The sequence below is a fragment of the Oenanthe melanoleuca genome, chromosome 3, assembly GCF_029582105.1.
Source record: "Oenanthe melanoleuca isolate GR-GAL-2019-014 chromosome 3, OMel1.0, whole genome shotgun sequence".
NCBI lineage: Eukaryota > Metazoa > Chordata > Aves > Passeriformes > Muscicapidae > Oenanthe > Oenanthe melanoleuca.
In genome coordinates, this window is record NC_079336.1 from 69,399,990 (window position 1) to 69,544,168 (window position 144,179).

General features: G+C 42.1%; 2 protein-coding genes across 3 annotated transcripts; one reads left to right on the forward strand and one right to left on the reverse strand.

The window, feature by feature from the left end:
- Positions 1–12,295: 12,295 nt before the first annotated feature.
- FAM120B (family with sequence similarity 120B) lies at positions 12,296–99,527 on the reverse strand. Of its 2 annotated transcripts, XM_056487755.1 has the most exons (13): positions 99,454–99,527; positions 97,625–98,670; positions 93,130–93,310; positions 86,964–87,059; positions 81,275–81,447; positions 77,410–77,502; positions 61,745–61,951; positions 57,793–57,901; positions 56,413–56,526; positions 24,487–24,555; positions 13,656–13,855; positions 12,864–12,927; positions 12,296–12,345 (listed from the first exon to the last, which is right to left on the reverse strand). In XM_056487755.1, exons 2-10 carry the CDS (start codon positions 98,642–98,644, stop codon positions 24,551–24,553), a joined length of 1,998 nt encoding a protein of 665 aa, XP_056343730.1. In that variant the 5' UTR covers positions 98,645–98,670; positions 99,454–99,527; the 3' UTR covers positions 12,296–12,345; positions 12,864–12,927; positions 13,656–13,855; positions 24,487–24,550. The 2 variants fall into 2 exon arrangements, with proteins under 2 accessions (XP_056343730.1, XP_056343729.1); XM_056487754.1 differs by lacking the exons at positions 12,296–12,345; positions 12,864–12,927; positions 13,656–13,855; positions 24,487–24,555 and adding an exon at positions 51,811–53,523.
- A 7,076-nt stretch (positions 99,528–106,603) lies between these two features.
- On the forward strand, positions 106,604–115,168 carry DLL1 (delta like canonical Notch ligand 1). The gene is made up of 11 exons (XM_056487753.1): positions 106,604–107,055; positions 107,280–107,591; positions 107,797–107,857; positions 108,096–108,353; positions 110,804–110,864; positions 111,354–111,484; positions 111,630–111,799; positions 111,938–112,154; positions 113,093–113,885; positions 114,001–114,115; positions 114,465–115,168. The coding sequence occupies exons 1-11, from the start codon at positions 106,996–106,998 to the stop codon at positions 114,468–114,470; spliced, it is 2,184 nt and encodes a 727-aa protein (XP_056343728.1). The 5' UTR covers positions 106,604–106,995; the 3' UTR covers positions 114,471–115,168.
- The last annotated feature ends 29,011 nt before the right edge of the window (positions 115,169–144,179 follow it).

Consider the following 144,179-nt stretch of genomic DNA (forward strand, 5'->3'; position numbering starts at 1 on the left):
TGCGCTTTGTGGGACTGCTTGTGGAGGGGATGGGAGGCTTTGTTTTGATCTCAGCCAAATGGCTGCGTACCCTTGCTTGTGTAAGGGACTGTACAAGGTCACAATCAGCCTTAAAAACTAGGTTTGTAAAGCAAAGTCTTCTTTACTAATTTTGGATGTGTTTTCAGCAATATTGTTTATACATCAAATCCATTTTATGTACCAAAGAGAGGGCTTGGTACTATGGAAAGTGCTTGACAGGACATAAATATTGCATATATGCTTCTAAAAGCTTAGTTCACTGTATCAGTCAGGGATAAGTTTAATTTTCTTTTAACTAAAACCAAGACTTTCTCGAGGCTGAATTATAGGATGTTGTTATATAAACCAAATACCAAGCTTTCTCACTCTAGAGTGATGTTTTTCCTTTTACACTGAGATATGCCTGTAACACTATGTATGCTTCAGTGTGATGGGAGCCAGGACTAGGCTGCTGACTAGAGAAAACCATTTAAATGGAAATTTTACAACATTTTATGAAGTACAGTAGTTTGAAATGGTCCTACAGCATCTTAGTCCTTTATATTCTTAAGTATTTACTCGGGACGAAGTTGTAGTTTTCCACATTTGATAAACCTTTTATGGTACCCTGTAATCATACATTCTAGAAAGCTGCTTTGGCAATTTTTTTCTCTCTTTTTAGCAGTTTGGGATTTTACAAACCTAAACTTGGAGAAGGGTGACAGGAGCAAGTGGGGCTGATTAAAGCAGCATTCACATAACTCCAAGAAAAATAAAGTAGTCCTGCTTCTCTCCAGTCTAGTTGAAGGTACTTTATGCTCCTAAAAACTAACTGCTGCCTTATTCAGGGTTCCTTATCGAAAGTCAGAAACCAACTTTTGAGTAGAAGGGATTTGGAAATGACAGCTTTCAAATTCCTCTTTTCTCTTTCTTTCAGCCATTGCTTTTGTTTAGTGTGAATGTCCTTTGCTTTTAGGCCATTTGGGGCAGTCGTAAACCAGACAATAAGGCACATGGGCCTGAAGTTAACTAAGATTTGTCTCCAGATCTCTCTTCTCAAGCCAAATTCCTTCTGAGAAGGGGTTTTGTCTGTGTGAGTGCAACGGAGTGAGACCAGTTTTATATTCTTTCAACACTAATATGTAGTCAGTTTAATTGTATGGACCATTTTTCTGTGTACTTCCTTTTCCAGGCAATTTCAACAAAGTATTCATAATTACAAAAACATGGTTTAGCAGAAAAAACAAACAAAAAATCCTGAGTATCTTTCCTGTTAGGCTGTTCTTGGCCCCTTTCCTAACAGTTGCTGGCAAAGTTCAACTCCACTGTTCATTTCAGAGGCTCAAGTGGGGGTAGGGATGGACTTCACTGTAGCCTACAATAATTAATATTCTTTGGCACAAGACACAGATTAAAGGGCTACTGGCAAGAGAGTAGTCACGGTACCAGAAATTTAACCAGTCCTTTGTACTTCAGCTCAAAGAACCATAAAAGGAAAGTTAAAAAACAGGATTCCCTTTTGTGCTGAGGAAAAGGAGCAAGGTGTCAAAGTTTGCGGTGTTACATAGATACTTCACGGTTGAGGTAAAGTGCTATTGACTTTCCTGAGACTTGGCTTCTCTGAAATGTAGATATTTCTGTTGCTTAGCTTTCTGCAGCTACACAGGTTTGGTGATCTCCTTGATGGTTCTACAAGAAGTCACCAATGTGCTGGTTCACCTAGGTGTCCACCCAGGTGTGGGTATGTGACACTCACAGTGCCTGGCCCTCTGAGGTGGCTCAGCTGAACAGGATTGCAGCCTCTCTGGACCAATCCTTTGTGGAACTGGCTGTGAGGAGCTTGGCAGTCAGGCTGGGTGGATGATGGAGCTGGTCATTGCTCTTTGAAGGTTACACTCCCACACTGGAGGGCCTGGGTGGCTCAGCTGAGCACCTCCTCTCCAGCCTGGGCAGCTGATGGGGGCATCATCAGCTGGGGGTTCCTGGCAGGTGGGAGATGCTGGAGAATGCTGTGGAAGCTGGTCCCCTACCAGGAGCTCAAACATCCCAGTAGGAAACACAGTCCTGTTTGTAGCTTGCTTATGCAGCCTTTGCAGAGAACCTTGTGCACTAAGACAGCAGCAGGTCAAGAGTCCTGATGGGGAAACACTCCCCACACACAACAAAAACCATGACTTGAGGTGGAGGCTTTTTTTTCAGGGTTTATATAAGTGGCTGTTCTGGAGAAAGCTGCATTCCAGTGTCACTGCCTTGTGCTTGATCTGAACTTTTCTTGACATGTACCCTTGAATGCAGAACGGTTCACACAATCTCTGCTTAGTCCCACGGCAAACAAACGTTTTGGTGCGGCTGGTATGTGTTTGCTACTTGCAGACAAGCCAATCTCATTAGAACTGCATTTACAGCTTTTGCCAAGCGTTTTGAAACTGGTTGACATGCACAACAGCTGCCTGAGCTGGAATGGCATTCCATTCCCTGCCTCCATCTTATTAGCACAGGGGATGGCTTGATTAGTGACGACTAGATGGGATTTTTTGAAAATTAAAGGTAATTTGTCTCTGGAAGGGCCATGCAATGTGTTCTCATTCTCTGATTTAAAATAAGTCACAAAGTCTAGGTTTTTATGGCTTTTCTCAAAAGCCAAGAGAAGTGCGTACCCTGAGCTAACCCACAAAATTTGAAGTGAAAACATTTTAAAGGGTGATGCAAAGTGTTTTCAGCTGGTACACAGCTCGATTGCAGACAAAAGCATTTCCACAGGAACCAGAGGACCTTGTTTCCCCCTCATTTCTCCAGGCCCTCAGTGCAGAGCTGTTGAGCTTTCAGCCTTGAATGGAGACACTCTTGATTCAGTGCAGGCTGATACATCTAAACCACTCCATGTATTTTGTTTGGCTCTACAGCCTTTAAAGTCAGTGGCTGTGGTGCCCTTCACCTCTGTTAAGATGCTTCCCTGTCAAAGGGACACTCTCCATCAAACACAGCAAAGCACCAAACAGACAAGATGCTCTTCCCTGAGGAGCTGGGGAGTTACAGTGGCCACAGCAGTATCTATATGCTGGCATTCACATGCCTAATTTAACCCACAAAATTCCTGGACAAACCAGGAGTTTCTGATGGTTTATTTTAAGCCCAGTGCTTAGTTTAAGCCTAGTGCTTAGTTTAAGCCCAGTGTTAGTAGAAAGGCTACACTGGTATTCATTCTCTGCACAAGCCTAGAGCTCTGAACTCCAGTTTGTGCTCTCAGATAAATTTAACTCTGCTGCCAGAGGTCATCATTGCAATTTAAATTTAAAGAGGACCATGAATCAGACTCCTGAAGTAAGTGAGGTCCTTTCAACTAAAAAATAGACTTCTTGTAAGAGAATGCACTTTTAGTGTTTTAACTAATGTTTTGACCGGCACAGGTAGAGGGTTGTTTTCATGAAAGTTTCCATTTGAAGCCAAAATGCATTTTAGAACTACTCCAATAATGTAGTTTTTATCAGAGGCTATACAAATCTGCCCTTTTTTGTGCCATTTCCTCCTCACACTCTTGCCAACAAAAGAACATTCAACAGGCCAAGCTATTCAACAGCAATTAATGGATGGCCCTTGAGTGTCCCATTTGAGATCCCAGCAGTCTTGGCTCTGAACTGGAGATTAAAAGTCACCTGTTTGTTTATTTTAAGTGAATTTCTCCAGCTAGTCTCACTACAGAGAAGATGAAGTCAGAGGTGGTCTGGCACATTCAAGCTTTATCTTAGGAGCTGTGGGATGAGTTCACAAGAGACACAGTTTTCCATCCACATCCCAAAACCCACATGCAAGCACTTGGTCAGCCAGTGTGGCTCCAGCTACTGTGTTGGACTACAGGACTGCTGCCTTGTAAATGCCAATTGTAAGTTTTAATGAGACAAACCAATTAGATGGCTTGACAGACCATCACAACAGTGACGCAACCGCGCTCAGCCCCCATTACAGGAGCAGCAGAATTTCAAAGAGCTGCTATTAAAGAAAAGTCACAGAATAGCTAGCACACAGCCCTGCAAACAACAACATCACCCACAGGCTGTGGAGCCAAGGGAAGGGTGGTGAGAGTAAAGCAGAACCAAGTGAAAGGAATTCATCCAAATACTGATTTTTCCCTTTCCAGCACTCAGCATGGGCACAGCTTTGGTTTCAGGTATGTACCATCTATGAAATACAATTGCTGTGCAAAACTCCCACTGTGTTATTGGTCCAACAGAGCCTACAGAGAGTTATGGCATGGCCTTTGCAAAAATGCATGTGTATAAAATCGCTTGTGCCAGGCAGTGCATTACATTGTCCTGCAGATACCAACTGATACACAGGGCTGCATTCACTGATCCACCTACACCCACAAGATATCTCCTTCCTGAAACCCAGAGGAAATTTTTTATCACTCCACACCCTGACTTACAGGTGTGATCCCTACAGAGGATCAAGGGATATGGAGTTTGGAATTTTGTCTCTACATCCTCCCTTGGGTACCAGTTCATGCATCACCTGCTGTCCCTCCTGGTTTGAACTAGAGTCTGGCCATTCCCACAGCTCGCTACAAGGCAAGGTCTCACTTGTTTTCAGCCCATTGAGCCCAACAACTTAAATGTCACTAGGACACTATCCAATCAATGGAGTGTTTGGGTGATGCTCCCAAGATAAAATTTCCTTTGCAGAGTGTGCATTGAGCTGTTCTCAGTGGTTACAGTCCTCTCCTGTTGACATTGAAAGAGATAACAAATAACAGGTCCCACAGGCATGGCAAGGTCCTGCTTGTCAAACCAGAGAGCATTTTACAAAGTTCTTCTTTCCAAATGAGCCACTTTGCCTTATTTTTGCATATGTGTCAAGGAGGATCCAAGACTAACAGAGTAATGAAAGTTGCTAGCTACAGAATTCACTGTGGCTTGTCAAAGTTATTTTCCCCAGATTAACACCCCATAAATACACCCCTCTTGGACTGCATGACACACAGATTACAAAAGGAAATCTCAAGACCTGAGCTGATGCTGAGAGGACACTTTGTTCCTGTTACTTATGAGAGTGAAGGGGACTCCTGTGATGCTGTGACACACTAAGAGGGTTGCAGGCAGCAGGGGCTCGTGTGACTGTGAGGAACATCTGTTCTGCCCCATATATGCTGTCCAGTTCTCTCCTCCCAGCCTACTGCTAGTCATTATTCAAGGAGATACTACACAGAGCCACCTCCTTTGCCATCAGCTCTGGCTGAGCCCTGTCCCAGTAAGCTGTTGGTGGGAAGCACCCACCAAGGACTGAGGCACCGTGCTGTGGTTCCAGCCTCAGACCCAGTAACCATAACAGCTGGAGCTGCAACGCAGGCCACCACAGGCTGAAAACTCTCTGCCTGCTATTCATGTTAGTATAAATCACTTGACACCATGTGTAGTACCTCTGCCAGCTCTTGACAGCCTCTCAGTAAGATCCAGCAGACCACAACATGTCAGAGTGGGAATTTTGCCTTAACAAGTCCAAACTGAACTACCCCAACCTTTGTGAGCAGAGCAACACTTAACATGTCTGTATTTGTTTCTGTGGGGTAAAATACTCTGTCAAGCAGCAGGTCATTAACACATAACTAGGTAGTTTTCAATAAACTGGTGCCCAGGAACTACGGCATTAAATGATAATCTAGTGCCTGGTAGCATCAGTGAAGCCAAAGGATGTTCCATTCCTGGCCACCACAGAGTCATAGCTCTGATTCTGATATGCACAGCAACAAATGATGCATTTCAGAGAGAGGGAAAACAAGGCAGAGCAATTTGACACAGAGTAGAAAAGCTGCTCTGCAGTCAGGGAGCTCACTGTAGGTGCAGAAGGTTGGCAGGGTGGGAGATACACACCCTGGAGCTGCTCTTATGGCCTTTGTCCCAGCCCCAGAGAAAGGGGTGTTCTTGGGGGTGCATCCCCTACACACTTGTGTCACAGACCCTAGTGAGGAGCTGCTGTCACAGGATGTGGTGGGCAGCATGCACAGTGACTGCTTTCCAGGGACATGGGCTTAACCAGGGGAGACAGCTGAGTGCTGCACAGCCACTGCCTCCTTTCCACACCCACCCACAGCACCAGAGCCACTAGTGACAGCTCAGACTTATGTCAAGGGTTAAACAAAAGCCAAGCTGCTGTCAGCAGCAAAGTGAGCCTGCAACTGTGTGCCAAAACGTGAACGCAGGTCTGCAGCGTGCTTCTCTTGCACAGCACCCTGACACACTTCTCAGGAGGCAGAAAACCAAGCCAAAACAAAACAAACAAACAAAAGCAAGATAGAAGGAAAGAATTACATGTGGCTTACAAGGCCATTAACTGCAAGATGGAAGTCTGGCATGCAGTGACTTCGTGGTTAGTCCAGTCAGTGAAACTCAGAGCAGTGGACAGCAATGCCATTTAGGAGGAGCAGAGCAAAACTGCAGTTTTTGAGATTTTCCCTGGCCACAACTTTGATCCTTACGTTGCCCAGTAAAATGACTGAAGTGTGAACTTGAGATAACACACAGGCACAGTGCAAAGCTCTGAGCCTCTGTGCCCACAGCAGCTTCCTTCCTTTTGCTCCGGCACCTGTGCACTAGTGTCACAAGCTGTCAGAGCGCAGCACCGGCGCCTCACTCCCACCTCCCTCTGCCCCCAAAACCGCCCGAGCTGTCACAAAGGCTGGAGAGGGAGCCAGGCTCGCTCTCCTCCGCTGGCCCCCTCCCTCACAATAGAGGATTGCCCTATTTGTGTGTGAAGGAGAGGGGCTGCTGCCCGGCCCTCGCATCTGTAGGGCTGGGGAGCAGCCGCACAGATAGCAGAAATCAATAAGCTGGCGGATCAGAGGGCCCGGCGCAGGAGCCGCTCCTTGCACACGCACAGGGGCCGAACATCTGTCAGGCAAACAAAAAGCAACCCAAGCGGAACAAAAGAGAGGATTATTTTAACTCAAGTTCTTCTTCGCTCTCAGCAGGCAACGTTCAAGCCGTCCTCGTATTCAGACACTGAGGCCTTATGGAGTACGGGCTGGCCGGGAAATGCCAAACGCTGTTACCAGAAGACAAAAGAGGGGGGAAGAAAAAAAAAAAAAAAAAAAAAAAAAAAAGATAGATATGGAAAATTCAGAGTGTCTTGTTGAGTGCGATTGAGCAGGGGGAAGGTGGAGGGGCACCAATAAGGGGGCAGAGGGCAGGGAGGGGAGGAGGACAAGGTGACGACGCAATGGAGAAGTTGGTGACAAATCTCCACAGCAGTACTTGAAAACAAAGCTGGTCGCATCAAATCTGCCAGAGAAGCATAAAATATTGTCACACAGCTATGGATTGACAAGCACTGAGGCTGCACCCCCCTCGTGTGAAAGGGCAGGCTTGCTGCAGCCCTTCTGCTCGTGCAGATGAGCCCTGGGGAACTGGCAGAGCTGGCCCCACACCCCAGTGCCCTCCTCACCTGGAAGAAGCCCAGCTTTCACCACAAGCCCTTGGCACTTCTGGGGAGCAAAGGATTTAGGCTAAGCTCAGGAACAAGCTGCCATGGCTCTCTCTTGTGCCTGGTGGCAGCCAGTGTGCACGGTTACTTGGCACATTGGTTTCTCCTGCACAGCTCTCTTCTAATCAGCGTATGGTAGATGTGCTAGAAATAAGTGCAAAGCAGTGAATTCAAGATAAAACAGATCCAATAAAATCAGATTTGGGCTTAAAATGCCAGAAACCTTTAACCTTTCTGAAAGAGAGATCATGTCATAGCTGAGAACTCCCTGTATTGCATTCACATGCTACTGCTCTGTGCCCTTATGCTGCTGTTGGCTTGGTGCATTTTTGAACTGAAATATTACTAGAGAAAAAAACCTTCTAGGTTTTGGGTTTCCTTCTGCAGTTTCACAGTATGTAAGCTGCCATCACTGCTGAAAGCAGAAGCTGCTCTGGATAAAGTTGGACTTGCTTAGTTAAAGATTCTGAAGCTGCAGTTCTGTGGTCTGGGATGCACTCACCATCAAATACTAGCCCAGAGCATCCCTCAAAACAGATACACATCTCAGCCTTAAAAGTGACTTGCCATAGAAGACATGGGCTCTTAATGGCATTTTAGGAAGCATCACAAAGGTATTTTGACTCAGCTTCATTTTATTGCATTTTGTTTGGGGTGGGGGAGGGACGTCAATTGAAATAGATTTTGACTTAGAGAAAACTGGCTCCTTTATTAAAAAAATAAAAACAAAGTAATGATTTGAAAAAAACAAAACAATGAAAAACATATGCTTAGCTGCTGCCTCACCTTAGAAGGTTCTAAATTGCCTTAGCCTTATTTACAGTGCCAGACACAACCGGGCTGGCTGTCTTAACACATATGACCCTTAAAAAAGAGCAATCCCTGTTTTATTTTTTGTTTTGCTTGAGAGAGTAAAGGAGAAGGAAGAGCTGCCTTCCTTATCCCTGGGGAGGGTCTGGGCACAAAGTTCCATCTGACCACAGCTTAATTCCTGGATCTCTTGAACTCAGCCTTTACACATCAAGGAGGAGCAAGCGAGACTTTGAGGGACTTAAGCCACTTGTGTATTTTGCAGACAAGTGCCACCTACCTGAGAGGAACCAGAAGCAGCAGAATAGGGGCTCTGTCAACAGCTGGAGACAGGCACAGCAGCCTGGTGCTGGCAGCATGCTCCTTCATCACCAGCCAACAAGGGCATCTGCCACAAATGCAGCACCTTTTGGAAGCCTTGCTGAGATGTACTGTGGGCATTTCATAACCCACAGGCAGGAGAGCAACCTCTACTGGCCACTGCAGACCTGGGTACCTGCACCCCATCTGCCCTGGAGACTCCCCAGCATTCACAGAGAGAACAAACTGAGGTCCAAGCAGCAACAGCCACACCCTGCATGCTGCACTGCAGGTTTGTGCAGGGAGGGCACATCCAGCCCCCTGCACATGTCCTACACACATCATGCACATGGGCTATCTGCCCAAACTCTGAAAGGGCTCACAAGGCCAGAAAGATCAAACTCTCCTCCTAAAACACAATAATTCAGATGCCAGCCTTTGGCATCTCCTTATCCAAGCTTCACTGGTCCTGAGCCTTCACCTCTTCTACAGGGAGTCTCATCCAGCTTCTCCCTGTGAAGAGCCCCAAACCCAGAAGCTGAGTCTATTTCCCACTGCTGTTTCTGGCCTACCCAGGTTGTTGTTGACTTCTCTTCATCAGCATTTACTCAACTCAGCTGCAGCCTTTCCTGGATGCCTTCCTTCACCTGGGCTGCAGTTTTTGTAAGTGTTTCCAACTGACTGCTTGGTCATGTCTCAGGAATTTCAGGGGTCCCCTGTTTTCCTTTTGCAAGTAGTTCTCATACAGTAGTAAATAAGTACCTTCTCATGTCACTGTTAGGATATCACTAATATTTGTCCAAAGTCAAAGTTTTTCCTTATAGCCAAAGATCTTGAGCTTCTTTTGCTCTTTTGGGTTACTTTTTGTAGGTCTTGACCCACATGCAAGTCCTTTGTTAAGCAATACAAGCAAATGCTTCTATAGAGCTGGGCTTTAGGTAGAGGCTGTTAAAACAGAGGGTTTGATGTTATGCTGATAAATAATAATAAAAAAAAAGATACAAAGCTGAACATTGACAGGAGAGAAAACTGTTTAATGTGAGGAAGAGTTATGGTAAGGGAACAGAATTGTACACTGTGCTATAATAAAACAGGGAAGATGTTGCCCTTCAGCATCCATCACAGAAACGTGCTCCTGATTCTCCTTGTGCACTGGCTCCTCCAGAGCCCAGATAAGGGCCAAAGGAAAAAAGCAAGTAGTAAAATTAATAAAAATATTATGCATATTTTTTGTAAAATTTTGCAAATTTGCCTTTGGAAAATAAGTTTGTTTGACATGTTTAGTTCTGTCATTGTCCATTGGCAATGAAAGAGAAGCCATCTCATCAGTAGGATCTTTTCTTTGAAGGGGATTAGGCCTGAGTCAATCTGGCTGTAAGAGACCCTTGGATTAGGGTCTTTTTTGCACACAGTGTAGCTTGGCTATGTCCTTAGTAAAACAGGCTTTGGGGTTGTTTTGATGCCTGTGAGGTTTCTCCACAGGCAAAGGATGCACTGGAACATGCAAACCAGGGACAGGGAACCTGCACAGAAGGTGACACTGGTCACTTGTAAATGGAGACTGACAGATGCCTGCTCTGAGAGCAAACATGATCTGTCAGTGTGATGGGTCCCCATTTCCTCTGGAGCCACAGAGCACCCTGCAGTACATCCATGCTCCTTCTCAAAGCAGGAGAAACACAATCCTGATGTGTAATAGAACACACGTGATGTGTGCTAGAACAGCTTTGCAGATGAGTTGATGTGGTCCATTAAACTGCACCTTGGGCACTCCTGCTCCAAGAGCCTAAAAGACAGAGAGGACTAACCAGCAACTCTCAGACAAGCAGCTGTGACATGTGATCACAATAAATTGATGGTGGCCACAGTTTTCATGGCTAAAATCAAAACAACTGAACAATCAGAGCAAGTTTTTTTCTTGTGGCTGCAATGAATTCCCTGGTGGCTGCACGCAGCCACTATTATTGTCTTTGAGAGTCTCTGCCCTAAGAGATGAGCTCTTTAACAAGTGAACAAATAACTCAATTAGAAATTGAAACTACATTCCTGAGAGGAGTTCAGCAGCCTCTTCTCCCATTAGCAACAGCAGGAGTTGCCATGCTCTGCACATCGCCCAGTGACAGCTCTTCTCCTTCCTTCAGCAGACAACTCTGCTGTAAGTGATTGCTTCACAATGTCATCACAGCTTTCCTCTTCTGGGTACCAGCTGCTAATACGTGTGAATGTGCTGATTTTGGGGCAAGTTTCAGCCTTGAAAAAAATCCTGTTAAACAAAGCAAAATGGAAAGAGCAGGGAGTTAGATATCAGATTTATGAGGTGATGAGCAAAATTTTGTTGAAAAGTACTTGCTGAGTACTCACTTTGTGGATAAGTTTGTTCTATCAAAAAGAGAGAAAAATGTGTCATTCTAGGATCTAAAACCATTCAAGAAATCAAACTTAGGCAGTTTGAGGATGATAGACTGGTCAATCTGAATTTTGTGAGAAGTACAGATATATTAACTTTTCTCCAAGGTAGGAATGAGAGAGATAAGTATTTTTATTAAATGTATTCAGTGGGCGTGGGAAGCCTCCCGCAAGGAATCAAATGTCCTTTGAGTCTATGTCGTGGTAGTGTGGTACTGAAAAACAGAAGGGGTGAAGGAATTGTGAACAGCTGGTGAGTGGCAGTCCTATACCAAAAGAATGAAGTGTGGAGGAGGGGAGAAAGCAATTAAAAAATCCAAAACAACAACAAAAAAGGAGCCAAAATCCTAACGACAATAAAATAAAACCCAAACAGAAAAACAAAACTGAAGTGTTGGGAGTGTACAGTCAAACACCAGCTTCCCATGGATTGTAAGAGCAACAGAAGCCATTGTCCTCTGCTGGGGATGGGAACCATAAAAAATAAACTAGGCTGGGAACATAGCTGCTGTGTGCTCTCAATCACATCTCTCAGGCAAGCCCAACATAACTCCCACTCTTCAATAGGCTGGATGCTCCATGGAGGATGAGTGCACCCCTGCCTAGCTGGGGAGATGATCCGTGAGCGCTCACCTTCCTTAAAAAAAAAAAAAAAAAAAAAAAAGCCATCAGTTAGATCAGTTAGAATGCGATTCCTTCATCAAGGCTCTCAGGTGAGAAGGCAGTAATTGCTCCGCGGCGGGCGGTGGGATGCGGGCAGGGGCTGGCGGCCAAACGCGTGGCGGCCCCGGGGAGCGGCTGCGGCGCTGGCGGGCGGCAGCACGCCCGGCTCCGGGCGCGCAGCTGGCACACAGCTGGCACACAGCTGGCACACGGCTCTGCCCCGGGGCTCCGGCTCACAGCTGGCACACGGCTCTGCTCCGGGGCCCCTCAGCTCGCAGCTGCGCTCCTTCCCGACAGGAGCAGGGCAGAGGTTCGTGCCCAGCCCCGGGCGACGTGCGCTGGCTCTCCTGGCAAGCTGTCCCCATGGAGCAGCGCCGCGCGTTTGTCCTTGCGTGCTTCCACCTGGCACCGCAGGGCTTCAGGGCTTTGGCGCTCACCTACCTCTGCAGGGAGGAGCTGCCTGCTCCCTCCGGCTTGCCAGGCACTGCTCGTGGCTCAGGCAAGCCCGGCACGTTCCCCTGCTTCCCACCCCAGCCGCACCGGGAGCTGGGTGGAACACTGCGCGGGGATGCTGAAAGCACGGGTGATTTTTGAACCGAGCAGCAGCAGCGGTGTGTAGCGCTGTGACAGACGCAGGCAGCAAGGGAAAAGTTTTTCACAGCTTCTTACGGTAAAAATATGAATGGGCTTCACCTGAAACAATGAGACAGAGAGGTCAAAACAAACAGAGAACGTTATTTCTCCCTGTATAGTGTCAATTATAAACACAAAGAAATAAAGCTAGATAAGGATGGCCTGTAAATGCAATTCAACACGAAATGTGGATACAACCTGAACTCAGAAATTCTTAAAAAGCAGAATGCCAGATACCAGGAGGATACATAGGAAGAATCGTCTCCCTTTGCTAGCCCTGTTCTTACACAGTTCTCCTGACCACTGCAGGAGGCTGGGAAGATTTTACTGAACACAAGCCTTGTTTTCTTTGATTTTTCATTTCTCCTTTAGTAATTAAAAAAGAACCTGTCTTTGAAACAGATATATTCAAATCACATGTATCCAAAGTCCTATGTTGCCACATACTTTGACATTCAGTAATTTTAAAACTTTTCAAAAGGCTTCTGCTCAAGGATGGGCTCATCTTTTTTCAGGGTGTGATTGACAGGGGTCTATTTCAAAATACCTCCCATTAAGGGAAAAAAAAAGAAAACTACCTTAATGGTGAAGCAGGGAATGACAGCAGCAGACAAAGGGTCGTGGCTTCTTTGTTCTTGAAATCTGAAGAAAATACACAGAACTCCATTGTATGACTTTTTCATGCACAACATTGTCTCCCTTGACCCCATGCACATCTGCAGCCTGAAGTCCTCTGTTATCTCTGGATAACAGCTGTTGCATCACTGATTATTCATCAGTTCCACTTTAGTCTGCCTAAGGTGCTGTGAAAAGACCACAAGTTGCTGAGTTTACTAAGTGAATTCAAGATAAAACCTAAAATTTCTGCGAAAAAAATAGGAATAACAATGGATAACTCTTACTGGACATTTTGTCTGGTTGTCTGTAGCACATAGGCCTATACTTTAACATATTGGAATTGAAGGATCTTTTAAAAATATCATAGAATCCGCTAATTTTCTCACCTAATTCTTTTATACTTTTCATTTGGCTTTGGAGAGCAAAATGCAAGGGCAAGGAACACATGCAGTCAGTAGCAGAGCCCTTCAGTTATATGATGTGCAGAAGCAGAATTTGCAGAGCGAACAATTAGTGAGGATTTCCAGTTAAAAGAAGGGGGACAAAGAGGAATGTGCACACCCCAACCCCTTGGAATGCAAATACTCCTTGATCTTTATTTGGGGCAGAGGAAGTAATTTCTCTCCTGTCCTCTCACACTTGCTATGGAGACCACAATTCAGTATGCACCTCCTCCCCAGGTAATTCATCTTCTGGGCTCTTCCATCACCACCTCCCCCAATCATTTTCCACCCCTGCCACTCCCCAGTTACCAATGCTCATATTCCCACATGGGTGCTAAATCCCATCAGTTTTTCTGTCCAAAGCACAAGGATGGAAGAGGATATCTTTGATCTCCAAGACTCTTTCATGGGTCATTTGAGAGGTGATGATAGAAGAAGGTGAAGATTTTGAGTTTATCAGCAAAGCATTGATGGCCACCAGATTGCTGGGAATATAATAGTGGATATTCCTGGAAAAAAAAAAAAAAAAAAAAAAAAAAAAAAAAGAAGTTGCTTTGCAGCCCAACACTAAGTTGTTAATGAGCTCCTGGTGTAAATTCATGGGGTGCAGGGACTGACCCCAAGCAGGTGGCTCTGCAGTGACAAACAGCCTCCAGTTATTTACATACAAGTAAGTTGCACAGCTCCTGTCACTGAAATATCTGCATACTAAACATGTGAGTTTATTATTATGGAGTCCACAATGTGCCAGGCATATTACCAGAAATATAAACACACCTTGCAGACTGTAAACCAGAGAAAACATTTTCTGTAGGACCCCAAGGAGGCATGGGCTATATTGTGAGGTGGCCCTGAGTCCTGGTGCTGGTGGCTTATTTCCCTTGTGGCCATCAGTAAAGCAGAACGTTTGGAAGTCACCAGTCTTTGATCTCTCCAGACATGAAGGTGCTGCACATGCTCGGGTGTTGCAGGTAGCTGCAGTCTGTCTGGGATTAGGAGTTCTGTAGCTCAGGTACAGGATGTCAACACCTAAGTCTTCTGCAATGACACAGAGGGACTGTGTGTTGCATATGAGCCAAAGGTACATATGCAACCTTTGTTCTAGATTCCCTAATTTGATTGCAAAATTACTTTTTTCATGCTCTCAACTTGTCTTTTGTCTCCTCCGGTTCATCCACATCACATCCCTTGCAATTATATCACACTCCCTTTGTCCATATGCCAAGAATTTGCCAAGGACTTGCAAAATCCTCATTCCTGATTGTTTACCTGTTTGGTACAGCATTTCTGCCTTTCTTCAGAAAGCAGTTCTGCCATAGCCTCCTTCTGTTGGGCAAAATTATGCAAATTGCATAGATTAAATTGCTGTATAATGGTTGATCAGCTTTTCCTTATTGTTTGCCATTTGCTACACAGGATTTGCGTGCATTTAAGAGTTTTATGTGTTTAATAGTTATTTAAGAGGCTTAGCATAGCTAATACCTTCAAGCAGTTCTGCCCCTGCAGGCTGGAGAGAAGTAAAGGCTACCTCTGGCATTGGTGGTTTTCACTGGGGGAGTTTTAAAAATTGTTTTCAAAGCTGGAGTGGTGAAGATGCTTGGAGGGGGGATATGCAGTGACTGCTGACACTGTTTGGAGAGAGTGCTGCTGTTTGCCAAAACTCACTTCTGTCTCTCTCTGATGAAAGGAGCTACAAAGCAGACCCAGCTCCCACTGGAGGAACGGGTGCAGCAGGATGCGGGTCTCCAAATTCCATGTTTTCTACTGCAGACTGTTTCCACTCATGCACATGCAAATGCTTGGATTCACTTTGGCATGAGCATAGGCTCCTATTCCAGCTCAAGGCTGGTTGCAAGAGAGCATATAGGCATTTCCTCTCAGTTGCCAGATCCTGTTCTCATTAACGTTTTGCCAAAGCATTAATCATACCCCAAATCCCACGTGCCCCTGAGCAGACTCTCCCTCCCAGCTGCCTCATCCCCGTTCCTTGACAGACAGACTTTCATCTCTCTCCCACTCCCTGCACATCCCCGGTTTTTTCCAGGAGCTGCAGCCCCACCAGGGCAGGAACAAAGGGTGCTCTGCTGCCATCGAGCTGCCTTTTAGGCATCCTCGCCCAGGCCACTCCAGCGCACTCAGCAGAGCACACAGAATCCGAGCAATACCTACGGCTTTTCTGCGAGCAATTAACTGAAGAAGTCAGGTTTGGTTTTCTTAAACAAATTAGCCTTTCAGCATTGAGTTATATACACCGTTGAGAAAACAGAGAGTAAAGTAAATACGTCCTTGAAAAGCAGCCCTTCTCCCACGCAGCCCCAGAGAGTACTACTCACACATTTGCCCACTGCAAACAGATGGGCCATTTTCTTGTGTCTCTATTAGGTAATAGGCTCAAGCTGTGAACAAATAAAGCCGAAAACACCCAATATGCCAATGTGTTAATTTTGTCTTCCTGTAGGTGTCCCTGTCGATTGCAAAATTGAGGCAGCCCCAACTTTTTCATTACTTTTTTTTTTTTTTTTTTTTTTCAACAAAGACAAGTCATAACCTTTTTCCTGGGCAAAACAAATTCTGAGCATTTTTTACAGTAACAGATAAATAAAAGTTGTTGAATACAAAACTAACTCTCACAACTTGATGGTCTGTCTGTAGCCGTGTTATTTATTTAGATAGCTGGACTCTCCATTAAAGTTCACATCTCTGTACACCTTGTTTACCAACCCAAAGTTTTAATGATATGCCCAGAACCATTGTATCCAATGTGCCTGTGAATACTCACGGTATACATACATACATACATACATACATATATATATATATATATATACACATATATAAAATTTGTCACTTGAATGTGTTACACGATGCACTTCACTGGGGTGTAGCTCAGGGCAGCATCTGTCTCATGCTTTACACATCCTAAAAACTTGTAATGTGTGAATTGCTCATCATAATTTTTATACACAAACTGTCCCCATGCTTGCACTGGAACTGCCAGAAGGTTTCTACCTTCATCTCCTAAAGACGTCTAGATATTGACTACAAAAGCCCCAAAACTCAATATTCTTTTTCCAAAGTATTCGGTCCAATTCTGCAGTTTTACCTATTTTGCCTAGAAAGCCTTTCTCCCTGCAGAGTCGAGTTCTTCAGCCCCGGGAGGAGCAAGTGCTGAGTGCCACAGGGATTTGTTTACTTCCCAACACAAATTCAACAGTTCTTAATGCACTCAGGCCTGTACCCAAGAGATATAAAGGTGCTTCTCTTTCTTTAAAGCTTAACTTGATTAGAGTCACTCCTATGACTCTTAATTTACCACTATCAAACTGCCTCTCCTATTGTTATAACCTTTCTTTCTTTCACGAGGGCTCTTTGGAAGCTTTTCACATACTTGTTAAATGCTCTTGGTCACAAAGCCTGCTCAAAGTTCCCTTGATCATGTCATTGCTATGGTGTAAAATTGAATTACTTTTACAATGCCTGCTGTACCCTGGCAAAGAGAAGCCTTTCCCACAGTTAAGAGAGGTGGAAGGGCTCAAAAATAAATGAATAAGGGAGGACCAAAAAAGTGAATTTTCATTAAAAGGGGGGAAATAACTTTTTCTTGAAATACAAGAAAGGCAAGCTCAAATAGCTCTTTAGTGAGTGTCTGCCAGACACAAAGAGAAATGGACTGTTGGGGAGGGGTTAATAAGAGTGAAAAGTAAAACATTTAAAGTTTGCTTGATTTTTTGTTGTTGTTGTTGTTATGGTTATAGACAACATCTTGTCTCCCAAGAAGAATCAAGAACATGAACTGCTTTTTTGTTTCAGAAAGCAGCTGTGGGATATTGTAGGGCTGTGGATCACAAAGTTAGTTCTCATCCTTACTTGAGTCCTTTTTGTAGGATTGGACATCAAATGAATGAGGTTACCCAAACCAGAAATAAGTATTAAAACTAGGCAAGCATACACTGAGAGCATACTCCCCATACTCCCAAAAGAAACCCTCTCTGCAAAACAGGCCAGGTTTTGTTGCTTGCATCACTTAAAGGAAGGATTTTGATTATCCCTGCTTGTTCCAGGTTCTTGTCATGCTGTGCAATGGCAGGGCCAGCCCATTGCCTCCTGCTGGAGACAGCAGAGTGCCCCTTGCAAGGCAAGGCTGTCTTTGGGAGAGCTCCTGGTGTCAAGAACTGAGGCTCATTTTCCTTTCCCCTGTTTTTGGTGTCTGACCTGTTCTTTGCTATTACACTGGGAAGCTCAGGTCCCTGCTGTCACAGCCACGAGTGGCTTCCTTCACCTTCAGGTTTTCACATCCTTAGCAGCACATTGAGCCCTCCAGCAGGAGCTCAGGCCAGGGGTGCAGCAGTCATGGCCAAGGCCCTACCTGGAGAGGGTCCAGATGCACCCATTCTTATCTTGGGCAGCTCAGCCCCAGGAGTCCATAAAGCTCATGCCAGTCCTGAGTGGCTTCAGCCCTGCCTTTTCTGTAAAAGGTGCTGTGCTGCCGTATCAGGGGGTAAATCACCTTCCCCAGGTGGTGTCCTTGCAGGTATATATTCTGCTAAAAACTCGCCTTTGTGAGAGCTTGGTCCTGCCAAGAAGGGTGATTTCATTATAGTGTTATCATGAGAGGCGTTTGTGTGGAGCTGCTTCCACAATGCCCTGCCCTCTGATGCAGGCACAGCACATCTGGACACATGTGAGCCCTCTGCTGCTCAAAGGCATTCCCAGTTAACCAAGCAGCAAGGAGAACAATGGGAGCAACACCCTTTTGACTTGCATGGTTTTCATCTTCCTTTTGCTTCCCCTGGATTTTCTAAGGCAGGCTGTGAATACTGAAGTGTCACCACTTGCACTTAAAGCCTTTGCAGGTGATAGTGTGATGCTTGTTCACACCAATATGAGAGGAACCCCCCAGCAGGAAGTCAGTTCTTTCAGACCTCTTTAGAAATGTGTGATAATCTTATAGTGCATCAACACTTTCTCCCTCCCTCTCTCCCTGCCTCTAATTTCTCTTAAACAAGGCTGTGCTAGTCTCTACGTTTTGATGCTGCTGCTGACACAGCTCTCCTTTCTTTAAATTTGTCTCTTTCACACCTCACTACTCAGTGCTTTGAGGACAGGTTTATGCATTCAGTCTACACCTACCCTGCTGTGTTGCACTCTCCATGATGCTTTTTTTCCACATGCTTTGGAAAAGACACATTTGGTGATAGATATGCAGGCCCTTTTGTGTTCTCTTTCTTTTTTTTCCTTTCCCCCTTGTGCTTTGCCTCCTCTCTAAGTGTTGGTCCATATTTTAAATTTGCATGTATGAATCACATTCCACCTATTCTTACTAAGTTCAGATCAAATCAGATGGTTTTTTTTCCTTAACACAACCAGCTTTTATTATGTACCATAATTCTGAAGTTTTCCAGGAAAGGAAAGCCTGAGGTTCAAGACCCTCTCTGGAGTCAATGGCAATTTGAATGTGATTCCACATCCCATAGGAAGACACTTACTGTCAAAATGATGTTTGTTCTATGTATGTATTTGTTTCAATTACCAATCCACCAAATAACCCTTGATAGATTGTTTTATCTTGATGTGCAATAAAGTTGAAGTGTTTGAGAAGAGTTTCCTGGCCAGCTCTATTTATCTCACTGTAGTCTCTGAGTTTCTCTGAGAGGTTGATTAATTTACTCATGCAATTCAGCAAACAGGGCAGCAACTTGATTTCAAATTTGGGAAATAATGATACAGAGGTTAAGCAGTAGTGCCAGGGTCACACTCCAAACAGGAATGTGCTCAGCCTCAAGACTGGGAAGATGTCATGCCAGGCACCAGATGTGCCCTGATTGTCCTCACCACAAACCTGAGAGAGGTTTGAGAGATGAGAGATGAAGGGCTTCAGAACCTCGACTTGGCTGCACCCAGTGCTACTGTTTTGTTTGATGCAGATGAGAAGCAGCTCAGGAGGAACTTATGTGTGAACAGGTAAGTGTGTGGCTAAACCATCACCTCTGGGAGCTGAAGGGGACACCTCTGCTCACTGCTGACCTGTAAAACAGAGTGAGTGACTCAGATTAGGCTTGAGGTGTCTCCCTGGTGACAGGAGATAAGGTCCCTGTGGCTTGTTTAGGGAAAGACAGATTATGTACAGTGAAAGGCCTGGAGGGAGGGAGAGGAGCTGTAATGAGAGAGACAATACATTCAGTATTGCCCTGACCCTGTAAAAGAGAAAGGGGCAGAGACCAAAGCCCTGATCTAGATCAGATCCAGAGATCTGGTTGAGGCTGCAATAAGATCATCTTCAAAGCTTAAGTCCTGACTTCAATATTTGTTTTCTCATCTTGGGTAAGACCTGGATTGAGGACACTGCTTCAGGCACACCTTGAATACAAAATAGTGTGAAATTCAAAGTGATAAATTAAACAGATAGAAATAAGCCATTTGGGAGATGAGAACTTTGACCAACACTGAACTAAATTATGCTTAGGAATTCCAAGGTCAGTCAAGTAGGGTATCTTAACATATTTTATCATGGTTAAATGCCTATTAGCATGGGCCTTCCCAGCAAGTGTCTTTTGGTGCATCAGAAAGAATCAGCTAAAGAGCATTTCTCATGGCTCTTTGAAAAACTCTTGATTTTTAAAAACTTAGCTAAGAGTTGGATTTCTGCCTGAAATCCTGTATCACTGCTTGTCTCTCCTAGGGTGAAACTCTGTGTTCAAACATGTGCACATCTTTGCTATATCCAAGCCCTTTATTGTTATGGATTATTCTTTTTAGAGGTCCCTGAGGACTTTTAAATAATTTTCTTATAATTAGGGGTACATGGTGAAGCATGCACAGTAGCACTCAAAATGGAAATGCTCCTCACATTGCACACTCTTTCTAAGGGTTGTCTGGTTTGGGCTTTAGGGTTTTTCTAGTTTGAGTTTGTCTTACATCAAAAGAGAACCAAGAGAAAAGGGAACAAAATGTTGAACCCACCCTGTTTCCTCTGCCACTACAGTGAAATATGTTCCCAAGAATGGGAACAAGAATGAGAGGAGGTCAAATTATGCAGCGTTGGTATCTAAGTGCTCTGGGAAGGGTTACCAGGGCATTTCCATTATTTGCTGTGGTTGTTCAGTGGTTGTGACATTTAGAGGGTACTTTGAAGAAAACAGACCGGCTGGTAAATGACAGCAGAGAAAGGGGAAGGCAAGCAAATGGAGAGGAGGGAAGTTCACAGAGATTTCCTGACAAGATGAAAGGGGAAAGAAAACTCTGTGAGTTCTTATTCAAAAACCATTTTGGTGGCCTCTGTTTGAATGACAGAATTGTTTCTTAGCATGCTTAACAGCTACTAGGTCCTGTCCAGGAGTACACTTCACCAAATGTCTGCTGTGTTTAACACCACAGTCAGCTTTGTAATGTGTGATGAGAATTATTTTTACAGCTGAGCTTCTTAAGGCAGGCCCACATGTGTGTAAATCCTGGTGGGTTTTAACACACCTCTGTGGCACTAAAGAGAGAAGTGCTGATCTTCACCAGGATTTATAAGGTACACAAAAGTCTTAACACCTGATGTTTAAGCCAAGTGAAAAGCAGCCTGAGAACCTGGTGTGCTCTACAGGGAGCACAGTGTGCATGTGTTGGGATGAGCATGATGACAGCACTTTCCCTGCTGATTCTCAGCACAGTTTTGGTCATGTTACAGCCAAATCCTTACACAGAATACGATAATGATAATTTATGCCAATGAGAAGAAATCCTCTGTCTTTTGCTTGTAACAATAAGCCAACAGTGAAAAGCTTTGGCTTTTGCTGAAACAGTGGTGAAGTGGGCAGTGGAGTTTGAAGGAAAGGAGCCCCAAGCCATTCAGCAGTGCCTCTGTGCCATGGGCAACCTGTCCTGCTCTGCTTTCATTGCAGCCTCTTGGTCCTTGTGGAGCTCTTCACCCAACCATCAATACACTGAAGGTCATAATTCCTAACCTGCCCTGCTGGCTTCCCCGTGGGATTACTCCCTCCTCCTCCTGGTGATCTCATTTCCATGTGTATGGGATGAGGTGAGAGCATGGCCATTTCAAAGCCTCGGAAATGGACCTGCAGCACTGGGGTGCTGAAGGAGGACGGGGGAATCAGCATGAGAATGTTATCCTAACACCTTGGCAAGAATGAGAGCCCTCACACAAATGTTTATTCAGAGGTAGAGAGATGGCCCTGCTGCAAAAATAAAATGCTGGCAGCATTTTATTTTTCACTCTTAGAAGTGTGAAAGGGGGAGGGGTAAAGAAATTTACAACTTTTAATTCCCCCCTGAGACCTACAAGATGCTACAGAGCTGTGGAAAAGCAAAAGGCTTTTAAGATGTGAGAGGGAATTCACTGCCCATGGTGAGCTTAAACCTGCAGCTTGCTCTTCTGACTGTGCTTGGAAAGAATTCAGCCATTAAGTTGATGTCAGCAGAAGATGGATCAGAAAAGAGCAATGGGATTTTGCCCAAGTCATGGCTTTCAAAATCAAACAAGATCATTCTTGTTTGTGGCTGGAAGTGCTCAGCAGCCTGATACAATCTGGCCACAGAGCTGTGCAAGAGGTGAGGTACCTACCAGGAGATCAGCAAATCTGGCCAGGTAATGAAAGTTATCCCCATGCAAAAGCATGTGTCAGCATGGAGACTGCTGCTGAACCGAAGCAGTGCCTGTCCTGCTGCTGCTCAGTGCAAGATGCAGCAGAATGCAAAGGTCTTGTGCTCTGAACCAGCCCAACCTGCTCCCAGCTGTGTCCTGGGAGCTGCCTCAGCTTCCAACAGTTCTCATGTCTTCCATCTATAACAAGAGCAGGACACATGGTTTTCCACATTAACATATCACACCTTTCTCCTGGGTGAGTGCACATATGTGATATTTCTAAACGTTTTGCCCAGCTTTAGGAGAGTTTTGCAAGAAAGCCAAGCCTTGTCTGCCCCCCACAACATCCCTTGGGAGACCAACCTGCAAGTATATTTGACATGCATGGAGCAACAGCAAAATATAATCAGAACATATTGTAAACGGGCATATTTCAAACCCAGAATGTCCATGAGATTTTTCTGACTTGAACTCTTGTGTCCCAAGGATCCTTGGCCATGGAACTTGAGCCCATTCTTCTGTACTGAGAAGGCTCTGACTTGGGGAGGATGACAAATTGTGGTGCCCTGAAGGAGATTAGAGCAGTTAACAGAGAGCATGGCCCTGTTTCTCACACAATTCACAGGGGGGAGTTCACCCAATTTCTAAGGTTTACCTGTCAATGATAAGCATTAGCTCCCTGTTTAAACCACCAGCCTCTGGCTACCTTGTGTTACAGAGACATGACACTGCTCCCCATCAGTGAGTCCATCCCATGTCCAAAGCCTGACCAGCTGAGGGGGAATTGAAGTGATAAGCCTGGCACAGTAGCTTGATCTTATTGACCAAACACTCCAGACAACTAAAAGAGATTACCACATTTATCTGTACATCAGAAGACAGTGGCAAAGACTTCTAACTTGTGTTAGTGTGACCAGGACTAACAGAAGCAAGGCCACTTCTATGGAGCAATGTGTTGACAAGTTTCAATTTTTCATTCTATTTTGCTTTTAAAATAAAAGCAGGCCATTTAATTAAATGTACAGGCATGAATGTGTTGTGCTCAGGTGTCAGAGCAGACTCTTTTTTTAATCAATACAGCATATATTTTCACTTAATGAAATGCAAAACTTTTGATATGGCATTTTTGTCCCATAGATGTTAACACTTAGTCTTTGAAAGCAACAGGTTCCAGAGATTTCCAGAGAATCAAAAGAGCTCCTGGGTTCTGTAAAAAGTCCTCTCTTCCTCTGCTCTGGCATAAGACTTTAGGAAAACAATCTGGTTTCACCCCAATGCTATCTGAGCTGCCCATTTCTAATAGCCAAAGGAAAAGCAGCACTTCCCAAGAAGAGATTCAGGTCTCAAGTGAACTGAATAACCTCTGTAAGAGACTGGCTTTCCCCTAGCTGGGGCAGAAGCAAAGGACCCATGGGGCTGACTGGAATAACACACCTCAGAAAACCAAGCCACCACCACCAAGCCACCAGGCTCCTGGTTTGTGCCAGCACTGCAGGCTCCCTTTAGAGACAGAGACAAAACAGGCACAGTCAGGTGACTGCAGGAGAATATTCTCCCACCTATTTCAGGACAGGCTCTGCAAATACTTGCTGTGTCCTGGACTGGCAAGTGAAGAAAGACAGACTACAGTTTGGATCTGCAGCTTTCAGCCAGCCAGTGCTGGATGAGTGCCCTTAAGTGCCATAGGTTAGATGCCTCCACTCATTTGATGGGAATCTGGGCAAAATACCTTTGCCAGCCTCAGAGAGGAGCTTCAAATTTTCAGAAGTGAAACCCTTTAAAAAAGAAGCAGAAAAAATAGAAGAGATAAATTCATGTTGCAGACTACTTGTTGGACACTTATATCTACAAATTGAATCACCTTCAGCTATGTGACAGCAAAATAAGAGAAACCAGAAACAGCTGCAGTGATTTTTGCTGAAGGAAAGAGCCTTCCAGCCTGGGCTGAGATCTTGCACACAGCCTGGTCACTCTGGCTAGTACTAATCTCACCAGCATCTTGGAAGGTCAGATGATAAGCTTGCACATCCAGATGGAATTTTCCACAAGAGCCACAGGCATAAGTTATTTTCAGTGATCCAACCTCAAACTTCCTATCAAGGCATTTCAATTCCCATATAACTGAAGGCAGAGCACAGCTGGCTACTGCTTTTAGGGGCAGTAAACACGTATGGAAAATTGAGGTTGTAGATTTAAAACACTCAAATAATTATAATTAGACCCAGGACACTCTGAGTTTCATCCCTGAAGTGGAAGAATCATGCAAACAACTGATAGTGAACCAAAGAAGTCTTATACATTCTTTATAATGTTATAAAGAAGCATTCCTGATTTCCTTATAAATTATCAGGCTCAGTGCATATCTGAAGCTATTGTCAGGCAAAGTGAACTGATGGTCTGATCTGGTGTAGCAAATCCCACTTTGTTTTGATTTCAGCCCCCCTTTTTTTCCAGCAGCAATAGTTAATGTTTGATACGCAGGGCACAGGGATAATTATTGCCACATCTGTTTTCTCTGTTACAGACTGCATTTTTAGCCATGTAATCACTTACAATTGGATGGAGGATTCTCAGAATATGTTTATCAAAGACAAATATTGAGAGGCATCTGTTTAATTTAGTCTGGAAAGAAAAGAAAAAAAAAGTTAAAATTGAATACTTACCCTGGAGCAATGCTGAAATTATGCTACATACTAAAGTCCAAGCTACTGCTCAATTAAATCAACTTTTAATGTCTCCTAGTTAAATCTACTAACCTTTCCTGCTCCAGATATGCCCAGATTTCATGAGCATCTTTGCCAATACTAGGAAGCAACTGATGGTAACCAAGAATAGAATGCAGCAAAATTTAATTCCCAGAGTCAAACCAGCTTGTATTTTCCACTGTTATAATAAGCAAAGTCTAATTAAGTGTACTAAGCAAAGGCCTGGCTTGCAGAAGCTCTGCACAGACTGCAAAAGCTCTGAAGGGCTGGACATGCTTTATTTGACAGCTTCTGCTAGAGAAAATAAAAATAAATACTTACAAGGAACATTCACATAACCCCTTGCTCATTTCAGAGTCTGTGGTTTGCAGATCATTGCAGACAAACTGAAATTGCAGTGCTTGGCTGAGTGAATTCCCACATATCTGTCTCAAAGTCTTGTTGTTCTTTGAAGACAGAGGAAGTTTCAAGTATTAAAATCATCTTTAAGATCTTTATGAGGCAGTGTGACAAGTTACTTGGTGCTCGTAGGGAGATGAAAAAACCAAAGATCTGTAATTTTTCCCCAGCTATTCTTATGCTACTGGTAAAACACCCTGGTACAGGGAGATACTCTCGTCTCAGCCATCTATTCTCCTCTCATCCCCCCTGCAGTTCCTGGCAGAGTTTCTGTAGAGAATCTTGGGCTGCAGAGCAGAGACATCCATTGTCTGAGAGCTGACATTTCCCAGGTCTCAGTCCTGCCTCAGCTGTGCCCCACCTGACACCACTTAGTGGCCTGTAGAGGTGCAAAGGTCCCCAGATCCAAACCCTGAAGGATCAGGTGGGATAAACTAAAAACATCTCTTCCAGTAGGGAAGATCAGAAGTTGCTCTGTATGAGTTTTTTGTCTGCATTAAAACTCTTAGATGTATGGTGACTTCCAACAGGATCTGGATCCATCCATCCATCCATCCATCCATCCATCCATCCATCCATCCATCCATCCATCCACCCATCCATCCCTACCAGTGTTAACTGGTGTTAACAAACCACTGCACAGTATTTCAGTATTTAGAACACTCAGTAGCACAAGGACACCTTAAACAGAAGCACACATTTCAAATTCATAAAAATGCCCACCAAAGGTTGCCTTCATGCCAGTCTCTCAGCTGGCTGCTGTCAGTGTGATGGACTAAGCAATTCCATTTTTTAATGCCATGTAAATGATAGCACTGTGTTGTGATACATCAATTAAGTTCTTTGAATAAATTAATCAGAAAATTCTGTAAGGATGCTTCTTTGCTTTCTAAAGGGAAAAAAATACTAAACCCAAACACAACCCCAGGCTTTGTGTTTATCTGGTGGTTTGTTTTCCTCTGCAGTTAATTCATGGGTTGAAATCTCCATGTATATATATTCACACATGTAAATAAGGAATGAAAGGCTTCACATTCTGTGTGAAAGGCCTCGAAACACTTCTCATAATTTAACTTAATAGATGTTAGCAACATGCCAACTAAATAAAGTGCCTTACACACATTTAGATGAAGCATCAGTTTTGCAGCTGACTGACTACTGCTCCATTATTTCTACTAATTACATATTTATCTGCCTTAAGGAGCAGTTTTAACTATTGATTCAACAGCTTGCACAAAACCAAAAATAAAGCAGCATTATGAAGTCAGATTTTACATGCAAATACAGGATCCAGTTAGCAGGGTATAAAGCAGCAGTCATGTATTTCCAGAAAGAGCTGCACCACCTCCTGTGACAACTAGAAGTATTTTATCTCAGGTTTAACATAAAAGCACAGAAGTTGGTTGCAATCAGAGGAACTTACAAATGACACAGTACATGTGAATGTCCTGTGGTCAATGTAAACACAGCAGTGCTACACAAAAGAACAGGAGCCAGAACTCTCAGGTACAGGATCCTTCCTTCCTTCCTTCCTTCCTTCCTTCCTTCCTTCCTTCCTTCCTTCCTTCCTTCCTTCCTTCCTTCCTTCCTTCCTTCCTTCCTTCCTTCCTTCCTTCCTTCCTTCCTTCCTTCCTTCCTTCCTTCCTTCCTTCCTTCCTTCCTTCCTTCCTTCCTTCCTTCCTTCCTTCTCATTCTTTCCTTTTCTCTTTATTTTTTTTTAAATAATTAATGTATATGTTCAGGGATTTTGACATCTAGCATATGAAAGGTATTCATATGATATCTGTATGTGAAAGGAGAAAAGGTGTATAATATATGTAGTGCTGAAAGTGTACTCATGCCTGTGTTAATGTCCATATATGCTATTTTCAAGGGAACACAGGAGTGCTTCTTCTGGAATAATGAAGAGAGCAGTAGATGATTAGGGGGTGGAAAAATCACCCCATCCTCTTACAAAACCAAGCATGGTCTGTACTGCAGGCTGGCAAATAACAAGCATTAATGCCCTTAAACAATGTGTGCTTGAGGAAAAAGGGATGGATGTATTGAGGGAGGGGAGATTTGTAAATATTGCCCACAAATCATTCAGTGGTGCTTTCACAGTGCAGTACTAAAGACAGACTAAATTAGCAGTCCACTTCCCCCGCTCTCCTTCCCACTCAAGTCATGTCTGTTTACCCTCAGTAATGACAAAACGTAGACAACTGTCTGCGAGGACTGTGGTGACATTGGCACACACATACCAGACAAGCAGAATGTTGTGGGAAACAGAGATTGAAGCATCTTGATATACGAGAAACAATTATCATGGGAATTGTTGTTTCTCAATGCAACAGCTATAATAAATAGTTGCCATATGCTAAGCACAGATGCCTCCTTGAAAAGCAGCCCTGTGATGGCACAGTCCATGTTCTCCAGAGTCTGGGGCTTTGATGAAATGACTGGGTTGTTGCAAGAGCTGCTGCCCCAAAGAAAGGTACCTCAAGCCACAGAAGACCTTAAAGTTAAAAAAAAAAAAAAAAAAAAAAAAAAGGGCAAAGTAGCAGCTTTATGTTCTGCTCCTGCGTTTTGCAGGGGAACCTGAAGCCAATTCCTTCAGCCAGGTGAGAGAGCTGGGATGCCTCTCTGCAACATCACTTCTGCTTGCTTCTCAGAGAACCAGGTAAACAGAGGGGCACAGAAAACCTTTTTGGTGAAGTACTGCCCGTGTTCTGCATGTATCAGAAGTGCAAGAGGCTTTGGTGCACAGCAGGGGTCTCAGGCTTTGACTTCAGGACTTATGGGTGGAGTGCTCCCTGTACATGTATGCATGCACACACACACACATGCATGCATGCACAAGACTGTTCAGTCAATCTAGACAGGGAAAAGTTATGTTTGTAGCAGAGGAAGATAAAGCAGCAAACAGAAGATGATGGTGTTCTTCCTATTCACTAATACATCACAGGAGATTTGTGCTGTTCAATACAGAAAGCAAAGCAAACCAAAAAAGTAACAGGTCCATAAATAAACCAGGCAGTCTGACTTGCACAGTGTCCTGTTCAGGCTGTCAGAGCTGATGCTATTTTGTCACCACTCCCGACTCTGCATCTTTCTAGATCTCAGGCTCTTTAAAACCCCATCTTCCTGGCACTCACACAACCCTGCAGGCACATTCCCAGCCTTTCCCCCAGCACAATGCAAAAGCTAGGAACTTGTTTAGGTGCCTAAGAAGAGCCCCAGGGCCATTCAGTGTCTGAAGGCAGGTAGCTACCAGGTTATAATTAGAAGCTTAGATTCTTCTGAATTCTTCTGAAAAAAAAATAAAAAAATCTTATCTTTATCCTTAGGCATCAAAAACTTACAAATAACCCCTGCCTCTGTGTTCTTCAGATTTTACAGCACTCAGCAGTCTCAACCCTTGCACTGTGCTACAAACAGCTACTGAAAATTCCTACTTCTTCACTTGTGCTAAACTGGAATTACAGCCTCAATCTGGGCACCCAGGTGTTATTGCAACAGAAACATCTGGTTAACACATGGCTCTTCCCTGCCAGGACACTCCAAGAGGTTCCACTAAGTGAGAAACGTGGATGAAAATCCAAACCTGGCAATGATGTGGGGTCAGTGTGTGTTTTTGTGTGTGTCCCTTTAAGAACATGGCAGGGCATATATTTGGAGAGCCAGCTGTAAACCCCTTAGACAGGCTTTGGAAAAAGCCAACCCATCGTGCACACCAGATGCTGGCTTCATAAATGTCACAGAAGGCAATGATGTAACCTGCTGTACTGTTTGGCTGACATAATTTATGTGTGCTATCATACAGAATGCTAATAGTGTTTAAAACATATTTTTTAAAGTGTCAACCAAATGAAGAAATGTGTTACAAAAATATCAGCTAGTTTTTCATTTCTCTTATGATTAACACAGCAGTGTTTTACAGCTATGAGAAATTTCCAATAACTTTTCATATTTTTCATTCATGCAGTCCCTTTTAATCAGAAACTTTCTTTTATCTGAATTCAGTTGTATGCTTTGCTAAGAACTGTTACTTCAACAATACCAGGAACTTCCTTATTATTATCCTATTTATGCCAAGGATTCTGATTGCTACCCCCCACTCCCATCTCAAATTTAAAGGAAAATTGAAAACTGTTAAGGAAAATTAAACCCTGCCGAGTGGTTGCTATGCATTTTGAATAGCCCTTTTGTGCATGTATTATACATACATACATACTACATGAACCTTTTATTGGCTAAATTTGTATCTAGTGTATGTTTATTAAACAGCCAAAAAAAAAAAAGAAGGCATTTTTTTGTGAAGAGGCTGCCTGTTTTCAGCTCCTACTGGATTTGCAACAACACAACATAGCTGATTAAAGGACAAATGCTGAAGTGTTAAACATCCTTTTTTTTAGCATATCAAGACTTTACAGCTTCACACTTGGAGTTCTCAGAAGTGCCTCTGTTTCCAGGATCTTTTTGAGCTCTTAAACCTGTCAAACTTTTTTTTTTTTTTTTCCTTAAAGCTGACCTGTTGGTCATTAAGGAAAAAAACCTACAACAACAACAACAACAACAACAAACCACACCAGGATTTTTCCCATCAGCTTTTCTATTAGCCTATTAAAGCTATCATACAATGATGACAACATCATTGCACAGGCTATTTTAACTCTGAATTCCACAGTGCTGCTGTATGTGAAGGACACACAGACACAGATCCCACAGCTGCACTTGGCTGGGGACAGAGCAGCCTTTTCAGTCTCTCGGGGCTGAAGAGAAGGAATTAAGTTCAACACTGGCACTAGAGTCTGCTTGATTTTAGACCTAGGGCTGGAGGCATTTTGCAGTCCTTGACTCAACCTTATCCTGACAACACTTCTATGGAAAGCAAGGAAGCACCAGCTGGAATGAGAACCCCATCAGATTCAGCCTGTAGGTAATGCTGTGCAAAACAAGCTTTTTGCTGAAATGAGGCTGCTCTTGACCAGTGTGGCACAAGGAAGCAGTTTAGCCCATGAAGTGCTACCCAACATTTCAGGGCAACACCTGCAAGAGGGAACTGAAACCATGTGGATAAGATGGAGAAGTTCAGTTTCTCCAAATTCAGCTGGAATTTAGCTGCAATGTGCAAGCTGGCACTTGCCAGCTGTGAAAAGTAACAAAAGAAGGAGTCAGGAGCCTGCCTTTAGAGTCTGTTTGAAGGAGAAGTTCAGGCACATCAAACAGTATCTATGATGGACCAACTGTGTCCGTAGAAGACAGGAAGCATTCCTCCTCTTTTAGCCCACGCTCATTAAGGAGGGCAATTTCCTTCTGCTTCCTCTGGATGAGAAGGCTTGCTCTGGAGATATTTGCAAGTGCAAAATCTGACACTCAGATGAAGGGAAGGGTTAGAAAACCAGTAGCTGGTGGAGTTAATGACAAGAGGTATCTGCTATTATGGTGTGGCTGAGAGGAGGGGCACAAAGCACTCTGCAGGACAGGTCCTGATGGACAGGACACTCACCTGCCAAGCTGCACATCTCACCAAGCCCTGCTGGCAGGAGCTGCCCAACCTCCCTGTACAGATCTGCTGGCTCAACACACTTATGAGCCAGCAACACTGGCAGTACACAGCCTCAGGACCTAAGGGTGGCAGCTTTTGGAAAAGATACATCTCTAAACCATTTCCTCTGTTCTTATGAGGTCAGGTGGAAGTATGTTTTGTTAAAACAAGCAGTTTTATGGCACACTGTCTGCAAGGAATGCCCTGAGCTTTAGCTCTAAATGTAAAGCAGTGTCTGCAGCATCCCTCAGCCCCTGCAATGGCTTGCAGCACACCCTGCTCCAGGTGTTTCCTGAGCTGCAGCAGCTGTGGGCCAAGGGAGCCACCACTCCCATGTCCCACCAGCCACTGGCTGCCATGAAAGGGACGAGTATGAGTGGCACCAGCATGTCCCACTGTGGTCCAAATGCCACCACGATGGAAATAATGAGGGAACAAAGGGCTGGAAAAAGGCAGGTGCAAAATTTTATTCTTCACTCGTGCCATAGTGCTTCTCCACAGCCAAACAATTTTGACACTTACCCCATCATCTCTAAGCACCTCATGATTTATTTCAGTATCATCTGTATTTTTTTGGTGGCAGATCAGATCTCAAATATTGTTGCACACCCTGTTGCCAGCAATTACCCCAGACCCTGCCCTGAATGGGGGCAATTGCAGCAATCCCGAGGGAAACCTCCTGCCCCCGTTGCCCACCCAACTCCCAAGGCTCCTTTCTTTCACCTCCTCTGTCCCAGTGACTAATTTCTGATGGGCAGTGAGGCCCCCGGGCTCAGCCTGCTGGGCACAGTGGCTTTTGTTAACTCCACGTTCTGACACGTTTAATTCAGGGCAGCCTCTTAAGCTTTTGGCTGGAATGTCAAGAGTTCCTGCAGTGGGATCGTCATCTAATCTCCTCTGTGGTAGCCTTAAATGCCTTGTTTTCCCTTTTCCTTTTGCTTGGGCATTGTTCTTTTTGGTTTGCATGTGGCTAAATTCTCGAGTTGACAGCAGGTACTGGGAGTGTGGAGGTAACTTCAATTACTTCTTTCATGGTGAGAAATCCCTCCTATTTTCCTCACCTCTGCTTTACATGGACTGAGTGGTTGCTTTGGCTAATTACCTTAATTGTCCTGCTCTAAGGCAAATGTACTAGCTGTGTTTGACTCTCAAGTTTTCAAAGGCATGGGGGGGGGGGAAAAAAGGCAAGAATGACCCATGCAGAGCATGTTTGAAACAGGACAAAACCTTTGTTCATTGTACCTTCTGAAATTTTCAAAGGAGCTGTTAGAAAAAGTGACCTTCACATCAGATTCCTGATGGAATGGACACACCAGCAGATAAGAAAGTGCCCAAAGCATCAAGGATTCACAACTGCAACAAAGGGACTAGGAGGATGGAATGTTATTGGACAGAGATAAGAGCCTGATGTTTCACAACCATTTTAAACCAAGTTTACTAAAAAAGAGTTTTGTTCAGTAATTTTTTCTGCACATTTGCTTATATTCATGCACACTCAGCTCCTTTAATGGCCTTCAAGTTGACTGGCCACTCTCTACCAGGTCTGATGGAAGTTGAAATTACACTTCAAGTTATTAAATTCCTACAAGTCTCATGTAAATAGATACTTGGGTTCAGGAAGGTGGTTCTGTTTGTGGCCTCTTTAAACACAAGTCCCTAATAAATGCTAAAGGTGCAGGGAATCTGTTTGTGAGACATCACAAATTTCTCAGACATGGGGAAAAACCTTGCCTAGAGCCAACATTTTATTAAACATCAGAGTATACAAACACAAAGGAGAAATCCTGCAGACATCATGCTCCTCTAGTTCCTCTACTCTTGCCATGAGCTTCTTGCCTTAAATTTTTAACTAATTTGCTTAGGTGGATGATTCTCAAGTTTCCCTGCCTTGCTCATTATGGGCCTTTGGAAACATCTAAATCAAAGCAAAAACACAAAGCATTATACAGGCAGCCAATCTGCCTTATTAATCAGATTATTTAGTCTTGCATGTTTGTCCATCCATTAAGCCTACCATGCAAAAGCAGGTGATCCAAGAAAGGTGAACAACTAACAGTGTTGTGCACAGGATATTGCTTTCTGAAGGTAATATTTATTTCATTTATGGCACTACCAAATACTGCTCTCTTGGCCTAATGGGGGCATTTTCAACCATATACATTTTTGTTAAAAATGTCATTTTATTGAAGATTAAATTCTTCCCAGGAATATTTCCATTTCAACAATTTTCTGGTCCAGATCTGTCTAGTCACTTCTTATTACAGAGACAGTAAAGAATTAATGGAAAGGTTTCAGTTTTCAAGACTAGTAGCAGGGGAGTTCTCTACCTGGTTCTGAAGGGGAGACAGAAAAATAATGGCAATATCAAAAATTTATGTGAGTTGAATAAAGCAAAGATTTGAATGAAAGCAATTTGTTCTGATGGAAATCCATCTTTGTATTATTTTGCTGTTGTATCTTACTGAAGTTGTCAAATTCTGCATTTTTGCTAAAATTTCACACACTCTTTGTGATTAGGGGAAGTCAGGGAGAGTGTAAAGAATATTTGCATTCCTCCTCCTACTCCTGTTTGAGTGTTCTCTGAGGTGGAAATGGAGCACTTCTCTTCTTAATCAATTATAATGGTAATTAAGTGATATAATTCAAAGGGCCAAATTTTGAGTTAGGATAGATTTATTATATTTTATTTTTATATGAATCATCAGACTTTTCATTGTTTCTTTGGTTTGGCTGTTGTTACAGAACTTATCTATGTGTTTTAGTAGTTTGATGAAAAATTACTGCTGTCAATCTGATTAGCTTTTCCAAGATGGTAACCAAATAAATGAAAACTGAATGCCACTCTATCAGTTTCCATTATACATGTGCTCATTCTCTTTATGTTTACATGGTGATGAACTTTGCTGCTGGCTCCTGTACTCGTCTTTTATTGCAAATTTGTTACATCAGTGAAATTAAGCAGTGGAGAGAGGAGGAGTCAATGCTTCTGCAAAAACAGAGAATGCATGTGAGAGTCTAAACAATTCACACAATTTTAGAATGCTGAGTTCTGAGCTAAAGTCACATTTGACTGTTCATTTGAAAATACTCTTCTGAAAAAAAAGCTGCCTAAGCTGTTTCAGGATGCTGCCTGAGGCTTGAACAGAAGTGAAGCATCACTTATTCCAGATTATGAAAAGTATGAATAACCATGACCAAAAATATATCTTTTGGGGTGTCATTGGGTCAAAGGGTTAAAGCAGCAATGGCTGCACAAAGAGACACTTCAAAAATAAAAATCCAGGATCCAAGTAGTATGAATTTGTCTTCAAAAAGAAAAGAAGCACAAAACTTAAAACCCAGAGCTCCCCAAAACACTTCCCCCACCTGAAATACTTGAGAAGACAGAGGGGTAGCAATTGCCTGTAAGGTGTAACACACCATGTGCTGATGCATAAGGAAAACATTTCAAAGAACCAGGGTCCTTGCCATTTTCAATAGAGAAATTGTGGCTGCAAGAGTTCACTAATATCTGGTGGTGCTGCTATTTTACTTTCAAGCAAAGGCAACCAAAATAACAGCACTGAAAAATACCAAATGGATAATCCAAATTTTCTATATTTCACAGGGAAAAACCCTTCTGCATACCAAGCTATCTTTGCACTTTTCATGAAGTGTCTGTCTTTGTCCATCCAGATAGGATAGCTTTCATCTCAAAGCAAGAGTGAGAAAAAGAAAGAGAAAAAATAGAAACCAATAAATAATAGTTCAGCTGAGGAAAAAAAGCCTTTGGAGCCCAAAAGGACCAGGTTTGAAGGAGACACTAGGTATGTATCAGCCAGGGTGACAAAGGGAAAACAAATCACGCATCCAGACAACTTGTTGATGGATATGCTTGCCAAAGATAATTTAGTGCTGAACACAGAGCTGAAAGCAACCAAGTAAAAATCAATAGGCATCCAAGTGGTGCTGTGTAGAGCAGTTCTACAGAGGACAGCAGACATCAAAGTAGGCAGTGAGAGTGAGCTGTGGCCTTTTGAGTCCTCAGAGCTGAATTAAGTCGAACGCACATGGCTTCTTCATACAATGCTAACAGGATAGAAGGAAGACTTAAGCCCATCAGCAAGAACAGAGCAATGGATAAACCTCTTTGACTAAGACTTAGTTTATTTAGTCAGATGGGGAAAAAAAAAAGGCAATCCACCAAAGCCCCCCTGAAACCATCACTATCCCATCTGTCTGTGTTATTAACAAAGACTTGTCCAAAGGCTGAGTGGTGTTAACAAGGCATCTCTGCTCATTTGAACTATATGAAGGTGCAGAAAGTCATAAAGTTAAAACATTGTCAAGCATTTACCAGACAATTACAACAAAAGGTACTGAGAAATCCAAGAGGATCCACTACCAGCAAATATTTCAAGGACACAACTGCAGGACATGAAATCCAAATTAGAGACAGGTTTTTCTCTTGTCCCATCAGCAAGTCAAACCTCATGAAATTCTTTCTTTAAAGATGCTCTATGAGTGTGTGTGTGCGTGTGTGTGTGTGTGTAAATCACAAAGGTAAAGTACATCTCAATTCCACTGTGATCCTCTCTTTCCTCCTAGTCAGACACCACCACAAGAACACAGGACTTGTCAGAGAAGGAAGATGTGTGCTATGCTGCATGCTCAAACAATGGGCACAACCCAGCAGAATTATAGATCTTGGCTAATGCATGAGAAAGTCAGAAAACAGCCACAAAGCATCACTCACTGACAGAAATATAATAGCCTGCTCCCCTGGGACTGATGCATGCAGGGCACTGATTGGCCTGCATGTCTTCTGGGGATGCAATGCTGTTGGTGTTTTTTTTCAGACAAAGGAAAACTGGGAGCCCTAGAACTCATGCAAAGAAAATGTCATTATCAATATAACTTCTCAGTGTTTGGACAACCCTGGGAGCTTTCATCAGGCTTCTTTCAGAAATTACAAGAATTCACATGCCATCTGTTTGTCCCTAAAAGTGCAACAACTGATGCCATTATCAATCCTTCTCTGCCAAAAGGGATGAAATCGACTCCAGCCAGCTTCCCCCATGCAAAGATTGCTTATTCCAGCATGAACTGCATGCAAACCATTAAGCAGGCATTTGGAGATGATTCCTGCAATGTGAACCCACTCTGCTGGATCCAGCAAGTTATGGCTGGACAACTGATGCCAAAGGGAATTTGGACATTCAGTGGATGCCTGAATCATCGTCACCAAAAACTGTCTTGAAGCTTATGAATTACAGATGTGTAGTGTCCATTCCTGCCAAACTGATGAATGCTTGTGCATTAGTAATGGATTCAAATGCACAGAGATATGCAAGCTCCAAACTGTACCAAGTAAAAGACTGAAAGAAACAGTTTGCAAAATCACCTCAATGAAGATTTGGCAGAGAAAGATTAAAAAGAGAATAATCATGTTATACAAGATCTGTGAAGCAAATATCTGACATGATTCCATGGGGGGAAAGCATAATGTTGTTTTTTATGGTGTATTTAAAATCATCAGTTCCCTACTTGCGTTCAGAGTCTCTTTTTTACCCAAGAACTATGTACTCTGATAAAGGGAAAGTTGTCAACAAAAACATGCTTAGCAGCTCTGAGCTACCCCACTGAGGAAACTTGCACATATGTACAAAGTCTAGAGGTTTCAACATCTGCAAGGAACTTCAGAAGAATTTTGACCACAGGAATCATGAGCAAGAGGGATGCCTGACCTTGGCCCACCAGCTGCTGGCTGGACAAGACACTTGTGCCTTGTAAGATCTCCTAACTTCTTTTGGAAAGTGATCCTGTCAAAGCTGCTAAGAATGGTAAACTGTCCTTGTTTAATGGAAATTAAACTTCAGTGGAGGCAATAAGATAGTGCTAATACAGGGAAAAAGTGGCCCTGCTCTCTCCATGTCCTGGCTGTCACTGCTCATCCTGGTGTTCATCCTTGTCCTGCCTGCTGAAACATGGGCTTGTTTTCATGCAATGAATTAGATTGGGGAAAGCAGATTCAGGTGCACCCTTGGCCTCTCCCAGCCCCATCTGAATCTGCTTCAGTTTGCCATTAAGCTATTAAAGTATTGTGAAAGGAAGAGAATAGCACAGGGTGAGAACAAGCAGCCAGAAGCAGAGGAAGTGTGGATCTGCTGCCTTTATCAATACTGACAACTTATGCCAGCTTAAATTATTTGTCTGACTACTATCCTGAGATCTTCCAAGTAGCTTCTCATTCCAGCTTACATATTACCACTCCATTATCCTGTCATCACTGCCTGAAGCTGGTCAAAACACTGCAAGGGAAGAGTGTTTTGGAAAAGAGAGTTTCTTTTCAAAAAAGTAAGCTCAAGGCATTCTCCATGTGTGAAAAGGACTGAATACCTGAAGACTGCTCCTGCACATTTGTATCACCCCAAACCCCACTTTGTCTCATTGCCCTTCACAATCACTACTGCCTGATTACTGAGCATTGAAAGTTTAAAGCAGAGAACATCCCACTGTGATGGTGATTGAAGAGACTGAGGAAGAAAACCAAAAACCAAAAACCAAAGCTGAATAAATTGCTCACACTCATTCAGAGACCAGCCTAAGTTAGCTTGAGCACTTCTCTCCCAAGTTACAGAAACAAAATCATCCTCCTATTTCCCTCTTTTCTTGCATGCCACACAGTTTCTTATTGAGCTCTGATAGTGTGCAATCCCCATGAAGGTCTCTCATCTTCAGTGGGAAAAACAGGCATTATTCACACAGCTTTGGACCACTCATTACACTAATGGTGTCAGCAACAAGTGCCAGCTTGAAACTTTTATGTCAGGACTTCAAAGTAAATGTCTTTCTGTCCATTAGGGCCCCCATATCCAGGATGCTTTGGTTTTTATATTGCTATAAAAAGAAAATCCTTACACTTTTAATTTTATTAATTTTGTCACAACTTCTTAGCTTCAATTCACTTGTTATTAAAGCAAATTTGCTTCTGTAACCAAATTATTTTAAACACATTTTAATAAATATTTTGTTTTAAAAACTTACTGAAATCTGCCATATTCTATCATGAATTAATATGTCTTCTAGTATTGCATTTTTGAGTGCTTTAATACAAGGAGCATAAAGAAACTGACATGACCGAAATAAGAATTTCAGCTTACAAAAATAACAAAAATATTAAATCAATCTGAAATAGTAAAAAGTCTCTTTTTTGACCAAGATAAACACTTTTTCCTTCCACATTGATTCTGAGAAGAAGCATCCCTGACATCCATGGTCCGTACTCCCACCCTGCAGCCCCTGGCTGTGCTGGCTCACTCGGAGGAGCAGCTTTGGACAAGGCATAGTGCCCTCCCTGAGCTGCAGCTCACTAAGAACAACTTTACAGGCAATTTTTTGGTTAGGCCAAGCTTCTGCATCCAGCACCTGCTCTCCTCTTGGTGTCTGCACGCTGCTGGAGCACCACCAGAAAGAACCCAAAATTCCTCCTGGGCGGCAGGTAAGGCAGCTCCCTCCTCGTGCCCAGCAGGGACGGAGCGCACGCAAGGGGCTCTCTGAAGTGCCATCTGTCTAACTGGCTGAAAGGTGATATTCAAAGGCTGCTGCTGCTCTCCCAGCCCAGGGACTGCAGCTGGCAGAGTGTTAAATCAGCCAACAGTTGGGCCCTTTGCGCTGCACCGCTGCTGCTGCTGCTGCTGCTCCCCGGCCGCTGCCCACTGGCTCATTGAGCTCCCCAGTCAATGGAGGAGGCATCTCTATTGTGCACCTCAAAGCATGCTCACAGCCCCTGAAAGGGAAACAGGCCCCAAACTACTGGGGCAGATCGTATGACAGGATTACTTGCTTGTTGTTCCTCTTTCTTTCTTTTTTTTTCTTCTTTAAAGGACTTCTATTGGACTACAGGAAGGAATTACGTGAGGGGGAGACCGTATTACATAGTGACAGCTGGAAAACTGGGGATTGCAGGCTAGTAACGGAGCTGGGCTCCTTCTGTGCTGGCTGGACACCTACCTAAGGCATCTTTTAATTAATTTGTGCAGGGAGTGATCTCCAGGGCAAATCCTCACACAACTGGTATCAGTGGCAGCCTGGCCCCGGCACTGGGGTGAGGATGGGATTTTTTCCCAAAAACACACACAACAGCTCCTCACTGCCAACCTTAGGGCACAGAAGTGCAAGCATTTATTGTTCTTACAGGATCCAGAGATCCAGATTCAGGAAATGTGTTAAAGCTGTGATTAAGCAGAGCTCTGAGTGCCTGACACTCCAGTCACAGCAGAGATCAGGTTCTTGGCTGGCAAAAATCAGTATTTCTCTAATGGTGTCAATAAACATTGCCTGGCTGATGAACTTGCCCAGCAGTGCTTCTGTAAGTGGCTCTGACACACCTGCCTAAGCAACATCAGACAGGCAATTTGTGAGCACCCCTCTGCTTTCTGCAGGCTGTGTGTGCACCTCAGACCCTGCACCTGTGACTGCAGTAGGATGTCTACAACTTGCCTTCCAGTGCAGTGAACTGCTCAAAGGGAGGACAAGAATCATTCCATATGATGGATTCCCATGATGGCAGCAAGGAAATTGCTGTCTGGAGTTTGAACATCACCCTTGGCCCCTACACTTCCCCAGAAATACACAAACATTGCCCATTTCTGGTAAATTACGTGTACATGCCTCATCTCACCCTGCTGGTAGCATCTCAAGGCTTCAAAGCTCTTTAATTGACCATTCTCACTGTTCAAATAGCACTCTGTTAAGACACAGAGTAATTTATCTTCTCAGCACATGTAGAAAGCAGCGCCACTGTTTAATCTAAGCCTAAAAACTGCACAAAATGTGCAGTCCTGCCCTGGGTAAAACCAGTGCTTTCAGTTGGGAACTACAAATCCTTTTAGGGGCTGGACTTAAAATGGCTTATGATATCAGTGTTCCTTCACATTTTTGGACTGAGGGAAAATCAAGCTGTCAAATCTTGAAGCAAAGTGTTAAATTCTGCTTTGTTTTGATTCAAAATGCAGAGTTGTCTTGGTCTGTAAAGATACCAAAACTCCCAAACTCTGTGGCATTCTTGGAGAGAAGATTGGCCCAATTTCCATCTACATGCTTGCACATTTGCACCATTCAGCAAACAAGGACACCAAAGTGGATTTAAAAGCAGACTGGCATGAAACAAGTTGCCACAAGAGAGGGTTTGAATTCAGAGTGCTCAGGCTGAGTTTGGTAATTGTGATAAGCTGCAGATAAAAGCTTTCATTACAACCACAATAAAGGCAAGGTAAGAGACCCAGCATGAGCTTGACACAAGCACAGGGCAGTACCCACATGTGCCACAGAGTAAGACCCAAGGCTCAGGCACTCACCACAAAGCACATGAGGCAATGTAAACCCCCACCCTTGCTGGCTTTGTGGTAATTTGCTCATGTGCTTGTCCCTGGGGTGAGTAAAACCAGCCTGCTCTGCCAGAACGTCCTGAAATAGCAACATCTGCTGAAATTGTACATTATTATTAACACCTAGCATTACATCAGAATGGATCATATCTTATCCAGTTCTACCACACATCACGTAGTCTCTGAGCACACAACATTATTGCACTATTCAGTCATTTAATTAAAACAATAATTGATGCAGAGGATGAAAAGTAAAGAGCTTTTTTTTCTCAAAAACTTACAATTTAGCCTTACAAAAAGATGGTATAGACACCTGGAAAAAATGTGAAGAGGATTTTTGTGCTAGGAACAGAAGAAAAGGGGATTTTAGAAGCATGGTAGAAAGGCCAGCCAGAGTACAGCTGACTGGCCAGGCTACAGGAATGACTGGATTGAGGTAGGAAACAGAAAGCATAGGCTGGATGAGAGACTAAAAAGTTTGTTTTTGCAAGCTAGGGACTGCAAAGGGACAATATATCTGATAAAAGATTTTCAGAAAGCTTGAAAGAGGCAAGGCTGAAGGGATGGGAAGTGAGAGAAATGGAAGGACAATGGGATAGTCTTCAGTTCCAAAGCTGGGGCTGAGAGATCAAGTAAGTGGCTGCTGTCATCCAGGAACCAAAACCCCAGGGTCAATGAGGAAAACACTGAGGAATATCAGCACAGAAAGTGAAAGACCAAGACATTTCACAGCTTCAGAGGGTTTACTGTCCCCAGATGTTTCTGTATCCTGCCAGCTGTCCCATTTCTCCCTACCTACGGCGGTCAGCTTCACCAACAGCATCCATTGATCAGGGGCTGCCCTGCACATGTCAGATGGAGCTGGCAGCATGGCAGTGCCCAGCCCTGGGTCTGGAATCAGCTCTGCTGGCAGCGTGGCAGGGCTGGGTGGCAGACGAGGGGCAGTCTGGTCCCGGCAGGCAGGCTGCGAGGTGGGCACGCCGCCTCTCTGCCAGCTCGCTGCTCCCCCTGCACAGTGGGAATGCCACCTGCCAGCCCCACAGGCTTGTCACCAGCACTGATTAATGTTTGTAGACGTTTTTAAGAGAGGGGGAAAGCGCACCAGACAGAGCTGCTAAAAGGCTGTGTGTGGGAAAATGCTTTTATCGCTGCTGTGGCTTAAACTGAGGCGCACACCATAAAAAATGTTCACATTTGGATTCAGTTATGTCCAAAAGATCTGTGGCTGTCGGGCACAACTACAACATGCAGAACTCTCAGAACAAGTGACTCTTTACCAAGAGAAAAATAGCCCACCCCTTGCCTTTTGCTTTTCTCCAAAAATCCCTCTTTAGCCTTGCATGTCTTCAGGGCTATGGGCGTTTCTGCACGATGCCAGTCACAGTCCCATCACAAAAACTTTCTAACCACTACCAGACACGCTCCCTTGACCCTGGGCTCCCACTGCCTGGCATGGGGAGAAAGCATGCCCGGCCCTGTGTCCTAGCTGCAATGCCAGCAGTTAATTCACTCCTTAACTCACACGAGTTTTGCCCCAAAACTCGCATCCTGAATTTTGACTGCGCTCCCTGCCCAGGCCGAGGGAAAAGGCAGGGATGGGGCAACCCCTGCCACGGCAGAGCTGCCATTCCAGAGCACAGATAAAAGTGAAACCTGAGCAGAAAATGTTTGCGGTGCCACTGGCAATCAAGGGCCGGGTTGTCCCAGCAACGGGAACACTTCATCAGCTCAGCTAACAGATGGTCAGTGAGCAACAGGCAGCATATGTTCCAATAAGCACTGACATCAGCACAGATGGAGGGTGGGCAGGAGGCTGGCCCTGAAACATAACCTGACATTTCCTTCTCATTTGGTGCTGCATTGTTATAACTCACACAGGAAGATTAGCAGGGAAAAGTGAATAGCATTAGGGAATCTGCTCAGGAACCGATTACTAACACTTCACTGCAGTTTTAGATTTTTACTTAACCAGAGTGCAACATTGTTAACAACATTCAGGGGCAGAAAAGGAAAATGCACTGGTTTTAACGATGGGGCTTTATTTTCATCACAGACAGGTTTTCCCAAGAACACTAATTAACAGATTGCCACCTTCTAGGAGTCTAGATCTCCAGTTCCACTATTTCTACAGCTTTTTCTTTTACTCCTTCCATCCCTTCCCAACAAAATGCACCCAAATACCCCACAGGATTAAATAAAAGCTCCACAACACATTGTTACAAAGGGCATAACTTTCCTCAGCCCAAAATAAACTTTAATGCTTGCTACAAAAGACAGAAAAACAGCCACAAAGGGTGAAAAAATAAAATAAACCATCAATTCCCGCTGACAAACATTCAACAAAAAGTAGGATTCAAAGGAGACTGTAGTCCTTGGAATTGACAATAGATCGATCTGGGACCCAGAGGATCAGTGTACAAACACGTTACATGTAAATATACAAGTTGTGTATTTACTGAGGATACTGGGCAAGCGTGCTGCATGGCTCCAAAGTGCCTCTGTGTGACAGACAGCAAGATGCCAAGCACATACCCCCAAAGGATGCAAGTGTACAGCTGTGTCACAGGCAGACACTAAAGAGAGGCAGCATGTGCAGCCACAGCCTTCTGCTACCTCGTGAGATACCTTGGGAAGCCTTTTCCTCCGCCAGCGCGTGGGAAAGTTCAGCAGGCACCTCCCTTCAATGCTAATGGGACTTGTATGTACATCCATCTCCTGTGTCAGCAGAAGAACAGACCCTCCAGTGAAGCCTGTCTGCAGTCCTGGGGGACTGCCAAGCTGTTTTGGAAATGGCAAATGCTTCCATCTCTGTTCCTCGTGCCTTTCTTTGGAGAGCATGAATTTGGTCAGAGATTTGCAGCCTGGATAACCCCCTGTGCATCCTCCTGTCTATTCACAGTTTCTTCTCTGGGGCTTTACCCAGATGCTCAGCCCAATTCACACAAGGATCTCCTGCCCTTCTTCAAACTACAATATCTCTGAGAGGTGAATACAGCTTTTTAGCAAACAGCTGCACAGGGAGTCATCTGCTGATATTTTCAAGTGGCTCCTAGCTTTGCACAGCTCAGTATCTGGCCTCAGCATTACAGAGGTATTTGGGTAATACTCCACACATTTAGTGGTACTGCAGTAATCACTTCTCATGTCTTTCAGCCTCCTAGAAACTTCTAAAGATGGATCTGTGCTCCAGCTGATGACAATGAGTGTCACAAGAATCTGGTATATCTTGAGCAAGGTCACAGAGTTAGTAAATGACAGATCCAGGAAGGTGCAGGGGAATCAATCAGGTTTCCCAGCTCTGACCCCCATCCTAATGATTTGACAGAATCCTCTTACAGCAGAACAAATTAGATACTCATCAACTCTGAACACATGTGTTCAGGGAGAACTCCCTAATGGCCAGCCATGTGTGTCAATGAGTGGACAGACACACACGAACTGCAGATCACTGCATTGCTGCTAACTGCCAGAGGCAAGCACTGCAACTCTAGCAAAGCCACTTAAGAACATTTTTAACCTGAGAAGACTGAGCATCTGAGCCAGTTTTGATAAATTTCAAGCACAAGGATGCCAAGCTGATGAGAGATGCTCATTTTATGCCCTGGGCTGAGTTATGCTTTATGCCATCAATGACTTTCAGTATAAAAGAGGCAACCTGCAAGTCTGGGACTGTGCTCTTGGAAGTCCCCCTCTTTTTGTGCTGTTTGGGGAATGGTGTTCCACTCATAGGGGGTGGTTTGTTCCTTTCCTCCACTGCATGTACAACCAAAGCTGGTACATACTTACTAGTTTGGTGCAGCCTCACTGTCCCTATTACACCAAAGACTTTATTTCAGTCATCACCATTTAGTCCTCTGGCAAATCTTCACTGATGTAAAGCAGTGCAGGTCCTTTATACTGAATGGTCTTCTTAAGTGGAAGTTGGAGATGGCCAATGATAGCCAAAGTCAAAATGAAAAATCTGAAGCATATGTTGTAATTGTAGCAGTAATGCTGACTGTTTACAAAACAGCTGCAGGTGAGCACATACAGCCAGTATCTGCCAATTAAGAACATTTGGAATGACATTTAACAAATTATGTCTTTCAGGATCCTGAAGGATTGGTTTCATATAGTGTGCTTTTCATGAGTTAAAAAATTATCTGTATCTTTATTTGCACTACATATGTTCCAAAATATGAGGCAAGTGGGCCATTGGGATTATTTATCCAACAAAACAGGCCCTGAGTGTGCTATTTTTGGACAGAGGTAGTTTTTCAAGGAAAACCAGCAGCCAAAGGATGTTAGCATTGCTTAGATCTCCAGAAGTTCCTGCCTCCACATCCATCAGTTAATGAATCAACTGGCCAAGATATCTGAACATTCCCTTGTAGTGAGTTCCCTCAATTCTCTGAAGCAGCGTGGATAATTTGATGGGTAAGCAGATGGGTAATCTGAGCAAGAAACAGAAAGAGGGGAGATTGCTTCTACCTCTCCTTTACTCTCCAGCTTCCTGATCCTCAAAATGAGCAGGATATTCATGTTTACTGAAATAAGAAGACAAGGGGCAAGGGGTACAAATTGCATCAGGAAAGATTTATAGTAAATAAATCACAGTATCACAAAAATCACAATTGATAGTAAATAAATCACTATATTTACAATATAGTACATAAATTGTTTACAATAAGAACAATCATTCACTGGAACAACCTCTGCAGAGATGTGGTAGGGTCCTCATCACTGGAGGTTTTCAAGATGTGATCACACAGGGTGCTAAATAATCTCATCTGGGCTCCTTCTCCCAGCTGATTTTACAAGACCCCTTCAAACCTGGGCTGTTCTATGATTCTATATCTCCTACTGCTTACAAAGAAAAACCAAATAAGTTTTACAAAATGCTTTTGGGAAGTGAGACTGGTTTCACCTTAAGGTGGATCAAGTCCTTCTCCTAAAGGGAAGGGAAGGTTCTGTGTTCCCTCACCTGCTTCCAGCTACCAGAGTCTGTCCCTGGCAGATTAACTGGCCAAAACCCAGTCTGTTGTTGGTTTCTTGGGGGTTCAGCTCTCAGTCAAGCCAACTCCCTGACTTTGTAAACAAGGCATGAGCAAAGCGAGCCTGTGGACAGTAGTTTTCAGTCTGCTATAGAAGAGTCCACTGGGATTATCAGAGAGACAAGGGTAATGTCATTTGACTTTGACTTCTGTGGACACACAGCCACAAACGTGGCAGACACTGGTAGGTCTTGTCTTCAGTTCTAACCACTGAGGCTGGAAGTGAGACCATAGGCAGGACCTGTAGTGGATGTGCTACACCCACCAGCAAAATCTCACTCAGGCAGAGAAATGAACCTGGGGCACTGGCAATGCATAAAACTCAGAAGAGCCTGTACTGAGAGCATATCCCAGAGCACATCCTGAAAAAGCAGGGTGAATGGTGCAGCTTCTTCTCCTGATGTCCCCACCAATACGAGGGCTCCAGTGACAGGTTAGAGAGCTGCAAATAGAGAGATCCCAGCAAAACCTGCTCTGAAGCAGCACAAACAGAGCAGTTCTAGCAAGGCTCATGCAATGCCAGGAGCATATTTGTGCAGGGACTGTCTTACAAGCAATTGCAGGTGCCTGATCTTAATGCTAGCAACTGCTTCTTTTTGTCTGTACTGTAGCCAGGACTTGTGAGCGTGAGAGAGATTGAATGCTTTGTAATGAAGGTATATTGTAACATTTCTCTCCAGGTGGCACTTTGTTAACAACAATTAGATCCTGATTCATCTTTGAAGGGCTAATTCTTATGTGGTTTGCAAGGGTCCTACAAGGAGCAAGTGTTGAGTGGGGGCACTTTAAAAGTATTAGTGAGGGGGGAAAAAAAAGAATAGTGCCATAAGAAATTTGCAATACAATGCCCAAGCCTCCTTTGCACCCCACAGTAATTTGTTCTTATTCCTGTTATTATCCCCTCGGGCACTAATGGTCACTTTATTAATTAGTTGAAAATTGCATTCTAGGTCAAATGGCAGCTTTTTTCCCTCCCATTGTTGCAAATTGCTAGTGGTATGGCCCAGTAAATGGCAGTGTTACTGCAAAATGGGAAAGATCCTTTGCTTTTCAAGATAAAGCCTATGGACCAGCTGCACTTTCCATGACATTTCTAAGCAGAGCATTTCCCCAGGCCTGCTTTTAAGCAGTTAGGAATTAAACAGAACTCACTGTCATTGTTAAGATTTCTAATCATAGGCTGTTACTGTATTTGCTCTCCCTCTCCTCACCCTCCCCCTCATTTTAATTCTAGCTGAGCCTGTTTTCTAAGGTGCATCTCTGCAGTGCTTAGCCCCATTTTCCAGCAAAGTAGGCAGTGTGTTTAGGTGCCTTCATTTCTGGTGCTCTGGTGGAAATACTTTGGAGACATCTGCTTTTGCAGAAGAGGACAGATGCTTAGCTTATTTCTGAGAAATAAAGCCATGTCTGTGGCCTCTGAAGTTAGAGACCCGAAAATTACAATTCACTCTTGAAAATATTTGCTGGCTACTGAATGTAGAAACAGAGCAAACCACAGTCTCAGAAAACAAAATGGAAATTACAGATTTTGTGAAAGTTTTTTCATAAAGAAAACTCCTACTGGGGACAATAGATGTTTAGCCTTTAAACCAGAGGATCAGCCCACCAGAAGTGAACATCAAAGCAGTCTATTTTCCATTAACTACTTTCTGCAGCCTACTGTGCTGGATGCAATCTGTCATGCCAGTTTGTAGTCCAGCAGTCAGGGAAACTACCAGAAGTCAGAAGGCCTGGGCTAATTTCTCAGCACTGTCAGCCTAACACATCTAAAAGGGTGCAACTCATATGAAGAAAGTTGCACAAGCTAAGACAAAGCATAGCCTTTAATTTTTAGTTTTTCAAGCTACCCTGGCCTCATATCTGCTTAATTTTCTTCTGTAAAATTACTTTTAAACTTCTGTTGTGGTAGTCTCAACTTAAAACCAACAGAATTCAGAAAAAAAAAAAATAAATCAGGGCTCCCTCTGGCCCTTCAGGGATTTTGACTGAAGTCATATAAAGAGCAAGAAAACTTTTTGTATGGGAGAAGAATGATATGGAGTGTCTTACAGAAACTTCACACAGGCTACCCTTACATACCTACTGATTTGGATAGATCATATCCAGCACACAGAGAGCAGGCTGGACACTCATCCTGTCAGAATCTAAATGCTTGAGCTGACACCAGCTGTAGCTCCTAGCGAGCATTACACAGAGCAGTTAACACCTCCCTGAAGCACTGCTGCCCTCCATCATAGGACAGCAGAAAAGCTTCATTTCTCTTTTTTCTTTTTGCCTTCTCCTCTCCCCACTCCCTTCCCAATTTCTAGCATTATAAACTATCAGCCTTGCTAAGCTGGACTCTGTCTACAGGCAGATGGGGGTGTTTATGAGGGAGAGGGATGGTGGAGTGATTAAGCAATAACACGTTAGTGTAAACAAATGCACGGTGACAAATTCGGGATTTCTTTCCTGCTCCCAATGAGGAAGTGTTAAGACATGCAAACTGACTCCTGTTAGCACTTAATATTTTTCCTTTGATGCTATTTTTTAACTTGCTTGGAGCAAAAGTTTCTTACAGCACTATTTGTTGCCAAGAATTAATATTGTAACCAGCAATGCAAAGAAGTAAAAGAAATCCCTCCTCAAAACAAAAGAAGGCTGAATTTGCAGGTTAGTATTTCTTTTGTTCAAAAACTTCAGGAAATCATTGCAATCTAATCTTCATTTAAAGCATAAACCACAATGCCTAGACTTGCACTGGTGTCACAGTTACAAGATAAGCCTAGATATGCAGGTAGTCAATAAAAGCACAAACAAATCTGCATTAAGTGTATTCCAAATACTCAATGCTCAAGGTTTCAGATTTATTTTTAAAACCTAGAAATTTTGGTCTAGATGCACCAGTCAGCTTCTAAATGTTCTGTGCTACTGTACATCAATTCTACAGCTGCTCTCCCTCTTCTGTTTGGAAATGCAATTTCATAGTGGATTTGTTTGAAACTCTCCCATTTGCTCCTTTGTGAAATCCTCCCTCTGCATAGCAAAGGTGGAGTAGAAATTTAATCACACCTACAGAATGAAGGCTTTGTTAAAGGGGAGAGTACTGCAAGTTGTTCAAAGATGGTGAAGATTCATGGGCAGCCTCACCACCTGTTTAAATGTGGAGATCTTTCATATGTGCATTACATAACAGGAGGTTCAGCTTTGTCACCAGCACACTGCCTCAGACCTCCATAAACTTCACTGGAACTGAAAACCCTCCAGCAGAATGTAGATCAGGTCTGAAGGATCTGATGGGTAATTAAACTACAGGACAAAGATGATTATCAAAAGGCAGCACATGATACACTTAGATCCCTTTTAGATGAGCTGCATCATGATCAAAAGTGAAAAAGTATTCTCAGGAAGTAGATACAGAGCCTGCTGGTCTTCTGCTATTAACAAACAACCTCTTGCTCAAAATAAAGCTGAATATGATAAAGGTAACTCCCAAATGAGGTTTCTGGTCCTAGTATTTCTTGTGTTTTCTAGCATGAAAAAGAGAAGCTTGGTACATTTGAAATATCAATGTATTAATATAAAAAAGATCATGCCTAGATTAACTATATTAACAATTAATATATCCATGTTTATCTATGTGACCACTACTAATAAAAGGTCATTTGATAAGTGATCTAATGTGTAACTGGGAAAATAAGACCCAATACAAAGAAAAAAGTCTCACAATACTAAATTGATGGGATGTGTGCACCTTGCATTCTGTCTTGTCCTTGCTTCCCTGGCCTGTGTAGCTTTCAGCTTTGTGCTTGTGTTTGATCACCAAATCAAATCCTTCATCTCCAAAGGAATGGTAAACAGTTGTACAAATATCACCACTGAGGAGAGTCTTTTGGTGAAGTTTATAGGCAAGATACAATTTTTATATCAAACATGAACACCCAGTGGAGAATACAACTCTGTGTGACTGAAATTCTGCACTCAGAGCAGTTCTTTGCCCTGAAGAAATGCCTGTCTTCCTGTTTCACAGAATATGTCCATCATCATCCCCAAGACTCACACCATATGCCTGAGAGCATTGTCCAAACCCTTCTTGACTCTGTCAGGCTTGGTGCTGTATATTTGTATTTGTAGGTTTTAGAGGTATGGGAGACAATTGCTGGAGCTGATGTCCTGCCTGCACTCTGATCTCAGGCATGTTAGTAGTTTCAAGCTGTGCACTACCATAGCTGCTACCCAGGCAATGAGCAGCACCCAGTACAGCATCAGGGTCAGTACCTGGTTTGGATTCTTCCCCTGAACAAATACTCCAGACTGTAAGGTTGAGGGGTTTTAGTAAAATAAAGATGTATTTTCCCAGTTGGCACCAGCAAAACCAAACATCAGACCTTAATTTTGTAGCAAGATTAAATAAATTTAGGCTATTCAGACAGAATACCTTGCCAGCTACCTCTGTTTTTTATAAACAACTCTTCAACTCATCATGCACTGTCTCAATGCCACACTTCTAGGTAAAAACTGCAGGCTAAACTTAATGTCTGATCACCAGCCTAGGGCTCCAAAAGCAGTACAAGCCAGAAAGCTCTACAAGTATCAGTCTCAAGAACATAATCTTCAACAAATGAGATTCTGTGCTCTGAACCAGCTTCTCATTGTGGTGGGCACAGGTGAAACACAGTGTACCCATCAGCCTGGCTATGGGTGAGAAAGGTCTGAGTGTTAGCTGCAGGGTCTAGGAAAGCAGTGAAAGCAAGGTCCTAACTCTGTAGGCATAAACAAGGACACTTGGCTGGTTTGTAGCCATTTTCAGTCTTTCCAGCTGTTTTCAGCCCACAGGCTATATCTATTGTTTTGACACTATATGAGTGCTATGGTAATTTCAGCCAAACTTCCTGACCCCCTGTGCTGTCAGGGTCTTAAAGCTGTCAGGGAGCAGCAAGGGGGGCCTGCTCCACAAAGGAAGGCAAGCCAGCAGTGGAGGGGCAATGCAGGGCAGTGACCCCACTGCTGAGGGTGCAGTCCCACAGTACCTGAAGAACAGCAGAGTAGGTCTGATGGCAGGAACCAGCTTCACACAGCAGTCACTGGACAAGTCCATGGGGATGAGGGATGTCCATGCCACACAAAGAAGTCAAATCATCAAGGCAAATGCAGAATCAGACAGGCACAGGACTGAATTCCTGCAAAGCAGACTAGGCAAGGGCCTGGGCTTAAATACTGTTCTTGAGCCAAGGGTCTTGTGAGACTCCCAGGAGACTTCCCATAGCTCTCTCACACGGGTCTTCCTCACCGACCAGCTGGATCCCAGGTCACCCAGCTGTAGGCAGTCAAACCCCTCTGAGCACCAGGAGGAGAGCCTGGCAGTGCCTTCAGGATGCAGGCAAGGAGCTGCCAGGCACCTCTGCACCAGGGACATCAGGAAACACTGGTGCTTGTAATAGTCGCCATCCCTGAGCGCTGTCCTAAGCAACCTCAGCCATCCCTAATGACCCACACTGAGGAGTTTACCAGGGTATCAGCAACCTCAGCCATCCTGAGTGACCTACACTGAGGAGTTTACCAGGACATCAATGTGTACCTGAGAGCAGACTCACGAGACTCACAAAAACTCATGGAATTCCTGGGCTCTCGAGCATCACAGGCCTTTATGGCAGAAACATACCAAGGTTTCTGCATATTTACTGGGCTGACCATGCTTCCATAGAGCCAAAAGATACTAAGGAAGAGGCTCTGCACCACAGAGGAATACCCCATCAAACTTCCAAGTGAAGGAGCATATTCTAGCCTGTGTCCCAGTTTAGCTGCCAATGGGGAGTCATGTAAACTTCTGATTTTCTTCCCTAGCATTTAAATAAAGACCATCTTCTCAATATAGTAATACATACTGGAGTATCCTTACAATTTTGCTCAGACAGCATGGTGCAAAAAGATCTGTAGAGCTTTGGGAATGCTGTTCCCCTCCATCTCAGGACAGCACCTGCTAAGACAGCAAAGCAATTAAAATTGTAGTCTCCTGTTTTATAGAAAAGGCATAAATTATAAGTTTTGATAATTGCATGCCACATCATCCCAAGACTAATTTGTTGTTTCAGGGTTTTCTTCAGTCCAGATTCAGATTCCCAGTGTGATGGTGTCACAAATGAGCACAGCAATTTGAGAGGAAGGATACATAAAGAGGAAAAGTTGATAGATGTGTTCCTGTCTGTCACTCTCACAATGACCATGTCACAATTTCTGCTGAGTCACTGTTGACTAAGTTATTGGTGTTACAGAATGTTCTCTGGATCCCCTACCAGAAGGGGAACACATAAATCAATATAACAAATAATATAATATTATATATAATATAATAAATCAATCCACAGTTTCACTGAACATTAGATGAAAGGCAGCTACCCAGTGCACAGGCTAGAGAAGACTAAGTACAGCTGAATGAGAATGCTTTTCTTCACAAACATATCTTCCTTCACTTCAAATCTGCATGTCTGTTTTTCTTCTGTTCTGTAACCATTCAAAACAACCCTGTAGCCCACATATTAAGGAAACTCTATTGAACTGGCACCTTTATGGTCATGTTCTCTGATTTGATTTCTTTCTAGAGTCCATAAGCTTTGTGGTATTGAGAAAAATTCAAAGTTGAGTGAGATGGGAAAGAAGCACCTCTACGTTTCAATTTCATGCTTCTGCTTTCCCTCTACTATTCCTGGTGGGGAAAAAAAATCTTTTGGCTTAGAAATAATAATAATAATAAGCAGCTTCTGCTTATGGTCTAACATTAGGAAGAAAAACAACCTCACAGAGACACTATCAATTCTTCAGTAGTCAGGGTAATTATTACCAACAATTCATACCACAGCTAGCACAGCAAAACTCCCACTCTAACTGTATTTAACTTTGTTTATTGAGGACAACAGACATCTTTTCTCATATCAAAGCCTGAAGAGGGAATTACCAACAAATTCTGGCACACAAACACATTCTTTTAAAATACAGTATTATACATCATGAAATCCCTGAAACCAGAGAAGTTTCCATAAAATTCAGACCACATTATTTCAAAAGGTTTGGAGGGGAGGGATAAAAACGATAGCAAAAAAAAATGATAGTACAATTATAGTCAGTGGCAAATAGATTGAAAAAGGAAGCAGGAATACTCATATGATGACAGTGCATTTCCTGAAATGCAAATCAAGACACTGTGTTTGTCTGCTCAAACTTTTAATAAAACAAGAAATCCTTATTGCTTATTTATTTAGTTGGATTGTTACTATATACAGAGTATGAAAAATATATTTACTGGGTTACAAAAATACATGTGAGGAAATTGAGTATGGAGTTATGGATGTCTGACAGTGCTATTCATTTTGACATCACCTGGATACTAAACAGGAATGAAGCTCCACTGACAGTTGACTCAAAGGAGTTACCACAGGGGCATCTGGTCCAACCTTCCTGTTCAGTCATGGTTATCCCAGAGCACCTGGCACAGGGTTGTGTCCTGATGGTTCTTGAACATCTCCAGTGAGGGAGACTCCACAGCCTCTCAGGACAATCTGCTCCAGTGCTCAGTGACCTGCACAGTGAAGTTCTTCCTCATTTCAGGGGAATTTCCTGTGCATCAGTTTCTGCCCATTGCCTCTTATCCTATTGCTTGGCACCACCGAGAAGAGCCCGGCTCCTCTCTTGACGCTCCCTTGATTTTAGAACTAAACAAATATGTATATTTCTGAAACTGAATCACAAAGTGAAACATACAAATTTTTAAGAAATAATTTTGAAGGTAAGTGTCTATATTAGACAGAAAAGAAATATTGAGTTCTCATATGTATTATTCACTACAGAAATAAAGCATGATACATTTTTTCCTCAGTTGAAAAAATTATAAAAAGTTGCTTAACTAGAAGTACAAATTTGCTTAACTAAAAGTATCAAATGTAATTGCAATTTTTTTCTTTGTAAAAAAGTTTTTCATTTTACAAGAAGATCACACTTTCACTGGCAGATGATGTTTACATCAGTGATGTCATGTTTCAAACTTTTCAGGGTTTCAGTAACAATGGGATGACCCTTAAAATACAGATATAATCCACAATCAAGACATAAACCACAATACAGCATAGACATGACATATTATTCATGTGAGGAAAATATTGTAATATAAACAACTATTACAAAAATATGCAAAAATTATAGTTTAGGTCTTAAATTTAAATGCAGGAATACCTCACAATGCTATAAAAACCAATTCAGACTTTCCTTTGTCAAATGGACAAAGCAATGTACTGGGATACCACTGTGCCTCAGATACCTGTAACTTAAGTTTAAGTGATTCTGGTCTCATAACAAGCTTAGACCTAACGTGATAAGTGATTAACAAGCTGAACAGTCTCAGCTTTGTGTGATTTCCTCCCCAGTCACACCATTCAGTTACTCTGCAAAGTTCTTAAAAACAGGCTTTCATAAACAAAAATTATCCCAGGGGCACTATTCCACCATCCCAGTTAGTCACTTGTAGTCATGAATTCTTTACTGAGGAAGGTGATATCTCCTCGAGTGTGCATGTCCTGATCCTCTACCTGGAGGAGCAAGACAGGAATTAAATACATTCAATGAACATTAAAGCAGGAAAACAAGGGCTTATTAAGATAGCCTGCAAGAAAAGTTACATTTATACATGTCTTAAAAAAATACACTCCCCTATCCAGCTGGTGTGTAGTTATGGCCAGTATTCTGAGATCTTGGAGGATAAAGTGCATGGTAGCTCTTCTTAAAACTCTTGGGTGACTGTAACATTTAAACTTAGTCCAATTAATGGGCTGAGATAGTGAATCTCATCTGTATCTGTTAGATCTGACTGTATGAATTCAGGTAAGGATAATATACAGTTTAGAACCAGACATAAGCTATATTTACAAATATTTTCACATAGGTTTAAGTGTGCCTATGCACAATACTGCTTTAGTCAGAGAGTCCTATTAGCAAACCAGTACTCACAATGTAAATTAAATCTTTTCTCATCACTGAAATTCAGGTCACACCTGCATTATAGTTCTACCAAAATCCTATCAATCAGAAACATGCCTCAAAGCAACACCAGTGTGGAATTCTTGACTAAGTACCTTGCAAATGAGAGGCTGCTTGTATCATCAGCAGTTATGTGTTTTATAGTGTGCTGTGACTGAAGTGAATGTACTCTTTTGATGCAATTACATTCTGTGAAGGAACAGACAATTAACAGTGATTTCCATAGTTCTTAATGCTCAGTTTATTTTTAGGTCCTTACAGAATGAGTTAACATTGTGATGTAAAACAATGTATTAGTGGCCTTAACTTCTAATCAATGAAGTTTGTCTACCAATAGGGTATATGGGCTGTGGTGTGGCAGCTACAAATCTAAAATCCATAAATTATCAAACAGTAAATATTGAGGGAAAATCTACCTTCCTGAGGCTTAGATGTCCTGCTCTGAGTAACATGGATGTGCTTTCATCCATTTGTAACACACAGCCAAGAAATTTACGGAGAGAAGTTAAATGAATAAAATCAAACAAAAAACCCCTCAACCCTCCCAAAAAGCAAAAAAAGCCACAGCTGAATTCCCTGCACTCAGAATACAGCTAGAGGATGAACTGCTTATTATAGCAGCTGGATGGTTACTATTGAGCACAGAATGAAGAATGCCTGAGTCCAGTTCTTGTTCTGCCTGAGAGCATTCAAGCATTTCAGAGAAATACTACTGCTGCTTGGGTTGATGCTTTCTTGGTGGAGGCATACTGGTGAAGCTGACACATTGTCACAGAATTCTTAAACATTAACTGATAAGAGAGAGCAAAGGCTGCCTAACCATTATGTACACTACTGACACAGAAGATATGGGTCCCATGGTTACTCTTCTGTTACTTTTTACTGCATTTAATCCAATGATTTATATATTATATGCAACAGCAGGAGCCACAACAGTGTAAAAGGGAAAGGTAGATAGAAGATGGGATAGACAGGTATCAGTAATATTACTAGGGAGTTTTATCACATAAGCTACCACAAACAGAAAATGGCTATCTTTTTGTTCTTTTCTCCCCCTTTCTTTGGTGAGACACACATGTAGCAGAGACAACAGCTACATAGAGAAGTAACCCAAATACCTGTGCTAATACTAGCAAACAGGACAAGAATTTTGTCAAAATGAGCCATGTTGGCAGATCACTTTAAAGCAAGCTCTAAAATATTGCAGGGCTCTTATAAGGACAGACATATTTTTCCCAAGAACCTGTTTTACTTATAACACAGGTGATAAAACTGCAGTTATGGGATCATGTTTTAAGAGTGTCCTGAGGGTAAGAAATAGGGCTAGTGTAGAAGAAGCCAAGATGTTTAAATAATGCTACTGAAAGACATTTGTAACACAGCAGCACAGTTACTGGGGAACACACTTTGTGGAATACACCTAACCATAAGATCTCTAGAGCTGGTCAGAGATTATCTGACCCCTAAATATCAGGTTTTTTCAGAGGTCAAGAACTGGTAACAATGACCAGCTTGGGTTTTGCTTATGGTCAGCATACATACTCTATATTTCAGGTTTATATTTTACACAGAGGATCAAAGAATATTATTTGTGAATCAAATGGTATTATCTTACTCTGAAGCATTTAACAGTGGCAGCAGAAACACATTAAAGACTTCACTGTATCTATTTATTATTTATCTTTCCTAATCACATCAGTGATTATTTGAAAACCTCCCTGGAAACAAAAGAAATTCAGGCTCTGCAGACTTAATAAAATAACTGTTTCTTAGACACCTCTCTTCCTTTTGCTTATTTTCCTTAATCTATGTGTATTTGCTTCAACTCACAGTAATGAGGCAGTAAAACTGAATTAAGTCAGCTCAACAGTGTTATCCACAGTGGCATTTCACTGAAATGTCTGTTCTTTTCAAGAAGTGAGACTGGTGAATGACTTCAGATTAATGCCAAGGCAAGACAGAACTTGCATTTGTATTGCTTAGGCAGTGACCTGGAAGTGGAGACCCTGATCTAGAAAACCACTTAGGAATGTGTTTAACTTTATTCATATGCTTGAGTGTTTTGTTGAAGTATGAACGAAGATCTGCAGCTAAAGACTTCAGACACATTTCTGTGCAGCTGTGCCAATTTGTTTTAGAACTATGACAATTTTAAACACAGTTCAGCTGAGACCAAGCATGAAAATTACAAATACCACATGAAAGCCTATTTCCCAGAACACTGAGTAGAAGATGACTGCAGATTACAATGCTACACTCCACCTCACCCTGCAGGGTTAGTTCTTCCAAGCGGCAATACACAACTGTGTAACTGATGCAAGTTTTGCTGCTGACTGCTGTGGGGTAACTGCACACATAAACATGAACTGCAGGTAGACACAGAGCTGTTACACTGGTGATAGGGACAATTCCAAACCCACAAACATGTACCCATTTTTTACCTTGGGATTGCAGTTGCCTTTGTGTGAACTCCCTCATCTGGTTATGATACGGAGAAACAAAATGACTTCTGTGTGGCTGTTGGAACCTGGGATTAAAATGTCTTTGTTCTCTTCCTGAAAAACAATATTCACTAAGCAACTCTGACAGTGTGTCAGATTAAATGAAGAAAAAGAGAGATGGTGTATTCTTTTTCAGGAAACAGCATTTCTTACTTCTGTGCCAAAATACTCATGCACAATTAGGATCTTTCCAAACTAAAGTCAGCCTAACAAGCATGGTTCTTGTCCTCATTTCCATCTATGCACATCATGATTACAGGCTCTTAACAAGTGTATTTAGAAACCAGATCAACATTTTATGACACAGATTTGGAGACTGCAGTCATTAAAACAAACAGAAATCTCTCTCCAAATTGGAATCACAAATCATAATTAAAATGGTTAAATATAGCTCTCAAGGAAAAGCAGATGCTACCAAGGTCTGGTATCATAAATCATCAACAGATATCCTCAATTTTCAGTGTCCAGCATGAGCTTGTTGTAGAGACACATCAGAATTATTGCTGCCACATAATGCAAAGTGCTTAACTAGCAGAAAATCATTCTGTCTGCTGTAATTTGCTCAAGGAATTCTGAAAGGGTAATTTTTATCCTCACAGATGTTATAACTGGTCAAGTATTAAGCAAGTAATAAATATAACATGAGCATAAACACTGACATTCAGAGTAAATTATTTCAAAGTCTCAAAGCCTCAACATTCAGGCTGACCTGTGACTGATATTAAAAAAGTTTTAGATGTTTCTTTCCCAGAAAGTCAGGCAGATCAGGTAGGGAAAACAAATCTGCAAACAGAGTTTTTTAGCAAACTGAGCCATAAAGTTGGGGGAAAAGAGCAAGATCTCAAACAAAAAAGCACAGTTCTTCAAATTGCCCAAAAGCTCTCTTCTATTTTTAAATATATCACTGAGTGCAGAAAGAAGTATTTAATCTTCAATGCCTCACTCAGACCTTCAAATATCAATGTTAAATACCTCCCCTGAGGCAATGAAAGAAAAGTCAAGTTATTTAATTTCTCCTATAAAAATATCTTTAGTCACTGAATAAATAGTGATGTTTCTGTCAATGAATGATACTTAGTGCATTTATCTCACTAACTATGTACTTAGATGGAAATATCATTCTATGTAAACTTGGTTAATCAAATTCATATAAATTGTTAAAAAGGGAAATATTTTCTTAAATCTATTCATTGGTTCTTGGAGAAAGAACTTAAAATTTACTTAGTTTGATGGGCTGCCTATGTAATAGGTGCTGCTGTTGAAGGATAATTTAGCTCATCAATATATTAACTTTATTGAGAAAATTCACAGAATGCCAACCTGTGTTAAATCCGCTCCCTCTTGGTCTGCTCAGTATTGTTCTTTTCTTTGCCATGCAAACCTTGCAAATGAGAGATTTGAGATTCTGGAAGGGTGTGTACAAAGACTCCTGCAGAAAACACAGTTAAAAATCAATGGCTCTTCTGCTCTTCTTTCATCAGATGTAGCACAAAATAAACAAATGCACAACAACTCTAGGTCCTGTCTTAGCCACAGCTGTGCATGCATAAAGGCAGTAGATCTGGTTCACACTTTTACAGGAAATAAAGTTTGAACATTTGATATTAAATGTGGATACTTGGAAGGATGAGTAGGGGTGTATAAAAAATGCTTTTCCCTTTCTCAGTGAAGTATTTTTTCCTTCTCTGCTCACACCTGTAAATCCCTTGCTGTTCTATTCTGTGACCTTGCACCTGTAGATTCACTTAATTAGACTTCTGCAATACCTCAGGCAGAGATGGTTAAAGCCTCCAGATAAGGACAGATGAACTCATGTAAAATACACCAGTTAAAATCAGTCTCTTAATCTCATACATTAGAAACAAAACTTAACCCAGCAGTAACACATCTGCTCCAAGTCCTGACTGATAAAACATAACTAAGTCTAAAAAGAAACGGGGGAATTAAATTCAAGTGTTTACCTTGTGGTGTGATGAAAAATACTACTGTTAAAAAAACAAGCTGATGCTATTTAAGGATGTTATGTTGAGAGATGTGATACATCCTTAACTTTCTCTGATTTCTGTGAACTTTGAAAAACTGACAGATCTTAGAATATATTTCTTTTTTTTTCCTGATTGGTATTGGGCATGCGGGACTTACACAATGAAGAGAATCAGGAAAAGAGAGATTTTAGAACAATAGCATAATTTGTGACTTTCATAAAATTGAACTGATTTTTACAGGATGACATTTCCTTTTTTAGGAGCAAGAAGAGGAAAGCATAAGCTAAAAAATCTAATAGGCAGCAAGACTGAAGTAACTAGAGGGGTTTCTTAAATTAGAGGTAGAGTCTGACTCTCTGAACCCTGCTGAGAACCTCCCTAATACATTTTTTGAGTTAACAAACCTCTTAAGAGAAATTTAACTAAAACACACAGATTTTGAAAAAATTTTGTTTTACCACACAAACTGGGTCTAGCCTTTGAAGAACACCCTCTAAAGGAAAAAGTTTTCATTCAGTTCCTGGGAGAATAAAGTCAGAATGTATAGAGGACAGACGAAAAGCAAGATCAGAAAAAACAAAACTTATCATTTATGCCAACCCCATGATGTAATTTGGTTTTAATTTTAAAAAACTAATCATGCACATACTCATTAGTGAGAAGCACAATAAAAAGGCTAATAAAGTGATAATATCATTGCCTCACTTCTTTATGAGACTATTACAGCCAATTTTCTGTGTGGATAAACAAACTAATATGATTACAGTTTTGAAAAACAGAACAAGCATAATATGACCTTAGCATAATTTTTTTAAAAAACAAGATGGCCCTATTTTTATTCTTATCAGAAGCTGTCCATTTTTTATATCTTTAACAGCTGTTAGGCTACAAAGAGCTGAGCTACACAAAAAGTTGCCCACAAAAATATCAATTGTATTTAATGTATGCATTTTCTTCTTATGGTATAAGAGCCTGTAGGAAGCAAACCCTAAAATGTTCAAAAATTTTGATACACATGTAAATATTTAACCAGGATTGTATTTCCACTGTAATTGTCAGAAACCTATTAACTGTATTTAAGCCTATCATATTCAAAACAACACTGATTTTGAGATTGCCTCAAGGCCCTGAAGTAATGCAACTGTCCAGATAATAGAGAAGGGACCCTAGGAGTTAAGAGACAAGCACTGAACAATCAAAGGAATAACTTTTTCCTATTATCTATTATTTTTCTTTTCCATAACAAAACATCCCATGTAGAATAACTTTTTTTTTTTTTTAATACAATACTATTACCAGATTAGATTTATGGTGCTCAAGGTTAGATTATTAACAAACAAGTGCTGAAAGATCTTGGCTTCCAGCAGTACATTAAGCTCTGCCAGGAACTAAGAACCATTTTTATTTATTAAAGTTGAACTTATAATAATAGGAAGAACCAATCACATATACTTGTTGCCTTGCCAGTGTTCCCAGCTAAACTGGCATCTCTTGGCAATTCTCAAAACAGATTCTTGCCTCAGACTGATAAGCTATTTTATTAGTGTGGGTACATATCTCTGCCATAAATGTACCATAAAACTGTACCTAAAAAAGAAAAAGGTATTTAAACTACTCTGAAAGTTCACATAGCTAGAGTATTTTTCCTCACAACAGAACAGTTTATCTGTTTTTTTTTTAAACAGAACATCAGGCTTTTAAAAACCCTAACCTAGATATTTCAGCTGACCAAGCATATTTCTACCTCTGTTCTAGGAAAGCAAGATCTTTCTTCATCTTTGTTATAAAACAGAATAAAATAGAACTCCAACACTAACACAAGATTTTAAAACATTAGCTAAAACATACTACATAACATATTTAAAAATACCTGTATCAATTATTATAAAAGTTGTACAGTTTTAAACATGTGTTGTCTAAGTTATTCACTAACCTGCAGTCTACCCAAATGGAAAACAAGTATCAATTCCACACAGATCTGGATACTTTTACATTTTTCCATTTATTCTTTAAACCCTCTATTGTTTTGCAAAAGTCCTGCATGAAATTCCTGGATGAACCATTAGCCCAATCCAAAATCTACTGAAATCAACAGACCAATTAATAGGAACCACAGGATTTGGATAGAGGTTATGGTCCTAATCATATGATTGAACACATATGGAAAGGATTATTCTCCTCCTTCATGCTAAAAACATGTTCATTCCACCCACCCACAAGAGCTGCACTCTTCACTCCAGACCAGCATGGTATGCAGCTGGACACAAAATCACAAAAGAAAACCAGTTATACAAAAACAACTGGCCTTGAATGCATGAGATCAAAATAAATCAAAACTGAAACCTTTTTTCTCTGTAATTACTTTAACCTCAAGTGATACATTCAGTAGCAGGTAAAAGCGTTTCAAAGGTAAGATTTTCAGAAGGAATTAAATGATACAGGCTTTTCTGACATATTAATTGAAAAAGACACATTAATTGCAGTTCTTTGGACTATCTTCCCAGATGGGTACAGATCTACCCAAGCATCTCCACATATTCTGTACTGGTGGGGCACGAGGCAGGTCTGGTTTGAGGCTTCACCAATGCATCAGTACAGTCTAGCAGAGCCTAACTCTGGTCTGGACAAAGCAGAGTGCTCAGCAGGACCCTGGTACCTCCCTGCCCAGACATGTTTGAAATCATACTGCTCTTCTGGTAACATAGCATGCAAATCTTATAAATCCCCAGATTTGTAAGATAAAGTGGGACTGAGAAATAAATAAGTACTTAGAGCTACAGGAAGGTAGTTTGTGAGATTCTGAAAGAAATACCCATACTCACATATTCTAAAAAAATGTACCTACTTCTGATTTCCAGTTCCTCTTTGAATTTGCCAAACCCTCATCTCAGAATTTAGATTCCTTAATGCTTTTAAAAATGTCACCCTTAAACATTTGTTTTTTTTAAGATGTTCTTAATATGTTGCTTAAAATCTTATGGGAGAATAATCTCATTAATATCTCAGTACTATAAAACTATTGTGAGCATTTTAATTTTCGAAATTGACAACAATTTTCCTACTTTTCTGTAGTGGGAACAAAAGTAGATAAAATGAGAACTTCCTTCAAGCTTGGTAGTTCTTCTTTTTTTTAGATTATTTTTTGTGAAGAGAAGGAAAAAGGAATAAGAAAGAGAAAAAAATACAAAGAAAGGGGAACAGTGTAAACATGAATATTAAAACAACAAACAAAATGGACAGGTACATTTTTACAAAGAATTTAAAACTAAAAGGAAGTGAATGCTTACATTGCCTTCCAAAAGTTCTTCCACAGAGCAACCTCGGTGTGACTTCTGGTATTTTTCTTGAAAAAGTTTTCCATCAAACACTGCCCAAGGCATCAGATCATCCATCCTGAAGGGAAAGCCACAGGCGCTGTTGGCCATGAGCAAAGTTGTAAGGCCACGGACAAGGACAGCACCCAGATGTACAGCCCTGGGGTCGACTTCTGCAAGCTGTGAACACACACACACAAGCAAAGGCAGTTTTCACAAGTCAGGAATATGAGCCATCTTACCATCACATATAAACATGCAACCAGCAGAGAAAATTATCAACTGCCCCTCTGCTCCATGATGGCCCTCTGCTCCACAGCAGAATTTGTCTGAGGGCTCTCTACCTAGTTATATTCAATAAAGTGAAGTAAGTGAAGTTTAACCGACACAGCATCTCATTCAAGTTTTTAAGATAAATGCATCCAAAATGTAAATGGAAGGAAAAAAAAAAAAGGCTCTCTAGTATTTTTCAAGCATTAGCAGTTCTGCAGGAAAAAATGTTCTATTAGTGGAATGCAAAACATGAACTGGGAGTACAAATTGATGTGTACAGTGATCCACTGACCTTCCAGAGTTTGCTTACCCCGGAAATGTTACAGCATTTAGAGATCATTTAAATTGCAGGATTTGACAGAACAAAGTTTATTGTATACAAGCTTTTATTTTAAACACTCTAGAATTTCCTTTGACTGCAATCTGAAAGTCAAATTATTTCACTTCAACCTGGATGTCTCCAGAAGAAATACTGGAATCGTGTGACAAGATTTAGAAAATGCAAAATGTGAAACTCAACAAGACAATTAAAACTCACAGCCAAAATAAACTCCATGGGTGAATTTAACATCCTGTTGTGGCAGAGGACAGCAAAATATAAAACCCTTGAATCCAGTACGGGGAAAACTCTGCTTTTAAGTATTGTTTAAACAGTACAAAGCTCCTTAGTGGGCAATGCCTTTTCCAGTCTGTACCAAAGCAGTCTGTTAGGGTTAGGAGAGATTGTGTGGCATCAATACTGTAATCCATGGTAGCTGTTGTACCTTTAGAGTATAAATTATACCAGAAATAGAATTGTATCCAAAACAGTCCAGAACAGAAAGGTGACTCAAATTGTCTTAGCCCTAGCTCCTAGGCTGTGAACTGTTTGTCTGAAATACAATGGAAAGGGTTGGCCATTATTACTACATTTTACACCTTGAAAGATCTCCAAAAGACTTAAAGGTATGAACATACATCATCAGGGCCTCATTTTTTAAAAATGAACAAGAAGTAACAAAATCCATGAAATGTAGTACTGATTAATCACATTTTTTCCTTCCTAAGGTCCTCATAACAAAATCAGGAAATCTTTGATAGTGGTAAAGAGCTACAAAGCTTCTTCCAAAATGAAAACCAAAAATCATTTGGAGAATAGAGCCACACCCCAGTGAAGGAGTTAGGTTTTCTGCACTGTTATGCAATGAGCTGAATTCTGTTGCAAAATTTGCCTAGGTGAAGCTGACTTCTGTGATGGGGTTCTCCCTAACCACAGACAAGGGGCAGTAGGGTTCTGTTAAGCTGACTTGAAGATACAAGGTGCATCTCCACGGGCTGCTTTCTGTAAAATGCAAATGCAAAAGAGGCCTCAGATATGAAGATGCAGGCAGGGAGATGCCAGGCAGGGAGGTTCAGAGCCTCTGGGAAGAACTTCAGTCTCCAGTGATTCCTGGAAAGGCATCAAGCTGGCCACCAGGGCACTGACCCAACATGACAGTCAGTAGTTTAATTCATCCACTGCAGACAACTGGAGACAACCACTGACATCTAGACAAATGCAAACAACACAAGCTAACTTCACCGAATTGTACAATGGTTTGGATTGAAAGGGACCTTAAAGTTCATCTAGTTTCAAGCCTCCTGCCATGGCCAGGGACACTTCCCACTAGAATTTGAGGAGTCATTTAGAAAATGAAAGGTCCATATTTTTCTGATCGTGACACTTCACTGCCTTCCTTTTAAAACTAATGTATTTTCATTAGGGGATCAGGCCACTGAGTTTCAGGAAGTTATTGCCTCCAGATGTCAGCTGCCATTTTGCCAGCTGAGACTAGTAACTACATGCACACTCATAACTTCTTGGTCTGGCAAGTAAAGCAGGGGTTTGCAAACTGTTTAACAATGCTTAAGGGTACTTGAGAGAAGAATGTGGTTTAAACGAACCAGTATTCATACTAAAGTAAACTGCTAAAGTGCACACAGTCACTTAGCATATTGCAGCTGAAATTCTTACATTGCATTTACTAGATTGTTTCTGATGATCAGATCAAATCTTAAGACCTGTTAAGGAAGTGTGTCCACATCATTTACAACCCTAGCTGTGCTCTTTTCAGTTAAACTTGTGACATATTGACCAAAAAGATAAAATCATGTTGCTGGTGACAGGCTGTAGAGTTAGAATCCTAGACTGATATCCCTAGACTTCATTGTCCAGGGATATCAGTCCAGAACTTTCCTAAAGCACTGTAGTATTGGGGGTGTGGAGGGTTTGTGTGTGTGTTTGTGTGTGAAGATATCAGGTAAGGCTTGGTGCTCTAATGGAAATTAGTATGGGCAAGACCAAGGCAAGAATTATCAACAGTGATTTCTTTATTTTAATAGGACAGGAAATACATTCACTAAAGGGTAGTCTCTATTTTCCATGTCTGGCAAGGAAAACCAAAGAAAGCACAGTGAGCCTGTAACAATGAGGCTGTGCACATGGCAAACCACAGAGTTGCCTTGCCATGGGAATGCTCACAACTGCTTGGTGTCTGCAATGTTAAGACGTCATGATGAGAAGTGGAAAATTCCAAAAGAAAAGAAGTCTTGTCTCGCAGGGCATTACACTCTAGAGATTACTTCCTCTCGGAAATTGTGCTTTTTTTACCATTTCTATAAACTCAGGAGCCCAGTGAGCCATGTGAGATACAGCCCTGTGATCCTGCTGCTGCTACTCCTACCACCAGCTGATGACATTTGTGTGAGAGACACAGGGAATGTGAGAACTGCTCCTCCTGCATCAGCTGCTTGTGCTGCTGAGCCTACCCATGGCAGCTCCCACCCTCCCAGCACTTGGGGAAAAAGATTACCTTCTCCTATTTGGCAGCATTAATTGAAGACTGATAACTCAGAAGTTCACAGTCCTCTAGCATCACTGCAGCAGAGGTTATTGATATCAGAGGCTTGATCTGAACTGAGTAAGCTACTTGAAAAAAGCAAGAGAAATGCTACAACATCCAAAACACTATACAGTTTTTTTCCAACAATTTCAGAAATCTCTTTGCTAGAAGACTTATAGATTTATCTCATATCCCTGAGTTCAGGCTGATCTCTGTAGCTGTGTGCATGTGCATTGGCGACAGAAAGAGGCTTGGTAGTGTGGAAGGTGTTTGCTCACAGCAGCACTTTGCAAGTCTAGACCAAGAGACTGCACATCCTGCTGAATTGTTTTAATGTCCAGGAAGAGAAAATATATGGATCTTGTATATGAAACACAAATTTCCAGTTCAATTTTCATCTAATGAAATAATAATTAAAAAAAATAATCAGGATGTAAAAATACCCTTATGTTTTAAGGAAACACTATTAGTCCTCTGACTCTTCTTTGTAGGGATTTTTTCATAGAGGTGTAAATCTTATTATGCTTTTTGAAAGCTGCACAAACTGTTTCCAGGAGCATATCAAAAAATCGTTTGCCCCTCAACTGATTGGAGTTTAAAGGCTTCAAATTCTGCCAAAATAATAAATAGGCTCTATGACAGTTGAAAATGTGAGGGCAAGTATGCCAGAAGTCAGCAGACATAGCAAAGCCATCTCACCATCTGAATTTCTTGAAACCAAGGTGAAACGATATGATGAAATTTTACAGTTCTTGTGCTACTTCACATGTCCTCTGTATCTCAATGTACTAAATACAACATTTCATTTAAAAACTGGTTTCTTTAGTAGGATTTTCAACAACATTCTGGGCATGCTCTTTTTCAATGAAAAAAGTCTGTATTACTAATTGTTACATAGGTTAGAGTTTACATTTTTCCTGTTGCCTTCTTCCTATGAAGAAAATGAATACAGAAGATATGACTATGGCTAACATTTTTCATAAAGAAATTTAAAAAGAAAAAGATTTAAAATGACATAAGGCATTTCACTTACTCCTCCCTTCCCCACCTTCCCCACACACCTACAAAAGAACATACCTGTTTTTGTGATAAAAGGGAAAACATAACACTTAAGGACAGGTTAGTATTTGATGATTTCTAGTTACAATGAATCAATTCAATACCAATAGTTACAAATCAATGTAATTGGTCCCACGCAATAAACTGCTGGAATTCAAGAGGTAGTGATCAAAATCTGTGTACTGTCTAGTTTAACCAGTTCCTTTCAGATTCATTTGAACCCAGTCAGTATATCATCAGTATTGCTGCTTCTTACATTAACTCCCCCAGCAGCCACCTGTATCTTAAATGATCAAATATTTAACCATAGGCAATTTGTGCTTGAGCAATAAAGGCAGCAGGTAGATCCTATCTCAGGAACTTGTCATTAAAACAGCAAGGCTTAGCTTTGCCTGAGAGCACTAAGGCACACTGTGTTCTAAATATAGAGATGAATGCTCCCTGATGACCAGTCTTTGCAATGAAAGCATCACTAAACAACCTCAGCCCAAGGACAGAGACTAGGCTGTCCTGCCTTAAGCCATCAGTATAAATTCCCAGTGGGAGCTGGAAAAAGATGCTAAAGCTCCTGCACACTGGAGCTCTATTCCCTGTTCTTGAGAAAAAGAAAACCTGAACTGGTGCACTGTTGCTAAATTACAGGAGAGTCACCCTGCAGAGGTGGGCTGGTGAAATAGTGCATTTACATGGCATCAGTCAGCTTTAAGCAGTAAGCTGCTGGGCCCTGTCAAACAGAGGGGGGAGAGGAGCACCAGTATTTTGAAAACAGGCTAAGGTTTATTCTGATAAAAGATTACAGCTTAAATTAAGCTCTTCCTGCTTAAACAAGGTGTATGCAAAGGAAAATGGGGATTGAAAAGAGATCCTATGAGGGCATTGGCTGCAACAGAAACTAGAAAAACCAGTTTTTAAACACTTCTAAGACTTTGAAGTAAATATTTAGCTGTAAACAACCCAATTGTTTAGTATTTATATGTTCAGGAAAGTTTATTTACTGGATTTTATCAGGACTTTGATGTAAAATGATACCTCTCTGTGGAACAACACTTGTATTTACATTAAGCTAAAACCACTACTAAAGTAAACTTAAAAAAAATAAAATTAAAATTGCTTTTACCATTAAGCACTCAACAAATAACAACACAAAAGTACTACTGCTAACCAATTTGCAACTAGAAAAAAAATTTCCTTCAGTTCCAAAAAGATTACATCACATTTTTTGTTTAATTTTCAGAAACAGTTGCTTTTATCAGAACTCTTAATCATATCCACAACAAACCCCAGCATAAGTGACACTTCTGTGATAATGAATTTCACAATTAAAACATTTTGTCCTCTCTGCTTACTTATTCAATTCTGCAATGGACAGTACATTAACACCTGCAGAAAAACTGAAATAACGTTACTTCTCTTATTTTAGCCACAACTGCTCAACTCTGATCTAAAGTCCTAGTGACAGTCCACAATATCTGTGACATCTATTGAATGTCAACATCAATTTTGAATATTGTTACCAGGCTAACTATCTGACTGTAGCCCAGCCAGCAGCCATGTCCCTTCTACAAAAGTGAATGGATTCATTTGGATTTTAATTTTTAGTGTCTTAAATATTTGCTCACATTTTTGGTGACATATTCATCCTTGAACCTCCTTACCTTTCCATCATTTAGATAATATTGAATTTAATTGGTAGGAAAATACATTTTATTTTTTTGTGACTCTGAAAATTCTTGCAGACTGTAGCGATATCTCCCTCTCCATACTCTCCATGGATGCCCTAACACAAGTGATGCCACAATAAAGTTTCATCCTGTTGGGAAACTTAGAGTGCCTTCTCCATCTTCCCTGCTGTCTATATAAAACAGAGAAAAAATTTACAAAGCATGGTCAGCATTTACAAAGGTCACTTCTCTCCCAGTAACTTTCCATTGTAAGCCTTCAACCACCAAACTTTTTCCACTCCTACTTTCTGACACTCCCTGTATATTTGTGCTCTACTCTACACTGTCTAGCTCCATTACCAAAATCTTCAAAATGAAGCTCCTCATTTGCTGCTGCCTCATCCTGACCACACTCCTGATCTAAAGTCCTTATCCTCACCTTAATCCAGCACTATCCCTTTGTTTAATCATAGGACTGGTCCATAGAACACAGTTCTAGGTGAAAAAATTCTGCCACCAACAGAACTGCTCGGCAGAGTGTGCTTGGCTGCCTTTGCTGATGCAGTCTGTCTTTCCACAGCCTCAGACTCTGTTGGCAAATGAAGTTTGCTGGTTAGACCTGCAACTGTTCAGTTCACTGCTACCATTGTCCCAGGCTTAATTAGCCAAGTTTAAAAATCAGTATTCTTTCTTTTCCTTCCTAGATTCAGAGTGGAAGTTCAAGATTTATTCAATTGTCCTAATGTAGGACCACCCCCTCTTTCAAGCTGAGTTTATATTTTTTAAGGGTCTGATTTATTTCCCACTGAAACCAACAGAAAGATTGGTGAATTTCAGCAGAATTAGACCAGGCAAAACTTAGCATGTCTGAAGCACTGCAGCTTCCAGAAACATTATCAGAACTGTTATTCATGTCATAAGCTCTTCAAATAAAACTGTCATTGAACCAAGATATCTTGTGTAGAGAATTCCAGTAGAGCAAATATTGTTTGCCAGTGCAATACAGGTTTAGTTGGGTTTTTTTTCTCTCCTTGGGTTTCTTTGTATTGCAAAGCAGCTGCACAATAAGATTGTTGATACTGTGTTTCACCCTTTGAAGTGATACGGTCCACAGTAAACACTTCTGGCGAAGGAATTTTCTAGGTGTTAAATCCACAGGTTGAGGAGGAAAAGAACTTGTCTGCTTCTATTTCATGACAATCCCAAGCTCCAAGACAAATCAAATGAGTCACACAGCAGCATTTCCGATGACCTAAGAAGGGAACTGACAAACTGTAACCTGTGATCAGGTATGTTCAACATATCAGGATTTAATTTATAACTAAGCTACAATAAGAGTATCCACTTCCAGAACACCTATTCCTTTGGAAATGGAAAATTGCCAAACACTGCTTGACAGTTGCTGCTTTTTGGCATCAGAATGCCAACCTTGTGCTATGGTTTAGATGAATACATACAGAAAAATGAGAGAATCTTTGTTTAGTGCATATAGCTGTTGCATAAAGATGGTCTTCTGAGCTATTCAAGAACTGGCTACAAATTTAGGTTTTAAAGAAAATAAAATTATTTACATTATTTACATTATTTACATTCTACATTTTCTTGTATTAGTACTATGTCAGAGCTAATTTAAAATAAACAGGGAAAGAGTTCATGTGGGAGAAACTTGGCCATTTTTAAAGACTTATTGAATACAGAGAAGAATGCTGTTCTAAAGAAAATGCATGCTCTGTAATAAGCCAAACTTTGGCATGGCAGCCCTTCAGCCAGCATTTGACTCTGCAGGCACTTTGCTGATAACATTTCAGCCTCAGGAACTGATCTGCAGCCATTTTAAAACAAAGGGTACCTTTTTTTTTTATTTAATGCAGAAGGTGCTGTGCCAAAATAAACTTCCTGCAGAACACCTCTACACTTTCAGCCTCCTATAATTGAAAAATACTACTTACCACTGCTCCTAGCCTGAACTATTCCTCTATTGTACTGAAGCCTCAGGGTACAAATACAACACACAATTGTATGATTTTTCTAGAAGTTAAAAGCACTGAGCAGGTTGAGGGATGGATTTTTAAAAGTGTTTTGGCATAGCTCTGCTTTTATTACATTCAAGAGTAAAACTCTTATTGAGGAACTTAGAGAACTTAAGTCCTAGCACAGTAACATTTTCTGCCAAGATGTGTTTGTGTATTCTACATAGAGAGAGTATATAGAACACTATTGCTAAACAGGAAAAGATACTTAGGTATGCATTGTCTGTCTTTGCTATATAACTTTGTACTTGGGAAGGAACTGAATGCCTCTTCTTTTAAATCCATCAGGGTAATATATAGCAGCCTAGATGAATGTAATACACCTTTCTAGTTAATGTGCATAATGCTGGTGTGACACTAGACACGCTGATGACATTATTAAACAATTAACTAAATCTCTCTATAAATCACTAATTTTCTTTGGAGGTACTACACAACCACCTTTACACATTTGTCCCTGTTTCTTCTTTCTTCAGATGTAAGACTGGGATTAGAATGTTTTAACAAGTAATAATGTCTTGAGATGCTAAAATATAATGCTGGTAAGGGATATTATAATGTACTTTTATCACTTTTCTCTTAACACAGTTCCATTTCTTTATCAAAAGTTCCTTCAACCACATCTGTTTCTCAGTGACCATTAAATGAAATAACCCCAAAACAAAGATTAAGCGGAGAAGAATATATGTATGATATCAATATTAATGTTAACATATTAGAAGTTCACATTTACACAGCACTTTTGGCTAAAAAATTTATATTATTGAGACTACTGGTGCATGACTGTTACAAGCAAGAACTAAAATACAAGAAAGAAATGAACAACTTGACCAAAGTCATAGAAGAAGCAACAGATAGGATCTGGACACTGTCTGACTTTAAAACCCTGGTCAATGCCCATGTCAATCAAGAGTACACTTGGAAAAAAAAGGGAACAAATCAGTTCTTGGTTAGCCTTGCTGTTTCTGACATCTTCTACTGCAGTAATTTGAAAAGCCCCAGTACGCCCACCAAAGCACTGCAACCACACTGCCTCCAAATGCCTGCCCCTCTAAGGGGCTCATTCAGAAAGCACTGGGCTCCTCTGGAGCTGCCCCCAGCCATCTGCTGCAGGCAGCCTGGACAGATGTGCAGCTGGCAGTGCCGCTCAGGCGTGGCAGGGGCGCGGGCAGGTGCAGGCGGCTCCCGGCACATGACGGGCAGGTGCGCGCGTCCCACCGCTTCCCGACAGCTCCATCCCCTCCCTGCTCCAGCCCCTGCGTGTCACCTGCCCGGGGGGACACAGGTCAGCCCTCAAAGGCAGGGGAGCAGCCCCACCCACGCCGTGCAAACACCACCTCCAGCCCTGGTGGGCTGCTCGCTCCTCCCAGCGCACAAGGAACTGTTCCCACATACACTGGGACCTATTGAACTCAGGAGTAAACGTACACTTTGACCAACACAAACTTGGCAGGAAAATGTCAGTTGATACCAGAAATATTTATTTTCCCCTCTCCATAATAAGTTATCTCTGACTTTTTCAAAGCTGTCAGTTTGCTTGATATTTTGGGAGAGCTTTATTACCCTCGCTACTAATAACTATGTTTCACTTCCTGCAATTTTATTTCGTGTGGCTTAAAAATTAACAGCAATTTTGTTATCTGAAATTCCAGACTGTCTTTTTCCTTAAACATCCTGAAATATTATTTAAGCTATACACAGTCTAAAAGCAATTTATAACTGAATCATTGCTGCTATTTCCATGTTGTTGAAACCTTGCTTATTATGAGCAACAGGACAGTAAAGAGGAAAACTCACAGTAATGCACAGCAAACTTACACAATTATGCAGAAAAATGCAAGACCATCTTCCAAAAAGGAATGAAAATCCTCTTTTTAAGACCCTTGCTCAAAACGTTGTGCAAGATTTTCTTCCTGGGCAAACTGAATCCATCTAAATAAATGAATTTTTTTTCACAACTCAGCTCTCTAGGGCTACCTGAGAGGAGGCTGTAGTGAGGTGGGGGTTGGCCTCTTCTGCCATGCTTCAAGTGAAAGGACAAGAGAAAAATGGCCTTAAGTCACACCAGGAGACATAAAGATTAGATAACAGATTTTTTTTTTTCCACTGCCAGAGTGGTTAAGCTCTGGAGTAAGTTGCCCAGGGAGGTGGTGAAGTCACCATCTCTGGGAGTGTTCAAGAAGCATCTGAAGGTGGTACTTGGGGATGTTGTTTAGGGGTGAACATGGTGGCGCTGGGCTGATGGTTGGACTAGATGATCTTGGAGGTCTCTCCCAAGCTTGACAATTCTGTGATCTAATTATGCCGTGGTTTGTACTTGTGCCAATTTTATATAACAGAACTTACACAGCTATGTGAATTCTGGTACTGGGGCTCACGTCAACTACAAAAAAATGTTCGGGGAAATAGACTCTAATAATACTAAAAAATACACCAAATTTTGTTACGAAGAAAATGGGGAGAGTGGGGCAAAACACCAATCTTGTCTGCAAGTTGAATAGGTTAGTTAAGCCTAAGATTTCTTTTTAACATGCTTATGAACCAACAGCAGCAAAAAAGGTAGAGCTAGTTGTCAGTGGACTAAGAAAACTTTCTTCAGAACTTTCAAAGATGCTTATGAAAATAGCCACAAATTTAGAGATGGGTCTTTGAAAAGTGTTGTAAGCAGTGAGTAACTACAGCTCCTAAAACATAATTGTATTTGCACTAATTTTGACCCATGTAAGTGCAGTGGAACTGTCCTATTTGGACTGGCTAATTTAAGACTATCTTGAGTATATGAGAAGAATATTTCTAATTCTGAACATGGACTGAACCTATCCCAGCTTGAAATCACATCCCATACTGCTGCACTTTAGCTCCTGATTAGCCCAGAACACTGAGGAAACCTGAAGACTGCAGATGAGAAAATGGGCTGGGAAGCAATGCCAAGATCAGCAAATCACCTCAATCCCCCCTGTTCTCCACCACCTGCCAGTTACAATCTCACCTATAATTTTTAAAACACTTTTGACAGATGCAAATTTTGAGGGAATATAAACCCTGATTCAGTAAAGCATCTGGGAATGCACTCAAATTCCATTTTAGTTAATACTAATGTACATCACAGAAGCAGGTCCTAAGAAGGGTTTATCCCCAAGATCTTTACAATATTGTTACTTGCATTTTCTGTTTTAAATCAAATTAGACTTCAAGAAAATATTAATTAGGAAACAGTCATACAGACACAATAAATGTACACTCCCTGGGGGAAAAAATAATTTTTTTTCAACAATCATATTTTTAAAAATACAGATAGGTCATAAAGCCTGTTTGGGATCTGTTTGAAAAATATCACATATAATGGTGTTGATAAACATAGCCTGTTTTGCCAACACATCAGGAGATTGAAATTATCAAGTGTTCAGAATCTGGGTATTATTTTTGCTTTTCTGTCTGCATGGCATAGAAGAAAAAAAACACAGAATAGATGTAGCAACATCCTTTTTTAAATCTGAGGGATCCCAACCAAGACACCTACACTACTACTTATGACTCTAAAACATACTGCTATTTTAAATGGACCGAGTATCCCTCAGGAAAATATTCAGAGAAAAATACCTTGTGTAATATTGGTATAATACCAAAGTAAACCAAGTTATAAAACCAAGGTAATTTTGTTTCCGTGACACTGCACTATGAAAAAGAATCAAAAGTTCTGTGCAACTAAAATTCTTGCTGAAGCTATTTCCAGCTTTCAAGCTAGTTAACTAGTTTGCTGAGTACTTCTTCTTATTCAAAAAGTTAATTAAATAATACCTAATACTCATTGTGTGAAAGTTCATTTGCAATCAAGTTGCAAAGACTGTCTGAATTCTATAACTTCATCTAAAGTGATTGTGCTCATTTCATATCAGTAACAATTTAAAATAACAAAAATATCTTAGAAAGTTGAAGGAATATGTTTCAACCCTTGACTGTCTTATACCCCAGACACAGCTAAACTGCTCCTTTTACAAGTGGTACAGAAGATGTCATTACTCTTAAGCAGATATTCTGGCATAATGGGACATTTTAAAGCAAAGCTATAAAGAGTTCACAAATGTCCCAAATTCCAGCAGTAATGTGGAGCACCCACACACCTGCTATTAAATTTGATTTCCTATCTTCTGACATACATTTCACTTTTAAAATCATTTATCAGGACCCAAAATTCAACTACTAATTTCCAGATAATATTTCCTTTTTAACCAAATTTTTCCATCTCATCTTTGGTTATAACTTTCAGAAAAGATGTGATTCACAGCTTTAGATCTCCAACACAAATTTTTCATATAGTCATACATTTAGAGAAATCTAAGAAAAAAAAATTTAATTGTGCTTATAAGTCACTATGGTTTTTCCTGTTTGGGCAGTATTTTACATGCATTTCTGGTGAGAGCTGACCTGTAATTTTACTTGTAAACAACCAGGGCCAGCACAATATAAGAATATAAGTCTGGAAGCACAACTGCTGGTGCCTCTTTTTCTCTGCAATGGCCTCAAAGTTAGACTGATGGCTCTCCGGGCTTTTTGCCAACACTACACACCAGATTAAAATAGAAAGAAGGGAAATAGACAACCTGGGGTCCAAAATTTAATTCTGACCTTATGTATAAGCTCTATGGGAGGCTTGGGCAAAGTAGGATGCTAATCTACCATATAAGGGGGGACAGCACAAGAAAACTAGTAAAAATCTAACCAGAAAAATGTCTTTTCTATCGTGTGCACATTTTGGTATTTTGAAACCATCGATCTTGAAAAATAATCAAATCTTCATGTATAAACATTATGTTATTCTCAGAAAGTAATATTTAATGTACAATGTAGTTACATGTTCACAGCCCACTTTCTTTCAGCATGAGATAAACTATATTTTTTATGGCTTTAACCCACTTTATTCAAACCATAGGCTTTTCTATTTCATAGACTTGTGGGTTTATGGATCTCATTAACTATGAAATATGGATAGCATATTAGAAAGCAGATTTGAAAGTTGAAGGCTGAAAAGCTCTCTTCATTCCATCCGAATGGGCTCTATTTATATTTTCTCTCGTATTTCATAGTGGAGGTTAAGTATTCTGCTAAAACATATTTGCTAATGGACTTCTCTACAGAAAGAGAGAATTTTTTTATCAGATTAGTGTCCTTCACAGAACTGTTTACAAGAAATAAACTTTTTGTTTAATTTAAGTAATACTATAATGTTAAGTCCAAAACAGCAAATGAGAAAATATCTTCATAAAATTTTGCAGATGCTGACTAATTTTGCTGTAACTTCCTTGGAAGCTTTGTGATTAACCTGTTTTCTTTTAACTTTTCAATGGAAAATAACAAGTATGGTAAACAGATTAAACTCTATTCATGATTTTTCATTAGAAACTCCATTTATTAATCAACTACATGTTAGTGTAATTCATTGCACTTGGATCCTTTGATTAAAAAAAAAATCTGGAAATTAAGCGTTAAATACCCATTGATATGTTATTCACTAACTATTAAAATAACTCTATTGAGCATAACTCAATTTTGTGAAATGACTGAATAAACAGAGTAATGAGTAAAAACGGTTTAAACTATTCTGAGTTGGGATTTTGAAAATTAGATGCTTGAATGGTAATTCTCAGAAAGCTTGATTTATTGATCATTATTCTTAGAATATTTGTGTAAGACATTCTATTTATTTAGTCTCTTGCCCTTTCAATAGAGAATTCCCAAGATATATATTAAGTTCTCTATTCTTGATACAGCTTGACAAGACACAGATACACATACAACTGAGAAACAGCAACTTTTTTCCACAGGGAAATTCAGGTCATCAAAACACAGGAAAAGAGGTTAATTTGAAGGCTACGAGGGAAAGTTTTGAAACTATTACTTATGTATTCACAGCCTCAGAAGAGAAAGAAACCAAAATCTTTCCTCACTATTCCCTTCAGGAGGATTTATTCTGGCACAAATTATTATCAAAGGCACTACCGTGAATTTTGATAGAATAAGACAAGGAGCTTATCTACAAAGAGGCCTGATACAAAAAATTTCAGCTACATTATATGAACCTTGTGTTGGTTTCTAGCACAGCAGAAGGCATTGTGGGACAGTGCATGTAGTGCTTATATAAGCAGCAGAGTGACATAACTTTGGAAAGGACTTGCCAATGGCATGCAGAAGTCAATTCCAACATTCTGTCTGCTTCATAAAGTGATACCTGACCAGTGTAAGACCAGCTTCAAACTTCATGCACTTCTGTGTGCAGCTGATCTGCCATAAGCTTTGTGGGTAAGTAACAAAATTTTGTGAAAACTTTCAGTCAGCACAATGCTGATAAGTAGCATACATTGATTAATTTAATGTGTTTGGATGAGGATTTATATTTTCGAAGAGCCACAAACACAGATGAATCACACAAAGACCTCTAATTCGACCAGAATAAACTTCGAAGCACTTTAGAAACTTATGTAACAATCCCTGTAAGTGCATCTATAAACAAATTGTTTCAACACTTCCTGCTTGGGCTTGATTTCCTTTATGCTGCTGCTGAACGACTGCACACTTGATGAAGTACTGATCCTCCCAATGTTGACTGCAACACTATGTGCAGTAATGTATCTGACAGAAATAAATCCTACATTTCTGCTGTATTCCATATTGCCTTCACTCCATTGCTTCCTTTTCTTGTTACACAGGCAGCTACAAATCAAATTTGTGATGAGTTTGAAGAAACTAATAGGAGCCTGGACTTCATCTGTTATAAGGAATCAAATAATGGAACTGGAATCACATTGGTTTTGTTATTTTGGTACTTGTGCACTAGAAACAAATGGATAGTAACAGGAGCATTACCTTGAGATCAATAAAAAGTAATTTCAAAATTCTCTCATGGACTGTTCAAAGAAATAAGGAATTTACTGGAAATACAAGTTAGATTTACAGAAAGAAGATATGTTAAGGTTCTAACCATTTCTAACCATTTCCCACTTACTTTTATGTAAACCCACAACTCAAATAGCAATTGACATGTGATTACAATTGACATTGATTACAATTTCAGGCTACAAAATTGAAATTAATCTATAGCATAATTTCATTTGGAGGAAGAACTGTTTAAATGGTTCTTCTGTAATAAACACTTAGGAATCTTCAATCCACATGTGGAAAGGCAGAAGATAAGAAAGGAAAAAACAGATTTTGCATGGATTATATAAAATATTTAAAAGAACTTCCAAACAGTTAAAGAATGGTATACTACAAACGGTTTTCACCACAGTGAGTCACATTAGGTAACTTCTTTCTGTTTAGGTTTGCATTGTTTATATTCTCCCTCAAGTAGTAATACCAAAATTTAACTTAATCTAGAGATTTTCATACAACCCGTGTCCAAAACCAAAATCCTCCTCGGTAAAAAAAATTAAGCAATACTGGAAGACAGGATTCACCATTACCAGTTTTTCATCAGATGGAAGTTTGGAAGCTAAAGAAGGAAGGAAGAAATCTGAGAATAATTTGCTCACTCTAGGACTGCAACCACCACAAAATGTCCCTCCCATTTTAATTTTTTGTGTGATTAGCAAATATAAGTATTCACACAAAATATAGCACGTGAAAAGCCTATATATTTACCCTGACCCTTAGCTCCTATATCTGTAAAAAAACTAATGCAGAATGATTTATCCCCAAAACATTTATCACAATGTTACCATGAGTATTTCATGCTCCACAGTTATTTCAGTCCATACCTGCAGGCCTGTCAGTTGGGCTGCTGACTTCCCTTTGAGGCAGAGAATGAGTGCCAGAAATGCATTTAAGTCCTCCAGAGAGAGGCTACTGACCTAAAACAGATGAAAAAATGACACATTATCTGAAGGCTCTGAAGAAGAGCTTTCTGAAAATTGAACCCTCTTGCTCAAGCACATCAAACTTGGAGGAGTCACCTCATGTAATGATGACCACCACGAATGCATAATCTAGGAAAACACACAGGGAACAAAATACTTTCTTTCACATCTTGAATAAAGTGCATATCCCAACACTTGTGTATAGTGCATACATATAAATTTTCATACTCCAAACAAAATGCCCACCCTTCATTTATTCCCTTTTCCACTTCCCTTGGAGTTTATTAATAACAGGAAATTTCTCCCTCTTTGTAACATCAAGTAAAAAAAACAAAACAAGATTAAAAAAAACCAAACAACTTTATTACCAAGACATAGGACCATCTCAATAAGCCACAGATATGATGACCATTAGGCATTTTAAAAAATGCTTACACATTTATCTGTTAGAAATTTCTAAAATATTCTAAAATATTTCAATTACTTATTTTAACCAAAATTTCAGGACTTATCAAAGCATATTTTACTTCTTTCATATTTTAAGGCTACATATGGAAGCAGGAAAAATTCAAAACAGAAATGTTCAAGCAGGGAAATGGAAATTACAAGTCTAGATTGATGTAACAGTTCACTTCTATCAGTAAACGGGGAATGGGCACTTCTTCTGCACCACTTCTTTGTGAAAAAGTGTTTCGAGATTTTGCAGAGGCACATGATCAGCTTAGAAGAAAGACAGCACCTTGAGAGCAGCTGGCATGATTCCATGATAGCACCAGTTGAGTTCTAATCCTTTCCTTCCTCTTATAAAACACTATGTACTATATAAGTGCACCAAGACCACACATCTGTTACAGCATTTGAGAATATACAGAGAGCTCCAAAGTGAGATCCATAAAGCATTACAATTCCTTGTCAATTGGAACTTGAGGAGAGGTTTCTCTTGCAAAATGGAGAAACGTGCATTCTGGGCAAACAGAACACTTAAGAGGCTGCCTAAAACTCTGCAGTGCCTTTCTTTTAACAGGATAAAAGTAATTCAACCACTATTCAGAATTTTTTTTTTTAATCAGACCCTACTGCTTGTCCCCATATAAAATACTTTCCCCTCCATGATGCTGTTAAATCTTGCATAAAGCACAAGAATGTGAAGGATATCAGAAACATTTTAAGCTTTCAAAATACTCCTTGGTATTCATTAACTCTACCTGTCTGCTAAGATCTGATAATGGATCTACTTTACCCTGTAATTCAAGTCAGGTGTCACCTTTGTGTAGATGGCAACAAGAGAGGTTTACTAAACATGCACATTTTATACACTGAAGTAACAGAAAAAGTGACTTTTATCTACAAAACAATTCTTAATGCTTGCACAATTTTGTCCTAAGAAAAGGAAATCAAAGATTCCTTGCAAGTACAACAGTAAGAAAACGGCCCTAACAGAGAAGATCAGCCAAAAATACTTATGAATGTAAAACCACTTATTTAGAGAAATATTTTATTCAATAATCAAACTTGGTGAATTATCACAGCTCCACAGTCAGCTTCAATCCAAAACTGTTAGAGATCGAAAGAGAAAATTCCCATTTGTCTGGAGGCTTCACTGTTTGATTTGAACTCATTCACTGCTTAGCCAACTTGAAGGATAGACCTAATATTTTGTATTTTTTTCACTATTTTTGTTCTTAATTTAGAGAATATTTGAAAGGTATCCTTGAAAATTTTTTTTTTCATATCAGCACTTTTTTTACATAGTTAAGGTTTGTTAACTTTTTTCTTACTTTGAAAAATCTGCATCTGAAACTTTCCTTAAATACTTGCACATACATTCTGAGGAAGCTAGATGAGTTGGTCAGTATGCTGGTTCCTGCAAAACCCTCATTTTTATCTTGGATTAAATTATAAGTAATGAAATTTTAAAAAAATGTATTTTCCCTCATATGAGCTGAGGGAAGACTTCAGGCCTGCTTCAAGGCAACTTACAATTTTCTGAACTTAAATAATTTCTGAGGAAACATTTCACCTTCCTTCTCTAATAAAAACTTAAGACTGAGCTGTAAAGACAAGAGTCTGAACACAGCTAGACAAGCCTTGTTTTCTCAGCTATAAAACAAATGGAAGCAATATGGCCAACTCAAAGCATGGCTACTGACACTCCTTCCTCTCAAACATCCCAAAAGAACAAACAGACAATATCAGAGAAATAACCAAAGTTTTAAATAACTCAGCAATGGAAAACATTTTACTCCAAATCAATTCCCCAGTCTGGCTACCGGGGTAGATTGCATCAGTGCAACTCCAAGGGCAGAAGACAATCAGGAAAGTGGGGCACTTCTAGAAAAACTGCCCATGAAACATCTTCCACCAAGCTGAGCCCTTTGTATGATCTCTCTGCTGTTACTCCTCTTGAAAGCAAGAGCTGTAAATCTGATTTAGTCTCTGTTTATAACAATGGCCATTGGATAGTAAGTTCTGAAAACCATTTTTCTATTTTATTAATATTCTGTGATCATGGTTCAGTAAATCCACAATTCTGTAGGTGTTTCATCCTGTTACTCCTCTTCTTAATCCCACTAAAGAAACACTTCTCTAATAATTATGGTATCATTCTATGAAAGGGTGCACAGAATAATTCAATAAATAAGTGAAATAGTGATAAATTAAACTGTATTTTCACATTCTAATAGGAAAAACACTTCAAGCATGTTAAAAGGTGCTGACTTGAAACTGCAAGGCATGAAATGATGTTTACTAAGTATTATCTTTGGAAAATTTTCATTTTGAATTCTGCTATACAAAAATTAAAGAAAAAAGTTACCTATATGGATCATTTGTGTAATACCCATATGTACTTCCTCAATATGTCATCTAAGATTGAGTAAACACATGAAGGGAAATGAAAGAAAGGAAAAATCAGGGAGAACTTGTTTTCATGTATCACACACCAGTACAAATTTGGTATTGAGGAAAATTGGAGTCTAAAAATGCAAAACAAAAGACAAAATGCAGTTCAGTTTAAGTACAAGTGAACCTGAGCTTATCAGATTAGATAAATGCATAATTTGCTCATCCTCAGAGAGGAAAATCTGCTTGTGAGATCTCCATTTGAAATGTGGCAAGTACAGACAATATATTAAATACCTAAGAGAAAAGTAAATAATGAAGCAATACTGTATTTAATCTTGTGTCCCTCTTTATTACAATTAAGGTAGTCTGCAGGCTGCCAAGTATTTGGAATTATAAGTGCTACCTAATGATCCCCTATTACTCAGAGTTTAATGAGAAGAGCCATACCCTCAATTCTGGCTTGAAAATAAGTAGACTGACAAGAAGGCATGAAAAAGTAGTGAGAGCTGACTAAATATTTATACTGTCTGTTTGCACAGTCTGCAATGTCACCTAAGGGAATGCCTTCTTTTGATGACACAAAGGAAACACAGAAGGAGCTGCTTTAATTTGCAAACAGGTCCCAAAGAGCAGGGGAAATCCCTGAGTTTATGCTCTCTATGCTAGACTGCTCGAGGGCTTTTGTCATGGGCATGTGAGAGTTATGATTAGCTACTAAAAACCTCAAGTATTTCTTGCACAGGATGGTGCACGTTAAGTGGAGTAATTAAAAATACTGTAATGCAGTATTATTATATTTGATCAGCTATGCCTACAGTAAGGATTAGGAGAAATGCCCAGCACAGGCTAGCAAAAACCAGTTTATTTGTCCTTTGCACTGATCAGGGCTGACAGCTGAGGAAAAAGCTACTATCCCTCTTACCTGCATCATAAGATAGGCCAGCAAGCAGCAGAATCCTGCAACAGGTGCTTCCAGAGCTTGGAGCTCTTCCATCTCATCTTGAAGGTGAAAGCATGCCAGAAATGTACTGTACCGCTGCTTCTCCACATCAGGCCCTTTGGCAAGCCACAGTGTTTTCAAATTAGGTGTTCCACCTACAAAAGAAATCCATTATTTTATTTTGGCAGCAGCAAGATAAAACATGTCTACCTCATTACAATCTGAAAGGAAATGACTGCTCTGGCAGGAAAGGAAATGAAATGCTCTTGGCACTTGCCAGGACCACAGAGTCAAAAATAAAATGTATTTGACAAAACTTGCATTTGAAAAAAAAATTAACCAAAAAAAAGGCCTGTAATTTAAACAAAATTTATTGAATACAGGCATGTTTTAGCAGAGTGGACTGAATCCAACCCTTACAATAACATATACAACCTTGAGACAGCAAGCATTTAACCTCTGCAAGGGCAAAGTTTGCCTGCAAGTGTGTCCTTTCCCTTGTGGATGCACAGCATTAAATGAAGCTCACTTTACCACAAAACAGTGATTCAGCAGAGAACCATCATGTGTGTTTTTCTCTCTCTCTGCTAGAGTTAACATATCAGGGGTCTCCAAAGGATGCTCTTACTGTCTCCCTCATGATCACCTATGCCATTTGGTGGTGAGCAGGCATTCTCCACAAGGCACTGTGTGGCTTTGACTCCTCTGCAGCACATTCCTGTTTGGGAACGAAAACCAAGGCGATCTGGTATTTTTCACTTCCTAGGCTACTGTATGAAACACTGTTGCAAGCACACACAAAAGAACTGTCATCAGTTATGAATAATGGATCTTTCCAGACTTTCTCTAGTATCATTCACGCTTGTCTCTGAATCTTTAATATTTACCCCATGCTGCCATCTCCCAGCTTGTGACACGTGTGGGCTGATGCAAAATTTGCTCCTCATTTAAATTACATTTAATCTGTTATCAAAATAAACACTAATGCACGTGAAATAACACAACAGCTAACTGGTTATGCCTGAGAATCTCAATAAAAGCCAGAATTGTACCATAAAGTACGGCTGCTTCTGTAGTTAAATAAAACGAGGTGTGAATTTTAAATGTGGACTAATTAAGCTACATTTGGTAACACCTCTTCCTTTTTTTTGTGACATGCAGCAGCTGCAGACCAGTTAGGAACACTTGGTGATAATAAATGGTTAAAGTGACAAGGTGTTGAAATCTACATAGATGATGTTTATTTAGCCAGGAAAGCCCATTAAACAAATGGTACTAATTCTTTGGAGAGTGGGAAACTAGAAGAAAAGTTAGTATTTTCTTTATCTCCCTGATGGATGTTTCCTTTACTATTTTTAAGACTAACTCTCCTGTCAAAAGTTTTAACCATAAAAAGAACTACTATCATATAATCTGTAAGTTTCTGACCATATTTCCAAGGGAAATGTAATATTAAGAAAAAAACCAAAGCAGTTGCTTCATTGAAGGTAGAAATGCACGTAAGAGATAACACAAATAGTGACAGTGAGTGGGAGTGAGACAGCACAGCAAGACTCACATTACTGGTTTTGATATTGGTAATTGCTGCCTTAAGAAAAAAAAAAGAAAGCAGAGACCGACTTTCAGGAAGAAAATACAATATAACGTGCACAAAATCAAAACAAAGCCAAATTTTCCTACCAAGCCTAAGCAACCCTGATGTGTGAGACAATCTGTACATGGGTAAACTCAAATAGTTTTGATGGTTTCTGCATATAAAGAGATACACCAAGAATCAGTTAAAAGGAAAGTTCTCTTTTGCATCCAGAGGCATACCTAAAAACAGAAATCCTTCTTTCTTAGGGTAGAACCATTAACTAGGTCAATATTCAAGATTGTAGATCTGTGTTGAGAGAGCTCAACAAAAAATTCAAGACATCTCTTCCATAAACAGTTTCTTATGCTTTCACAAACATCTGCTTACGCCTGGGAAAAAAAGGTACTGATAAATTATGAGTTATATACTCTGGGAAAGAAAACTTGATGCTGCCTCTTTTTGGAACAAATCAACAAAAGGCACTTTTTCTTCTGAAGGGTTCTCTTCTTCAAGTAATAAAATTTCATGTAATACCCAAGACTAATCCATTGTATCAAATGAAATATAAGTAAAACAAAGAAAAAAAATAACCTGAATTTTAATGACTGTCCCACCACTCATGCAGTCCACAGCAGATCTAAGATTCATCTACAGTAGACCCTTAAAATGTTCTCTGCTTTAGCTACACCCTCACTACATTACAGTAATTACAAAACATTTCTGAAATAGAAATTTACTTGGATAGGCAGGAGAAATATCTTATTTTCTGAACATGTCTATATATTTACTAAATTGACCCAAGAAACAACCAAAATTGAGTAACAAGAGGAAAATACACCAAGCATATTTGTATGTACCTAATTGAAACATCTTTACTATAAAGACTAATAATAATAAAGTTATCTGTTAAGGTTGTAGGAACCACTATTTCCCATGAATTACAAACATAATTACTCTCAATATACACAAAATTGTGTGAAAACCATATTCAGCACTATGTAAACTGCAGTCCTCAGGATCCTCAAGAAGAGGAGCTTTAAAAAGACCTCCACGGAGGTGAGATACTACTTGCCTAATAAAAAAAATAGACAACCCGCAAGTTAAAAAAAAAAAAGCACAGACAAATCACTTTTTACCCTTTTCCTTTATACTCACACATTTAATACCATTATCATATAGAAAGCAGCATGAGAAACAAAAGCACTTCAAGGGACTACATAAACATTTATTTCATCTGTTTGAATTTCAATAATCAATTTATGAATATGCAATACATGCAAAAGTTGTGGAATGCATTAATTCTATTATTTAATTTAACTCAATACTTAAACAAAGGTGATCTTCACATTTGTACCAACTTTAAACACAGCATTACTGTGTATACAGATATAAATGTATAATAGTAAACATTCATATATATTTGAAATAATGACTAGTGATATTTTATTTAATAACATCAGTAATAGAACTTTAATACTTCTTCATTTTTACATGCTCATGTAAATACTGAGCAATAAAAATAAGTTTATAAAAATATACTTGCTAGGAACACTCAATGGTAACTTCTTAACAACTGTGGCAAAAAAACTCAAATGCCAATTAAATCTGATCATTAAAGACAGAGACAGCATTTTGAACTTAAACATATTCATGACACATTCATGAAGGATGCAATGATTAGAATACTGAAAGTACATCCAAGCTCTGTGGTATGAAGCTACAGTATCCCATGCATTTTCTGAAATAAAATGAACAGCAGAATCTATACATTTCCAGCAAAGACTTTAGAACTAGAAACATTCTAGAAGGAAGGGACACAGGTAATGCAAGCAAGCACAGATACTAATTCAGAAGACTGTGTCTCAAAAAAAAATATAGATAATACATACTACATTTTAAATATATTTTATCATCTTACTTACCATCCTGCCTTTAGGACTGAATATTTTGTTTTTAAAAAAAGCTAACATTCAATCTATCACCTGCAATCTTCCCAGATGTGAGGCACTTCTGCTGTTTCATACACACACAAAACATTAGTAGGAATTCTACTTTTTTTTAAACCCAATGCAAAATTTATAGTATTTATCATTATTTTACACTACAGTTTAAAGTTCACAGTTTCTTTAGACTAAATCTAAATTAAACTGGAAATAGTAAGGATTTTCTATATATTCTCTCTACAACTCTAAAGTAGTTTTGATGATCAGGTTATCAGTTTTTTCAAAAAAGATAAATAGCCTTCCCAAATTAATTGCACTTTTGATGTTTCAAATAGGTTTTTGGTAAAATTTTTTCTTGTCTTTTTGACTAACCTGGTCTTGATTGACAGCCTTGAACTCTAACTTCCTAAAACAACTTTAAATTTAGCTCTAAATGTGATCCCTGTCTGAAAAATGTGATGTGCTGTTGAGAACCTTATTTGGTGAATTAGAAAGCCATGCTGTAGAAAATCAAAGATGCATGAGCGAATGTAAGGCATACAAATATGGACTGCAAAAATTTTAGAAAAATATTTGTCTGCTGAAGGAATGACAACAGAGCACTAAAAATAAACACTAAAAGTCCTCCTCCCATTTTTTAATAGTCTGCTTGAACAGCCTTTCATTACTGAGTTAGTAAAGATTGTATCTGAGAAGATTCTGGTTTTATAAACTCCACTTATGTGGTTGCTATAAACAAACACACTTAAAATCCTGTTTATTGTCAACATGAAGGTGGGTTCTATGTGTTGTATGTTATAGAGCTATAGAACCAGAGTACATGAGATTAAGTGAATTCCTCTCCAGAAAGGAAAGAACTATACTATCTGGGATGGAAAATTTTGCAACAGTAAATACAATATATTTGCCAGACAATTTGAAATGTAACTACATAGGTACGGTTTATACTTTGTTGAGTTTTGTTTCCTTGTTTTGCAGCATGTTCCCAGACCACTGTACGCTGAAATAAAACAGTTGCACAGGATGGACTGATCAATTTTTACTCTCCATATTCATATTCCATTTGGAAAATTTCACAGTAATTTCATGCTAAAGCCAATTAGATAATCACTCTCCTAATGTTGTGTCAGGACAGTGAAAGTACTGTATATGAAATGTATATCATTTGTACTTTATCTATATAACCTATTTCTTTCTGAATAGCCCTTTAAAAATTATTTTCAAAAGGCTCATATCTTAAAAGCATCTGGTTTTCCTTCATCTTTGAATCCAAATACTCTCATTAAATATATAAGTTTCAAATATGAATACCTAAAAAGAAAATTTACTATAAATTTACAAAGAAGTGCCTGCAGTTCAGCTTCTGAATTTGGATTTAGACCAGATCAGCACAAGGACTACTACAGAAGGCTCTGAATGCTGAAGGAAGATGTAATTACTCTACAGATGTTGTAGATAGTAACTTTTCTTAACAAGATATCAATGGTATCAGTGGAACAAATACATTCCACGTGAAAGACTAGAAAAACCTCTGAGCTGCTGATCTATTTGATAATAGATGACAGGGAGAGAGAGTTGTGAGAACAAGGATGATACAACTGTATGGACAAATGAACACTTAGAGCAATTTCCCCCCTGACATAACAAAATTGTTTACTTCCCATCCTAAACTTATACTGCATGATACAATTGTGTGTATGTATATATATACATAAATACATATATAAAATTATATATACAGTGCTCAATCTTTTGACTGAAATGTCTGATACTTCCTCATAAATGTAACACATTTCTCATAACTCTAATTTCACTAAGAGTGTTCAATAATGTTCCTTTTTACCAAAGGAAAGAAGATAAAAACCACAAAAAATATTTGAGGCTTAAGAGAGTAGAAACAGCTTCACAGAAACAGACAGCCCAATTTTGTTTTTTTTTTTTATTAAAAGCATGTATCTCAAAGCTGAATCCTATTATAATTACAAAGAGTAATTAAAAGCAACTACAAGTATGCAGCTCTTTAGCTCCTTATTCTCCACAGTCATCATGGATTCTATATCAAAGATATGATGGATTGTCCAACCTCATTTTAGTGAAGTGATTCAGTTTACATTTATACACATATATACGTTCATATACATTTTTATTCTACCTGCAACAGAAGGTTGTACAGGTTGTATCAGGTCTGGCTGCTTGAGAGGATTTCCAAAATAGACACACCACTCCTTTACCAAAGGATAGGTTCCACCTAGAAAAGATAGAATTGGATCAGAAAGTCAAATGCAAGTATTGACACTAGTGTAACAGCTGGAATCAGCTGTGATCAGGATTCTAAAGTAATAGAAGGCACTTCTTGATGACTTGTTTGCTCAGCTTTAGAAACAAAACAAGAAAAAATAGCTTTAGTATCTTTATGACAAATCATCAGAACAAATAAACAGAGTTTCAATTACGTACTATAAACATGAGTTTGGACTGGGGAGCTGCAACCAAAAATGTAAGTACAAGAGTCTGTGGAAAGCATTCTCAAACAGGCTTAGGCCTTCCCAGTCCAAGGCAGCTCAGGAAGCTCTGGAGGCATGTGGCATAGCTCAAGGTCTGCATGAGCTACCTCACTCTCTCACCACTGTCACACTGCCGCATTTCCAGGCAGTGCTTAATATGATTCACCTCCCAACTTGCCCTGACATTTCCTGTGCAAGGGTTCGAGCCAAAATATTCATAGGGAGGCCTTGATGGCTATTAGAAAGCTGACAGCAATGGAGTCGTCCCACCATTAGATGCAGAGCTTTTACAGCCCATTGTTCCAGATCTTTTATCTAGCATAAAGGAATTTTTTATACATAGTATCTCAAGTGGCTTTCCTAGTCCCTAACCTCAACCCTACTCAGCCCCTCTAAAGATGCCCCTTAAATTAAAAATTCCAGTATAGGAACTGTGCATCTAACTACTTGATGCTTAAAATACCACAAACAAACCAACCCTCAGAAAAAAAAAATCAAGTATTTAAGAATTTTTTAAATGCAGACTACCCAATTTACAATAGTAATCTCAAAATCATTCCAATGCAAGTCTTCATTAAAAAAACCGCAAACAACCCAAACAGCATAGAATCACTGTTACTATCAATGATGTTTTGCATTCTGTCCAGAGTTTTGCTTATAGTAGCCATGTCACAGTGCCCTAAATTTTCACTTTCTATAGTCTGGTAAACAGAATTAAAGAATTAAAAAATTAAAGATGTTTAGCTAGTCCTGGGCACATGGAGTACTGTTTCCAAATATTTTCTCTTTTTCCTTCCCTTGTCCCTTTCCAGATTCACAGAACTGCATCTCTAATTTCTTTCAGCTCTCTCCAGTACTGAAGCCACTATCCTTAAAAGTTCCTGTCTTTTATCACCAATTCCAATCTCCCTGAAATTTACTGCAAAAGTGTTTTAGATGTCGTGTTGTGACCCTAATCAAAAACTTCCCCTAGATTAAAACAAACCAAACAAATCTTCCCAATATTGTCCTTTCCTCATCCACCCAAAAAGGTTTTGTCACATAATTTCCTGGTCTCATGCATAGCTCATTGCTGGAAACAACTGTTGACATGAATGAAATGGTTGTGTGCTATGGTGCAAGGGCAGAAATTCCTCAGAGGTATTTCTAGTGTCAGGGGTAAGGGAAGGAAAAAAGAACAGGACAAAATCTGTTGTACAAGCCTGTTTCTTTCTTCCTTCTTTCCCCATGGGCCTGCAGCACAAATTCCCAATAAAGGTGAGGGACTGAAGAGCCAATACATGGAATATGAGGGGTAGTATTACACATGGCTTGCCATGCTTATCTGGTCAAAAACCGATTACATTAAAAATAAAACTAAAAATGCTTACACTAGAGAGAAAAAAGGCCTTAAACTGTACATTCCAGTAGCTGAATAGTCTCACATCTTGATTATAAATCATTGTCTATGATCATGCTACTTCATGATCAAAACTCTCCAATTAAATAACCCAAAGTCACTTTCAGAAACATTCTGACATTTTAGCATTTGGTTTTAAGATTTAGTGTGTGGATTACTCTGCTTTATTCAATTTATGCAGCTCACTCAGACTCAAAAATTTTAGCCCAGTTTCTTAAGGAGACAACCTAATACAATTAGGACATCTGTCTTATAATTAATTCATGGATGCACTGCTCTGTTTCAACTAAATCTGACAAAGGAGAAGTGATTTCAAATGGATTAAAGCCCTAAACATTTTGTGAAACTGGAGACTCAGCTGACAGAGGGATCCTATTAGGGCACCAGCTGAAAGAAAAGGCAGAAAAGTCAACTTACCTGTTGTACCCAAACAGACTGAATGGCAAATCAATACACAAATAGCTGTAGAAGAACTAGAGCTGAGAAAAAAAGATAGATGGGATTTGGGAAGGGCAGGAGGCAACAGGGAACATGCTTAGGAATCATATACTACAGGAGGGAGTTGTGAAGGACATGAGAAGAAGTTAAGATGGTATAATGAAGCATGAAAATAGAAAAACTGTGCTGGTTGGGAGCACTGCTCTTTATGAGTTCCACAACTCACAGAAAAACTTCTCAAAATGTGTCTTGATTCTAAATGCCAGTGAGAGATTATTTTTTACATCAACCATTGAACTCATGTACAGTAAAAAGAGAAGTCAGTAGGTAGTCTACAGTTTCATTTCTTTTACTATTTGTGAATGTAGGTACAGGACATAGCACCACATCAGCTGAGTACTTTTCATTACTGTAGTCCACTAGTAACAAATGTATATTACTGTTCACATAAACAGCCAAATAAATATAGCTGAAAGTGAGGTCTTGCAAACTGACAGCCCATTAACATACCAAGAACAAAATGGAGATATGATTACTAAATGTCAACCCTCTCCACATGGAAGTGTCTTGGGGAAAAAAACCACTAATTTTTCAAACATTTTCCCCACAATGCATATAAATAATATCACCAATGAAATGAAAAAAAATAGCAGTTTCTTTGTTTAAATAGATTCTGAATGCCAGTGAAAGCACTGCTTAGGTAGACTAAGGAAAGCTTCAATTATGTGCAAACCACGAGACAGCTGGAAAATGTTGTTATGTTGTTCCTCTGTACCTGCAACAATGCCAACTCTCCTGAGTGGTCACTGGTGATAACTGGCAAAAATTCTGCTAATGGACTGGTTTTGACAGTGTCAAAGCAAGGATCAGTCTGGCCCGCTAATGTTAGAACTGGGAGTGATGCCAGGACTTCGAGGAGCTGGCCACGAGCTCAGGCTAAATTACATAACCTCCTAATTGGCAATGGACATGCAGGTGGAGGTATTTCCATGGACTGCACTAGTGCCAAGACCTGCTGGCTTTGTACTGAACTCTTAGCATACATAAGAAAGCTTGGCTGGCCTATCAAGGTGCATTATTTACTTTTACTTGCTCCCCTTACTTGAATTTTTCCAAAAGTACTTTTTCTCAGAAGGATGCTAAAATGTTGACAATTTCTATCACTGCACACAGTATTTCACATATTGATCAGAAATGGCTCAATTAAAAATAAACTTACTTTTGAAATACCCAGGCAACAAATGCCCTGTTGTCAGACACCATCAGCCTGCTATTTATTTCTGTAGGGTCAAATAAAAGGCTGTGATTCTCCAACATTTCCATGAGTTAAGGTACATGCCTACCAAGCTACACCAAAGGCAAGGTTATATAGGCAATTCTTTCAGCAGGACTGCTACCTTTTACAGGCAGGCAGTGATTTGCTCATTCCCACTCCCTGCCATTCCCTTGGGGTGTTTCACCACAGCTGTTTATGGCTACACAGAGCAGGATAGGGAAACAGAACCAGGTTAGTTACCTGACCACAGAAACGCAGGGAATACAGACAGACAGAGGCTATTTTCAGTTTCTCAAACTAGGCCACCACACAGCTGCACAAACAGCTGCACCAGCACAACTGAGACAATGCACAGGGATTGAAACGAGTGGCTGTGCAAGAGAATTACTGAAAGTGGTGGTGGTAGCAAAAGCAACACTTTTCCCACTATGGCTTCAGGCAAAGTGGCATGGTATGGGACAATGGTTTCAAAGGATATGACATCCTGCTCCAATGGATTTGTGGGTCTCTTAGGCACCCTTGGAAAACACAACCTAGATATTCAAAACTAACCATCTCTTGTTTCAGAGTAGGGCAAATAGTTTACATTAGCTTTAACCTGTTCTTACTAGAACTGTAACCACTGCTTTTACTAAATATTGTCTGCTTTGCCAATTAACAGCAAATAAGAAGATCTGCAAACTGCAAAGAAGTCAGTTTCCACCATATTTTAATTGAGAATATTAAGGAGTAAAAGAGAGGACTACTAACACATACACCACCACTGCAAACTGGAATATTGTGTAGAGTTAGTGGAGTTAGCTTCAAATTAGCTACATCAGCATCTGTATAATGGTGGCAGACATGGACACTCCAAATGGACTAATTTAATTGGTTGTCTTGTTCCAGTAAGTGTTCTCTTTTTTAAGGCTAATCCAACGTGATTCTATATTATACTACAACCTACAGACAGTGTAGAACTACTTCTTCCCATCCTATCTCTTATCAAATTATAAAAAATAGTGAACTTGACCTCATCTGAGGGAAACTGGCAAAGGATTCTACTTACTTTGTAAAAAACAAAACTTCCTTGTAGGTCTAGCAGTGAATCCATAAAAAAATGCTTACACATACCTATGCATTCCAATACAGACTGTGACTAATGATCTACACTCTTGACTTAGAAGCAACTATACACTGGAATAAAAAAAAACCATTAACTACTAGGAAGTGACACAGTTAAAGCAGTTAGAGGTAGATACAAACACTCAAAATGCAGATTTAATGGAGACACCTGTGAAGACACAATCTATCTACCTTTCTGGAAGGGTTAACAACTGAGGGTGTACTATGACTTTAGAAAATCATCTCTGGAATTGGAAGCCTGAACTGAGAATAAATAACACATGCTATCTGTGGTTTGATTCTAAAATCACTTCCTTAAAAGAAGACAACTTTCACATTAAAATTTAATTTTCAATATGACTCTAAATAAATGTTTCTGTATTTCAATTCTAATCTTCTTTGAGTACTAAAGCCACTGTAACAGAAATGCTAACCTGCCTACCACCCTGCTGTCTTGCAGCAACAATTGTTAATTAGGAACTTTGGTCTGGGTGTTTCTGAAAACATCAATGAATATCCTGCTGTTTAGATGAATAAGTAAAACCCAACCAAGTTATAATTATCTACAAAATTTGGAGGCAGTACACCAAAAAATGAAAAATGACAGATGTGCATGCTTACTGCTGAGATTTTTGTTATTCTCTCCAAATTGCTATGTAAACTCTGATTCAGTTTTTCCTATTATGGCACAATTTCAACCTCTGGCTGCTGAGGGAAGTCATGTACTTAATTACCTTTTTGTGCTTTTCTAAGCAAATAGTTTGAGTATTAGGTTTGATGGCGGTGCACTTTCATCAATAAAATGTAAAGCAATTACCATGGAGAAATCAACACATTCAAAAGAATAAAAGTTCAGTACACTTTTAATTTTCAACTCGCTGGCTGAAAGACATTGTAAAGATAACACTCACCTAATGGAAGTCTCAAGAACATGAAATTGGTCCAAGGATGTGAATAAAGAACTCTGTCTTCAAGGAGATGAATGCAAGCACAGATATAAGTACCTGCTACCGAATCTGGTTACACCACTGGATAAGGAAATCATATTTTCTAGCACTTGGATGAAAGAATTAATAATCACTGGCATGACTACTTGCATTTGTATTATTACAGGAACCGCATTTGACTGTTCTGAAAACTGCAGGCTTAAAATCAACAGAAGGTAAAACTTTAACAGTGCATTATTGTTCTGTAGAAGTGTATTACAACTCACTAATTCATCCAGAGCCACACTTACTCGAGCAACATTAGGTTTCATATACTCTCAAACTTTCAAAAATCTAAAGATCACTGTTTTGCTCAATATTTTGACCATTAACAACTTTCACAACTTCCCACATTGCAAGGAAAAAAGCTCCAATTCTTAAAAATCTCTTTAAAAGCACTGAAACAGAACAGCATATAGAAAAAGCCCCATAATTTCACTCTCACATTTTCTTACTTCCATAAGAACTACATTTCAGCAGCTCAGTGTTTTTATCCTAAATGCATTTTCTATCCTAAATGCTGATAGAGCCATTGAAGCAATGAATTCAAGATTTCATATTTCAAAATTGAAAGTACACTTGAATAACTGTGTAAGTAGTTTAATCCTTACCTTTTCCAGATTCCAACAGGATAGAATAAATATGCTGACGAGCAGGGCGGTAGATAAGTGCCTGTCCAGGAATCTCTGTATCACAGTCATCTTCCAAGGAATTGCTGCACTCAACTGTTCCATGACTCAGGATATTGAAGATTGTAAAATTTTCAGATTGGATATGCTGTTCTTTAGCTAACTGTTTGTTCAAAGAAGGAAGAAGGCATTATCTTCAAAATTAAGAAGAATCAAAAAGTAACAACATGTATTCAGTGTTTGAGGAAACAGGTATTTCTCTATCAGTAGAAATGGAGGGAATAGCCAGGGAGTGAACAAGTGCTTTTTTGAATAACGCCAGTATAGTGTATTTTCAGACATCCATCTTTTTGTCCTGGGGACAGGAATCCCCAGGAAAACCATCACTGCCTTTCTTAGCTCCTCCTTTAATTCTTAAAACCTGGGAGCTTGAACAACAGTTTTCCAGAAAGTAATTGTTCTTAAAATTAATTCTGAGTTCCAGCATAGCTGCCCTCCTTTAGTCACCTGAAAATGTATCTTCTTTCTTTAAACAGTGAGTGAAGACATGACAAAATGCAAACTTTTAATTTTATTGCTAGGTGAACCATATAAGATAGCTGTATTTCTTTCCCAATCTGACTTGGTGTAGTTTACATTCTAGTAAAATTAGAATACTTAACTTCACCACACTTTTACTTTGCAATAGCTCTCCACCATGAAAAGAAATGCCATCTACTCTAGTGAGGAAAACAAGGAGTGCTGTTGAAAAGCAGAATTAACAGCATCACCCAGGCTGCACATTAACCATGCACTGGATGCAGATACATCTGGCTACAGCAGCTGGCTACCAGCAGCCTCAGTACCATCAGGGTCTGCTGGTTGGGAACAGTCTAGGTGAGCAAGCAACAAAGATGCTCTCAGGCAGCACAGAATTCCAACCAGTAACACTGGTAATCTGGATTGGACACCAGACTTTCTACTTCACAACCCCAGACCAAAACTCTGGAGGCATTCAAACAGCTGAGTAGAGTGAATACTTCCATGGGGTGCCACTAACAAATTTTCCAGTTCCCATGCCATATGGTGAGCAGACTCTGATGTTTCTCTGCTCTGCACTCCCTGCCTGTGTCGTGCTATCTGTACTGTTTGGGTTGTGCCATCCTGCCACAGCTGCAACAGATTCTTTCACTGGGAGTTAATGGATCACTGGCAAGAAACAAATTCACCATTTCTGCAGAATTCCTATATCTGCAAACCTGGGAACTCAGCAGGTCAAAGCTGCAGTCATCCACTGAGTCATTAGTAATCAAAACTAATTCTACTAAAACGTCATACTTTCTGTGTACAGTGCAAATCAACAGAGCACTTATACAATAAATCAAAGGTTTCCCTGCAATAAATACTTCAGTATTCCTAATATGTGTAAACACTGTAATCCCCCAAGTATACTTCTGTATAAAATAAAAACAGGGCATCAAGTAATTATAAGCACGATTTTAATGAAGCACTGAACTATTCCACAGAAACCAGTCACAGATATGAGATCATCAACAATGCAAGTTTACTGCAATTTGCCAATAATCTACACATCCTTATGTACTGAAAAAACAACACGCTGATTTAAAAAATATTGCTGTATTCAATGTCTGTATCTTGAAAAATATTTCATTTCTGATCCATACCTACAATCAGCTAGAAAGTTATGCTCTTCTGAGAGAATCAGCAACACGAGGCTGTGCCCACATGGCTGGAATTGAGCTGTGTGCCAGTTACATGCAGTTCAGACAATGTGCAAGGTAAGGAGAACTACACATGAGTTTCAAAATACAAAGCAAAGCACACACATTGCATATACAAATATTTGTACATTTGTAACAAAAACAAAAGACAAGTTTACATGTCTAACATTTTGACTGTAATTTCCTTGGCCCAGCAACTGGCTTCATGCAGGATTCATGCAGCAACAGTGAGACATTCTTCAATGGAGTTTCTAAACATTATTATTTTATTAGAGCAGTAGCTCAGCACGATGCTTCAGAACTTCAACCCTTCAAATTAAAGACCAAGCCAAGAAATAATGACCACTTGTCATAAAGACCACATGGTACATTCTCTTAAGGAATAAAGATATTGCCACTATTGTCCTGGCTATAATCCAACCTAGATAATTGCATTCTGGCTATTTTTCCCTTGCACTTCAAGCTGAAAGAGGATTTTTCAACACCTCATTATGATGTATGGCTGGTGATTTTAAAAAGTATCTTCTGTTTAACTACAACAGTCAAAAGTGATATGTATTGTATCTATGTGTGATTAATATAAAAGCCCAAATATATCTACAGTTTAGCTGAAATGAACATTGCATAGGTTACAATGTAGCTATAAAATGTCTTATAGTCTTTTTAGAAAGGAAAATGTAGATTATATTATTACTTTAGAGTAATATGAGGAAACAGAAAAATAGTTTTAAAGAAAATGCTCAAGATAAGCAAGAGAAAGAAAAAAAAAGTTCAAAAAGTGTTTGAAGTCTATAAGGACCTAATAAAATACAGAGTAACAGATGGCTAATATAGGGTCTAAAATACACTTCCTTGTATAGATTTTTAAAAAATCTCAATGTGTTATCTTAACTGCCACGAATTTACAGAATTGTACCCTAGACTTACTACTATTCCATAAACTATGATGCAAAACAGCACATTTTCTATTAGCCAGGTACACCACCCTAAGATAATACATCTAATTTCCCAGAGTGACTCAATCAGACACACCATATCTCACCCCAATACCAGTGCATCCCTGTCCATGTGGGATGCCATAACTAGAAATTGCTACTACACCCCTGCCTTTGGGGATTATAAACCCATTGAAATGCTTTTGGCTCATTCAGGGACAATGAAAACAAGGGCAATTTAACCTGAACCAAGAATGACAAAATACAGACTTATTGCATTTGATACTGCCCTGCACATCATCCTTTTGTCCCTGAACTGGAGAGGCATGGATTTCCCAGATGGACCTCCTGGAGAATAAGGAACCTCCTGGAGGATGAGGATGGTTGCACTGAGCGAGTGATCAATGTCTTCATGTGCAAGGGGGGCCAGTGACAAGCGGTGTCCTCAGGGGTCAGTACTGGGACCAGCACTGTTTAACATCTTTGCCATGGACGGTGGGGTGCTCCCTTGGCAAGTCTGCTGGTGACACCAGGCTGCTGTGCACATGCAGGAGGGAAAGGATCCTCCCAGAGGAACCTGGACAGGTTTGAGAGGGGGGCCTGTGCAAACCTCATCAATTTCAACAGGGCCAAGTACAAGATCCTGCACTTGGGTCAGGGCAATCCTGACCACAAATACAGGCTGGATGGAGGAAGGATTGAGAGCAGCTCTAAGAAGGGCTTTAGGTGCTGCTGAATAAGCAGCTTGACCTATGAGCTTGACCAGCAACATGTGCTCATACCCCAGAAAGCCAACTGAACCCTGGGCTCATGCAAAGCAGCATGACCAGCAGGGCTACTCTGCTCTGGTGAGATCCTACCTGGAGTACTGTGTTCAGCTCTGACGTCCCCAGCACAGGAAGGACTTCAACCTGTTGGAGTGAGTTCAGAGGGCTGCAAAGACGATCAGAGGACTAAAGCACCTCTGCTAAGAAGACAGGCTGAGAGCTAGGGTTGTGTAACTGGAGAAGAGAAGGTTCTGGAAACACCTTAGAGCAGCCTTCAAATACCTAAAGAGGACTACAAAAGAGCTGGAGAGGGACTTTTCACAAGGGTATGTAGTGACAGGATGAGGGGAAATGAATTTAAACTGACAGAAAATAGGTTTAGATCAGATATTAGGAAGAAGCCCTTTGCTGTGGAGGTGGTGAGGCACTGGCCCAGGTTAACAAGAGAAGAGTTATTCAACACCAGTTGGCTGGGGCTCTGAGTAATCTAGCCTAGTGGAAGTCTCCCTGCTCAGGGCAGGGGTTTGGAACTAGGTGATCTTTAAGGTCCCAACCCCAACCATTTTATAACTCTATGATATGATTCTGTAGGAGTTTCAATGTTTCCACTATGAGCAATTTCAACTTCTGCAATCTTAGCACAGCTACCTTTGATACCTCCATTGCAAGGTACAGCCAAGCAGATCACTGACCAGCTTTATGGCTGACCTGTGGGTTCTCAAAGTAAAAACTAAGTCAATACATAATATAAACACGGGAAGTCACATAATACATGGGAAGTACATTTCCGTGCCCAGCTGCTGTCCTATAAAGGAGCTGCTCCCCATTATTTGACCTAACTGACACCTCAAAAAGAGAGGAACTACTTTTTGTTAAATGTGCTGCACCTGTGCTCATATTAATGCATGCAATAGTCCTAACTAGGGCTCTACTTAACAGACAAAAGATTTTTGCACAAGCAAATTTAAATCAATGGAATTGATGTACTCATTACTAACTTCCACTAACTACTCACGGCAATAAAGTGATCATTAAGCTTTAAAAAACAAGTTACCTGAAATATTTCTTTATCTTGACAGAGATCTGATTGTTGTTGAAGGGATAACATTTGACAGTTTGTTACATTGGGAGGAATCCATGGAGACTGCTGCCCAGGCAAAAGATAGGAGTTCACTCCTCTGCAAAGCAATGTCTTGTCTGATCCCAGAGGTATAATCTCTTCCAAGTGTTTCAGGCTGCTGTACGAGCATGGAATTTTTGAGATGTAGTTTGCTACGGATAGCAGTATGTTTGCTCTTCTGCTGTAGCTCCTATTCCTATGGGGACTGGTGATTAAACATTTGTGCCAAAAGCCTTCCAACATGCTTTCTGGAATAATATCATTGCCAAGCAAGCATGCAAAGAGAGGAAGGTGTGTCAAACTAATACCCAGCACACGGCAAAGAACTTCTCGAGAGTACATGACAGTGACCAGTCTGTCCAAACGGAGGTTCTCAATGGAAAAGTAAGGACATGTGTTATAGATGAGGTAGTCACTATCTTGCCCCAGAATTCCCATACAGTTGTGCTGCAAACCGTATGCAGCCACCTCAAAGTCTGCCTCTTGCAACGTGCAGACTGTTTTTTGACCAAGTGATTTCAGGGCATAACGTGTAAAAGTAGGCAGAGCTGAAGGAAGAACAAACATTTCCCTGCCTGGCTGTTTCCTGTAAGTCTTGATAAACTGAAATAATCTGGTTATTTCCTCAGTATTCTTCATCCTCCGTTTGATCCACTCATCTCTCTTTTTCTCTTCTACCACCCCGTCGAAGTAAAACACCAACTTGATGCCAGCTGCCATAAAAGCATTGATAAAATCCTGTAAAATGGCAAGGTACTCCCGCCACTGGCCACCGCACACCCAGGATTCCGGCGTGTACCAGCGTCTAACGCAACTCATGGCATCTACTACGATAACAGGTGGGCAGTCAGGGTGCTCAGTGCGATGCTTTTCTGCCATTTCTCTCAGATCTACTGTTTGGCACGCATCAGGGCAAACTCTTGCCACAAATCCCTGCAAGCCTCTAACACCCATGGCTGATCTCCGAAACTCACAGCAGTCTGAAAGAAGAAAAATAAAAACAACGTTCTAAAATGCAATACTGGAAAACAATTAAATTCTACAATAATATTTTAAAAAGCTGCTGGAAAACAGAACTGTTATTTTTCTGGTTTTACTGATAGCTCATTGCCTTATCCAGGCTTTTATAAATTTGAAACAGTCTACTTCCCATCAACAAACTGAAAGTAAGTACTCGTTCGTTTTCCCTTCCACTTCTGGTTTTTTTTGTATCAGTGAAAAATATAAGTATCAAAAGATTCTCATAACAAAAACAAAATTCACAGAATCACTGAATGAGTAAGGCTGGAAGGAACCAGAGAATCCAACTTCGCTGCACCAGCAGGGTCATCCTAGAGCCCACGGCATAGGATTGCATTCAGATGGTTCTTGAGTATCCCCAGTGAGGGAGGTTAATAGTATAAAAAGGACTACACAATACTAGGAAAACACGAATAGATTTTTTTTATTAAAAAATATACATGCTTACGGCATTCAAAAAGGAAAGAAATGAAAGCGAGTTTACAAAGTACTGTGAATAGGCAGCTTTTAAAAGCATTCCCGAATCCTATCAGTCAAAGCCTTAGTCTGGCAGAGGCCTTTAAGGACCCCGCAAGGTGCGGGGGCCGCTGCGCGCAGCCCCGGCAAGGCCGAGCCCCCCGCCCCGGGGTCCGTGCGGCGCCAGGGCCGCGCTGCCCGCGCACCCGGGGCTGCCCCCGCCGAGCCCCGCCCGGCCCGATCCGGCCCCCGGAGCCCCGGGCCCCGGCCCCACCGCCGGCACTGACCCGAGAGCCGCTTCCGCTTCCCGCGGGCCGGGGCCGCGCCTGCGCCCGGCGGCGGGGCGGGGCCGGGCCGTGCCCGTGAGGGGCCGGGCCCGTGAGCGCCCGTGCCGTGCCCGTGAGGGGCCGGGCCCGTGAGGGGCCGTGCCGTGAGGGGCCGGTGCCGTGCCCGTGAGGGGCCGGGCCGTGAGGGGCCGGGCCGTGCCCGTGAGGGGCCGGTGCCGTGCCGTGCTCGTGAGGGGCCGGGCCGTGCCCGTGAGGGGCCGTGCCCGTGAGGGGCCGTGCCGTGAGGGGCCGTGCCGTGAGGGGCCGTGCCCGTGAGGGGCAGGGCTGCTGGCAGTCGTGGCTGTCCCCGCCCGCGGGGTGCGGTCCCTCGGCTTTGTACGGCCACAATGGGGTCGGAGGGGCCATTGTGCCCCTGAACAAACCCGGCCGGCACGGGGGGACAGGGCGGGGGACATGAAAGCGTCGCGCACCGAAATCGCTCCAAACCCCCCGAGCCGCGCTTGGGAAATGTATGTCCCTTCCTTTGGCGGGGGGGGGAGGGGGCGGGTGGTGGGCTCCCCCTTTGCCGTGCCCGGCGATTGCCAGCGGAGGGGAACCCCCGTTTTCCCGGGCCGCACATCCCGGGATAACGCCTTGCGTGCGGGGCGGGAGCGAGACCCGCTCGCAGCCCGCCGGCAACAGGTGGGGACCTGAATAACTTCACATCTTTCCGGGAGGGGAAGGAGGGACACGGGGGAGCCCATGGGAAGATTAGATCAGATGTTATCGCCGGTGAAAAATTAAAGAGAGCGGTGCTCTGGGGAGTGCAGATTAATATATTTGGTGACTCCGAGTGCACAAAGCCTCGCCATTGTAGCGGTGTCTGAATGCCTGTGAATAGGATGGAGCATATGTGGCCTGTCACCGCAGGTGCCCACATCTGTTCGTCTCCGGGCAGATGCTCTCAGAAAAGGGGAGAGCATTTCCAAAAGCTCAGGCCCGCCCCATCCATACCCATCCTTTTTCTCATAATCACCTTCTGCAGGGGACTTTTTTTACCCCCACCTTCTCCCACCGCCTGCCTACCCTGAACGTGGAGAGATGCAGAAAGAAATAAAAACTGCACAAATTGGAAGTTGCTTGGAAAGCTCTGGAAGAATATAATCAAACTGCTGCCGCCTCTCCTGCCCCAAAGTTTATTAACAGCAAGTTTTGCGCTGCAGCCAGCATACAATGCACAAGATATGCACACTGTGCAAAGGGGGGGAACACAAAAACCCTTCGTGCATGAAATGCAGCGCAGTACAGCAGCACTCTGTGCTGTCACAGGGCTCTGGAGACTGACCTGTGCCAGAGTGAGAGTTTGCAGCTACTATTTAGAGTTCTGGCTTAAGAGGATGATTAATAATGCTGGGCAAAAAGGAGTTTTCCTACAAGAACTGGCAGAGGCAGTGAATATTGAGAACCTCACACTACTGACGTTGGTAGCAGAAGGGGGTCTTTCCAGCCATCCAGCAAAATCTCATAGCTGCAATACAGAACATTTTTTTGAGGAGCGCCATCACATTTTTTGTCACCTGTACATGATCTGAGTCCTGTTGCTCACCCTCCCTCTCTGTGACACTCCTACCAAGACAAGCCAGGCCTCAGCGCTGCATGGGGTTACACTGGGTTTGCTTGACAGGGCAAATGGGGTGCTGGGGCACAGGATAAATATCAGGATCTAGGGATATTTAGCGTGGTAAGGCACTTCAGAAGGCTTTTAAGTTCAAATGTTTTCTGTGGCTTCTGGTGTGGTGAGGATCTTGAGTATCCTTGAATATAAAGGTGGGCAAAGATGCCAGTACTCCAAATGCAAGGCCGAGGCGCTCCCAAGAGGGGCACGGGCAGGAAGAGCATTTGAAACTGCGTGTCCCACAGCAGGGGCCAGGCAAAGGAATACTCAGGGCACCCACGGGAGGTTTCAGGAAAAGTTACACCCCAGATCGGGGGGAACCCGAGGACTGAGCGAGGGCAAGGCAGGAGGAAACCTTCCTTCCCCGAACCCCTTTTGTCCCGTCGTTCCCTGGGGGGTCCCATGGTTCTGCCTCCCGGGCAGAGGTAGGCAGCCCTTCACCACTCCGACTTTGGGAGCAATGACAGCTCACGCACACGAGTGACCAATTTTATCCCTCTTAGTTTCCCACGAGCAAAATCCCGTCGGAAGCGAGCCAGGGAGCAAACCCAAACAAACAAGTAGCGCAGGAAAACGGGGCCGGGGCGGGGGGGGAGGGGGTATCTGGCTTTCTCCTCGTGTGCAATCAGTAAAACACATATAGGAACCACTTCGGGATTTGCCCAGGGAAGGGTTGGAGAGCAGCTGGCTGCGGTAATCTCCTCGGGAGACAAAGGAATGCCCCGTCCCAGGATCACAGGTAAACACACAACCATTGTAATGAAAATGAGGGGCTAGGATAGGGCCGGAGCAGATGATTTGCGATTTCAAAAAGGGGGCTGGGGGGAAGGGAAGACCTAGAGCTGCTTATCTATCATCTGGCCTCGCTGTGTGCCAGCTGAGCCACGCGACTGCCCTTTCTTATTCTAATCAGCACATGCCTTTGCAACTTTGGGCTAACCTACACGCTAAACTTCTTAATCCTCCTCCCCGCACACGGCAAGGGCGGCGGAGCGCCCTCCGGCTCCGCGGCCCCTCCGCGCCCGTCCCGCACCCGCCTCGGGCCGGGGCGCCGGCGGCGGGGCCCGGGGCAGCGCCAGCACTCCGGTCAGTGCCGAGCCTGGGGCCAGCGGGGGAGCCAGAGCCCCGGCCCAGCGCACCCTGCCTGCCCTCCCCACGCTTCCATCCCCTCCTCTCTCCGGCCCGGCCCGGCCCGGCCCCGTTCAGCCCGGAGGAACAGGTGAAGGGGGCGTGCAGCGGAGGGGCAGCCGCGCACACATACCTCCGTAGGGACTATAGACCTAATTAAAATATTATGCACACTCGGCTACACATAGCTCCACACGTACACGTCCCTCCGCCGACGCACCGTTCGCCATATGCCCGAAGCCCTCCGTCCCGGGAAAATCAGGGTTGCACGCCAGCGATGGCAGCGCGTCGCCCTAATTAACACACACACATATCCCACCCACCTCCCTTTTTAAGTGACTTTTCCCATAATCTGGCTCGTTTAGAAATAAAATCTGCGGCTGATGGGGAGCTCCCGGCCGCCCTGGTGCGCGGCGCGGCCGTAAATACTCGCCGGAGCAGGAGAGGGGGCCGGCGTTGCGGGAAGGGTATCAATTAGGGGCAGGGAGGGAGAGCACAATACCCCACCAGCCCCAGCGAGCCGCTGGCAGGCGGGGCCGGACCCGCCGCGTCCCGGCCGTGCGGGGTCACCGCGCCCCGCGCCCGCCCCCGGGGGTCCCGCCGCCCGCTCACCCGGCGGGGCGGGTGCGGCCGCGATGGGCGTCGGGCGGGACGGGACGGGACGGGACGGGACCGGCCGTGCCCGGCAGCGGGGGCCGGTGGCGGTGCGCGGGCACGGCGAACAGCGCGGGGGCGGCGCGGGCGGCGGGGGGCGGCGGGCGAGCGCGGTGCGGAGACACGCGGTTGGGAGCGAAAAAGCGCCATTTGGTTGGGAGCAGATGGCTGGCTGGGGGGCTGATCGCGTCTAAAGGCGTGTCATCCCCCTTCAGCGAGAATCCCTAAGGGCTCCCCTTGTCTTCGAAATCAATGAAAATTAAAGTGCAGAGAATGGATGAATAGTTAGACCTCGAGTCCCTCCTTTGTTCGCCTCAGCTACTGGTGGGCAGGAGTTAAACTACAACAGCCTCCTATAGAAACACTTAAGTTAAACAGTCTCCCCGTTAGTCCAGCATCTGAAAGAGAGAGGGAGAGGGGGGAAAAAAGCAGAAAAAGGAGCTTTCTGCTTGATTTCCCCAATACAGAATCGCGTGGCATAAATTAAGCCAGAGAAGAATGAGCGCCGTGGGCAGGATCCTGCCGGCTCTCACGGCGCCTTTCAGTCACGCTCAGCAGCGGTAATCGAGAAATCTGTGCCACGTCAATTTAACAAATACCCGGTACCGAAGGGGGGTTGTTAAGGATTTGGGGGCAAGTTTTCTCGGTTTGGTTTTTTTTTTTTTTTTTTTTTTTTTTTTTTTCCTATCGCTAGGTTAAAGCCCTCGCGCGTGTAACTTTTTATTTCCAGTTTTTTAAGCAAGGGGATGCTAATGGACCAACTTTCTATCTCTCGTAGATTAAAAGATCCGCGTTGATATATCACTTCTCGCCTCCACCGACGGGCCACCACCCAAATTTCAGGACAGATATTGCCGCTCACCCCTGCCCCCCCGCCCCACTCGCTTAGTAAACCTCATACGAAGTATGTTTTCCTCCTCGCTCTTTCTCCCCGGGATAACGCCGCAGCAAAGTTTGCGAAGCAGCGACAAGCCACTTGAAAAGATGTTGACGCTAGGTGGCAAAAGTAATGTGCAGTGAAAAGCGGCGCTGCTGCGGGATGCGCCCCCCTGCTCCCTGCTGCTGAGGCTGGGCACGGCGGGGGCGGCCGGGCCTCCGGGGATCCACCGCCCGCTCCCCCCTGGGCTGCCTTCCCTACGTCCTCGCACGGTGCCTGCTCCGGGGTAAAAAAAAAAAAAAAAAAAAAAAAAAGAGAGAGAAAAAGAAAAAAAGCGAACCCAAACAGCAAACCCAAACATTCCTGTACATTTTAAACTTTTGCTTATGCGTCGAGGGGCGGGGAGGGGAAGAGCACCTGGATGTAGATGCCTCGTTCGATTACATTTAGATGTAAAGGACACACGTTGAGTGGCAAAACGTTGCAAAGATCTGGATGTTTGTACCAAGGGCTGGGGTAGGTGGCCTGGGTTTGGGGTAGGTGCCACAAACCCCTAGTAAATGAATGTGGGCAGCTACACTCCTGGAACAGTCAAGAAGAGCTGGGCTGAATGAACTCATTAGTGATTTTCTTTTAATTGGTATTACTCAATGCTTTTACTTTAAGAAGTCTTTAAGATTTTTTTTTCCTAGCGCATTGTAAGATAATTTGTGATCAAGACATCTGCTTCAATGGAAGTCACATTTTGCCATGCAAATGCACGTTTCAACCCAATAAACTCGCCATAATAAGGCTTTTAGCACAGCATACCTACAGTGAGGTTATTGTAGCCAAATCCTCTCCTTTCGCACACAAGCTTAATCTGTGCTGAAATGATCTGTTACAATTAAAATGACATTTACAGAGACAGTTACACCTTGCATCCTAATGAATCCGCCTGCGCCTACCAAAGGTGTTTAAACAGAGGGCCTAAACAAAGTGGAAAGCCCTGCTTCGAGTGACATGCCAGAGTTGCCCTCCAACTTTTATCCCCTGCTTCCATCCATCATTAAGAAACTGTTCAGATGGTAATAGTCTCTATCCCTTTTTCACCGCACCAGTAAACTCCTTTCCTTGTTTTAAAGATCAAAACAAAAGTTGTACTGTCTGATACGTAAAAACAAATTGTAAAAGTGACGACGGGTGTAAATTTGGGCTAGTTTATTTTGTGCGCACGTGTGTGTGTGTATGTGTGTATGTGTATGTATATGTGTGTGTGTGTTGCGGAGGGGGGAAGTGCTGGAAGGGATTTCTTTAAAAAATGTGCGGACATTGTTGTAGAGGCAGTAGCGTGCGCCGAGGGGAGCTCTTTCTCTCCCTCGCATTGTGCAGGGAGCAGGTGCTGTCTACATTACCATACAGCTGAGAGCACAAAGAGCTAACTGATTCAGCCCTCACACAATAACAAACGGCCTTAATGACAGCCACGCGAACGACACACACCAAACTCACTTTTTACTAAGCTGAAGGACGAAAAAAGAGAGAGGGAGAGAGAGAGAGAGAGAGGTTGCTGGTGATGATGATAATAATCATAGAGGGGTGCGGGACCCGGGCGCAGCCAGTGGCTCTCTCCGGCAGCGGTGGTGGCGGGGACGGGACCCGCGGAGCCCCGCAAACGGGTCCCCTCCACGAGTCCCCGCAGCGAGCCCGCCCGCGTCCTCCCTCGCCGCAAGAGCCGGGGGATCCCCCGTGCCTCCGCCGGCGGGATGCGTGCCGTGAGCGCAGCCAAGGGAAGAGCGAGCCCCGGGTCGCTTCGTCCACGTTCGTTGTCCCCCCTCCTCAATTACCCCGCTTCTGCCAGGGTAAATGCAGTGTGATTTTCACGGGATGGGACTCCCCTCGTTGTGGCTCGCTGGCTCCCACCTCCCTCGTCCCTTTAACGCCGGAGATGCCCCTTGGAGTAGTCACGACCACCGAGTCACTTTTTGGGGTCACGGCGGCTGCTCCGCACGTTTCGAGAGGCAATTACAGCCCGCCGTCCCCGGGTCTGCTCTCTGGCCGCAGCGTTGCACTGCCTCTCCCCGGTGCAGAGGGGGTGTTACCCTCTCCCCGGAGCAGAAGGGGGATTCTTGCGGTTACCAAATTTGCAGGAATGTAAATGAACACGTTTTGTGAGCGCGAAGGGGAGGGGGAGGAGGGTTGCACATTTTACAGCTCACTGACCATTTGGCGATCCATTGAGAGGAGGGTTTGGAAAAGTGGCTCCTTTGTGACAGCTCTAGCCAGATTGGGGGGCTGCTCATTTGCATCTCATTAGGCATGCAGTCGGCCGGCGGGATATAAGGGCGGCAGGCGCCCAAGGAGAGGCAGATCCTTAGCGCTTCACCCTCGGAGAGAGCCGCCGAGCCGAGCCGAGCCGCGGCGCGGAGCGGAGCGGAGCAGAGCAGAGCAGGCACCCCCTCCCCCGTAGGAGCACACCCGGACACGCTCTGTTCGCTGCTGTTGAGACACGAGCTTATTTTTGTTGGCTGGGATTCCTCTAAAAACAAAAGTAAACCCACAACAAGGAAAGAGAGCTTCGCTTCCTTTAAAAAAAAAAAAAAAAAAAAAAAAAAAAAAAAAAAAAAAAAAAGGAAAAGAGAAAAAAAAAAGAAAAAAGGGGATCAAGGCTCCGACGTGACCTGCCCGCCACCGCTGCTGTTTGACACCCACCAGCCCCGACGTGCGCCGGGCGAGCGCAGCCGCGCAGAGCCGCTCCCGAATCGCACCGCCCCGGGAATTATCGCCGCTGCCTCCGCTGCTGCCTCTGCAGGGATTTCCAGATCGCCAATTTTTAATCTTCCTTGGGAAGCCTTTTCTCTGCCTCTGTTGGGAATTAAGTTGCTTTTATTTTATTATTTTTATTTTTTTTTTTCCTGGAGAAAAGGAGGAGCATCGTGGATTGCGAAAGAAAAAGAGTTTAACAGATAAATATTTTTTCCCGTCCTTTTTTTCCTCTCTTTTTCTTTTGCCATCCGAAAGACCTGACAGTTGCCGACAGGCTACATCTAGTGGTATCGACAAAAGGGAAAAAAAAGTCAGAGACACTCCTGAAAGAAGGAGACCGTGACAGTAACTCTTCCAGCTCAGCTGGGACGAGCGGCTTTGGCAGCCGTGTTTTTTCCCTTACCCCGAAAGACACTTTCCCCTTTTCCCTCTGACGAGAAGATAAGGAGGAGGAAAGCGAGGGCACCAGAGCTGCACCTCCAAAATGGGAGGTCGGTTCCTGCTGACGCTCGCCGTCCTCTCGGTGCTGCTGAGCCGCTGCCAGGTAAGTGCCCGCGGGGTGGGGGACACGAACGCCTGTCCCGGGGGTCCCTGCTCTGGGGGTCCCTGCCCTGGGGGTCCCGCGGGGGATGCCAGGGACCGTCGCTGCCTGCGGCAGCCCTGGGGAGCGGGGAGGGGCTGCCAGCGCGGCGGGGCCGGGGTCGGGCTGGGGAGCGGGCTGGGGAGCGGGCTGCTCGGCGGCTGACGGGCGCTGTCCCCGCCCCGCAGGTGGGCTCCTCCGGGGTCTTCGAGCTGAAGCTGCAGGAGTTTGTCAATAAGAAGGGGCTGCTCAGCAACCGCAACTGCTGCCGCGGGGGCGGCCCCGGCGCCGGCGGGCTCCAGCAGTGCGACTGCAAGACCTTCTTCCGCGTCTGCCTCAAGCACTACCAGGCCAGCGTGTCCCCCGAGCCGCCCTGCACCTACGGCAGCGCCATCACCCCCGTCCTGGGCGCCAACTCCTTCAGCGTCCCCGACGGCGCGGGCGGCGCCGACCCCGCCTTCAGCAATCCCATCCGCTTCCCCTTCGGCTTCACCTGGCCCGTAAGTGGGGGGCGATGCTGGAGGGGGCGGCACACACCCATCCAGTCCCGTCCCGTCCCGTGCCATTCCAAGAGGCCACCCCTTGAAGTGTCAAGGTGGGAGGGGGACAGCGACTGATAACTCCTGGGGACTGGTGGCACTGCCCCTTGGGCCTACCTGCTCTCATGCTCTCCTGGTGGGTTGTCTCTGCTCCTTCTTTCCACAGGGCACCTTCTCGCTCATCATTGAGGCTCTGCATACGGACTCACCCGATGACCTCACCACCGGTAAGTGTCCTGAAACACACTTTTTTCCCCTGCAATAATCCCAGCCCTGCAGCCCTATTTGGCCCCTTTCTCTGCAGTGTGTAGCACATCCTCTACAGTAGACCTGTGGCAAGAGAGGCCAACCTGTTGGAGTGCAGCCAATGTCATCCTGCCTCTGCAGTTCCCCTCCCACCAGAGATGCCCCTAAGCCCTGCCTGCTTTGGGCTCTCTAACCACTCTCCTCTCCCCTTTGCCACAGAAAACCCTGAGCGCCTCATCAGCCGCCTGGCCACCCAGAGACACTTGGCAGTGGGCGAAGAGTGGTCCCAGGACCTGCACAGCAGCGGCCGCACTGACCTCAAGTACTCGTATCGCTTCGTGTGCGACGAGCACTACTACGGAGAAGGCTGCTCTGTCTTCTGCCGCCCCCGGGACGATGCCTTTGGTCACTTCACCTGTGGAGAGCGGGGAGAGAAAGTCTGCAACCCGGGCTGGAAGGGCCAGTACTGCACTGAGCGTGAGTATCCACCTCCTTGTCCCCTTGGGTGCCCCTTGCAGCAGTGTCTGTGGAGATCCTGGGGTTGGTGGAGGGGTGTTTCTCTGACATCAGGCCCCATGGGGAGGGAGAACCAAGCAATGGTGGGTGGATGTCTGGTTCTGTGCCCAAGCCTTACCAGTGTGAGGGATGGGAGATCCTCAGAGTTGCCACAGAAAGTAAAGGCAGACAGCCCCTTCTCAAGCCAACAAAATGTCAGTGCCAACACTACACCCTTGCTCATTTGCTTTAGACCATTTAATCTGGTAGCAAAATGTTCAGTAGTTGCTTGAGGATTTATTAAAATATATCAGGACTGCTTTTTACATTTTCAACCACACAACTTTGATATCATCACCAACAGGGTACTCAGCTTCAGGGGAGGGAGCTAGGCTTTGGCAACATCTGGCAACATCCATGTGACAGGCTTATGGGTAGGCTTGCTATGGTCTGATCCTCTGGGACCTTGCATTAAGAAAAACATTGGGAAGTCCAAGACATTCTCTGTGGCTTCTAGACTGTACATTTCTCATTTGGGGTACTCATATGCTGCCACTAACAGAAATGCTGCATGAGAACATTCAACTTCTTCCCCAGCTCTCTTCTGTGCCATTGCCTCGATAATTGATACTAATAAAGTAGTGAGGGATATGAAACATACCCAAGAGCTTGAAGTTTTTGAGGCATGTGGTGTGTTGATACAGCAGGAAGAGCTGGGACAGTGAGCAGATCACAGACAGGATAGTCCAGGATGTCAGATACTTTCCGGTTGTACGAGATTCCGCCCTTTGTAGATCTGTAGTGGTGTACACCCAAACGTGCACACAGAGCCCCTGCTGCAGCGTGTGATGGCATTCTCTGTTTGTGTGTATACACGGATCTGAAATATGCTGCCAGATGACGTACTGGGCCAGTGCTCCTCTGCAGTCATCAAAGGGCTGGGCAGGCAGGAAGAAAACAGTTCCAGGCTGTAAAGCAGCCTTTCAGCTTTCTTCTTGTTGTGTTTTTGTTTCTCTTTAAACCCACCTGTGCTGTGGTCTCAGCTGAGCTGCTATCAAACCGTTCCTGATTGATTATTCACACTGTTAGTGATTGCTAGGATGCTTTTAGCACTTCAAGGCACGATGTTGCACAATAAACAGCAGGCAAAGGGGCTCGCATTTTCTTTGATAGTGTTTTAAATAAGAGCTATAACCTTTCCTATGATCAAAAGTGCCTAGCCCAGTTGTGTCAAGGGGTGGGGAAAAAGGAAGCATTTTGATAATGAGCTCTTTTGGGGCTGTCAGCACATTTGAATGCCTGTACATCTCTGCTATTCCCACAGCAAAGCAGAAGGCTGTCCATCTTTCTTGACTCATTACGTACGTTCTTTGCTGTGTTTTCCCCCTCAGAAAAAAAACAGCTTATAACACTGACACAAACCTACTAGGCAGGGGAGATGTGTTTATGTGTGCATGCAAAAAGAATGTTTTGCCGTTAGTGAGCGGAGCTGCCAGTTGCAGATTGCTTCCCGTTGCCTTGCCCCTAGCTCCATTCTTTCCAACTTGGAGGCGATCTGATTATCAGCACTGATTCTTTCTTTCTTTTTCTTCCCCCCTCCTTCCCCTCGCATGCCATTGTCTCCGGCTGGCTTTGTTGAATTAAAACTTTGCAGTGCCTGCTTAATGAGTTCCATAACCAGGCGAAGTAATGAGCAGAAGTCCCTTTTTTCCCTTCTCTCATCCTCCCTCCCGCTGGCCCGCTTACCTCTTTTACCAGGGCTGCACCCACCCGCCCGCCCCTTTTCGGAGCAGGGCGGAGGGGGGGAAGGAGGGAGGAAGAACTTTAGACTTATTTATTTGAATAAGAAAAAAAAAAAAAAAAAAAGTTTTTTTGCAGCGAAATCACGCGCGTGCCATAGATTAGCTGTGGGCAGGGATAGGCTGCCCGGTCGCCGGCCGCCGGCCCCATTGGCTCCGGGGCCGGGGTATTGTTGCAGTGGGGCAGCTGCTGGGAGAGAATAGACAATAGAGCAGCTGTCTTGCACTGGCACCCTGCACACCAGCTGTCCACTCTTATCTGCACACACACTTTCGGGGGATATTAAGAGGTGGAGCTGTGTGCATAGAATTGGAAAAAAGGACTTCTGACCCTCACTGGGAAGGGAAGGGGGGTGAGGGGCTGTGGGGAAGGGAGCAATTGTGAGCCCTCTTTTGTCTGTGTGCAACTGTATTAAGAAGAATGCTCATCCCTGGTGATAAGTAAAGTGCCCAGTTATGGGGCAAGATCAATACTGCTGCAGACTCCAGAGATTAATTCAGCTGCGCTTAACTGCCCCAGCCTAGTAAAATGGACTTGCTCCCCACCCGCAAGGTGCTCTCAGACTCAGACTTGTAAAAGAGAGTTGTTTTGGCACCAGTGCTGATGTCTTTCCCTGCTTGGTTTGTTTACAGCGATTTGTTTGCCTGGATGTGACGAGCAACATGGCTTTTGCGACAAGCCTGGGGAATGCAAGTAAGTTTTCCCCTCCCTTCCTGCTTCCTTCTTTGTCTTTCAGTGCTGATGCTCTGGTGTTAAATAAGCCATTGGACGTTTGAAGGGTTGGTTTAAAGGCCTTTCTTCATATTAGATGGAAATTTGAGATAGCCAGTTGATGCCAGATTATTCCATAAGTCAAAGTATTATTCCACAAGTCAAACATCAGTGCCATTAATATTAACTTAATGGGTTTACAGTGCTGTGTTTAAGATTTGGCTCTTTGTTATTAGAGTAAACAAATTAACTATCTGGAACCATGGGCTCTCTAAGGAAGGGGAAGAAATAGCTAGGACTGATGAAAGCTGATGCTACAGTTGGACTTGGTGGCTTTCTCACATGAAGGATCACCGAGGGCTTTTAGGAAACTTGATCCTTGGCATCAGTGTGCTTGCAGAGTTTGTGATATGGTTTCCAACTGCGAGAAGTCTAAATCTGATGAGACTTTGTTGTAATATTTTTTTTCAGATGCAGAGTGGGCTGGCAGGGGCGATACTGCGATGAGTGCATCCGATACCCAGGCTGCCTTCATGGTACCTGTCAGCAGCCGTGGCAGTGCAACTGCCAGGAAGGCTGGGGTGGCCTTTTCTGCAACCAGGGTGAGTTCTCAGTCCTCACCTGAGCATCTGTTTTAAAATGCAGAAAGCAGGCAACTGTTTTCAGCTCACCCACCCTCTGCTAGCATTGCAAGGTAGCAAGAATCATGGCTGCTCTCCTTAAAAAAAGAAAATGTATCTTTTACAGACCTGAACTACTGCACCCACCACAAGCCCTGCAAGAATGGTGCCACGTGCACCAATACTGGTCAGGGGAGCTACACTTGTTCATGCCGACCTGGGTACACAGGCTCCAACTGTGAGATTGAAATCAATGAATGTGACGCCAACCCTTGCAAGAATGGTGGAAGCTGCACTGTAAGTTCGAGTTGTTTGTGTCATCTGAAACTCCAAGGGAGGAGTTAATGTCAGTTTTACTAATTTTCAAAATCCCTTTTTGGATTTGAGAGCAAGTTCAGACAAATGTTTTGATCGTTTCTCGTCTCTTCCCCCCAGGATCTGGAGAACAGCTACTCCTGTACCTGCCCCCCAGGCTTCTATGGGAAGAACTGCGAGCTGAGCGCGATGACTTGTGCTGACGGGCCGTGCTTCAATGGCGGGCGCTGCACCGACAACCCTGACGGGGGCTACAGCTGCCGCTGCCCACTGGGCTATTCTGGCTTCAACTGTGAGAAGAAAATCGACTACTGCAGCTCCAGCCCTTGTGCTAATGGTAAGGCCAAACATGCTACGGTGGTCTTCTGGAAGGAGACCATACACTTTGGCTTCTGGTCTGGAGTTCACAACAAGGCACCCTGATCAATCATAGAATCATAGAATGGTCTGGGTTGGAAGGGACCTTAAAGGGCACCTAGTTCCAAGCCCCTGCCATGGGCAAGGACACCTTTCACTAGACCAGGCTGTTCAAAGCCCCATCCAACCTGGCCTTGAACACCGCCAGGGATGGAACATCCACCACTTCTCTGGACAACTTGTTCCCTCACAGTAAAGAATTTTTCCATAGCATCTCATCTAAACCTGCTCTCTTTCAGTTTAAAGCCATTCTGTCTTGCCCTGTCACTACATCCACTTGTAAAAAAGTCTTTGTCATGTCAATAGTTGACTTGGTGGAGGATCTGTACTAAGAAAGTGATGGCATGGCTTGGGCCGTTGCTGCAGATTACATTTTCTGATGGGGTGGCTGTGGCCAAGTAACTTGGCCTGAAGCTTCATGCATGAAAATCTGGAAGATTTACTTTCAAATCCTTTGCAAAGAGTCTTAGAGGTCTGTGGATATTACTTGTAATCTGGTAACAGTAATCTTCCTGATTTGATTAAACCAGTGAAGACTTTCTTTACTGTAGTCCTCCTTATTCATTGCCACTCAAACTCTGTAACATGAGATGTGGTATTAACCTGACCTGGACTAGTGTTCTGGTTCAAGATGAGTGAAATGTTAAAAAAGGACTAGGACTGAGAATGAAAAATAAATCTGCTTATCAAAAATCTTTCTTCAGAAAATCTGCTTTTTATGTTGGATCAGACTTGGCAAAGGTTGAGCTAACCTCTCAAAAAGAAAGCTTTCCTTAACTGCTGCCCTGAGAGCAGAGACTGGGGGACTGTTGTGTCTGGCTGCTTACCACTCAGCTTGTCCCCCTCCCTGTCTTGCAGGAGCCCAGTGTGTCGATCTGGGGAACTCCTACATCTGCCAGTGCCAGGCTGGCTTCACCGGGAGACACTGTGATGACAACGTGGACGACTGCGCCTCCTTCCCCTGCGTCAACGGAGGGACCTGCCAGGATGGCATCAATGACTACTCCTGCACCTGCCCCCCAGGATACAACGGGAAGAACTGCAGCACCCCGGTGAGCAGATGCGAGCACAACCCTTGCCACAATGGGGCCACCTGCCACGAGAGAAACAACCGCTACGTCTGCGAGTGTGCCCGGGGCTACGGCGGCCTCAACTGCCAGTTCCTGCTCCCGGAGCCACCTCAGGGACCCGTCATCGTGGACTTCACTGAGAAGTACACGGAAGGCCAGAACTCCCAGTTCCCCTGGATCGCCGTCTGCGCTGGGATTATTCTGGTCCTCATGCTGCTGCTGGGCTGTGCTGCTGTGGTCGTCTGTGTCAGGCTCAGAGTGCAGAAGAGGCACCACCAGCCTGATGCCTGCAGGAGTGAGACTGAGACTATGAATAACCTGGCAAACTGCCAGCGCGAGAAGGACATTTCCATAAGTGTCATTGGTGCCACTCAGATTAAAAACACAAATAAGAAAGTAGACTTTCACAGCGATAACTCTGATAAAAATGGCTACAAAGTCAGATACCCATCAGTGGATTACAATTTGGTGCATGAACTCAAGAATGAGGACTCAGTTAAGGAGGAGCACAGCAAATGTGAAGCCAAGTGTGAAACATATGATTCAGAGGCAGAGGAGAAAAGTGCAGTACAACTAAAGAGGTATCTCACATCTGAGAGCAGAGGGCAGCTTGGCTTTGAAGGGGGAGTGTATATCATATAGGTAGCATTAAGCAACAGCCATCTGACCTGTTCTTTCTCTTTTTGCCTTCAATAGTGATACTTCTGAAAGAAAGCGACCAGATTCAGTATATTCCACTTCAAAGGACACAAAGTACCAGTCGGTGTATGTCATATCAGAAGAGAAAGACGAGTGCATCATAGCAACTGAGGTTAGTAGGGCTGGAACAGCAGAGGAAAGTCTTGGTTTGCAGCTCCCATCCAATAGATGCCAGGGCAGATAAAATCCTTTCCATAATGCCACAGTGGTTTGCACCTGGTGAAATCCAGCCAGCTTGAGTTTGTGATGTTGTGAATGTTGTAAAGACAAGCTCAGTGCCTTGCTGCTGTGGATGTTGTGGGTTTGGCAAGTTTTGTAGACCAGGGTGCAATGGTAGTGTGGTTGAGGTGTGCTGACCCACCCCTTGGGTCATGCAGAGTCCTGACCCTGTGCAGCCTTACAGCCCTCTTCATATGTTTCATTAACCTCTCCTGATCTCTGCTTGTGTTTCCTCTTTGCAGGTGTAAACCAGAGGTGATGTGGCAAGGTGGTTGTTCAGAACAATTTCAGAGGAGACGTGCCCCGATGAATGCTGCTGAAAGAGGAATGGGAGATAGATTCCTTCACTGACTGCTGCTGAGAAACTAAATTCAGGCTTGAGCTGGTTCTCTACTGAAGTTAGCAAAGTGACTGCAAAATAAAGAAACAAGATGGACACCAGGCAAGGGTCTGTGTTCAAGGATTACTGTTGCACTGCCTTTTATGAATTTTATCATTGCACTATGGTCAGTTGCTTTTCTATATATATTTAAATGAATGGACTTAATTCCTACATAAGAAGCATGCACTGCCTGAAGTGTATATTTTGGATTATTATGAGCCAGTCTTTTCTTGAATTAGAGACACAAACACTGCCTTTATTGTCTTTTTTGATACTAAAATGTGTTTTTACTAGGTGAGAAAAAGTGTGTTATTTTTTTGAATCTGTAAAAATATTTTCATGATAATTGTAAAGCTTGAGTATTTTGTGATGTTCATTTTTTTATAATTTAAATTTTTTGGTAAATATGTACAAAGGCACTTCGGGTCTATGTGACTATATTTTTTTGTATATAAATGTATTTATGGAATATTGTGCAAATGTTATTTGATTTTTTTTACCGTTTTGTTAATGAAGAAATTCATTTTTAAAATATTTTTCCAAAATAAATATTATTAATGATAACCAGAGTGCTATGTTTATTCCGTATCTGATGATGAACTGACTGAACTTTGCAACCAGTATCTGACAGGCCTCTGTGGCCTCATGGGGGCATTGAGGAGGACTGAGAAGTATTACAAAGAGTGGGGAACAACTTGTTGTGTGTAAACTCTTTCCCCTCCTAACCTTCTGACCTGTTGACCCCATGTTGTGCTCAGCCTTACCCCAAAGGCAAACGGCAAAACCTTGAGTAATATTTGCCCAGTCATGTTGGGCTGTGTTTATATAAACACATATGGAGTCACTTCCTGAGGAAGAGCAAGAGTTGAGTGCACTCCACTGCAATCCAGACCTGGGGCTTGTCATGACTCAAGTCCTCATTTTTTGCAAGCTCAAACACTTGCCTGGGGTCCAGGGGAGTTTGGGACACCCAGTGAGGGAGGGCCCCTAGCCCAGGTCCTTGATGCTCTCCCAGAGCTGTGAGCTCCCCCAGACTTCCCTCTCCAGGAAATGGTAACAGTGAACTGACTGGGGGCCATAACTCCCCTGACTATAACACCTACTGAAGTACCAGCTGTGTCTTTGGTTTCTGCTGTCACCCTGGTGCCTGCTGCCTTCATAGTGGGACAGAGTTTGATCCCATTCCCTGGCTTGGCTCTGAATGCTCAGGCAATTTCCCCAGTTTGGTTTACTCTAATGAGCTCACCCTCACGTTGTGCTGCATGATAATCAGCAGAGACCCTTCAGAAACAGGCAAAGGGGTCTTCCACTTCAGGAAAATAAGGAAAATCTAGGGAATAATCTAATTTTTACTCTATTAAAGCCAAACCCCAATCATTGTGGGTCACCTTCTGCACCTTTGCAAAGATGGTGAAAATTCTCTGTCCCCATTCACTTCAGGGGAGGGGGATGATATCCTAAACACATAGAGTGGGATAGCAGATATAATCAAGCAATTATTGCAGCTAGTGATCTTTATGTATTCTCTTTATTTTAGTGTGCATAAGTACATGAACCAACTGAACCTCACTTTGGTGTGAGGTCAGTGGAAAACTCACACTGACTGCAGAGGTTTATAAGCTTAGCTTTTTGCTTAGCAAAACCTTAGACAAGGCATACAGGCTCACTTCTCACAGTGTCCTGACATGGTTATTGTCTTCATCTATCCCAAAGTGTCCTTTGAAGGTAAGTTCTAGAAAGGAGAATGATATGAAGTACTGAAAACCAGCCTGTCATTGACAGTCTGAACAGCAGTTTCAATCTGAGCAGTGACATAACAACCTGCCAATAATCAGTCAATGCATCATATATTAAATGAGGCATGATGGTGTATATGGCAGCAGGTGCTCAGTGCAACATAATTTCACAGATTGGACAGAAAAGTGGAAGGTGTTGTTGCTATCTTTATTGCTCATTTGTTTTTCAGCACTTTATTTCTCTATATGTCCTCTTCTTCCCAAGCTTAATGGAGCAGGCTTCTCTCTTATGATGTACTGCACTTTGCAGTCAGTGCCATGGTCTTGGCTAGGCCTTCTTAATGCTGTCTCTGTAGAAATAGCAGTAACAAAAGGAAGGCCATCAGTGGTTGAGTACCTCTGTAACATGAGGTCTTTGGTGCTACAGCAAGATCAACTTTAATTTACTGTAAAGGTCTGGAAAAGCACACAGCTCCTTGCTCTTGTGAAAATGGACAGCATTGGCATCTACCTATCTTTGCTTAAAAATGAAACAGCTTTGGAAACATAAGTTTGCCCAAGTGTGCTATTTATCAGCAGTGGTGAGTTTGGTGAGTGACAGAAAACTATAGGCAGAGGGAAGGGCATGGTCCTGTCTTTCTGAAACACCTCCTGAAATGATGGCTACACAGATCAGCCCAACAGCTTCTTCTGTTTCTGTCTTGAGCAGGGTTAGGGCTACAGTCACACACAGGATTTATTTCTTCCACAGGATTAGCCATTCTCCCAGTCCTGAGTACGTGTGTACACAGTGGCTCTCAGTGACCAGAGAGGGTTGGGGGATGCAGTGTGGAGCACTGGTTCCACTCTCCTCACATTACTGGGATAAAAAAATGGATGAGGTGGAAGTGGAGCATGTCTTTCTTCAGAGAGAGGATGGTAATGCAGGTGTGGAGCCATGTGTGCAGGTGGTGCACACTGTGGCCAAGGGGCAGTGCTCACTCCAGGATGGGAGCTCTGCTGCCAAAGAATGGTGGGAACCTCCCAGTCAGCAGGGTCTCCAAAAGGCCTCCTCATTCTAAAACGAGAGGAGAGCCTGCCTGGGGAGTCCATTTAGCTGGGACAGCTGAGAATTCAGGGCCCAATCCAAAGCCCATTAAATTAATGGAAAGGTTCCAGCAAACTTCAGGGACACGTGGCACCGTGCCCCTCCTGACACAGCACATCTCTGTCTCTTCCCAGGAAAGCTGTGTGCTCTGATGCAGCTCTTGGCCATCAGGGTGGTGGACATGAAATCCTGTGGCTGGGTTAGCCAGGTCTGTGCCCTGGGCACTCATCCCCCTGGAGCCAGGACTTTGGGGTCCCTCCTCAGGCTGTCCCTGTGGCACAGTTAATTCACGTGCATACCTCGACCTGCAATGCCTCCTTTCCATCCTGCAGCAGCCAGGGAGGACTTGGCCTCCTTCTCTGGGGCCAGTTCTCTACAGGGTGAAGAGAGAGAGCACCCCTCAGCCCACACTTCTGCCAGCCTGTGTCTCTGTGGCAAGTGGCATTTGCATTGTTGCACAGACAGGACGTGCCAAAAAATTAGGAGCACTGAAGAAGCAGGAGAGATTAGCTGCTGGGAGGTATTAGCTGCCCTGGTGGTGGACAGAGGTTTCTCAAGAGTGTCACATCTTTCAATGCATAGAAAAATTTAGGTTTATGTAGCAGTCTTAGGTTTTATTGCAAGACACAACTTTATAAATCAATTTAAATTTATATTTGTGTTACTTTGTACACAGTGCAGGACAGTTTGTGTGTCAGGAAACTTGGGTGCTATTCCTGGCTCCAGCACAGACCTGATGTGTAACCTTGGGAGAGGAAGGATGGTCCTGTGGTCAAGGCACTGCAGAGGGACTCCGGAGGGCCCCCTTCTATTTCCAGAACTCCCTCCAGACTTCCTGTGCAACCTTGGACCTGTGTCACTTAATCTTTCCAGGACCTTAGGAAAGTGGGGGCCTCCTGGTTGTTCTAATAGGGAGAAGGTCACTTGCTTGTGAGAGGATACTGTGGTGGTGGGGAATGTTAAAACACCCTTCGAGGCAAGTAAGGCTATTTCCTATTTCTGTGCATCAGACTGCCTGTCTGTGAGGGGTGAGCTATTTTTGCAAAGCACTTTCAATGCTTGCATGGAATAGAGACCCCTCTCACAATTGAAACATCCATCATCTCAGAGAGGATATGCAAGCCCTGCACTGGCAGTGAGCAGACACGCTGGAAGGGGGAGGGAGGCAGCTGTGGTGGTATGTGTGTGCACAGAGTGCAGGGGAATGTGATACAGCTGTGTGCCCATGGCCCAGAAAGGGTGTCACACACCACAGTGCTGACATGGATGGCCACAGTGCCAGCAGCCTCCTCTTGCACATCAGCATCTGCAATCAAGGTCTGTAGTCATCTCTGCTGTGGTAGGCCCTCTTACAGCAAAACAACTTTGCAGGTAGAGATACAGATTAAACTCAGCTTGGAACTGTGAGGTTCAAGGAGGAAAGCTGCAGAAATTATACTGATTTTTTTACTGACAGACTGTAGGAAACTTCCCTATTGTTACAGCCTAACATCCAAAGTCCTGTACTCCAAATAAAATTACCTGAGAACTATTCCTAGGCCAAATCCCAACCTGAGGAGCAGTCTTTTCTGACACCTGACATCTGCCTGTGTCAGAAGGAGGAGCCTCTCTACACTCCCAAGGTATACACTTTTCCCCTGGCTGTTAAGACCTGGCTTTCTGCCTGTGTCTGTGTTACCTGCTATGCAAATCAGAGAAATCAAGAGCCTGGCCAGAAAAGACCCAACACATACTGTGAGGCAGATTTTCATATGAAACCTGGAGCCTACTGTTGTGACAGCAGGACAGCTGATCCTGCTGCTCTCAGTGGAGCAAAGGTGGATGACAGACCCACTGCCATGTGGGGCTTGCTGCCTATCAGTGGGGCAGGGTGGTATGGGAGGAGGGGCTGGAGGTCACAGCATCCTTGTGACAGGTTGGCTTTTTTCTTAGGAAGAGACATCCTTTGTGTTTTCTCCTGCTGCTCCTGCAGCCTCACCTCCTGCACCAATAAATTCAGCACTTCTGGGGTTTCTCTCTGGCCCTGTGGCCACTCAGTGTGGATCAGTCTGCACCCATAGTGTTTAACTGCCTCACCCCACCAAATCAACTGCTTACATCCACCCTGCCTGTGAGGGATGGCTCCTGTTTTGTGACAGGGAACAGCCTGGGACTCTGTGGAGGCAAAAGCTTGGCAAGGACCACCATAGCAATGCAACCCTACAAATAATTACATTTGAGAGACCAGAAGCTGCTTAGTTTTCCAGGACAGGTGTACCCAGAGTATTAGTGACACGTTCAGGAATGCCTTACCCCTTGGCACAGATGAGGAATGGTGTGTGTCAGCTGTGGGAGCAACTCTGAGAGTCAGTGCAGATCCATATAAACTGGCATTGCTTACTTTGAAGCCTGCCTTATGCATGTGTTTACATATGAACAGGGCATTTTTTTTTAAAATGGTATAAATACCATCTGAACAGCCAGTGTGGATGAAGCTATATTGAAAGAAGTCATGCACATCAGTGCAGATACCTACCCTTCCCTTTTCTATTTATCTAAAGCGTGCCAGTAAAGGCAATTTTGTACCATTGTGTTCTCCAGAACATGGCTGTGCAGCTGTAAAGAAGCAAGTATCATTCAAAAAATACATGGCTGTTCAGACAAGTGCTTACAGCAAGTTAGTGGATCTTCACATGGTAATTTCCCAGGCTGCTGGAGGCTGAGCAGGAGAAAGGATCAGAACTGGGCTGACCTGTGTTCCTTTTCGGAACATGAAACTGGAACTTTGTGAGGACAGCACTTTTCTGTGGGAAAGAACACAGGAGATAGACAAATCTGACCAATCCTTGCAGCAAGGATGTGCTGCAGAGCCATTTCTGCTCCCACCATTGCCAAGACATTAATGCTGGAGGCAGCTGATGGTCATTTCTAATCGGACTTTTTACTTACCAGAAAACTATGTTTTTCCATAACACTTTCAAGTCAGTGATTTACAAAAGAGATTTTCAGTGGGAAAAATGTTTTTCAGCAATGGTAAACTGAAATGCCCTCTTGAAAACCTCTTATGAGTTTCATTTTCTTTGTGAAGCAAGATAGCAAAATGACAAGTGTTTCCCAGCAAACAACAAATTATCTGGAAACTTCCTTTTTCTTTTTTTTTTTTTACCCCCCCAAAAATAGAACTGATCTGGGAATTTTGTCTCATTAAAAAGTTGTATATTTTAGTTTTGATTTTGCTTTAGAATGTGAGCATTTTTAAAGATAAGTTCTCCCCCTTATCCCATTTTCTGGCCCTAAGAAGCATTTCAATGTCCTGAGGAGGGTTGTACTTAGTATAAGCAAACTGAATTTTTGGCTAGATAACAGAAAATACTTTTAATGGTAGCCTGGATAAGGAAAAACTGGTATTCTCAAGAACAACTAATTACATGAGACAAAAAGTGTTATGAGGTATGAACTTTACCATAATTCTTTGCCATTAGCCTAAATAATTCTGAAAGTTTACAACAGCTGCAGAGTGACAATACCTTAACTAAAACCCAAGCTATGTCAAACCACGACACTCACCTACATTTAAAATAACAATTGTATGGAGGAGAATCAGGCCTTCCACATGATGCAAGTTCTGCAACCAAGATAATTTGGCTAATAGTTGTGTGCTTTCCTTTTTAAGGCACTGAGAGATTTCCCTTTACAAGGTTTTCCATACACGCAAACGGGGGTGTTTACCAAGGCCACCTGTCTGAAAAATGCAAGCCTCTCACTTCAGTCTGGTTTTACCTTAGTGTGAATCAAAGGGCCCATGGAATTCTGCATTGCCCTGCAGTGGTGATGGTTTGGCACAGCTGCTGCTTGTGTGACTGTAAGTGCCTTTGGAAAAGTCGAATGCCCATTACTCAAAGCAAGCAGGATTGTTCAGAGCAAAAACTAACACAGAACAACTACATACCCTGCTTGTCATAGCCTGTATCTTAATTCTCTTTCTTTCTTTCTGTATCAATTTAAAGAAAGGAACTGTGAAAATGTATGATGTTGTGTAAGTTCTCCTAATTGACTTCAGGAAGTGTTATCTGGAATGGCAGTTGTGAGCACACAAACTCAGCAGACTTATCTGTGTTATCTAATTACCAGACTATAAAGTTCTGCTGACATTTCCTTTTGATAAATACAATACACTGCTTTCTTTATCTATCTGTATTAAAGAAACAATGTTCTCCTAAATCCAGCCCCATGCATACTTCTTACTAAAACAACATTATAAACCCCAAGACTAACAGAAATGTTGTCACAACTTCAACAGTCTTAAATGAAAACAGTGGCTTTCAGATGAAAAGCATTACTAAAGGTGGTAGGAAACCACTACAAATCTCAATGTTTTAACTGCAAATAAGCATGAAACAGATTTCACAGGTATTTATTAAGTGAAAAAGGAGACCTAGAAAAAGAAAATGGTGACAAAGAGCAGCAGTATTACATACATGTTTACATTTCTTCACTTCACTTTAACTATGCATAGAAATTGAGAGTCATAGAGTCATTTAGGTTTGAAAAGATCCTTAATATTAAGTCCAAGCATTAACCCAGCACTGCCAAATCCACCACCAAACCATGTCCCCAAATGCCACATCTACACATCTTTTATATGATATTTTATACTATAAATTACTGTTTACCATAAGGTTTTTAAACCAGGCTTGCCCTTCAGGCCTTCCTTCTGCATATGCACAGGAGGGTTTTGGTTGATTGTGGAAACAGCTGTGCCAAACTTACTGTGCTGCTGGAAGTCTACAGGTAATGGACATAAAGGAAAGTGCCTCTAAATGATGCTTGTTGCTGTTTGATTTTCTGTTTTCTCCTGACTCACCAGGTTTAGATGCCTCCTGCATTGGGAAGAGAAAGGGAAAGAGGCAGCCAGGGATTGTTGTAGGAAAAGGTAAGGCAGATATAGTTTTGCCTGGGGAATCCTGCTCCTCCAGCGTGTCAGGGTGGGGAAAGGCAGGTGAGGAACCTCCTCTGCACCTCTGTGGGGTACCCTGGCAATGCTTGATCTGAGCAGAGAGGCTCTGACAGAAGACAAAACTGACACAGGAACATTGTAACACCTACAGCACCAAAACCCCAGTTTTTATGCTCTCTGCATTTCCATTTACCTCAGTAAAATTAGGCACTGGGGGGCCACGTTGTTTGGGAATCCTTTGGCACTTGCACACACCCCACAGGCACTGTCTCTGTGACCAGCTAATCAGGGCACACCAAAAATGAGAGGCTGCACAAATATTCAACAAAAGATATGGTGTGTTCAGTGCTTTTAGAATCTACGTTTTTAAAAAAAGGAGGAGCCCACAAGTGAAAAAGAAAAGCTGTGAGAAGATGTAAATGTGTGTTGTAGATCAAATATAGCCACCGAATTCTGGGGATGTTCCAAAGATCACTTTTCTATCAGTTAGGAAAGATACCCATTTCTGTCAGAAATGCTAAAGGAAGTGTTAATGACGGGAATAAATAACAGGTGCTGGGAGCAGCTGTTACTGATTAATGACTTGTCTTTTTTTAAATAGGTTTTCTGTTGGGGGAATCAGAAGTTTTCAGTAATACTCCATTGTAAGACATTGGAGGAATGTTTTTTCCTTTTTCTAACAATGTGCTCCCCATTATTTCTAAGGCTAAACAGATTCAAGATTTAATCTAAATTAATATTTGAATTTCAGGCCATCAATAATTGAGGAGGATTCAAACCATAATGCTTCTCAATTACACAAATTACTTGCTTTCTTTCTTTTTTTTTCCTGCCAATTTCCTTCTTGTTTTCTCTCACTCTTTTTGTTCCCCTCTCTCTCTCCTCTCCTTTCTCTCTTCATCTTTACCTCTCCACACCCCTCTTTCTTTCTACCTGAGATATCTGGAGATGGTGGTACCAATGCTGGTTATATTTGGCCCTGAAGTTGGTTTTTTCTATAATCATATGAATGACAATGAGATTGAATGTCAAAAGAAAGAGTGCCACTTTTGCCATTTCTCAATGATGAAGTAATTTAAAAGTCACTGAGGACAGCTCAGTGAAAACATCTGCTCTGTGCCTTGGGGCCATCAGGAAAACAAACAAAACAGTGTGATGGAAAATAATATGGAAAATACAGTAATAATTAGAATTAATTCTTACTTAATAAATTTTATTTTATATGCATATAAAACCACTTCAGAAATAATGTCAAGTGCCATAATACCTCATTTTTAGCAAAAATGGCACAGGGGCTTCTATCCTGGCCCCTTTGAAGTCAATGGCAAGGCTGGTATTGACTCAGATGGAGACAGAATTTCTTACAGAAATCTAGGTCACTCAAGACTGCCTTTCCAGTCTAGAGCCCCATCTCCCTGCATCCTAAAATGGACAGAATCCACAGAAAATTCCCACCTTTGCATTTCAAAGCAGGTGGCCTCATAACTGAATGGATTTCAGGGACTGGTGGAGGTGGTGTGGCATATGGAAAGGCTTCCATGTCATAGTAAAACGTTAGTTTCCTCACAAAAGGGTAGGTAAATATGAACAATAAGAACAATTTCAAGAGCTTAGCATGCTTTAGAAAAGCATTCTTGTTCTTACCAACTGTGAGGCAACAGTAGAGACAATAAGTATTAGAATACAAGCCTTAATATGGTGAGCATAACTTCACCATACCTGGGGCATGTCATATGTTACATCCTCTTCCTCTCTTTCTTTTAATGTGGTAATTTAGAAACACCACCAAAGACAAGATGCAGTATGAAATAAAAACAATGATTTTTTCCAGTTTAGAGACAGAGCTGAAGTTTTGATTTGTATCCTGACTGTCTATGGGCATGCAGAAACTCTGAGTTATCTTCATCTGGTCTTGTTTTTCTCATTCATCTGAAGATAATGTTAAAAATGTTGTCAATCCATGACTTCCATATACTGACCCACTTAATTATCTTTGCTCACATAAGGAAAACACACTTATTTTGCAACAGAGCTATAACTGAGGAGAACACTGCAGTATTCTGTACCATACCACTTAGTTGTGACAGTTTTGAAGAAAAGCAGATACAACTGTCAATATGAGGGGAGGAGGAGGAGGAGGTTATGGCTAGGCAGAAGGTAATGACATGGATGACAAGGGCCAGCAGCTCATGATCCATGAGGATAAATCAGCCCCTGTTGTATGCTGTGCACCATGGCACCCACTGAGTGTGGTTCCAGGTGTAATGCCACTTTGTATGTCCCCAAGTGCTGTGACACCAGGGCTGTGTGTGGTCCCACTGCAAACCAGCCCTGCCCTCAGCCCTTTTGCAAAATGTAGAGATTGCAGGTCTATAGAGCAAAGACACATGGATATGGTCCCAAGCAATTCTAGAACATCCTGCACTGTGGTGTCTATTTGCCATCCACCCATCATATTTCTCACCTGTAACCACATCTAAGATGGCTTTTTTTAGCTGACATGACCAAAACAAAAAGAGTATCTACATTTAGAATTGCTCTAAAATTAGATTGCTATGAACACTTCACATTGGTTCCAAGAAAACACCCTGGGCTCAAAACAGTTTCCAAAAACATGATGTGCCAACCCTACGGGATGTCTTTGGATGTGCATCTTAGTCATGACCATCCCAAACTCATTTAAAGTTCTTTAAGAAGTATTCCCTCTCCCCAATGAAATCCATTCCACAGTTTTCAGCATCCCTCTCTGACAACCAGGATTTCAAATCCCTTTATCTGGAGGCAAACAGAAAGAGTGTGCTTGTGGTGAATAATTTGAGCTGATATTCTTGCCAGCTGTTAAGGGACACATGCAAAAAAAGAAAAAAAAAAAATCAGTGACATCTGGTCAGCACTGATGTGTCCTAACAGAAGTATTTGTTTGGGAGTTGGGAAGGGGTGGTGGGGGTAAAGAGAAATACCATCTCCATGCACCTCCTTGCCCCCTTTTGAAAAGTGAAAGTGATAACATTGACCACAGCAACTGGAACAAAAATTGCAACTTACATCATGGGGAAACAGTGACATTACATTAGCCCATATTACACAATGGTTGAGCAGTTGCTTTCACACACTAAGCTTTCAACTTTAACTTTTTTTTTCCCCTTAGGCTACACAATGGATTTTTTTGCTGAGTTGGAAAATATCAGGAGACAGGCAGAAAACCTTCCTTTTGTTCCTTCATCCTGCCAAGCACCTCATCATAAAGATTTTTTCCCTTCTGTTCTGTTTTTCTTTCCCAACTTCCTTTCCCCCTTTCGCCCTCCCCCACTTTTTTGTCAAATAAATGTGACTAATTAACAGCATGGCTTCTCTCCACTAAATCGTAAAACCACCTCCTTTAACTTCATGAAGGTGATAACACTGCATCCTGGTTTCTTCTTGGGAAGCAGACTTGTAAACTACCTTCTGAAGTGCTTTGATTCAAGTGATGGTTTTCTTGGGCCTCAAACTGGAGGACAAGTTGGCTTTAGTTCAGTAGGAACTTCAGCTCTCTCCTTCTCTTTTGGGCCTGTTCACTGAGGTACACCCAGCACAAGTCAGTAGATAATAGAAATCCCAGAATGGAAATGCATAAAAAAAAGTTGTTTCCTGGGGTCAACAAAGGACAGGAAAAGAGCCAACAATCACTTAAATAAACAGTATTCAGAGAAACAAAAAAACATAACAAAACAGAACCAAAAACAAAAAAAACCAACCCACAAAAAAACTCCCAAACAAAAAAAAAACAAACAATCAACCCCAAAACCAAATGCCCAACCCCCCCTTGTCTGTATAAACTGGCTTACATATGGGGGAAGCAATGATTTAAAGCAACCCACTGCTCATTCTGCTTAAGTTTAATACTGTTAGGAAAAGGAAATCAAAACCAAATAAAATTTGGAGGTCACTTATTCTCAGAAAAACAACTTTTTCCCCTGCTTCCCATCTCATAATTACAGTCTGTTTTTATATAACACTTTTCATCATCAGAGCAGTAATGTCTGCAGGGTGGACATTTCCTGGGGATTATTGACTAGATGAAGGTTAACGATTTTCTGCTGCACCTCAAACCAACAGCTCCTCCCAACTTCTCACTAACTCTTTAAAAATATTGCTTATCAAGATTAGAAGAGTGGAAGACTAAACATGAATTTTGTAAAATGTGAGTATCTTAGAAGAAGAATGACAAGAAATAGAGAGATGAAAAATGTCTCTAGCTGCAAGAAAAAGATACAACAGGGGAATTCAGTGTTTGTTTGCTAATGACTGCAATTTACTGTCAACATGGCAAAAATCACCCATAGTGGAAATAACTCTAGTCATTTCTGGCTTCTCAGAGAAGCCATAGGGCAATTGCAGGGGAGAACAGGCAAATGAATTTACCCTGTTGTGAGAAAATGCTTTGTCTTCATATCCAGAAGGCTCAAGGAAAAATCCAGATTTGACAATAGGCAGATGATCTGTCAATTTAAAGTGTGAAAAGCCATTTGCTGTGCAAATACACTGGCTCAACTCTCAGGAGATGTCCTTTGAGAGTTTCCTGGTTGGAAAAATTTAATAACCTTTTGCAGAAAACAGTGTTAAGGCAAGAGACAAGAGTCAAGGCTCTGAGAAATCTTTGGAAAAGGTGGGTCTGGCTCTTCTTGATAACCTGTGTAAAGAAGGGCATGTGAGGACACGTGATTTATCTTTGTCATTCTTTTGAGTTCTGCTTCTTACATTTCCCTCTGCACTTTGGTGCTAGAAACTGGCTCTCTGGCCACAAGGTGGGTGAGGTGTTCTGAGAACCCATTTGGTATGATAGACCTGGAGCCTCCTTTAAAGGAAGGAGCCCTACCTCTTGAATAGCCATTTCCAGAAACACAAAACCTATCAGAACACATGTGAAGATCAGCTGAGCCACTCAGTTCTATCTAATCTGCTTCTTCCTAATTGTAATCTCTCTTTGGAAATATGAGTTCAAATGGGTGAGACATTTCAGGCCAGGTGAGAAGAGGAATACTTGTGTCTCCAGTTTGCTATGGTGCCACTTTTTACCTTGTGAAACCTTGTGCATGGAATTCATGTCTTGCAGAATATCAGTAAAAAAACTATAGGTCCCTAGCATTTAAGTCTTCAAAACAAGAATTCACTGGCACACTAGTTCCTTCTGTCCATATGTTCAGAGGCTGTCTTTGCTCTATAAGAAAAAAATCCAGTATATTCCATATCAACATCAAAAGGTTCAAGAAAAGTAATTCTTGAACTTTAGTACTTAGAATTACTTATTTATTTTAAATTTATTTATCAAACACCTAGAAATAAAGAAATGAAGCAATAAACCTAGTGAGAAACATTGAGAGAGAATATATATTGTTTTTTCTACACGTGTATCTTTATCAGTATCTCTGACATACATGTACACATACACTACACACATCACCATATTCTGTTTCTTTCTATGAACTCCATAGAGATTTTAAAATTTGTTTTATGAAATTGAACTGTTCCTTCAAATATTTTTGAGATTGTCTTATCTTCAATGAATTTCTGGCAGACCTAGTGGCAGCTATTCTCTTCCTCAGAGCTCCCAGGACTAGAGTGTATTTTTGGATGAAGGTGTTCTCACAGTCAGGAGAGGGATCTAGTACTTCTGGATCATAGTTCTCACACTAAATTGAGGACAAGATATTGGGTTAACCGTTGTGCTCCAATTTCCTATCTCCAAAAAGTGAATTGTTGCACTTGTGATTCTTGTTGCATTGTATAAGTGCCTCTGAACACTAGCACTTCAGTTATTCCCTCCAAAACAAAGTAGAAATAACAATGGGATCACTCCTGTCAGGAAGTCAGTTGCAGCCTTAAAGAGATGGCAAACAGCCCTTCAGAGAGCATACAGCACTCCAAGTACAGTATAATCAGCACTTCAGGTGCAATGGCTTGGGAAGAAAAGTGTTGCATAATTAGGTGAGCAGAAGTGCTGAGGTTCAGTGGTGAGTGGCAGTGAAAGCCCTTTGGATTATGAGTTCTTTTAGAGCAGTCAGAACTATTTATTTAAAATGTTGATCTTGTGTGGTTTATTTTCAATGTTTTTGTCACTGATCAGCATTGAATTACAGAGTGTCACAGGTCGAATATGAGAGCAGAACTATCAGATCATCTGACTGATAAGAAACATTTCTGCAGTAGAATAACAGAAAAAAATAAAAGCTAGTCACATCAGGAAGGTTGCTCAGAACTGAGCTTAACTTTATGAGGATCAGTCTGAAAGCTGTGATAACAAATGACCAAATATTGATCTTATTTACATGATTCATTCAACTGTAGCACCTTGAGTCAGCAGTGAAGGATCAGGTACTAACACACGATAAAGGCATGGGGTGAGATTAAAATCACCCTGTACAGGAGCTAAACAAAGGGATTGATTCAGAAATCCAGTTCCCCATTGCTGGTAGGATTCAGCTTCTGAGTTTTGGATCACATAATTCCCCAAAATTCCCCCATTTCTACAGGAGCTTTATGATTCTGGGGGCAGGCACTTGCCTCCAGGCTGAGCTCATTGAACTTTGGAGACACCTATGCTCTGCTTGGGGAACCCTAATGGGGCTGACCTCGCAGTGTGTCTGGACCCCAAGACATGGAGACCTGCACAAAGGATGCTAGGTGGGGTGGAGTGGGTGATTGCTTGACTCACTGAGTACCCAAAGAAAACAAACTGTGAGCATGGAAGGATAACATGTGTGGTTTGCAGACATCACAGTTTGCTGATAAACTGGAAGCAGCAATGATGGAAATGATCCTCTCAGCTGAAGAATTAGGAAATTTAGTGGGGAGGAAGGCAAACGTGGTCTTATATTGTGCCTCCCAGAAGAGAGTCCAGTTGAAGATAATGACATTCATGCAAGCTGTTCATCACTCATAACCTGTGATAGTCAAGCTGATATCCAAATTAAACAGCTGAAAAAGATTCTTGTTTAAGGAGTGAGAGAAGAAATCCTGCTTTGACAGAACTAAAGACTGGCCTATTCAAACTAGAAACAGAAACAAACACAGATAACTTCTGTGAAGTTATATAGAAGAATATGGAAAAACATGAGGAATTAGAATGTGCTGGAAAAAAAGCCTGCTGGGAACAGTTTGCCAGTAATCTGTGACTACAGAATTCCTATGAAACTGGCAGAACTTTAAAAGCAACTCAGAATTAGCACTAATAGAGGCAGAGTCATAGAGGGTTTTCAGCTGTGAGGTATTTCCGATTTTTCTATTCCTCTTTTTCTCTCGATGCTTTCTGATCCTCAGCTGCATTGCAGAGCCTGACATGGCAGTGAGGTCAGCTTCTGCAGGTAAGATCAAAGCCCACAGGCAGGCACAGCTTCACACTGTGCTCTCCGGCCAACCCATTTTCATTAATGGAGGCACAATCCAAAGATTGCTGCAATTCTTGGCACATATGCAGTCGTGGCACTAAATCCCTCCGTACTGGTTTGTGCAGAAACACAACAGGGATCTCTGCTCCTTGCTCTGGCCTGTCATCTTTTCAGTGAGTGCAAGTAAAAAGCAAAGTGTGTGTGTGGGGAGAGAGCAGCACATACTGCAGTAGGTGGAGGGGGTCAGGGCGCGTGTGCGTGGCCCGAGTGGCAGTGTGCAGTGTACGCCTGAAGCAATGTGCACTTACAATTAGTTGAATTTCACTGTGTTGGAGATGGAAGCTGACAGGCCACCACACAAAACCTCCCTGCAGCCAGACTCATGCTGAGATCCAGAGCGGAAAAGGATTTTAACTGAAAGGCTTTGAAGGCTTTAAATATGGAGGCAGTGAATTCATGCACTGTTTACCTTTGCAGGCCTGGCTTTGACTCTGCCTTTCATTTTGTTTTAATGAAGTAGGTGGTCTCATGTAATTCCCAATTACCGTAAAACTCCAGTGCCCTAAACCCCATAGCTTACAAGTTATGAATATTCACTGAGGCTCTCCCAAATTCTGAAAAGCTGACAATATTGCAGTATTTAGACATAAACAGCTCAAAACAGGTGTATCTTCACAGAATTGTCCACTACAGGCTTGTAACAGCATGTGCTGGTGACTGCACTGGGATCCTGAATTAAATGGACCAGAGGTCTGAGCCACTGTGGAGATTTCTCTGTTTGCAACTGAAACAACATTCTGCCACTCACAGCCTATTTATTTCAGTACAGATTTAACTTATGAATAAATCAAATTATTAAGAGGAAGGTCTGAAACCTCACAGGTGCAATTCACTTCTGGACGATGTTTCTATCTGCCTCTGAACTTTTTTTCCTCTGGTTTGTAGTCTAAGAGATGAAGACTAGCATATAACATACAATGCATGTTTTAGCTTACCCATTTATTATGATATCTCAATGACATTCCTCTTAATATAAATCCTTACCCTTTTGTGAATCACAGACCTTATATCCCACAGCATACTGTGGAGATGGGCTCATCCTACAAACTCTGCATCCTGGCTCTGCCATTTAACTTCCTTGCCCCTGGCAGGACATTCATTCCAACTCTTTATCCATGGTAGCAAAATTAATCTTGCACCTACCTTACTGGTAAGCTTCTGAGCAAAGTAAGCTTAATTTCATTTGAACAGAGAAAGGATTCTAGAAAGTAAAAGACTTTACCCAAAGCCCAGATTAATATCCAGACTGAAACTGCTGAAAGTTTCCAGGAGTTTTCTTTTCTTGACAGAAATCAAACTGGGGGATCACCAAAGAAAACTGAAATAAATATCTTCCATGCAGATGTATCACTTATTTCTCTCCAGCTCTAAAGAAATGCACTAGAGGTTATATATGCCAGTGAGGACACCCTTCACTGTTTTTCTTCTTGTCTGCAGTGGGGCTGCAGGTTTACCTTGTGGAACACATCACTGGCCAGCACCATGTGGGAAGGCTTTGGAGCACCTGTTGGTGCCCCAGTTAGCCAGACCATCCTGGCATCTCTGATGTCCCATGGCAAAATCAACATTCCCAGGAGGCATCTGGAGGACACAAAGTAGGTGGCTGTGGCTTACAGTGTAAATGAAAGTCCTCCTCATAATATCCTCTTCCTTATATTTTCTCTCCTCGCAAAGGGATGTATCAGCTGCTCAGAGAAACACTGATCAAATCAAAGATTAAAGCTGTCCTCTCCAGGGCATCATTTTTCATTAAGCTCTCAAAGTTCATACGTTATTTTTTCCTGTATTATTTTAACATCTTAGATCAAGCTCACTTTGTCAGGTCCCCGTTCACATAAGCTTATTAAAGTTCTTCAGACATATCTGCATGTGAGCCCCAATGTCCCTCCACTGACATCAGTGAAAGTTTGGCTTAGGCTTTGGTCCCGTTTTGCAGACAGAATTTTAGCTATAGACCCTTAGGCCCCAGGGACTGGGCTTGATAGCCTGATGGGTCCTTTCAGAGCCCCATGCTCACACCACTCTCCTGGGGCCACCAACAAACAATGGTATCCACCTGCAGGGCACTGCAGGCCTGGGGCTTTACTACCCCTCAGCCTCCCCAAGGTCTGTGTTGACAAGAGGTCTTTACCACTTCAGAGGACTCCCCTTTGCCCTGAAGTCTTTTGTTGGCTCAAAGAGCAGATGTGGTGCAGGCAACAGCAGTGCCAGCTTCCCCCAGCACTCACCTGGAGGGAGCAGCTGAACAAGAGGAGGAGGTGGTTCAGCCCTACTGATTTTTCCATTCTTCAGCCTTTTAGCTGACCTGGCCTCAAAAAAGCACCAATTACTGCCACCTGTAGCAATGGCCTTGATGATGGGGAGAGCTGTCAGCTGGGAAGTGGACTGACACAACCAGTTCATTTCACATAGGTCAGCAAACAGCCATCAGATTAAAATGATTTTTGTTCGCTATCGACCTGGGCTCGATTGGAACCAGTGACCCGGAGATGAAAGGCTCAGAAAGAAGGGTTTCTATCTGGTGTATGGTCACACATCACTTCTGTCTTCATCTCACTCATTTTCTTGTCCAAAATGCTTTCTTTTCTTTTTCTTTTCTCCACCCAAAAAATTAGAAATCTATCCTCTACTCTTTTAATTGCTATGCACCATATGGGGATCTGTTGAGGTTTTGTTAAGGCTTCAGTAATCTATTAGTCATTCTCCCCTTTGTGTTTCAAAAGATCTATCCTTCAAGAGGCATGTATTGATTTCAGCATTTCTGCATCTTGTTTGAATTCAGAGGATACTTGGTGAAGCAAAGCAGAGTGTAGGTTGAAATCAACAATGGCAGCAAAAAAGCATAAACAAGAATCAGTCTTACAGAGACTTCAACATGCAAACTATACAAGGAAAAGTTAAATAGGACAGGAGATATGCTAGTAGCCCAGATCTGCTTCTTTTGGTGAATAAAGCAATGTTCTCTTGGATCTGAAATGTCTCTATCTATTTTTAAATTATAGACAACTCTTTAATTTTATCTTATCACCCCATTCTCTCCCATTTTTTGTTCCTCAGTCTCCCCCTACAACATATAAATGAAGCTTCTAAACTTTTTTTTGTTAGAAAAAAGAACATATGCTGGGAAATGAATATGCTTAACAAATTTTTTTGAGATAATACACTAATACACTGTTCTGCAGCTTCTCCATTTATTCTTTGTTAGAGAGAGCTTTCTTCTCATCTATGTTTAAGTCCCACTGCAATAATAGGAGCCCAAATATTCTCCTGAATTGTTGCTTATGAAATTCACAAGATGCTCAAAAATCTCAGTTTTATGTTAGCACATGGATAGTTTTGGGAGTTTTTTGGTGTTCTTTTTATTCTTACTTTCTTTTTTTTTTTTTTTTTTTTTTTTTTTTATGTCAGGGACAAAACAAACAATGGACCCAAGCAAAATTTTAGAGCTTATACAAGTGATACCAATAAAGATGGGGAACTCTGCAGCAGTTCTCCTTGCCATGATCATGACATTAATATCCATTTTTTAAGTACAGCAAAGAATATCTACATAAAAATGCTACGTTCTCTCCTCTCCTAAATGAATAGTGCAAATATGGTAGCTCACTACTTAAATCAATGTAATTTCCAGGCATTCAGAACAAGGCATTTTTCTAGGACCATATTCCCCTGTAAAATTCATTATCTGTGATAAACTATTCATTTTGATTAAACCTGTAATCCGTCCCCTAAAACACTGGTTATTATCATCCTTGCTACAGTTCAGCAGTACCATCATCATCCTCACTACCATCATTACCATATGAATCACTGGTAATAACTGATTTTGTTGGGATAATTGCTTCTTTGTCATGTCTGCAGTTGCATTTCCAGCTCATGTGTGATGGTTGAGAACCAGGAATGGGCAGCAGTTAATTCCTCCAGACACTTTCATTTAACCCACAGAAATCTGCTGGCACTAGCCCTTATTCTGAAGCTTTTAACACTTACAAGCTGGAGCTTGCTAACACACTGGTTTTTTGGGTCTTTAGAGGGAGAATTCTTTCTTTTTTTTTTTGGAGAGTGAGCCCTTTATATTCAGGCTGTAATACTGAAAACACAGAAAAATAGTCCTGGAAGGTACCCTGGGAGGTCTTCAAGTCCATAGCATTGCACCAAGGCAGGATCATCCCCTTTCCTGAGAAATATTTTGTATCTGCTTCTTTCAGACTTTTAGTGACACAGATCCTGCAACCACTCCTAGTGATCCAGTTGGGTGCTATGACTGTCACGACTGCCAGAAAGTTTTTCTGACATCTGAAAAAGCTCCTGACTTGTGGTTAAGGAGAGTAGATTATTCTCTCCTTTACTGGAGACCTTTTGCATATTTGAAGACTCTTATCCTAGTGCCAATCAGACCTTTCTGAATGTGACCAGCTGAAATTATTCAGCCTTCTCTCATCTTCTTTGGGATTTCTCCAATTTCTGTGCACCTTGCTTCAACAGTTATACTCAAATTTGCACAGAGCACCAGTGGTGAGCTAAGTTCAGGACTGTCATGCACAATACCTGCTGTCAAGTCAATATATGTGTATATATGTATAACATAGAAGATTGATTATAAAATTTATAATTATATTTATGAAAATAAACAGAACATCTTATACAAGCCAAATGAATACAGCACTGGCATCATTCATGCAGAGTGTACAACTGCAGTCTGGCACAGTCCCAGCACGGGGCTGGTACCTGTGGCTTTATCAGTTGTTTTTCTTGGGAAGAACACTATTCTGCCCTTGAAAAACTGTTAGACTAGATATAGTTGCCTCTTTCCTGGAGAAGTCACTTCCATATTAGAAGATTTTGACCTGTTTTTGTCTAACTACAACAAATTCTAGAAATAAGGTTTTTTCTTACGAATTGTACAGCAATATTTTTTGCTGAGAGGTCTTATGTAATGGATTTTTAAATGGTTTTTGCCCATCTCTTGTGCACACAAGAGTATACAGGTTGCCTTTTTGTATGGTGCTGTGTGATAATCTGCTTGTTCAGTGAGGTAACTGGACCCATGGCAGCTCCAAACTGAAATCTGTGGCTAAAGGGATGCTGGGCCCTTGCCAGGAAGTCCTGTTGAGAGATGAGGAGAAACCACCTTGGATCCATGCAGCACTAATACAGCTGCATGGCTGCTAGAACAAAGTTTCCTTGGTTTTGACTCGGGTGGAAAGAGTTTGTGCTTGCCTGGAGTGTGGGCAGAGCGAGCTTGTGTCAGCCTACAAAGGTTTTTGCAGCCAAACCCTAAGACAGTGATGCAGAGTCTAGGCATTTCTTTAATATGTTCTGATTCATTTCAAAAACTCTGTCCCCTGGAGCCTTTATGAAATAGTGCCTAATCATCTGTGTTCCAGCCTGAGCGCAGTACACCATCAGCTGTCCAAGGAGCTAGTTTATAAAACAATATTCCCATTGGAGTGCATTGAGCTAAAAGATGAATGTTTAGGGTTACTTCATGACAGAAATGTGAATGGCTGTCACAAGTCTCTGATACAGAAAGCCTGATAACTTCCACACTGAGAAAATCTCCCAGCTCTGTATTACTTCTTCTCCAACCAGTAGCTGGTTTGCAATACCACAAAATCTGGTATTGTTCAACATGCCTAAATATAATTGGTCAACAAATAGGACTCTGTAATGCTACAGAAACATCAACAACAGAGGAGGCAGTGCACAGCACAACTAATGATGGAGTAGTTCAAGCTTGAAAAAGTGTTTATTGCTAGATATTGTGCAATTTTTTGAAAAATGTACACATATCACTGAAGTCTCCTTATTTTAGTGCTTGTTCCCTTGCTGACTTATTTTTTGGTACAGATTCTGTCTACAAGCTATTTTTGGGTAAACCAGGGACTGCATGGTATGTTGACCAAAGCAAATTGTGTGAATGCTGGTATATAGAAACTGTAGTTTTGTTCAGCTTTCCTGACTATCTGCTGTGACTGGAAGTTCATCGTCTCTGGCTGAAGCATTAGGAATAAAAATGATGTATAATAAAAATAATAACAATAGCAAATATTATTATGTAACTAATATATACAACTATAGCCACTTTTTTCTCTTTCCTCTTTGAATGGCAAGAATAGTTGTCTTCATCCCTTTTTATAATACTATGTTGGGTTGCAGTTTTTTGCTATAAGAGGCATTATGTGGTGACTCTCTGTAAAACCCAAGAGCTTCCTTTAAAGGATATAATAAGGGAGTAAATTTAGAAAATTGATAAGGGAAAGTAGTATCTGGAATTGCTAAAGACAATGAACAGGAATTTTGAAACTTCAGTAGGACCAAATGAAATCCTATTGATGTGATAAATATTAAGGGATGAAAATTATAAAAATTGATTACTTGGATGTGGAAAAACAGATATTTCACAGCTTTTTTTTTATGTTCTTGATGTACTCCTATTTTCATAGAAGTATCAGACACTGAATTACTGGAAGAAAAACAAGGCAACATCTTCCAGAGGTAGTCATTTATGAAACATCAGGGATCAGTAACTTACACAAAGAAATTCGGAAACCACTGACTGATGAAATCCTGGGTTTGCTGATATTCAGTTTAAATTCACCTCAGAGCCAGATACTCCAGCTGTAAAGAGTGCAAAACATTCAAAGAGAGCAAGTAGGAGGATTCAAGAAACAGTGACCCAATCAGACTACCATTTATCTGATATCTGAGGGGAAATAATGCTTAGACTGGTAAAAATTTTAATCAATGAAGAATTAGATGATGGAAATATTTTTTGGATTAATGACACCAAAGAAAGCTGAACTTGCCAAAAGCCTGCCAACTCCATTAATGAGATTCAAAGTTCAACTACTAAAGAGAACTACAAAAATATAATATACTTCATGCAGCATTAATGCTATGGGACACTAAATAAGACTGAAATCCTTTAAAATATCACAACAGATCATGTTATAAACAGATCAATAGCTAGACATTGGACTGCATGGAAGAGATGTCCCTGAGTAATTGTTCCTACTGTGCTTGACAACAGCCAGATGCAAGCCTCATCCTGCCTATCTTGGAGCAAAAAAAATGCCCTTCTAAACATAAATTTACATAAAAAGATTAGTGAAATGCTTGAGGACACAGCAGTTCATATGGGGCAATGTGATCGTGTGTCAGACAAACAAAACATCTTTAAAACTCCAAAATGGTGCATACTTAAAGCAAAACAGGCAAGCCACTCCTGGAAAAAGTGAGTTTGCCTCCTGAAATATGACAGTTTTGGAAAGAGGTGGCACTTACAGTGGACAAGTTGCTTGAGCTATGGCCAAGGGGTCAAAGCAGTCCTTGGGTGCCTGCACAGGATTTGCAAGTGACAGCAGTCAATCCTCACTTAATAGCCAAGGAAGATCAAGAAATGGCTTTCACTGAATACCATAAGGAGTTCAACCAGTTTACATTGACAAAAAAAAATTACATATAGACACAAGTTTGTGAAGAAATCTATATATTTTTACAAGGTGAAAATGTCAGGTTTGGGAAGGCCAAATCAGGCAAAAATGGACATGGAAGCAAGGCCCACTCAAATGAGAAATTAGGTACATGTTTTTCAAACTTAAAGTCATTAAAATATTGGCACAAACTACCCCAGGAGGTAGCGTTTTCCTTTTTTTTTTTTTTTTTTATTTCTAATTTCTACTCATTAAAGCAGGATGGGTGATCTGTTTTAATCAAGTACAGGTAATTAGGCTCAATATGGGAATAACTGGGAAAAATATGATGGCATATGGTATGCAGAAAGTCAGAGCAGATGATCTAAAAATCCCTGTGGTCTTTGACTCTGTGTAATTATAAAATCTGTCTGATCAAATTTAGTGCTAGTCAAGTGCAGACCTCCAAATCTAGGCTTGGCCCAGGACTGTCTTCAATGTCTTTGGACCCAGGCAGATCAGCCTGGTGTTGCCTCAGGCATCACAAGTGGATGGACTCATTGAAGCAATGGAATGTTGAAACTGAGCAAGTTTACAGTATCTACCAGCTGTGACGGGGTCTGGCTGGGTTGAAGAAGGAGGTAGGCAGCAGCAGATGTTTACTTTTTGGCAGTGACTCTATAAGATACACTGTATACAGTGGTAGGCCAAATCCAGAAAATCAGCAAGATCAGTGGGAGGATTCTCACTGATTTTAGTTGATTTAGGATTATGCCAAACTAGGGTGATTATATTTCCGCTTATTTAAATAGGAACAATTCAAACCCAGAGGAAGTGATAAAGGGTTCAATATAAATACCATACACATGCTGCTAATGGAAGTTGATGGTGCAGTCATTCTAATTCAGCAGCTATTAGGTGCTGAATGCTCCTCTGTGACATATCAGACATATTAAGCTTTTAAATATTTATCATACTGTAGACTCATAGATTGCAATGTCATCGTTGCTGTCACCTGTGACACAGAGCCCAGGCTTTGATTAGAAAATAGCTGTGGGGAGGGGAAACACTGCAAAACTAAGGAGCACTTAGGGTCAGGCCCAAGCTAACAGGAGGCACAAACCACCAAGCCCAGGCTGTTCCTCTTGATGCTATAGAGCAAATGGCTTCACAACTAATGCTGGCAACAGGACTCTCCTTCCATACCAATGACACTCCAGCACACGGCGTGGTGTTGAGTCAAGCTGCCCTCTCCAGGACTAGGCAGCAACACTCCCTTCTCCTTCATATTTCATTTATTCATTATTCAAGGAATGTATTGAAACTAATCAAAGCCATCTCCTTTAGCAGGCACTCGCTGTCTTCAAGTTTAAAAGAAAATGAATGAGTTAAAGGCAGGACATCAGACACGCTGTTGAATTTCCTGTCTTTTGTGGTCAGTATCTTACAACGCCCAGACATTATTCCCAGGCTGTAGTGGAGAATGATATAGATTTGTATTTATGAATGATTTTAGTGAATGTGGGGGCTAGTCACTCTTGTGTGTAGTTTTGCTTTTTAGGATTTTTTTTTCAAGTTCTGTTGTTCCTGCTGCTGCAAACACTTGTGCCTGGAGAAAAAAAGAATTAAAACGGGGGAGGAAAATAGATCAGCCTCTATCAATTGGCCTGTTCAGCAAAGAAGGAATAGATTTTACTCTAATCTGTACCATTAGCATAACAAGAGAAATGCTGGAGCAGTTGTTAATAACAGCAAAGAGGTTGTTTAAGTCAAGCATGTGTTTCAGCTCCACGGGCTGATTAATCTTGTCACCATTTTTTTTTTTGGTGAGTTTTTTTGCCTTTTTTTTTGTGTTCAGAAAACTTTTCACTGGAGGCAGTAGGAAAGGGAGGGGGAGTTAAAAAAAAAAAAAAAAAAAAAAAAGAGGCAGCAGAATAGCCCCGTCCCCGCCTTCAAACCTGTCTCTGTGTCTACCCTTACTTCTGCCTGGATTAGTCGACATAAAGCTGTTTTCTACAGGCAGGGCCCTCAATGGCAAGTTAAATTCAGACAGATTGTGAGGAGTGGAGAACATGGGCCTGAGAAAAGGGCCCCGGCTCCCGGCCTGACCCCGCTTTGTTCCCCCGCCGTGGTCACCTGCCACCCCGCACAAAGGCCCGCGCCGCCGGGCCGCCACCGCCGGCCGCCGCCGCGCCGCCCTGACCCGCGCCGGCCCCATTGGCTGCCGCCCGCTGTTGCCGGGGAAGGAAGGCCGGCCAGGGGCCGGGCGAGGCCGGGCAAGGCCAGGGGAGGGTCCCGGCCGGCCCCGCCGCTGGGCGCTGCGGCTGCGGCCGGGGACAGGCCGCGGGCTGTGCCTCACGGGCCGTGGGGAGGCCGCTCACGGCCCGGAGACCTGGGGCGAGCACCTGGGCGGCCGCTGCCGAGGCGGGGTGGGGATCAGCCGGGCCTGCTCCCCTTGTGACCCCTGCTCCCCTTGTGAGCCCTTCTGCTGCCGTTGTGTGCTGTGCTCCAGCTCTGGCTGGCAGGGGCTTGGCTGAGGGCACAGGAGCAGAGCGGGCGAGCAGCGGCAGCCGGCAGCCCTCGCTTGCCATCCAGACCCGCCCGCACACAGCAGGGGCCCTTCTCTGTCTGCTGGCACTCATGCTGCAGGGAGGAGGAGAGGCAACACTCCTCACCTAAATACCCTGCACACCCATCCTGAAAGGAATTTTGTCCATACTTGTTCCCACTGCTGGAACAACAGGGGGAAAAAAAAAAAAAAAATCACTGCTGCCTCCCTGCAGTATTTCCTGACACGCGAAAGCATTTATGCACAGGCTTTTCTGTAAAGGTGCCAGTGCTGCTCTTCACTCGGGGGAGCTGCTGGCAGGCTCCAGTTCAGGTGGGGCTGGTGCCCTGGCTGGCACCCCTCACAGGAGCCATGTGCTGGCTTCAGCCGGGCCACCAGCAGAGAGCCGTGGAAAGGAAGAGCATCAGGGTGTATGGTGGGCCTGAAGCTGGAAAAAATACCCAATGAGGCTCGCTGAAGCCATATAATGCCATTAGAGTGCAAATCTCTTTCTGTTGAAAACAGCGCTGATGTGCCTCCTCACATCACATCTGGGGCTTGCTGTGTTGCACTGAAGATCTTGGGAAGGTCAGAGTGCCCTTCTTGACAGGTCTTACCTTGGTTCACCTCGTTGCAGGAAATAAGCACACAGGTCCTTCTGCAAAAAAATCTGGCAGTAAAGGAGCCTGTATCTTAATGGCGATAGCAAAGGATACAGTGGTACTTCAGGGAGCTACAGACTCAGGAATGGGGGATTTGCAGCAACTTAGCTCTCACAGCTGACCTGGGAAGAATCTGTAGCTTCAAATCTATAGTTTAGAGCATTTGTATGTTATAATCCTGCTCAATGTCACAAGTTGTGCTTTCTGGCTGCTAAGATAATTTTATTGCTTTCTGACTGTGGATATAAAATTTTATAAAAGTGAATCATACACAGTTTGTACATGTGAATTCCTTCACATATGCGCTTTCTCATCCTCCTGTTTACAAAAAGGAATAATGAATTTCTCCATGCAAATGTTCAGATTTTGTAGCCATTGTGGAGACTAGATACTAAGTCCAGGGATCCAGCTCTAGATAGTCTGTGCTTCCCCAAGCTCATCTCATTGGAGAAAAGCTGCAATTGAGTTACCCGGACATATTTTTCTGATACCTGTTGCCTGTGAAAAATGGTTTCAGACTGTAGAGAGGACCTCGATCATGGATTCAGCAATGTATTTAAATGGTCTTAACCAGCAGAAGCTCAGCAGATCCATCATCTAACATCATACCTGGCTTAGCCTGTAAAGTGCCCTTATTCTCCCTAAACTTGTTACATGCACAAAGAGAACACAAGCCTGTTTACAATCAGAAATCCTCATTTAAATTTATGATAAAACTGAAAATGGACCTTAAATAACTTGCAAATGTGTGAAGGCAAGGGGATCTGGTGCTAAAGAGAGTAGTATGTGTACACAGTACTTCTTCACATTCCTTCCATGCTGGTACTGCACTTGGCCTCATTGGAGCTGGCAGTGTAAAAACACTGTTAAAATAGTGCAAGTCCCCATTTAAAATAGGAATCACAGAGATATTAAATGCCACAATTTTTCCTTTCCTCAGTATTTTTCCACCCAAAAATGTCATAGAGATGATTCAAAATATAATACAAATGAGACTGAGAGAAACAGTAGCCAAATGCAGTCTTGTAAGTGCTTCTCTGATGTTTTTTTGTCACCATGTGCTGTATTGCACTGCCTGACTTCCTTGAGACTAGGCAGAAGGAGAGATGATGATTTGGGGAGTTGGGAGCTTAGTTTTAAAAGCCTTCTTCACAAGTTCCAGAGTTGTTTTTTCTACTCCTTCTCCAGTATTTTGGTCAGCACTAAAATGGATTTAAAAATCCAGCTAATTATTGTTACTACTTCCAGAGTCACCCACCTTGGCTACTTTAAGTACTATGAAATTTTAAAAGTACCTCTGAGGGGATTAAGTGTGATTTTATGTGTAGTAAGTAGCTCCAAATTAATGAAAAGTTGAAGAGAGAAAAAAAGAGGGTAAGAGATGCATGAATACATTTGGGGAGATTAAACATCACTTGTGATCTATGTATTATAGAGAGAGAGATATTTAAAATCCTTATGTGGATATAGAAATTGCCATAAATACAGATGCAAGTGATAACTATGTTATTTGAAAGTCCACGGAGTTAGAGATGATTCGGGGGGAATGGGAGAAATGCATACATATGAGAGGTGTGATGTCTATTTTAATGGCACTGGTTCTCTGTGTGAAGATTTATGTGAACAGAATTGACTTTAAAAAATCCAACCTCTAGAAACCTGCCTGTCTTTTAAGTGGGTTTTGGTCAGAAGGTGCATAAAGGCAATAACTTCACCGAATTGTAAACATGGTTTTACTAGTAACATCTGTTGCTCTTTCTTTCCACTTGCCCCATAGTGGGCTATTCTGAGCTGACACCAAGGATATTGTCGTGAGTTAAAAGTGGCTCTCTGGAGACAGGACCGTTCTGCGCTTCCAGTCTTGGACTCTAAAAGTTCCCAGGAGAAGTGCTTGACACACTAGCTGTTTGACAGAAGGACAAGGCAAGATGACAGCTTGGGACGCCTATGTCCATCAGAAGTCTCAGTCTGTATCCCACTAGCAGAGGGTATTTAAAGATCAGACACATAAATAATAGCATTCACACACATTTGGTTACAATGCTTAATAGCCGTATCAGGAATCAGGAGAAAAAACAATGCATCCTTTATAGTATTTTTAAAGGAATTAAAACTGCTAGTTGGGACATTTTTTTGTTTTTGCATCTTTGTTTGTTTTTAAACCTTGACTTAATGCCAAACTGTCACTATTTTAAAAGCAAAAAAAAAGAAAAAACAAACCACAGACCAAAACAACCTAACCCAAAAAGAAGAAAAAAAATAAAAAAATCAATCTGCTTCATTTTCCCATCCATTGCAAGCTGTGAAGCTTTTCCTACCAAAAATGGTCTAGCCTGTTTCTTTTTATTTTAATGGTTTGATGCATAGGAAAAGGGTTAACTGCATAACTCAATCACACAATATCTTAGATTACAGATAGCCTGCAAGAAAAGGTTTTGCAGCTTGGTAATAACTACCACTGCATCGTGGGAACAGGCTGTGGCAGACAATGATGGAATTGACAATGGTGCATACAAAGGCCACCTTTGGGAGAAACCATATCTCACAGCATGCTGGGAAAAGTGAGAAATAGTAGCAGATGCTGTCAGGACTATAAGCAACAGATGCCTCCTGGCCAGCGTTCAGCCAGTACAACCAGATCACACCATTCATAAGCAGGGAACATTTTTTTTTCCTCCCTCTCTTTGTAGGAGGGAGGTAGCAAATACAAATATTGCAGAGGAATTAAAAACAGCAGATGGTGGCAGCAGGATTTGATGAGATCAGGGTCAGGTATGGGTATACATTTGGTAGTGGCATTAATCATCCTTTCCCTTTGGGAACTGAAAGTTCAGGCCACTAACACAGCATTAAATTGACCACCTTCAGGTTATGTTTTACTTACCCAGTCACCCTCAATACCCCCTTGTCATCCTCCCCCCTCTTGAACAGCATGGCCGCATAGCTCTCTCGTGCAAGGCTCTGGTAGATTTAAGAGAGTTTAAAAGAACATATGTTCAATATTTGGTTAATTCAATTTGTGCTTAAATCATTAATAAGCCAGCCAATCCCGAACAGGAAACGTTAAAAGCCTCCTATTAAACCCACTGCATTATCTCCCTCTCTCTCTCTCTCTCCCTCCCTCCCTCTCTCTCATGCCAAGCTGGTTGTTTTCACCTACAAATGCTCTCTGTTTATTATCCGCTTGAATATATTTGGTCACCTTTCATCTTCCATGTATTGCTCGAAACATTTAGCTTATAGCTCCCGTCGTAAATGCTCCAAAGGAAATGAGGAGGTAAATAATACAGCTCCCTTGGAAAAACAAAGTTGGAAGTGTAAATGAGCTTTCTTGCATGGGTTGCTCAGTGCGTTGGGTTCAATACAGTCAGATCATTAAAGGAATGTAAATGAACAGTTCATTTCAGAAAGTGACACAGATTCCTTTTCAGAAGCTTGTTTCAGGTTTTAGTTTTAAGAGTGGTTTGAACTCGTTACAGGTCTCTGCGTGAGGACTTGTCAAACCTCTGAGATAGTTTTCCAGAACCAAAGTGTATTTTCTCCCAGTCATTGCTCTATTACTGGATTGTTGAGTAAACAGGATGGTGATGACGGTATAATCATTCCACTGCTAGGGTTGTGGGTTTATTTGGCAATTAGAAGAACACAGTCCAGTAATTACAGGATCTGCATTCTAGCATTGTCTGTGATGCTGGTTTCCTCACCTTGGGTAGGTGATATTTTTTCCATTCCTCAGTTTTCTCTGTTGTGAAATTGACATTTTC

Excerpts from the sequence above, each read along its gene's own strand:
- FAM120B (XM_056487754.1), bottom strand. The coding sequence starts at position 98,644 with ATGGGTGTTAGAGGCTTGCAGGGATTTGTGGCAAGAGTTTGCCCTGAT. Across the intron at positions 87,060-93,129 it reads CCTGTTGGAATCTGGAAAAG|GTGGAACCTATCCTTTGGTA; the intron begins GTAAGGATTAAA and ends TATCTTTTCTAG. Across the intron at positions 61,952-77,409 it reads CCCAACTGACAGGCCTGCAG|CTTGCAGAAGTCGACCCCAG; the intron begins GTATGGACTGAA and ends GTGTGTTCACAG.
- DLL1 (XM_056487753.1), top strand. The coding sequence starts at position 106,996 with ATGGGAGGTCGGTTCCTGCTGACGCTCGCCGTCCTCTCGGTGCTGCTG. Across the intron at positions 111,800-111,937 it reads AGAATGGTGGAAGCTGCACT|GATCTGGAGAACAGCTACTC; the intron begins GTAAGTTCGAGT and ends TCTTCCCCCCAG. Across the intron at positions 112,155-113,092 it reads CTCCAGCCCTTGTGCTAATG|GAGCCCAGTGTGTCGATCTG; the intron begins GTAAGGCCAAAC and ends CCTGTCTTGCAG.